The sequence below is a fragment of the Nicotiana tomentosiformis genome, chromosome 7, assembly GCF_000390325.3.
Source record: "Nicotiana tomentosiformis chromosome 7, ASM39032v3, whole genome shotgun sequence".
NCBI classification, from domain to species: Eukaryota; Viridiplantae; Streptophyta; class Magnoliopsida; order Solanales; family Solanaceae; genus Nicotiana; species Nicotiana tomentosiformis.
In genome coordinates, this window is record NC_090818.1 from 53564561 (window position 1) to 53687262 (window position 122702).

The 122702-nt window shown below is 37.9% G+C and overlaps 9 protein-coding genes across 10 annotated transcripts; 3 read left to right on the forward strand and 6 right to left on the reverse strand.

Annotated features, from left to right (window-relative positions):
* Nucleotides 1-1070: 1070 nt before the first annotated feature.
* On the forward strand, nt 1071-13196 carry LOC104121675 (enhancer of mRNA-decapping protein 4-like). The gene is made up of 12 exons (XM_009633726.4): nt 1071-2121; nt 2994-3043; nt 3118-3274; nt 3355-3573; nt 4170-4298; nt 4594-6225; nt 9650-10009; nt 10082-10201; nt 10482-10652; nt 11635-11793; nt 11926-12051; nt 12571-13196. Exons 1-12 carry the CDS (start codon nt 1309-1311, stop codon nt 12874-12876), a joined length of 4242 nt encoding a protein of 1413 aa, XP_009632021.1. The 5' UTR covers nt 1071-1308; the 3' UTR covers nt 12877-13196.
* Nucleotides 13197-21780: 8584 nt separating this feature from the next.
* On the reverse strand, nt 21781-22278 carry LOC104121674 (chaperone protein dnaJ 11, chloroplastic). The gene has a single exon (XM_009633725.4). It carries the CDS (start codon nt 22276-22278, stop codon nt 21781-21783), a length of 498 nt encoding a protein of 165 aa, XP_009632020.1.
* Nucleotides 22279-26668: 4390 nt separating this feature from the next.
* LOC104121673 (chaperone protein dnaJ 11, chloroplastic-like) lies at nt 26669-27166 on the reverse strand. The gene has a single exon (XM_009633724.4). It carries the CDS (start codon nt 27164-27166, stop codon nt 26669-26671), a length of 498 nt encoding a protein of 165 aa, XP_009632019.1.
* Nucleotides 27167-50197: 23031 nt separating this feature from the next.
* Nucleotides 50198-50821, reverse strand: LOC104121680 (uncharacterized). Its single transcript, XM_070180326.1, has one exon. It carries the CDS (start codon nt 50819-50821, stop codon nt 50198-50200), a length of 624 nt encoding a protein of 207 aa, XP_070036427.1.
* A 14379-nt stretch (nt 50822-65200) lies between these two features.
* On the reverse strand, nt 65201-66823 carry LOC138895618 (uncharacterized). The gene is made up of 2 exons (XM_070180327.1): nt 65978-66823; nt 65201-65839 (listed from the first exon to the last, which is right to left on the reverse strand). The coding sequence occupies exons 1-2, from the start codon at nt 66821-66823 to the stop codon at nt 65201-65203; spliced, it is 1485 nt and encodes a 494-aa protein (XP_070036428.1).
* Nucleotides 66824-71949: 5126 nt separating this feature from the next.
* LOC138895619 (uncharacterized) lies at nt 71950-73543 on the reverse strand. The gene is made up of 3 exons (XM_070180328.1): nt 73282-73543; nt 72564-72702; nt 71950-72448 (listed from the first exon to the last, which is right to left on the reverse strand). Exons 1-3 carry the CDS (start codon nt 73541-73543, stop codon nt 71950-71952), a joined length of 900 nt encoding a protein of 299 aa, XP_070036429.1.
* A 12143-nt stretch (nt 73544-85686) lies between these two features.
* Nucleotides 85687-96873, forward strand: LOC104113804 (probable galactinol--sucrose galactosyltransferase 1). Its single transcript, XM_070181541.1, has 13 exons — nt 85687-86186; nt 92950-93200; nt 93315-93405; nt 93907-93955; nt 94049-94140; nt 94225-94332; nt 94445-94579; nt 94667-95077; nt 95253-95394; nt 95504-95571; nt 95662-95796; nt 95888-96105; nt 96227-96873. The coding sequence occupies exons 1-13, from the start codon at nt 85996-85998 to the stop codon at nt 96601-96603; spliced, it is 2268 nt and encodes a 755-aa protein (XP_070037642.1). The 5' UTR covers nt 85687-85995; the 3' UTR covers nt 96604-96873.
* A 9909-nt stretch (nt 96874-106782) lies between these two features.
* Nucleotides 106783-108204, forward strand: LOC104103705 (oleosin 16.4 kDa). Of its 2 annotated transcripts, none has more exons than XM_070181542.1 (2): nt 106783-107398; nt 107755-108204. In XM_070181542.1, exons 1-2 carry the CDS (start codon nt 106963-106965, stop codon nt 107946-107948), a joined length of 630 nt encoding a protein of 209 aa, XP_070037643.1. In that variant the 5' UTR covers nt 106783-106962; the 3' UTR covers nt 107949-108204. The 2 variants fall into 2 exon arrangements, with proteins under 2 accessions (XP_070037643.1, XP_009609929.1); XM_009611634.4 differs by having other exon boundaries at nt 106792-107389.
* Nucleotides 108205-116515: 8311 nt separating this feature from the next.
* LOC138895620 (uncharacterized) lies at nt 116516-117445 on the reverse strand. Its single transcript, XM_070180329.1, has 2 exons — nt 117064-117445; nt 116516-116757 (listed from the first exon to the last, which is right to left on the reverse strand). The coding sequence occupies exons 1-2, from the start codon at nt 117443-117445 to the stop codon at nt 116516-116518; spliced, it is 624 nt and encodes a 207-aa protein (XP_070036430.1).
* Nucleotides 117446-122702: the final 5257 nt, after the last annotated feature.

Consider the following 122702-nt stretch of genomic DNA (forward strand, 5'->3'; position numbering starts at 1 on the left):
TCGTTTATAACCATCACCACTAACCACCATTACCACAACAATCACCAATCACCGCTGTAAACTACTACTATATATTCATCATTATTATCAATCACCACTACCATCAAATACCATTGTTAGATAATATTGTCATTCACCATCTACTGCCTATAATCACCACTATCAACCAACACCGCCATTAGCTACTATCCTATCGACGCTCACAACCGCCACTGTTAGCCATCACCACAACCAACCATCATATTTTTTTAAAAAATATTTATTAATATAATATTAAATTATTAGTACTATTTAATTTGAATTTATACTTATTAAATTTTAAATAAAGATAAACTCTACACACTCAGATATAGAGAAAACAAGCAGTCTTAATTATTCACTATTAAGATCTTAATATAACATCTTAATATTTAGATGTGTATTCATATTCAGATATTTTAATCTTAGTATACACACTAATATTCAAATGTCTATTTAGATTCAGACGTCTTAATCTTAATAATAACAAATGACGCCTAAATCCCCCTTTTTAAAACTTAACTTTGATGAAAATTACAAGAATGGTAACCGGGAAGGATGTGATGTTTGATTGAACACGAAATTTTATTGTTTCATTTTATGAGTTGATGTTTGACCGAACACGAAATTTGAGAAATAAATAATTTTAAAATATGTGATACATATCAAGTCATAGACATTTGTGATAGTTATAAATCAAACCTGTTAAGAATAAATAAAAAATTATAAAGTTAAATTGTTCTAAATATATAAAAGAATATCAAAAAATATTTGTGAATTTAAATTCTCAAAAATTATAACGTCCCAAGATGAAAAAAGTTAAAAATTTTATTTTGTGCCTCACACAACTGACACTAGTTATATAAGGCCGTGGTCACAGAATTTTGTGGGCCCAAATGTGTAAGATACGAGTCCACAAATATTTGAGATAAAAAAAAAACTCACACCACTATTGTAAGTTGTGTGAGTCACACCGTAAAATCGCTCAAAAATTTACTCCATAATCCATCATCTTCACTAAATTATTAAAGTCCCAAAAATATACTCGTAAGAAAGTACTAGGAATACTAAACTACTCATCTGTAGCGGCTCTGCTCCCAAGTCTGCATCTCTTTCCCTTAATCGGACGGATCTCAAAAGTATCCCCACACCGATTCCTCCCTCCTCCTCCTTCTTGATTCATCCAAATCCCTTCAAATCTATACGTACAGTATTCCTGTATCTATTATCTATCCATTTCCCCCACACAACTAAATCTCTCTCTCTCTCTAGTTGAGTTGTCACTGTCTCATGGCTTCTTCTCCTGGCAATCCAAACCAGCCAGGTGGTTCAGGACCATTCGATATGCACAAATTCTTCAAACCAAACCCCAATTCACCAAACCCTATTCCCAATCAAAACCCTAATTTAATTTCCTCCCCTTTCCCACCTCCTAACGCTTCTTACCCTCCACCCACCGTTGCCGGCGCCGGTGCCGGAGGGGTGTACCCGTATCCACCTCAAACAACAGCAGCCCCATTTCACCACCACCACCCTCAATTCAATCACCCCCACCTAGCCCCCCAATACACCACCCCACTACCTCAACATGATACCACCCAGTTTGCTCATCAGCAAAGATCCATGTCTTTCCCCACCCCCCCTCTTCAACCACCCCCACCCCAACCTACTAGTCCTCACCAATTCCCTAATCCTAACCCTAACCCTGGTGCTAGGCTTATGGCTTTATTGAGTGCTCCCCCTTCTACTCTTGAAATCCCTCCTATACAACCTACCACTTCTGGGTCAGAGCTCTCTGAATTTTCCTCTGGCCCAAATGTCCCGGGCGCGGGACCTATGAGAATGGCGAGCAGCAAGTTGCCTAAAGGCCGGCATTTGAATGGTGATCACATTATGTATGATATTGATGTTAAGTTGCCCAGCGAGGTGCAGCCTCAGCTCGAGGTTACTCCTATTACAAAGTATGGGTCGGATCCGGGTCTTGTATTGGGTCGGCAAATTGCAGTTAACAAAACTTACATATGTTATGGATTGAAATTGGGGGCTATTCGGGTTCTTAACATTAATACTGCCTTGAGATCGTTGCTTAAAGGCCTTGCGCAGGTTGGATTTCTTAGCTTAAATACACAGTGCAAAGACATTTTTACATTAACCTGTTGTAGTAGATAAATTATCATATATACTAAATTACCAATTAATCCTTACCAAGAGATTTACCTGTAATTACTTAATAAATGCGGGATAATCATTTTAATCTGTTGTATGAACCTTATAGGAAGAATGTTACAGCTTATGCTAGTTGCCGGGCGCAATATCTTAAGATTGGTGTTTTATCTGACATGCATTTCAATTATGGAAAAACAATAATTTTGTCGAAGGACATTGGTCTTATGCAGAAGTTTTGATAATCACAATTTCATTCATAGTCAATGTGCCAGTTGCGTGTGAGATAGGAATATGCTTTATTTCGTCAGTTCGTAGGATTTGACAATAAGCTTAATACTAACACGTGGCATTTAGATTGAACTTTGTCAAGAAAAAGAAAAAGAAGCAGAAACAGAAAAAGGATTCAACTTTATCGCCACTCTCTGATATCAGGTATAAAGTTGTAGTCCGCACGTGTTTGGGGTTCTATGGCTTTCAACTGGAAGACTTCCATTGTACTTTCAAGTTAAGAATTTAAGACCATCCTATCATACTTGGAGCTGCTAAAAATAGTTGTCCTTGACTTCTGGTTAGATAAACAATAGTTATTCATGACTTCGGCATTTGTTTATTACGTGGTATATATCTTGAAGTGAGTGTTATTTTATCGATTGATAATGTATAAATCCGTTGGTACTAGATCTTGTTTGGTTCAAATAGATCTAATTGATCTTGTGAGAAGTATAGAAATATGATCTTTATAATCTGCTTTCTCCTTCCCTTAAAAAGACTATATTTTATTCATCTGGGGACCTTGTTTGTTCTTTCAGAGGGTCACAGACATGGCTTTCTTTGCAGAGGATGTTCATCTCTTGGCTAGGTAGGGGCTCCGTACTTTTGTACTTTATACTTATGCAGTATGTAGTTTATGTTTCTAATTTGGTTTTGTCTCAGTGCGAGTATTGATGGCCGGGTTTATGTATGGAAAATTACCGAAGGACCAGATGAAGAAGATAAGCCACAAATTACAGGAAAGATTGTCATTGCTGTTCAAATTGTGGGTGAAGGGGAATCTGTGCACCCACGTGTTTGTTGGCATTGTCATAAACAAGTATCTACCTCTCTCTCTATTTGGGTATTGTTTTCTTCTGTTGATGTTGTGCTTAACTTTTCTTATGTTCTCTTCAATAGGAAATTCTCGTGGTTGGAATCGGGAGACGCATTTTGAAAATTGATACCACTAAAGTGGGAAAAGGTTCAGTTTTTTCAGCTGAGGAACCTCTCAGGTGTCCTGTTGACAAGTTGGTTGATGGGGTACAACTTGTTGGTACCCACGATAGAGAAGTGACTGATTTATCAATGTGCCAGTGGATGACCACGCGTTTGGTATCTGCTTCAGTGGATGGCACGGTTCGTGAGGGTTTTGCTCTTTGTTGTCTTTTAATCTATTTGATGCAATGTATGTGTATGTGTGTATATATGTTTATATTTTACTTCAAAAAAAAAACTGCTTGATGTAATGTTTCTTGGCATAACCTCTATGTAACTGTTCATATAAGTCCACATGTTTTCGCTGTGAAAATGATAACTCAACCAAAAACTCAGACGCCAACGTGTTATTCACTAAATTTTTAGAGTCAAGTTGCTTGTGTTTGATGACTGATCATAAAAAGACAAAAGTTTGCTTGTATTTGATGAGATGGTACTCAGGGATATTTTAAAAAACTACTTACTCCTAATTGACGTTTAGAAGTTTCTAAGAATAGCATGTAAAATCCTTTGGTTTCTGAGGTGTTGTTCTTTTCAAGGATACTTGCATGTATTAGTTCCTTGGGTTATATGCATTTTTTATCTTTTATGTTTTGGACCCATTTAAAACTCTGAAAATGAAACAAACAGGATAAAGTATGATCTTGATTGCAAAAGGTTGATTTGTTGTATTGCTATTTGGCAAAATTTGGATGCTCTCTATTGACTGGTGCATGTGGATTTTATCGTGATTCCAGATAAAGATATGGGAAGACCGGAAGTCACTTCCTATAGCAGTTCTCAGGCCTCATGATGGTCACCCTGTTAATTCTGTTACCTTCTTGGCTGCTCCACACCGTCCAGATCACATCGTACTCATCACTGGGGTATGTGCTAATGCATTTTGTGTTGGTCACCTTTTGTCAGAACATCAACCGTTTTTTCTGACTAGTAGTTTTGTTTCTTAGAAAATAACATATTCTCAGATGCCATTTACTTGCCGTCCATGCTAATTTGCTCAAAACTGTTTCTCAAATGCCATTTATTGCCCTAAACAAAATCATATTCTTGGAGACCAGTTATTCTTTGTTCAGAATTTCAATCGCAACTCTATTTTTTCTTCCCCATGAGTTTGCCTCGTGGTGGTTCTTGAGTTTGAGTTGACCATTTAAAGGTGTTCAGGGTCCTCTTAATCGGGAGGTAAAGATATGGGCATCAGCAAGTGAAGAGGGCTGGTTGCTTCCTAGTGATGCTGAGTCATGGCGCTGTACACAGACATTGGAGCTGAAGAGTTCAGCTGAAGCTCAAGCTGGAGAGGCATTTTTTAACCAAGTTGTAGCCTTATCTCAAGCAGGTTTGCTTCTACTAGCAAACGCAAAAAAGAATGCTATATATGCTGTGCATCTGGAGTATGGCCCAAACCCGGTGGCAACCCGGATGGATTACATAGCAGGATTTACAGTTACCATGCCAATTTTGAGTTTCACTGGGACGAGTGATCTATTGCCCAATGGTGAACAGATTGTTCAGGTGTATTGTGTACAGACGCAGGCCATTCAGCAGTATGCTTTGGACTTATCCCAATGCTTGCCACCTCCAACAGAGAATGTGGTTTTCGAAAGGACGGAATCCGGTGTTTCGCGTGATGCTGCTAGCATTGAAGGATCTGCTCCTGTTGACCCCCCTAGAAGTAAACAGCAGGAGCTTCCTTTATCTAGTTCTGCACTTAAATCATCTGTACATGAAGGTGGCTCTGAGATATCACCAACAGCTCGACATCCTACAAGTACTGCACCTACTGAATCGGCCACCTCTCAAGAATTAGCTTCCTCCATTATAGAAACTAAATCGTCTACTTTTCCCACTGTAACTAGTGATAGTGATATTGCCCCCATTGCATCACCTCCGCCTCCTTTGAGTCCTACATTGTCTCGAAAACTATCTGGTTTTAGAGGTCCATCAAACAGCTTTGAGCGTGGCACCTCTGATAATGAGCAAGTTGGGGATCCAAAAGTTGTTGAATATTCAGTTGATCGGCAAAAGGAGGGCACAACTCCAAATGTGTCTGATGTTACTTCCTTGGATGATGAACCTAAAAATGATGAATCTAAACTGTCACAGAATGATGTTCCCTCGGGTATCAGTCCCCCTGTTAAGTTCAAGCACCCAACTCATTTGGTGACTCCTTCAGAAATATTGATGGCTAGATCATCCTCTGAGGTTAACATTGTTAACGAGCAGAAAAGTGAGTCAGAATTGACTATCCAGGATGTTGTAATTAACAATGACGCCCGTAATGTAGAGGTGGATGTTAAAGTTGTTGGTGAAGCAAGATTCAGTCAGAAAACTGATGTTGGCTCTCAAGAAGAACTTCATTCTTTTGTGTCAGAAAATAAGGAGAAAGCCTTTTGCTCTCAAGCATCTGATCTTGGAATAGAAATGGCTCGAGAATGTCGCGCTTTATCTCCTGAAACCTATACTGTGGAGGAATCTAGGCAGTTTGATGGGGCTGGCAGAAGTGAGGGACCGTTGCAACCTTCAAGTACACTAGAGGAAGATCGTGACTCTGCAAAGGAGACCTCTGAAAAGGATCTGGACTCAACAATGTCAGTCACTGTTCATCAAGCACCAGCTCCCACTGCAAAAGGGAAAAAGCAAAAGGGGAGGAATACTCAAGTATCTGGGCCGTCATCATCATCGCCTAGTGTTTTCAATTCAACAGATTCTTTGAATGAGGCTGGTCTCAGCTCAAGTACCCCTTCTGTGGAAGCTGCTTTCTCACAAATTCTGTCCATGCGTGAGATGCTAAATCAGGTGCTTCTTTTAGTCCTAAGAGCATATGTATTTGGATATCTGAAGTTTAGTGTTTTCCTCATTTTGTTTTTCCTTTTATTGAAGGTATCTATTTTCATATATATATATATATATATATATATATATATATATTTTTTTTTTTTTTGTGTTTTGTTACTTAGTCATGCATTAGCTTTTAGGTTGTTTCAAGTTACTAAGAAGTTGATTTCATCATTTTTATCATTCATGAATGGTGTGGTTCCTTGCTTGATATGCCACCTGTAGCTGCCTTTCTACTCTCTGTTAGGGTTGTTTTCCCATCTACTAATTAACAGTTTTTTTGCAATGGTCCTTGCCCTGGCTGATCATCCTCCTGAAATTTGTTGAACAATTGTTTCAAGTTTCAAACTTTTGGTGTTTTTTTTTTTGTGTGTTCACCTTCTGGAACTACTTTATCAGAATATTCATTATCAAATCTTCAACAGCTTAAATGGTTAAAGCTGAACTTTTTGTATATTCTTCTCCGTATGAGAAAAACATTCATGCTATTCAAAAAACTAGTATCTATAAACGTGCGTTGCACGTCAATAATGACACATGATGGTTTAAATATTTATTTATATGAAGAAATAATAAAATTTAATTAAATAAATGATCAATTTTAGTCATGTTAAGTAGATAATTAAGTGTTGTAGTTTAAAGGTATCTAATGTGATGGTATCTTACTGAACACTTCTTTATAGACAGTGTTTTTTTGTATATGTTTCCTTCTAATGCTTTGGTTACTGTTGTGGTAAATATAGTTCAATATTTAGGATGTTTGTCCTTGTGCTTTATTTATTATAACTGCAAAATATAAACATACTGAAAATTATTTTCACACAAATTTAAAAGGATATTCTTTAGTTTCGGAAGACGAAAGTTGAATTCGGGGATAAACACATACTTAGAAGCATATTGACCAGTATCATAAGTTCTGCATGTATGACGTTATTGTCAAAACTTCTATATACCATATGTGTACTATTACATAAGCTATTCGGCGGATCTAAGTTTTCAGTAGCATGACGGGCATAAACCTATATGCAATGGAAGATCAATTTTAACTTAGTCTATTATATATATGGTGATACTAACATACGAAAGAAATAATAAACTTGACAACAAACATGTACGGTAGAAGGCCAATTGGTATTAAAGTATTTAAGTATTCTTCTTGGTAGTTATTGTTGGTATCATCTTCTGTTGAGTCAAAACTGAATAATATTTTGTTTTTACCATAAAACTTAGCAATCAACCTTTTATTTAGTTGATCAACATATTCATTTCTGCTAGCTAAGATAGCTCTTTAATTTCTATCATGTAATTTGCACAAATTGTCTTTTAATCTAGTGATGAAAATATTTCCCTTATTAAATGTACTACTATTACCATTGGGGTTGATAACCAAGTGTTCTAGAAGAACCAAATCATCTTTTATTGGATGCTCTTCTTCATTTCCGACACGAAGCAAGAAGTCACTAAGTGTTGGATCTTTTCTTACTTTTACATTTCTTGTCATTTAAATATTTTTCATTTGAGGTCATAAGTATAATTTTGGTAAGCTAGCTTTTACAGTTTCTGCTTTGGTCATTTTTGGAACTACCGATCGTACTTGACAGAAATCACTTTCCAAACTATTACTTTTCTACCAAACGGTTCATCGATATCCAATATATCTCTAAAACTCTGGGCGATTGTTTCGATCGTCTGACGCTTAGCCAAAAGCACTTCATCCCATATTATCACTTTTTCTTTCCTTATAAATTTAGTACTATTGATCTGGTGTGATATATTTGTGATGGTTATTTCAGTTATTTGAAGAGGTATATCAAATCTAAAGTGAGTTGCACGACCTCATAATAAAATCGTTGTTGGTACACCACTTGTTCTTATTGCTAACAATATCATGCCTCTTGATATGACATTTGCAAGTAATGCATGACATAGGAATATTATTTCGATTCCGCCGGAGGCATCTACAAAGGATAATCCCGCTATACCAGGATCGATTTTTTATAATATAGTCTTGAAAGCTTATTCTTTTCAGGATTTAGTTTTGTTTGTGCTTCCTCAAAGACTTGTATGTCCTTCTTAATATTATATATTTTTTTCAATTTGAAAAATAATTTTACTCGTATGATGAATTTAAAAAATAATTTAATTGGATTCCCTTGCTAAATAATTAATTGAAAGATTTAATTATTTGGTTTTAACATAAAATATAATTTATTTTCTGTTGATTTAGATTCTTAATATTAGTTCATCTCATGTTTGAATATTTAACCGTGATTATAATTTTATCCACCATAAATTTTATTTTCAAAGAGTAAAAAGATCGATGACATTCCACTTTTAGATCTTTATATTTTCAAAATCATTAGTGGTATTGGCTCTTACCAACATTTTTCTTTCTTTTCTCTCACATTTATGTTCTTAAATATTTTCTTAGTTGTTCTTTAATAACTTGGTATATTTTTCTATATTACACGAAAAATTAATAATAAAAAAAATTATTTGAGTAGGGAAGCAGTTCAAATATAATATAATAATATATTATTGTGGGGATTTTTTTCTCAATTTCAACGCTTTATGCAGTCCGTTTAGCATTAATTTTTTTGTTTGTATTGAATATTATAAAGTGGTAATGTATTACCAATATGGAGTATTCTTATGAAATTGATTTTATTAAACCTTCCTACATATTTTTAATAAGAATTCAATAGACCAGATTGTATTAATTTTAAAATCTTAAATATTTAAAAAATTAACATAGAAGTTATTGTAGTCCAAAAAATTAAGTTATTACATCTATGTACTTTCCCTATGAGTTCTTCTGTTTAATATTTTAGGGGTATTTTGGTCTATCAATATTATATTCGTACTTTTATAATAATATAGGCTCTCCTGTTTCTAAATGGATTTGGACAATATAACACGTTTTCAAATTAAATTAGTAATAGGAATTTTTTAAGAAGTATATCCCAAAAGTAATAGGATTACAAGGCTAATATCTATGCCCGAAAATAATTATACTAATAGGATTCCTAAAAGTAATCATGTAGATTTCTAACGTGAAGTATTATGTCCTAAAACTAATAGGATTACAAAGCTAATGTCTAGAATTCCGATTATGTCCTTTTATTGTGAGTTATTATGCTTAATATAAAAATGTTATTTTTGTAATCCAATATTTTATTCATGCTTTTATAATAATATAGATTATGTCATGCATTGAAGCTATTCGAGGATGCTGACAATTTCATCCTTACTGCAGTTACACGTTATCAAAAAAATATTGAGTTAATTACGTTACTAATCCAACAAAAAACCTCATTTTAATTATGTTCTGTCAAGATCTTATTCTTATGTGTTCTCTTTTTTCTCTGTTTGCTGTTTCATGTAGCTTCTGACTATGCAAAAAGATACACAAAAGCAGATGGAAATGATGGTTGCTGTCCCAGTGACCAAAGAAGGAAGAAGACTTGAGGCTGCTCTGGGACGGAGCATGGAGAAATCTGTCAAGGCCAATTCTGATGCTTTATGGGCTCGTTTACAAGAAGAGTGTGCAAAACAGGAGAAGTCTCTTCGTGATCGTACACAACAAATGGCCAATTTGATCTCTAACTGCTTAAACAAGGACATGCCAGGGCTGATTGAAAAATTAATGAAGAAAGAACTAGCAGCTGTTGGACAAGCTGTGGCACGCAGTATTACCCCTACTATTGAGAAAACTGTATCAGTTGCAATTTCAGAAGCATTCCAGGTTAATAATATGAAAATCTGAACCTTTGCTTGTATGGATTTGTTTGTGGTGTGACCGAATGTTATGGTGCAGAGAGGAGTTGGTGACAAGGCAGTGAACCAACTGGAGAAAGCAGTAAACTCCAAACTTGAAGCTACTGTAGCTAGACAAATCCAAGCTCAATTCCAGACCTCTGGCAAGCAAGCTCTGCAGGTAAGCATGGGTAGCTTTTTATTGAGCTAATGCCACTAATGTGGGTATAAAAACATTTTCCTCGCATTGTCTTGCTCATTTTTTTCCTAATGACTTTATAATGCCGGATTCTAGCTTATCTTTCCATCTAGCATAATGGACCTAAGAGTTTAACTTCCTGATCCTCTCAACTTGCTGCCCTTCCTGCTGCCTCTGTGCCACCCCAGAAATTCAGAGATATTGTACATTTCAAATCAGTGTTGGATGTGTCTTATTTAATGGCATTGGAACTGTCATGCAGGAAACACTGAAATCTACTTTGGAAGCTTCAGTGATCCCTGCCTTCGAGATGTCATGCAAGGCAATGTTTGAGCAAGTAGATTTAACATTCCAGAAAGGCATTGCTGACCACTCGGCTGCTGCGCAACAGCAATTCGAGTCCATGCATTCCCCGTTGGCACTTGCTCTAAGAGTATGTATATTTTCTAATTTTATTTATCCTTGTGTTTTCTTGCTAATCTTTGTTAGACTGCCATTTCTCTGCTTCTAGTTTATCTATACTACATCAAGTATATTATGCCTTCACATGCAAGGTTGGTTGTATCCAAGGGTATAATCCCTCCACTTCTTGTGTTGACTTATTTTTTATCCCTTACTGTGTTTTGAATTCAGCAAAATACTTTTTCTTCGTTTGATCTCTTTCATACCATCTTTCGGTTCAGTTTGGTATAGTGGGTTCAGGGGTGCACGTGTTTAGTTGTTTAAATCTTGTAATGCTCTACAGTGATATTCTTGGCCCAAGGTTTTCATGTTTTTGCTCAATTTTATCTTTGATTAACAACTTATTGAATGACGACTCACTGATTACTAACTATACACTGATCTCCGGAAATGATTGCCTTTCTTTCCACCATGCAGTCCGAAAGTGGTTAAGGAAAGTTTCAATACAAATTAATATAACAGAAAAAAAAAGCCATGCTCTCTTTTTAGTTTTTACCATCCTCATTTGTCAATACAACATCACTATCATATTCTCCAAAAAGGTGAAAACACAGGATTGAATATAATACACCGCATCTTACTTTATCCTCATTTCTCAATACAACTTTTTCTAATATTATATTCTCCAAAAGCACGTCATTAAACTTAATACACCACATGTTCCGCTCCACAAATAAGACAACTCATATTAGTTATTACAGTGTATGTTCCGCAAACAAGATGAATCACTTTTTTCAATCGCCTTAATAGACGTGCAGAGTTAAATTAAAATAGTTAAAATGGAAAGAGGGAAGTGGTTCTATCTTTGTTTATGTTCTTCTTTCCTCGACCTACTTTGTAACCTGGTGGATGTGTTGATATAAAAGATAAAAAATTGATTAAATGATGAAGTCTGGAAACTAGTGAGCTCTTGTCCTCTTTGGAATTAGACACTCATTGGACTCAATTTTCAGGATGCCATAAATTCAGCGTCGTCAATGACTCAGACATTGAGCGGAGAGCTGGCTGATAGTCAGAGAAAGTTGCTTGCTCTCGCAGTTTCTGGAGCAAATCCCCAGTCAGCAAATCCGCTGGTTAGCCACATGAATAATGGATCATTGCTGCATGAGAAGGTTCGTCCTATATTCCTTGGTGGAGCAAAGAATTAACTGCTCATATTTTGCTATTAAGAATTTGTTGATTAAGTTTTCCTGTCTTTTTGTCTTGCTTTACTGTACTCATTCATATTTTTATGTCTGCAATAGATTGAGACACCTCCAGATCCAACCAAAGAGTTATCTAGACTGTTAGCGGAGCACAAGTATGAAGAAGCATTCACTGCAGCGTTACAAAGAAGTGACGTATCAATTGTCTCGTGGTTATGCTCTCAGGTATGCTGTTTACATTGGCATTTACTTACTGATAGGATTATCATGTACTTTAAGGTCAGTTGCTGAGGAATATTTTTTAATGGGAAAAAGGGAGATTAATAGGGTCCAGGAGAAGAGAAACAGTTAGGGAAGGGAGAAGGAAGAGGGGGCATCATAACGTTGACAGTGTTCTTGTACAAAACAAACAACTCGGTTCTGCCATTACTTTTGGAGCATATTATTGGCTTGTTTATTAAAAGTTCTTACCTCGAACCTGGCTGTACATTGACATCCAATAAATTGGGACGATACTGAGAAGAAAGTTCTTATCTCGAACCTATCCAAAGAAAAAGTTTGTAGCTCGAAATGAAGCATTTCAAATTTCTGTTAATGGTAATAAATTCATATGTGCTTGCATTCAATTGTTAGAGATATGTACACAATTGGGGGGGGGGGGGGGGGGAATGGTATTCTTCACTAACAAATTGAGGACGGCATTCTGTAGTGGAGTCTTGATCATTTCTTGGTGTCTTGTACCAGGTTGATTTGCCAGGGATTTTGTCCTTGAATCCTCTTCCTCTGAGTCAAGGAGTGCTCCTTTCACTTCTTCAGCAGTTGGCATGTGATATTAGCAAAGAGACAGTCCAAAAACTATCCTGGATGAGGGATGTGTTAACTGCCATAAATCCAACTGATCCGATGATCGCAGTGCATGTGCGGCCCATCTTTGAACAAGTATATCAAATATTACACCACCGCAGAAGTATTGCTACAACCCCCGCTGCTGAGCTTTCAAACATTCGGCTGATTTTGCATGTAATCAATTCGATGTTGATGAGTAAATGATAAAAAATATGAACATGTGTGGTGAATATACAAGCCTGTACAAATCCTAGGAATATCCATGGAAAGGCAAGTCGTACGGTAGAATTGAAGTCTGCACCAACCTCCTATTATCTCTTTTTGTTTTACCTTTTCTAGGTAAAACTGTAATCAGTTGGGTGAATTTTCCTGTTGTAGAGACTTAGCACAAAAAAAAAAACGAATACAATTTTCAAGTTGTAGAGTTAGTATTTTAGGGTGAGTTTTCCGTATATACAGAATTTTGACTTGTACATTGTTATTATACTCCAATTTTAAGCGGGAACTCAGAAGTGTTGTTTTTATACTCTTCTAATGATCTTATATGTGCGAGGAAAACTCCTTTTTTATTTTTATTTACTTATGTAGTTGAAGTCTGGTCCTTTATGTTGGACTGTCATTTTGAAGTCTGGTTCCTTTCTATTCTCCCGTGGGAAAAAATTGAACTGGAGTTCCGTTTTATCTTTTGGAATTTGGACTCCCATTAGTACTTTATGCTTGCTTGTACTGTCAAATTTTATCTACATATTATTAGTTTTTATTATGATGTGCTATTCTTAGCTAATGTGATGTGCTATTGCACTTGGTATGTTGTTGTATTCTTAGCTAATATATCCTTCTGTATGAGCTAAGTTAGAAAGCTCTTATGTATGAACCAAAATTTCTAAAGTGATGTGCTATTCTTAAGCAATATACCAATTTTGCACGAGCAAAGTAAGAATGCCCTTCCTTATCTATAAAACAAAGTTTCTTGTTACTTACCAAGTACCGTATCTATACGAGAGCTAGAGGGTTCTTTTTATTTAAGTAAATATGAATAAGTAAATGATATTGTAAAAATAACTCTACAGGAGAACTCAAGCTTGCAATCATGAATTTGAGTTTAAGTTTTGCTTATTTCATTTACAGATAAAAACCTTCGTCCTTTACTTTAATAGTCACCTGAAGAGAGGATGGGATTGGGGAGTATCATCTTCAAACATATGTCAAGACCTTAACCCACAATTTGATTTTCATTACATAGGAGGAGTTTTTTCTCCTGATTTGTAAAGGTTATTAGAGCTTTCGCTGAAATGTGAATTTATTTAGTTTTAGATGATACATCTCGCAAACCCTAAAATCAAACAGAAATTAAGATGAACAAAACCAAATTACCTTGTTGTTCGTTATAAAAAAATTACTAGTAGCATATTTTGTTTAGCTAACTCCACAATCTAATGGAGACATCCTACTTCAACAGTTCAACCCACATTATCCAAAATACTACGTAGTAACAATAAATAGTGAAATAACATACTATATCTTCCCCACTTTCTTTTTAACCCCCCACTCCCGCGCTGCGCCCCCGAAAACTTAAATAGTCCCACACTTCGAAAACCAAAAATTACAATAATTTTCGTACTGCTAATATTGTATACGGCCGAAATAGATTTCGGCCTTCGTACGATTGATCGAGGTCAATACATAATGGATCAGAGAAAGACTTCGTAATATCGAAATGGGTTCCGAAGGTGGTACAAACAAAGCCTCAGATTTCGGGTATAGATTGAACGCCGAGTTCGAATTCATTATCGAGCTCGAGTCCGAATCGAACTATGATGAAATGATTTCGAGCTTAAGGGGCAGAGGCCAACCGAGATCGAGTTCGAATCATCACTTGATTCCGAGTCCACATTGAGCTCTAAAAGCAATACCGACCGGCATCAAGGCCGATCAAGCTCGAGCTCACAAACAAGAGCCGTTGCAACCGCACTAAGGGAGAGAATCTTGGCAGGAATTGGGGAAAAGATAATTCATCATGGGTTCTCCACTATATATTTTTTATTATAGATAAAGTAGGATCCCTCTACTATAAAGAGGGGGATCCTTGTAAGCATAAGGGACATTCACATATTATAACAAAGACAGCTTTAGAGAGATTAATATCTTTGAGCTCATTTACTTTACTTTGTTCATCAATACTTCTTTTTCTCTGCCTTATATTTCATTCCATTTGTCAAAAATATATATTTCTATTTCACTCTATAATTTGTACAAAATTATATCACGTATCCTTAGAACCATACACAAATTTAACTCTATCCGATTTTTCGAGTAAACAGTTTGGCACCCACCGTGGGGCTAAGGATAACAGTGGTTATTTGATACGAATCCGCAAAAATACACCATTTTGCGCTTGTTTCCGAAAGTATTTTTGATTTCGGATTAGCAACAATTAACTATCAATCAAATGGCCTTACCTAGCGACAACGAAGCTGGTCTTCAAAATCAGAACAACAACTTGACACCCAGTACCGAAAGACCACTTGTCAATGCCGCTGGAGCTCGAATCGAAGTACCGATGGATATCAATTCGCATGTGGCCATTGAGGCGAACCTACATTCTGAACCTGAAAATAGCAATCATGGCGGCGTCGATCTACACCTCGAGACACCCATAATATTGAGGAAAGCGGAATTAGCTTGCGTATGATTTTTGAAATGTTGCAAGCTCAACAGTTAGCGATAGCTTAGTTGCAGAGTCAAACACAGGTACCGAGCAGATCGGAACCCACTCCACCCCGAGAGATCACCCGCAGAACAGAACCAGTTGTAGCAAGGTCAAACGAGCAAGAATCGGGGACTAATCCCAGAGTTATTAAGATGTTCGAAGAACTGACAAAACAGATCGAAGAAAACAACAAAAAGGTGGAAACGTACAACTCCAGGGTTGATCAAATCCTGGGGGCACCCCCCAATATTGAAAGGCCTAGATTCCAAAAAATTCGTACAGAAGCCTTCCCCCCGAGCGCGACCCCTAAACCAATCCCAAAGAAGTTTCACATGCCCGAAATTCCTAAATATAATGGGACGACCGACCCCAATGAACATGTCACCTCTTACACATGTGCCATTAAAGGAAACAATCTAGAAAATGGTGAGATCGAATTTGTATTATTGAAAAAATTCGGTGAAACCCTGTCAAAGGGGGCAATGATATGGTATAATAATTTACCATCTAACTCTATTGATTCTTTTGCTATGCTTGCAGATTGCTTTGTAAAAGCACATGTCGGGGCCATAAAGGTCGAGACCAGAAAGTCGGACCTGTTCAAGGTAATACAAAAGGATAACGAGATGTTAAAGGAGTTCGTATCTTATTTTCAAATGGAACGAATGGATCTTCCACCAGTCAGAGACGATTGAGTTGTTCAAGCTTTCACTCAAGGTCTAAACGAACGAAGCTCGATGGCTTCACGTCGGCTGAAGCATAATCTGATCGAGTACCCAGCTATTACTTGGACCGATGTGCACAATCGATATCAATCCAAAATAAGAGTCGAAGACGACCAGTTGGTTTCTAGGTCCGTTACTAAAAGAACTACCAATCAAAGTTCGACCATAGACCGATCCCGTCCATATAGCGAAAATCCTACAAGCTCGGTCTGATAAAATGGCAATCAACTACCAAGCATTGGAACGTGTAATGCCTAAAATGATACTACTGCTAAGTATCCGAGGCCTCCTTAAAATCAACCTCGAATACTAGGGGGCATTGTCATTGAACATATCTGCGATGATTATCAAGTTCGGTGCAAATGAAGTTACTTCGTTATTTCATGGCTATATTGTTTCGACAGGAAAAATTGTAAGGGCCAAATGATCAAACGAGCCATGCCCATGTAGTTGGCCCAAGCCCTGACACAAAACATGAACACATGTATAATAACTTACAAACGAAAATTTCTTCTTTACCGATATCCAAGAAAAAATCCTCTATTTTCGAGATCTATTATACAAAGCCTAAGGGCTACCCCGACTCGAGTTCGAGGAACCATTCTTACTTAGGTACTATCTACTAAGCCTACGGGCTACTCTTATTTCGAGTTCGAGCAAGCACTCACCCGACCATTATGCCTACGGGCTACATTACTTTGAGTTCGAATCATTCACTCGACTACTAAGCCTACGGGCTACTCTTATTTCGAGTTCGAGAAAGCACTCACTCGACCATTACGCCTACGAGCTACATTACTTCGAGTTCGAATTATTCACTTGACTACTAAGCCTACGGGCTACTCTTATTTAGAGTTCGAGCAAGCACTCACTCGACCATTACGCCTATGGGCTACATTACTTCGAGTTCGAATCATTCACTCGACTACTAAGCATACATACTACTCTTATTTCGAGTTCGAGAAAGCACTCACTCGACCATTATGCCTACGGGCTACATTACTTCGAGTTCGAATCATTCACTCGACTACTAATCCTACAGGATACTCTTATTTCGAGTTCGAGCAAGCACTCGCTCAACCATTACGCCTACGAGCTACATTACTTCGAGTTCGAATCATTTACTCGACTACTAAACCTACGGGTTACTCCTATTTCGAGTTCGAGCAAGCACTCACTCGACCATCACGCCTACGGGCTACATTACTTCGAGTAAGTTACTCATTATTTCGAGTTCAAATGAACACTCGACTATTTAAAGCTGAAGACTATTCAAGCAAAGGGGACTACCCACAGAGCCCGTAGGCAACAATGATTAAAATTAAAACTATCTATTTAGCTTAAAAGACCGTTTTGCTTCAAAAGGAAGAAAGATTTATATTTATAAATTTTTGTACAAAGGCAACTCAGCCAAAGGGAAGTTCTTTATACAAAGACAGAAAGCGGTATCAAAAGAACGCAACAAACTACCTAAGGCCTTAAATGGCTCAATCTTCATCGGAGGCCGTGTTCTCGGCATCTTCCTCATCTTCAGACTCACCCGAGTCATCGGAGTCCTCCTCAGGAAAGGCCAACCTTCGAGCTTTGTTCTCTTCCGCCCTGACGACTTTAATCTCGGCCCCAATATCGAAGCCCTGAGCTTTGACCTCTCGAGAGCTTCTCTCCGAGCTTTCCATTTTGCATGTTCGACCATGCTCTTAGCTTTGGCTTGGTTAACCTCAACATCGATCCTGAACTGAGCCACTTTGGCATCGGCTCTTTTATTGGCCTCGATCACCTCAGATTTGGCCACTTCAAGTTCATTAGCCAAATCTGCTTTATTTGAAGTGGCCAAATCCAACCGATGCCGAAGCTCTTTCATCTTCTCGATCAGCCCCGAAGCATTTTCTTTCGCATATCAAAGTTGGGCATCAGACAACTCCAACTGAGCTTGGATGACTTCCTTTTTCGAGGCAAGGATATCCATACTCTTTTTAAATTCTTCTGCCTCGGCCAGTAGCGCATCTACCTCTAAGTTAAGCCATCCAATCTGCTCGATCCTCTGCCGAACCTGCAGAATCGGATCGTTAGTGGTTATCTCTTTTTCATCTTCATCGTCATGGAACATTCGGAATACCTGCTCAGCCATCTCCTCATGCTCTTCCCGAGCTGCTGTCAAATATGCTCTAAGTTTTTCACTATGGAGCTTGTACGAGTCACTCTTCTCAGTGAGGCTCCGAACCTCGGCATCATGCTCCTCCCGGATTCGAAGAAAGGCCTCGTGATGCAACACTGAAGCCTACAAACAGAAGGAGAAACATTAGAATTACCTACAATTCTAAGTGTAAAAGAAGCGGCAAAAACGCCACCAGAGTTACCCGATTCAAAGCATGTTGGGCCTCGTTGAAGAGACAGGCGGGCCCAACCACATTCATCACTGATTGATCTTTTTCGGTCACCAAGGATCGAAGGTAACTGGTAATCCCCACAAGGGGAGAAAAAATTCGGGTATCCTTAGGTACGGATAGCACTATCTTCCGCCTACGGTCGGGATCAACACTCGGGGCTGGGAATCGGTCCACTAGTTTGTGAACCGATGAAGGCTCGGTACAACCCGACCATGATGCTTTTTTGGGTACCGACATTCTACTAAAATTGGTAACCCTCTCCGAGGCACCTGACTCAAGCCCATCCAGAAAACCGTGGATATCGGCCGACTCCTGAATGCCCTCATAGCACCGATCCTCCAACATGCTGGCCTCTCGAATCATGGCATCCGAAATCTGAGGGGATCCGCTAATATCAACTATCCCAAACTCATCCCTTGAAATATCTTCTACTGCCTGAGAAGACCCACCCTCTGTATCCCCTTCAATCATCTTAGCTCGAGAAGGGATAATCTCGACTTCTTCTTGTTCTCGGATTATGGTCAAGGTTCCCTCATTTGCTTCCGGCAAATTAGAAGACTGCTGAATCACAACATTAGCCCGTACACAGGCTAAATTCTCCTCTCCTTCTTTGGGCTCGTCCTTTAAATGGCGGACCACTTCCGAAGGCATAACACCAGAGCCCCCTTCAGCTTTCGAGATCTCTTAGCTGATTTCTTCTTTTCTGAGCTCGGGGAGCTCGGTACGTCTTTTCTCTTCCTTTCTTTTACCTGCTTCAGGGCAGGAACTTCTTCACTACCAGATGAGGGCCTCATGACTACATCTTTCCCGAGTCCTACAAAGGGGAAAATGGGAGATTTACCAGACAAATCGATACAGAGACAAATCGATAAAAAGATTTACCATGACTACGGGCCTCCCATAGACCCTTTGATAGTTCGACCCAAGCACGCTCGGAGTACGGTCTCTGCAAGACTGCAACACCAGACCTTCGACCCATTGTTTAAGATTCGGGATCGGTTCCGGCATCCGAGCTACGGCTGTGATAAGAAAAAAAAAAGGATCAGCACAATGGAAGGCAATCACAAAATCAAAACGGGCAAAAAGAAACGTTTACTCACGGCTCATATTCCATTTCTCGGGAAATGGCAAGTCATCGGTAGGGATCAGGTCCGAGGTTTTGATATGAACAAAACGGCCCATCCAACCCCAATCCCGAGTCTCGTCTATGCTCGAGAATGGCGCTTTGGTTGCTCGGCGAGCAAGCTTGATCAACCCACCTCGATAATGTCGGGGACTATAAAGGCGCATGAGATGATCGAGGGTGAAGATACGCCCCTCGACCTTGCTCGAGAAAAATCGAAGAAGAATCACTATCCTCCAAAAGGAAGGGTGGATCTGGCCAAGGGTCACATCGTACCTCTTACAGAAGGTAACGATGAGGGGGTCTAGAGGGCCCAACGTGAAAGGATAAGTGTAAACACTTAAGAACCCTTCGACGTGGGTAGTAATTGATTCATCAGGCGATGGAATTACTACGAGTTTATTATCCCAGTTGCATTCTTGTATGACTTTCTCGAGAACTTTCTCAGTAATTGAACATTGGTACCTCAACATCGGCTCATACCGACCCGGTATCGGAGAAGGCTTTTCAATTTTAAAATCGCCTAGAGTCGAGCGCCCTACCGGAATGAATTCCTCAGGGCGGGGCTCCTCCACATCTTCGCCACCGGCAGGTCGAGATGAAAAAGCGGTCTCTTTTTGCGGAATAGTTTAAGACGTTTTTGCCATCTAAAATTCACAGATTTGCAAACGAAAAACTCAGAAAAGATGAAAAGGAGCTTAGAAAATTTGGAAGATTGAAGGCGTAAAAGTGATAAATGGTGGAAGGAAGGCTATTTATAGATTGAAGCAATGACAGTTCAATATCAGCGGTGGCCGACCACCGTCTGACACACATTAAATTCCTTGGTAAACTGAACCGATGGGACAGCTATCACGTACATCATGGTCGGGATTGATGCAAACGTCAACATATATCTGATCGAGCTATTGGAAAATCATATCGTTTCTCACCACATCCTTTCCCGAGAAACGAGGGGACTATCTGTATACGGTCGAAATAGATTTCGGCTTTCGTACAATTGATCGAGGTCAAAACATAATGGATCAGAGAAAGACTTCGTAATATCGAAATGGGTTCCGAATGTGGTACAAACAAAGCCTTAGATTTCGGGTATAGATCTAACGCCGAGTTCAAACTCATTATCGAGCTCGGGTTCGAATCGAACTATGATGAGATGATTTCGAGCTTAAGGGGCAGAGTCCACCCGAGATCGAGTCCGAATCATCACTTGATTCCGAGTCCACATCGAGCTCTAGAAGCAATACCGACCGGCATCGAGGCCGATCGAGGCCGATCAAGCTCAAGCTCACAGACAAGAGCCGTTGCAACCGCACTAAGGGAGAGAATCTTGGCAGGAATTGAGGAAAAGATAATTTATCATGGATTTTTCACTATATAGTTTTTATTATAGATAAAGTAGGATCTCTGTACAGGGGATCCTTGTAAGCATAAGGGACATTCACATATTATAACAAAGACAACTTTAGAGAGATTAATATCTTTGAGCTCATTTACTTTACCTTGTTCATCAATACTTCTTTTTCTCTGCCTTATATTTTATTCATTCGTCAAGAATATATATATTTCTATTTTACTCTACAGTTTATACAAAATGATATCACGTATCCTTACAACCATATATAAATTTAGAACCTGTTTGGTCATAGATTTTGACAAAATAAACTTGAATTTTATTTGGCAAACATATATTTGGCCATAGATTTTACCTATATTTTGGCAAAATAATAGCTGGTTTTGGGCCAAATCCCTAATAATACACATGTTTTTCCAAAATAAATTTGAAAATATGTTTTGAAAATATATGTTCAAACATATTTTCATCTTGAAGTCAAACTTCACCCAAAACTGATTTTTCAAAACAAATTTGAAAATTTATGACCAAACGCTAGCTTAACTCTATCCGATTTTCCGGGTAAACAAATATTTTCGCGACTTTTCTAAAGGAAGCCATGAAATTGTGAAATATGTATTTCCTCAAAGAAGACATTTTTTTTTTCTTTTTCATTTCTGGCCAATTGGCTCAAGTAGAAGGAGCGGAAATGAGATTGAAAAAAATGAACAAGACGCAGGATGTACACTAGCTAATAAATCTCCATCCAAAGGCACTTGACAAAATACAGTGTGTGAAGGCGGAGAAATGTGGGCCCTAATTATCTGACGTCACCAGCATTGATCCGTTTCCCATCTCCGGGTCGGATAAAACTCCGACCTATTGATGCGAAATCCATCGGAAGAGTGCCCAAAATCTCGCCGGCGAGAGACTACGCTTAACTTGAGGTCGTACAGCGCCCTGGCAGAAGGATCAGAGAGCGTGGCATAAGCATCGTGAATTTCAATGAAATTCCGGTCGTTGGAGGATTCCTCCGGCAGAGAAGCAGCATCGGGATGGTACAGTTTAGCCAAATTCCGGTAAGCAACCTTAATCTCTTTCGCTGAAGCGTCTCTTTTAACCCTTAACACCTCATAGAGACTCGCCGGTCTTGTCCTCTCCAACGCCGGCGGAGCCTCGGCAACGACGGCAGCACATATCGACAATCTCTTAGTACTCTTCACGGTGTACGAAACACGGACGTGATCTCCAAACGCGGCGGAGGAAGAGGAGTTATGAACGGAAAAGGGGAAGGAAGTTGGGGAAATTAGGGTTAGGGATTGGACCATTGGAGAATTATGATTTTCTCAATTTGTAACGAAAATGCGGAAAGCGGAGTGAGATATAGAAAGTTTTTTGTGGGTATAATTTAAAGAAAAGCTGAAAAAAGAGCTTTTTATTTTATATAAAAAAAATGAAAAAGTCTAAGGAGGGAATCTTTAAACCCGAGGGGCGAGGGCGGCGTGCGTACCCACCGTTTTTTTAAGATTACAGTTGCAAAATGGAAGACTGTGTGCTGACGAGGCATTTTTTCGTAGTTTTCTTATGTCTTCTAGAAGATTGGGAATAGTAGATTTAAAACTACTACTACATCAGTCATCAGATGAAAAACACTTTATATTTTAAGTGTTAAAATTAATTTAATAAATAAGTAGTTATATGTTTGTATATAAATGCTGAGATTGATAATAAGTTGTTGTAGTATTTGATATAAAAAGTGCTGATAAATTTTTTTCTGTTAAAATAACTTAAATAATCTTAGAACTATTTATAAGTTTTACACTTATAAGGGAGTAATTTCTTCAAAATTTTAGGTTCCAGATCGATTCAAATACAAAATATTCTATTTGTCATTTTATTTTAAATACAACAATGCTTAGATAAGATAATTTTTATGATAAATATAATTTATTTTATGATAAGCATATAATCATAAGTTATAATAATTAATAAATTGACAAAAATTTCTCACTAAAAAATAAATCTAAATAGGACAAAATATTTGAAGAGAAACAACCACCGTTTTCATCACCACAACACTTAGAAAGCAATACACCAAAGTTTTTATATGTCCTAATTTATTATATACAATTCAAAGATTAATACACAATCACATAGATACAAATATGCAAAAGGAATAGAGAATTTGCTTATTTTAAATAGTCAATGAAAATTGCACACTTGAAGAGGCGGGGAGAGGGGGGTAGGTTGTAAAAATACTTGAGGCAGTGAGTATCGATTTAATAGTTTTGTTATAATAAAGGAATATTTTAAGGATAAAATAGTAAAAATCTTGGTCAAACGTAAAGTGCTTATAAGCTAAAAATTCATAAGTTGGGGGTGACCAGACTAGATCAACTTATGACTTTTGGCTTATTTTTGACTTATAAATACTTTTAACTTTAACAAACGCGTAGATAAGCCGAAAAATGCTTATAAACTAGTTTGACCAGCTTATAAACTTAGCCAAACACCCTCCTAATCTTGTTATTTTATACTATCCGTTCCAATTAATGTGAAGGTATTTGACAAAATTTATGAAATAAAGGAAGATTTGATTTTTGAAACTTGTGTAATAGAAATTTATGTGATTATAAATTATTTCATTAAAGGTAGATAAAAAATTTAAAATTAAATTGTTACTAAATATAAAAAGTATTATTCTTTTTTTAACCTATTAAAAAAGAAGTGGCAAATTAAAACGGAGGAAGTATTATATACGCCGTAGTACTCCTAAACTACTATCTATTCGCTTGACAACAATTTTTTTTATATCTAGGACCTTACTTTAAAGGTAAGTCTTTTTAGAGTGGTAAACGGAAGTGAGCTAAGATTGGATCGGTACAAGTCTGATAGGTAGTATTTTGTCCCTTTAATTGATCAATTGAGTGCAACTTCAAAGTTATTTCAGATTCCAAATGTCTAAATTAAAAAATAGTTAGGATTAACGGGTCAAAGTATACCAACTGAAATTGTATAATCAAATGTGATCAGCTCAAACCATTTCTTAAACAATATCTTATTGTAACTGGGTTACAATTTTCTCTCAATCGATTGAAACTTTGTTTTTATTTTTTATTAGGATACACAGCAAGCTATTTGTCTTTTAAGTTTTAACTATACTTGCAAATAACTAGTTGACTGGTCATTACAAATTTTGACCATGTTAAGCTAAAATTTGACCGAACAATTTGGAATTAGCCTGTTTTGAACTATCTTAGCTATATCTCTCATTCAATCGTCAAACTTTGACATGATTCATAACTAAAGGGGTGGGAAGTGAGTCTGTTCAAGGGTGGAGGGCTAGAAAAAGAACAGCCACACTTCTGTCTCCCATTTTCAAGAATAATGTAAAGTAAAATCTCTGTATAACAGTCTTGTTTGTTCCGAACATATGTTATAACATAACATGAAAATTAATTTCGGAAAAATTTGACTTTTATAGTGAAATGTTGTTATATAGAGATGCTGAGAGGTCTGACTGTTGTATTGAAATACATACTCCACAGACCATAGTCCCCCTCAATCCGGTCTATGTGAATTTTTTTATCCAAAAGTTTTTGTAGCTGCACAAATTTCAAGGTTTTATAACTCTATAAATATTATAGACTAACATATTTACTACAAGTTTCAAAAGTTTTTTTCTCTTAAAATTCGTATTCACATAAAATAAAACAAATAGAATATTGTTGGAAAACTCATTTAAAATTGTAGTAGAAAACCTTAATTGGTTAGGATTTGATTTATTTAATTCATGTGTCAATAGAATTTGTAGTCAGAATAAATATAAGAATAAGCTTTTTCTATTTCTAATTAAAATAGGTTTCGTACTATTATAAATATGAGTATTACTAGCTTATTTTAATATGTGGAGGAAATAAAAAAGTGTAGAGAGCTTTCAGAGAATTTATAATAAAATATTTTCCTTCAAATATTAATTAATAAATATATAATCATAATTAATTAAGTAATAATTAGAAGTTTATATGTAAATATAAATTATGAATGTGATAATTTAGCGTAAAAATTAAATGGGGATAGATCATAGATTTATCCTCCATTTTTGTGGGTCTGGCCTGCGGTCTATACTCTTTAAAAACAGAGGGAATGGTTCAAAACTGTTTGTAAGTAGAAAACTGTGGTCACAAATCACAAGCTCCCCGTAAAGGTGGTCATTTCTCACGTGGCTATGCTTCTAGAAGCCCTTCTCTTCCACTCCACACTAATTTGGAGAAAAGTCACTGTCGTTCTTCATTGATTGTTGACGTCCCCTTCGATTTTTATGCAAACAAAAGTCTCCGTTGGGTTTGATTTTTGAACGTTGGACCCTAATTTTATATTTAGCTTTGTAGGATAAGGCTTCTAGAAACTTTTCCCTTTAAACCATTTCTATATGAAAAACAAGAATTAATATATAAGAGTCCAACAAAATATAGCAGTGATGAATTATCTAATATGTCTCTGATAGTCATGCTTTACCACTACCTCAAATCTTCTTTACTTTTCCTTAATTTAGATGAAAGTGATCCATTATTTATATTTGATTGATGACGCCTTACTTGAATAAAGTACCATCATGGGTCGCATTTCTACTCTTAAGAAATACATTTAAACTCTTTGCACGTCTTGAATGGTTCTACTTAGCCGTGGTAAAATGGATTAAAAAATAATTATTTATTTATATTATTCATTAAAAAATATGTTAGATAATTAATTTTTTAAAAATTGATCAAATATGGATAAGATCTATATTATCCACTTAAAAAGTGAATAACCAATGTGTTTAATTTTTTTAGGTTGAAATTGAAAATTTCTAAGTTTGGGAGACTAGTAATTATCCCAATATTCAAGAAGCCATGGATATTATGAATATCCATATTATCCGTCGACTAACTCATTTTTTGTCCGTATCGAATATGGATTGGGTCAGATGATTTATTAATTTTTTTTGCATTACCCATTTTCAACTTGTCTATATACGACTAGACTCGCCCATTTGGCACCCCTAGTTGGACTTGTCATGTTTGCTCATATTACTCTCTTATATCTTCCCTTTACGAACTAAATTACTAGTAAATATGTGACATTTCATGAATCGCCTTAGTTATTATTAAAAAAATCTGGGCAGTGGATTCAATTTAACCTAATCATTTTTATACAAAATACAATGTATGTAAAAAGTAATTAAAAACCTATTGATTTCGACAAATATTATTTTTGAAAACAAACTTAAAAGCAAAATAAGTTGAATGCTAATTATCTTAAATGTTAAATCCATGAAGTTTAAAATTTAAATTTGTCTGTGATAGTCACAATTATACTCTAAGAAATACATAGAAATTGTTTGTTGGTCTTTGATTGTTGGATTTGTCATGTCGTACTGAAATTAGTCTCTTATTTCTTCCCTTTTGAAATTAAATTAAGTAAATATATAACATTTCATGACTCAACTCAATTTTTTTAAAAATCTTATCACTTTGAGATGCCTATGAGATGAAATTGTTAAATATGTATTTACTGATATCCTTAAAGGAAACTTAAAAAATTTCCAATTGGCTCATCGGAATTCGGAAGGGAGCAGAAAAGGAAACAAAAAACGGATACTCCTATAAATACTAAATGCCATTTGATAGATTACAGTGTTCACGCGGCAAAATGTGGGTCCCTAATCATCTGACATCACCAACACTGATCTGTTTCCCATCTTCGGGTCGGGTAAAACTCAGACACATTGATCCGAACTCCATCGTCGGAGCTCCCAAAACCTCGACGAGGGAAGACCGCGCTTAATTTCACGTCGTATAGAGCCCGAGACACAGGGTCGGATAGCGTCACATAAGCGTCGTGTATCTCAATGAAATGCCGGTCGTCGGAAGATTCCTCCGGCCGAGAAGCAGCGTCGGGATGGTATAGCTTAGCCAAATTCCGGTAAGCTGCCTTAATCTCTTTCGCTGATGCATTTTCTTTTACTCTTAGCACCTCGTAAAGACTCGCTGGTGTTCTCCTCTTCAATACCGGTGGAGCCTCCGCAACGGCGGCAGCATATATCGATGCTCTGCGTGTATTCCTTCGGAGAAATGAGACACGGCGGTCGGAGAAGCCGGCGGCGGAAGTAGAAGTATTCTGAAGAGCAAAAGAGAAGGAGATTCCGGCAGGTAGGGCTAGGGATTGAACCATCGGAGAATTATTGATACAATTCTTCAAACAAATATGTGGAAAACGGAGCAAGATATAGAAAGTTGTGTATAATTTAAAGAGAAGGTGAGGGAGAGGTTTTTATATGTAAAATGGAAGTTTGGGAGGGGAATCTTGAGTACCCACCGTTTCTATCGGTTTACAGTTGGAGCAAAGAAGACTGTGTGCTGACGAGGCATCTTTTCCTTCTCAATAATTGGATTTTATTACTTTTCTGCTGTTGTTTATTTCTCATTGTTGGTAGTATTTGTATTGGGTCCTATTAAAGTATTAATCCGAATTTATAAAGTACTTTTTACCGAATACTACTTTATATTGGGAGCTTCAATATGAAACTTTCAATTGAATTTGAGTATCTACCACTTCATCTAACTTTTCGTCATTTATTTTGTACTACTAGTAATTCCTTGGTTAGCGTAGTACCTTTTTATAACTTTGAACAACAGTAGAACTTCTATCATGTGATAGCTATTGTACATAGTGTTATAATGAAGATTTTGGCCTCCAAATGCTTGGCGTACAAGGCCTAATACTGGTAGTTTGTATTATACTCCTATGAGATTACTAACTGTTTTAGTGATGATTTATTATATCTGTTTACCATCAAAATCGGATAACAATTAAATTTATAAGTGGTTTTAAGGATACGCGGATTAATTTGATGCAAAACAATAAATTAAATAGAATTGAAGAAACAAAGGTAAATTAAATTCAAACCACACGAGAAAGATAGTTCCAGCCTTAGTGAAGTATTTACACTCGATCTGGGCTCGCTGTGGCCAACACTAGTGAACTAAGAGAGAGAGAGAGAGAGAGTGAGAGCTGATGACAGAGAAAATAATAATATATTGCTTTGGAATGCGTGTTACAATGTGTTTCATGAATTATCACACCCCTTTATATAGTAAGAGAGTCATACTTTAAGTACAACTCTATAAAAGGTAAAAAAATCTTCTGATTAACTGACTGTCGGTTCCTTATCGATACGTGCCGAGATCCCCGCCGTTATATCCGTCCGGTCACGGATATTTCGGCCTCCTGTTGGCTATGCTTAATTGTCCGACAATGTTCTTTGAAGTCGTTCGAGGCTAGGACCGATTCCGGAATCATGACCTCAAAATTCTCGATGAGAGGCGTCGTGCCCCCGGATTCTAGCTCGGTGGAGTCTTTGGCTCGATTTCGGTCCCTTGCCACCATGTCTCGAGCCTGACTTATCTTGTCGGAGGCCGGGATGCACCATGAGCTTGATTTAACCTGTATACAGATAGTCCCCTCGTTTTTTGGAGTGTAAATGACGAGAAACAACATGATCTTCCGATTCTTACTTCGACACATCGCGACAGAAAAGACAAAACATCTGAAACGTCTCGTCAATCAAGTCATAATGGTATTAAATGCATGTCAGCCGCCGGTCGACCGTCCTTGGACGTGAAAACGTCGCTGAACTAATATAAATACCCCCTCTTTTATTCATTTTTACTTTACATCAAACCTACTACCCTCGTACCCTCTGGATTTCAATACTCTTTAACACTTTTACCCCGGTTACTCGAGGTCATTTGCAAGAATATTTACCCAACTTCTTCTCAAACCAACAAGTCTAATCCTTCAACGTCCTTTCTTTCTTCATCTTTCCCAGATTTTCGTCCATTTTTACTTTCTAAAAGAATGACAAAGACTTCCAAAATCGTTCCCAGAAAAAAGCTCCTTCTACTTCGCAGCCGATTACTAAGGTCGAGGAGACCGCTCCGAGCATGGTCGCTGATGAACCAGTACCCGAACCCCCTTGAAAATGTTCGTCCCCTGGGTATGCTCGGTCAATAACGATTTCAAGGTTGAAAAGCCTTCCTCCGTACATGGTCGGTGTGAGGAGGTCTCGAGATACATCTGCTCGATTACCGAAGAGGTCCTCCCTACGATCCGAAAATACTGCAACTGGACGATAAAGACATAGTAGTCCCCGACCGCGAAGAGGCCATTACCACCTATGTCGAGGGATATCTAAGTGTTTACAGTTATCCTTTTATATTAGACCCGGTCATTTTAGATTTTTGCAAGAGGTACAACGTGTGACTAGGCCAGATTCACCCATCACTCTGGAGGATCGTGATCCTCCTCGGGTTTTTTGTGAACAAAATCGATGGGTGCTCGTTCACTATTGATCATCTACTCCGCATATACAGTCCCCAAATCTTCGGTGGGGAGCGGGAGGGGGAAGGAGGGGCTGATAAAGCTTGTGTGTCGGGCCAGTAAAGCCCCGTTCTCAAGTATCGATGAGGACAGGGATCGAGGCTGACATGACCGTTTTGTCCGAGTGAGGACTTCAGACTTGATTCCGGCTGAATGCAGGCCATTCCCCGAGAAGTGGAATACGTCACGTAAGTAGACCTTTCCTTTGAATGTTGATCTCATGTTTACTTTTCTTTTCCTTATCGGTATTTGTGGTGGTGCAACCATCACTCGGGTCCCAAATGTTGTCCCTTGACTCAAGGAGTGAGTCGGGGGTATCGTTTCAAAGATGCCCTACTCCGAGCGCTCATGGCGCAAACTCTTGAAGGGCCGTTGGGAGGCCCATTCCCATGGTGAGACTTCTTTCCCGAGTAGGTTGTTTTAGGCTTCTTCTTTTAATATTAAGCCTTTATTTCCTTTACTTGCTTTTTAAGGCTTGCCTAAGGATGCCGAGCTTAGGCCTCCAGTCGATGGCGAGGGCTTACCTATTGAGTCTCCTACTCTGAGACATGCCGGAGAGAGGAAAATGAGAAGGGCTCCGAGTTCCCCGATCTCGAAAAAAAAAAGAAAATAAGGAGAAGGCTCGTGCGCAAGCCAAAGGAAAGCACCATTTCCCGAGCACCAGCTTCAGACTTGCTCTATCAACTGAGGGATGAGTCCGAGGGAGAAGAGCCTTTCATTTTTGTGGCCCACGAGCTGTCGGCCCTCGGAGAGCAGGGGGCTGTTGAACCAAAGATCCGTGAGGCCGATCTATCTCAAGCCAGGGAGGTCGGTGAGTAGGCCGAGGTTGAGGCTTCTCGGGATGCGGACAGTGCCCCAAATGAGTCACTTGGCATGATAGATATCACCGAGTCACCATCGTTTACCGAGTCCATCTACAATGAGGCCCAAACGGTGAAAGAACTCCCCAACGAGGGGGCCCACGGAGCAGACGATCCCCTCCGCTGCTTTTGTGATGGCGTGGATTCCACCACCACGGAGGACGTCACCGGGTTAGGTGACTTAGAGGTATCGAGGAAAGGTCCGTCCTCGGGGGCAGGTGGGCCTAACTCGAGCCCGACACTAGTCAATCGGTTCCCTTCCCCGAGCGCGGATCCTGGTCGGAAGCAGTCAATTATCATCACCATTTTGGAGGATGCCCGTGTTCTTTCTGCTCCCGTGGGGATATCTAGTTACCTCCGGTGCCTGCTTACGGAGGAAGATCAAGCCAAAATGAACGAGGTAGATTCGCCATGCCCGTTCAACGAAGCGCAACAGGCGCTGAACCAGTAATTCTCGATAACCCCTGATAATTCTAATTTTTCTTTTGATATTTGAACTAAGTTTTTGATAACTCTAATATCTTTCCTCGTGTTTGCAGGCCTCGGTGCTCCACCACGAGACCTTCCTCCGGTACCGAGATGAGTTGATCCAACTTGAGGAAGAAACCAAAGAGCTTGTTGAGAAGAGAGACACATACAAACGTCTCAGCGAGCAGCGAGAATGAGAGGCTGAAGGCCTTCGAGCTGAGTTGGACTTGGCTCGGAAAGAACACGCCGACCTAGTTGAACAGGTAAAAATCTTTGAGGTTAGTGACGATGAGCTAGACACGGTGACTAATGGTCAGAACCCGCAGGTCAATCAGAAGATTGATCAGATCGACCAACTCCGGACCGAGATAGATGCAATCAAGGTCGAGGCATAAGAGTGGAAAGGCAAGATGGACTGCTTGGCCTCGGAAACGTATACTACCCGAGCGCAATTGGTCTAGGCGGAGGCTCAACTTTGAGCGATGAGGGAGAAGGCTGAGGCACGGTCCCAGAAAATTGAGGAGCTTCAGTCTCTGCTGAGCTCGGCTATTTCCGATCGAGATACCCTTTCCAAGGAGCTTAAAGCGGCAAAGTCGGTGGTTGAAATAACCAAGTCAGATGCCGATGAGATGGTGTCCCAGTAAAGAGCCGATGACGAGGCAGCCCAGGATCGCGTGAAAGACATAATCGAATATGTGAAGTGGCAGTCCCGAAGGGAGGCCCTCGAGAAGGTTCATGCTCGGGGTTTTGACTTATTGGCCAAGATAGAAAGTGCTAAAGGGCTTGAGGCCGAGGCCAAGAAGTTGGTGTATCCCGAGGACAAAGGAGACTCCGAGGGTTCGGGCGGATCCGGTAATGAGGTGGGCTCTGGTGAAGACTAGGCTGTTTAGGTGCCTTGTAGGGTTTTCTTTGTTTTTGCACCTTTGTACTTTTGTTGAGGCCGTTTTGTAAAGATCTTTTTTTTTAATATATAAGGCTATTTTTCCCTTCGATAACTTTTAAGCTTGTTTCCTTTTGCTCTTTTCTTTATGATCGTAAAGATATCGAATGCCTTAGGACGTAATAATTAGGTCTTGTTCGGAGGTTCGAACATGCCTTGTTCTCGATATTATTTTGCTTAAAACTTGTGGGAGGCTTGGTATGACTGGAATCTTTCCCCAAAGTACTTAGAATATTTTAGATTACAATTTGCCGAGGGTAGCCTTTTGAACTGGTTTAGAAATCTTGAAGGCCTTATGTTTTGGTTACGGGCCTCGCACATCTCTGAGCCGTTCTAGGTTGGCCGTAGCCTTTCTAGTTCGGGTGTTGCCTAGTGGGCTATTTACCCCGAGTCGTCCGGGCTTACCCAAGACAATAATCCTCGAATGGGGATGGCTGTAGCCTTTAGAGTTCGGGCACTGCCTAATAAGCTTTGTGCCACAGAGTTTCGTTATCCCGAGCCGTCCGAATCTACCTTAGGCGGCAGTCCCTGAGCGAGGTGGCCCTTGGGCTTGATGTTTTTAGGGGAGAAAATGTAAGAAAGAAAATTTTTAAGGGGCAAAATATTTATCCGCAAGGTAGAAACTTCCTTTCATTTCTGTGCGTAATATACAAGGTTACACATGTGTACCGGCTTTGTGCCAAGGCTCGGGCGATCTATGTTGGGCACAGTTCATTTGACCATTTGGCCCTTACAGTAAATTCTACCAATCGAGCCTAGACTATTCGAGCACTAAGTTTCTTTCCTTATTAAAATCATTATCCGAGGTGATGCCCCCCAGTGTTCGAGGCCGATCATAGAGAAGCCTCGGATACTGTTGATGTGATCCTTGACACCAGTGCCTAACCGGTCTTCGATTCTGAGTTAGCACGATCCACCGTTGCCTCGTTATAAACCTTGCCGGAAAACCCATTTGGGACAAAACGCTTCAAGGAAAAAAAAGTGCAACGCATGCTTTCAGGCCTAAAAATTATATCGTTCTTTGGCGGTCACCTGCAAGTGTTAGTCCAAAAACTAAAAGAAAATGAATGAGGTCGTACCTCAGCAGTAGTATCGTTTCAAGTTAGTTATGTTTCAGTTGTTCGGTAGTCGCTCACCATTCATTGCTCGAAGTTTGTACAATCCTTTTCCGATGATCTCGATAATTTGATACGGACCTTCCCAGTTTGGCCCCAGCTTCCCTTCGTTCGGGTTTCGGGTGCTTAGTGTGATACCTCCCTTAAAGTCCCAGACATTGAAGTGTCGAAGGTTAGATATTCTATTGTAATACCTCTCGATCTATTGTTTTTGGGCGTCCATCTGGACGAGGGCGGCTTCGCGCCTTTCATCTAATAGTTCCAAGCTCGTATTCATGGCCTCGTCGTTTGACTCTTCGGTCACATATCGGAACCTGATACTTGGTTCTCTCACTTCGACCGGTATTAGAGCTTCGGCGCCGTAAAATAACGAGAACGGGGTGGCCTCGGTACTGGACTTCGAGGTCGTACGGTATGCCCATAGGACTTCGGGCAAGATTTCTTTCCATTTTCCTTTGTCGTCGGTCAATCTCTTTCTGAGGTTTTGGAGTATGGTTTTGTTCGTGGACTCCGCTTGCCCGTTCCCACTAGGGTGAATAGATAGGATCCTTTTGATCTTATGGTCTTCGAAAAACTTGCTTACTTTGCTGCCGATGAACTGCTTCCCATTGTCGCACACGATCTCAGCCGGCATTCCGAATCGGCATAGTATGTGTTCCCAGATGAAATCAATGACTTCCTTCTCCCTGAGTTTCTCAAATTCCTGGGCGTTCACCCATTTAGCCTTATCGGGTGCCCATAGAAGGGGACCTACAATGTCCATCCCCATTTAATGAACGGCCAAGGTGACAAGACCGAATGTAGCAGCTCCCCGGGCTGGTGAATCATCGGAGCATGCCTTTGACACTCGTCGTATTTTTCGTACAAACTTCTTCACATCCTTTTCCATGTCGATCCAGTAGTGTACTTTGATTATTTTCCGAACTATTGATTCGGTGCCCGAATGGTTTCCTCAAGTGCCTCTGTGGACTTCCCTCAGAACATACTCGGTATCTTCCGGTCCTAGACATATTGCGAGTGGGCCATCGAATGTTTTTCTGAATAGGGTACCGTCTCCGGATAAGCTGAACTGAGCCGCCTTCGTACGTAGAGCCCTCGATTCTTTAGGGTTTGAGGGCAGTTTTTCGGTCTTCAGATACTCTATGTATTTGTTTCTCCAGACCCAAGTTAGGCTTGTTTATGTTTATCTCGGCGTGATCTTCTTCCACTACCGATCTCATGAGTTGCACGACCGCCCCTGAGTTGAACTCATCATTATCAACTGACGATCCCAAATTAGCAAGGGCATCAGCCTCACTATTTTGATCCCGAGGTACATGTTGTAGAGTCCACTCCTTGAACCGATATAATGTTACTTGCAGCTTATCCAGGTATCTTTGCATTTGTTCCTCTCTAACCTCGAAAGTCCCATTAACTTGGTTCACTACAAGGAGGGAGTTGCACTTAGCTTCTGTCACGACCCAAAATTCTTACCTTCGGACCGTGATGACGCCTAACATTTCACTTGCTAGGCAATCCAACGTTAGAATAATATTAACAAAATTTTAAACAATTTTTTTAAATTATTAATAATCCAAGAACAAATGCGGAAGCAAGTTTGAAATATAGTGAATAATCCATAAAAATAACGGTGTCTAAATACCATCCTAGAATTGGTATCACAAGTGCACGAGCTTCTAGAATAAATACATATAAGGTTTGAATAAAATAAAGCTGTCTCGAAATAAACACACATCTAAAGTAAAATAAACGGGGACTTCAGAACTGCGGACGCCATGCAGTTATACCTCAAGTCTCCTCTTGTAGCTGAAATCCGAGCAAGTCTACGGTACGCCGCTGGGACCAACTCCAAAATATGCACAAGAAGTGCAGAGTGTAGTATCAGTACAACCGACCCCATGTACTGGTAAGTGCTGAGCCTAACCTCAATGAAGTACTGACGAGACTAAGGCGGTTCACTTACATTAACCTGTACACAATATTGATAACAACAACAAATAATAGAAATAAATCAGGTAACTCATTTATAATAATTGAAGCCAACTTAGCAGTCATAATCCATTATTATTTCAACCAATTTTGTTGCAGCGTGCAACCCGCTCTCACAATATATTCACTTTCGATTCTGTTGCGGCGTGCCACCCGCTCCTCTAATATATTCATTTTTAATCAAGTCTGTCATATATTTATTTCAATCAGTATATATATAGACTTTTAAATAAGTCTGTTGCGGCGTGCAATCAGATCCCCCAATATTGACTTTTCATTAGTCTGTTGCGGCGTGCAACCCGATCCTCCAATATAGACTTTTAATAAGTCTGTTGCGGCGTGCAACCCGATCCTCCAATATAGACTTTTAATAAGTCTGTTGCGGCGTGCAACCCGATCCTCCAATATAGACTCTTAATAAGTCTGTTGCGGCGTGCAACCCGATCCTCCAATATATTCATTATAATCAATTCTATTAGAAGAAATTTCCCCAATAAATGCAATAATTAATATGAAATTATAAGACAACAAACATACAATAATTATGATTTATTCATGAAACAGACAATGTCAAATAGTAAATGATTATAAAAATCAGGGAAAAAATAAGCAGTTTAATATTTAATATGCTAAATGTCAAATAACAATTAAGTCACATAATTCAAGTAGCATGTAACAATTAATGCAAGAATTCAAGAATTAATATTTAACAAAGAATAAGAGAGAAACAATTATTATAATAATTAATTTATGATTAAAAATAATTTATGATTTTTCAAGTAAGCAGGTAAACAATTAATTTGACGACGTATAGACACTCGTCACCTCGCCTATACGTCGTTCACATGCATTTCACATAACAAATAATTTAAGGTTTCTACTCCCTCAAGTCAAGGTTAACCCCGACACTTACCTCGCTTTGCGAATTCTAATTAATTATTTAACCACAACTTTTTCTTTTAAATTTGCCTACGAAAGCTTCAAATCTATTCACAAACAATTCGATATATTCAATACGAATCATAGGAATTAATTCCATATGAATTTACAAATTTTCCAGACAAAAATCCGAAATTCATTAAAATATTCGGCACTGGGACCCACGTCTCAAATCTCGAAAAAAACTCGCAAAATCCGAACACCCGTTCCGATACGAGTTTAACCATACAAAATTTTTCCAATTCCAATATCAAATGAACCTTCAAATCTTAATTTTTCCTTTTTGGAAGATTTTATAAAAATCTGATTTTTCTTCCAAAATTTCACGGTTTCATGATAAAAATGAGTATGAAATCATAAAATATAATCAATATAGGATAAGGAACACTTACCCCAATGTTTTCCCGTGAAAATTGCCCAAAAATCGCCTTACCCGAGCTCAAAAATGGGAAAGAATTGAAAATGGGTCGAACGCGGTTAGTGCCTCGCGTTCACGAAGCACATTTTTGTGCTGCCAAAACTTTTCTCTTCGCGAACGCTAAGGCAATGTCGCGAACGCGAAGCCTTGCCAAATTTTGCCTTCGCGAATGCGATACACCCTACGCGAACGCGAAGCTTTAACGCTTGGTGCCCGACCAGGCCTTGCCTTCTACGCGAATGCGAATGGTTCCACACGTTCGCGATGAACACTGCCCTCTTTCCTTCGCGAACGCGTCCCCCTCTTCGCGAATGCGAAGGGTAAATTTCACCTGCCTCCAGTTTCATCTTCGCGAACGCGAGCCACCTCTCGCGAACGCGAAGAAGGATACCAGAAACAGATTTCTGCAGTTTTTTCCAAGTCCAAAAATGGTCCGTTAACAACCCGAAATCAACCCTAGCCCTCGGGGCTCCAAACCAAACATGCACCCAAGTCCTAAAATATCATAGGAACTTGCTCGCGTGATCAAATTGCCAAAATAACACCTAGAACTACGAATCAGACACCAAATCAAAGGAAGTTTTCAAGAAAACTTTAAAACTTATATTTTTACAACCGGAAGTCCGAATCACGTCAAATCAACTCCGATTCTCATCAAATTTGGTAGAAAAGTCATAAATATTATATTGGACCTATACCAGGCTCCGGAACCGAAATACGGACCCGAGTTCAAAAAATCCAACATCAGAAATTTCTTAAAACTCATTAAGCTTTCAAACTTTTAATTTTTCATCAAAATTCCATATCTCGAGCTAGGGACCTCAGAATTCGATTCTGGGCATACGCCCAAGTCCCAAATCACGATACGGACCTACCGGAATTGTTAAAACACTGATCCAGGTCCATTTACTTAAAATGTTAACTAAAGTCAACTTAGTTGAGTTTTAAAACTCTATTTCACATTTTAATTCATTTTTCACATGAAAACTTTTCGGAAAATTTTACGGACTGCGCACGCAAGTTGAGGAATGATAAATGGTTCCTTTCGAGGTCTTAGAATATAAAATTACTTATTAAATTTAAAGATGACATTTTGGGTCATCACAACTTCGATCACCTCTAAAACAACCGTTCGTCCTCGAACGGAGTCAGGAAAAAGTACCTGAGCTGGTGAATAAGTGTGGATATTTACTCCGCATGTCCGACTCAGACTCCCAGATAGATGCTTCTACCGGCTGACCTCTCCATTGCACCCGAACTGAAGGATAACTCTATGACCTCAACTGTCGGACCTGCCGGGCTAGAGTAGCCACCGGCTCCTCCTCGTAAGTCAAATCTTTATCCAATTGGACTGAGCTGAAATCTAACACATGGGACGGATCACCATGATATTTTCGGAGCATAGGCACATGGAACACCGGATGAACCGCTGATAAACTAGGTGGTAATGCAAGCCTGGGGCTCAACTTGACCTTCTTTCCGAACCTCATTACACCTTTCATAGGTGAAACTCAGAGTAATATTCTTTCTCCAACCATGAATGAAATATCACGAACTTTACGGTCGGCATAATTCTTTTGCCTAGACTGAGCTGTGCGAAGTCGATCTTGAATAACTTTGATCTTATCCAAGGCATCATGTACCAAATCGGTACCCAAAAACCGAGCCTCTCCCGATTCAAACCAACCAACTGGCGATCGGCATCGCCTTCCGTATAACGCCTCATATGGAGCCATTTGAATGCTAGATTAGTAGCTATTATTATAAGCAAACTCCACAAGTGGCAAGAATTGATCCCAAGAAGCTCCAAAGTCTATAACACAAGCGCGAAACATATCTTCCAATATCTGAATAGTGTACTCTGACTGTCCGTCTGTCTGTGGATGAAATGCTATACTCAACTCCACCCGCGTGCCTAACTCACGTTGTACAACCCTCCAGAAATATGAGGTAAACTGCGTACCTCGATCTGAAATAATAGACACGGGCACACCGTGAAGGCGGACAATCTCACGAATGTAAATTTAAGCTAACCTCTCTGAAGAATAGGTAACTGCCACTGGAATGAAATGTGCTGACTTGGTCAACCTGTCCACAATGACCCAAACTGCATCAAATCTTCTCTGAGTTCGTGGGAGCTCAACAACAAAATCCATAGTGATACGCTCCCACTTCCACTCAGGAATTTCTAACTTCTGAAGCAAACCACCAGGTCTCTGATGCTCGTACTTAACTTGCTGACAATTCAGACACCGAGCTACATGTGCAACTATATACTTTTTCATTCTCCTCCACCAATAATGTTGCCGCAAATCTTGAGACATTTTGGCGGTACCTGGATGAATAGAATACCTGGAAATGTGTGCTTCTTCAAGAATTAATTCACGAAGCCTATCCACATTAGGCACACAAATACGACCCTACATTCGCAGAAACCCATCTTCCCCTACAACAACCTATTTGGCATCACCGTGCCACACTGTGTCCTTAAGGACAAGTAAGTGAGGATCATCATACTGCCTCTCTCTGATGCGCTCATATAAAGAAGACCGAGCGACTGTGCAAGCTAGAATCCGGCAGGGTTCTGAAATATCTAACCTCACGAACTGATTAGCCAAAGTATGATCATCTGCAGCTAATGGCCTCTCATCAACCGGAATATACGCAAGACTGCCCATACTCACAGCCTTTCTACTCAAGGCATCGGCCACCACATTGGCCTTTCCGGGGTGATACAAAATAATGATATAATAGTCTTTCAACAACTCCATCCATCTTCTTTGCCTCAAATTAAGATACTTTTGTTTGAACAGATATTGGAGGCTACGATGATCAGTAAATACCTCACACGAGACACCGTAGAGTAATGCCTCCAAATCTTTATTGTATGAATAATGGCTGCCAATTCTAAGTCATGAACAGGATAATTATTCTCGTGAACTTTCAACTGCAGTGACGTATATGCAATTACCTTGCCATCTTGCATTAACACTGCACCAAGCCCAATGTGAGATGCGTCACAATATACCGTATACAATCCTGAACCTGTGGGTAATACCAATACTAGCGCCGTAGTCAAAGCGGTCTTGAGCTTCTGAAAGCTCAACTCACATTCGTCTGACCATCTGAATGGGACACCCTTCTGGGTTAGTCTGGTCAATGTGCTTGCTATAGATGAAAACCCTTCCACGAACCGACGATAATAACCTGTCAAACCTAGGAAACTCCGGATCTCTGTAACCGAAGTAGGTCTAGGCCAATTCTGAACAGCCTCAATCTTCTCAGGATCCACCTTTATGCCTTCAGCCAATACGACATATCCCAAAAAGGCAACTGAGTCTAACCAAAACTCACAATTTGAAAATTTGGCATATAACTGATTATTCTTCAAGGTGTGAAGCACTCTTCGAAGATGCTGATCATGCTCCTCTCGACTGCCGGAGTAAATTAATATATCATCAATGAATACAATCACAAAAGAATCCAAATAAGGCTTGAACACCCGATTCATCAAATCCATAAATGCTGCTGGAGCATTTGTCAACCCAAATGACATCACTAGGCACTCGTAATGCCCATACCAAGTCCGAAAAGCTGTCTTAGGGACATCAGCTGCCCTAACCTTCAACTGATGGTAACCATATCTCAAATCAATCTTCGAAAATACCTTGGCACCCTGAAGCTGATCAAATAAGTTATCAATTCTTGGCAGCGGATATTTGTTTTTGATAGTGGCCTTGTTCAACTGCCGATAGTTTATACACATCCACATCGAGCCATCTTTCTTCTTTACAAATAATACTGGTGCACCCCAGGGTGAGACACTGGGTCTAATGAATCCCTGATCAAGCAAGTCTTGTAACTGCTCTTTCAATTCTTTCAACTATTACGGGGCCATACGGTATGGTGGAATAGAAATGGGCTGAGTGCCCGGAGCCAAATCAATACAGAAGTCAATATCTCTGTCGGGTGGCATCCCCGATAGATCTGCAGGAAATACTTCTAAAAATTCACGAACAACTGGTACTGAGTCCATAGAAGGGACATCCGCACTGGGATCGCAAATATAAGCCAAATAAGCTAGACACCCTTTCTCTACCATACGCCGAGCTTTCATATAAGAAATAACCCTGCTGGTAGAATGGCCAGGGGTTACTTTCCACTCTAATCGAGGTAACACCTGCATAGCTAGGGTCACTATCTTGGCATGACAGTCCAATATAGCATGATAAGGAGACAGCCAATCCATACCCAAGATGATATCAAAATCTACCATATCAAGAAGTAGAAGATCCACACTAGTCTCAAGGTTACCAATAGTAACCACAAACGAACGATAGACATGATCTACTACAATAGAGTCTCCCACTGGTGTAGATACACACACAGAAGCACTCAGAGAATCACAAGGCACAACCAAATATGAAGCAAAATAGGAGGACACATAGGAATAAGTAGATCCTGGATCAAATAGAACTAAAGCATCTCTATGGAAAACTGGAATAATACCTGTGATAACAACATCAGATGACTCGGCCTCAGGCCTAGCTGAAAAGAATAAAATCGGGGCTGGGCCCCACCACTCTGAACTGCATCTCTAGGACTGCCTCTAACTGGCTGGCCTCCACCTCTAACTGTCCGACCTCTACCTCTAACTGTCCGACCTCCACCTCTAATGGCCTGACCTCCACTTCTAGCTACCTGACCCCTACCTTTAGCTGGCTGAGCAGGCGGTGAAGCAACCGATGCCGGTATGATAGCAAGAGAATCCTGTCGAGATCTGTTACTCGCCAATCGAGGGCAATACCTCCTGATGTGACCAATGTTCCCACACTCATAACACTCATCCTGATGTCGTGGCTGCTGAAGCTGAAGCTGACCCAAATGGGCCGGATAACTACTATAGTAACTCTGGAGTGGTGGTGCACTGATAGGAGCTGAATGTGCACTGAATACTGGCTGCCCAGAGTAAGGCATAATAGGACCGTGACTGCCTAAAGCACCAGGAGATGCATGAAGTGTTGAATGAAATGGTCTGGGAGGATGACCCCTACCAAAATTACCCCTGCCTCCAGACGAGGCACCACTGAAACCATCAAACTGACGAGGCCTCTTATCAGACCTCTGCCCTTTCTCCTGTGCAAGAACCATCTCGATACTCCTGGCGACATTAGCAGCCGCCTGAAAATAAATCTCACTTCCGATTTTCTTGGCCATCTGAAGTCTGATAGGGTGAGTGAGTCCCTCAATAAACCTCTTCACTCTCTCTCCCTCCGTAGGTAGTAAAAGGAGAGCATGACGGGTCAAATCCACAAAACGGGACTGATACTGAGTAACAATCATACTGCCCTGCTGTTTATGCTCAAATTGCTTGCGAAATTCCTCTCCACCACCTCCCAGTGTGATAGGGAGGAACTTCTCCAGAAATAGCTGAGAGAACTGCTCCCAGGTAAGTGCAGGTGTTCTGACTGGTCGGGTCAATATGTAATCTCTCCCCCACCTCTTGGCGGAACCCGTAATCTGAAATACAACAAAATCAACCCCATTGGTCTCAACTATACCCATGTTCCGCAGCACCTCATGGCAGCGTTCAAGATAATCTTGTAGGTCCTTAGAAGGTGTACCACTGAAGTGAACTGGAAAGAGATTGGTAAACTTATCCAATATCAATAAGGCCTCAAAAGACATGGCGGGCCTATCACCGATCTATGCCGCAACAACTAGCTGAACTACCCCAACTGGCGGGGCTGCTGGAGCTTGATTCTAGGGAGCCATCTGCTCCGGAGCGGGAGTAGTGGGAGTTTGTGCTCCTCCCCCAGCCTGTGAGACGGCTGGTGCAATTGGAAATGTACCATTCCGGGACACGCCCTCCATAAGACTTACCAAACGGACTAGAGCATCCTGAAGTACTAGAGTGGCTATAAATCCTTCCGGGACCTGAACTGGTCCAACTGGTACATTCTGAACTGGAACCTCCTCCTGAAGGTCCACCTGAGGTTCTACAACAGGTGCAGCTGCTTGAGCTCTCGACTGAGCTCTACCTCGGCCTCTAGCATGACCTCGACCTCTACCCCTGGCCATAGTTGCTACCGGGGGTTCTGGTCCCTGTCCATCGGTAGAGGTATTACGTGTTCTCACCATCTGCGAGAGAATAAGAGTAGAATAATTCAATCATTGATGATAGAATAAAATCGCACGACAGAATAAGAAAGAAGTTATATTGTTCCTAAACTTCATAGCCTCTGAGAGATAAGTACAGACGTCTCCGTACCTATCCTTCAGACTCTACTAAGCTTGCTCGTGACTCATGAGACCTATGTAACCTAGTGCTCTGATACCAACTGTCACGACCCGAAATTCCCACCTTCGGACCGTGATGGCACCTAACATTTCACTTGCTAGGCAAGCCAACGTTAGAATAATATTAACAAAATTTTAAACAATTTTTTTAAATTATTAATAATCCAAGAACAAATGCGGAAGCAAGTTTGAAATATAGTGAATAATCCATAAAGACAACGATGTCTAAATACCATCCCAGAATTGGTGTCACAAGTACAGGAGCTTCTAGAATAAATACATATAAGGTCTAAATAAAATAAAGCTGTCTGGAAATAAACACACATCTAAAGTAAAATAGACGGGGACTTCAGAACTGTGGACGCCATGCAGTTATACCTCAAGTCTCCTCTGGTAGCTGAAATCCGAGCAAGTCTACGGTACGCCGCTGGGACCAACTCCAAAATCTGCACAAGAAGTGCAGAGTGTAGTATCAGTACAACCGACCCCATGTACTGGTAAGTGCTGAGCCTAACCTCAACGAAGTAGTGACGAGGCTAAGGCGGTTCACTTACATTAACCTGTATGCAATATTGATAACAACAACAAATAATAGAAATAAATTAGGTAACTCATTTATAATAATTGAAGCTAACTCAACAGTCATAATCCATTATTATTTCAACTAATTTTTGTTGCAGCGTGCAACCCGCTCTCACAATATATTCACTTTCGGTTCTGTTGCGGCGTGACACCCGCTCCTCCAATATATTCATTTTTAATCAAGTCTGTCATATATTTATTTCAATCAGTATATATATAGACTTTTAAATAAGTCTGTTTCGGCGTGCAATCCGATCCCCCAATATTGACTTTTCATTAAGTCTATTGCGGCGTGCAACCCGATCCTCCAATATTGACTTTTAATAAGTCTGTTGCGGCGTGCAACCCGATCCTCCAATATAGACTTTTAATAAATCTGTTGCGGCGTGCAACCCCAATATAGACTCTTAATAAGTCTGTTGCGGCGTGCAACCCGATCTTCCAATATAGACTCTTAATAAGTCTGTTGCGGCGTGCAACCCGATCCTCCAATATATTCATTATAATCAATTCTATTAGAAGAAATTTCCCCAATAAATTCAATAATTAATATGAAATTATAAGACAACAAGCATACAATAATTATGATTTATTCATGAAACAGACAATGTCAAATAGCAAATTATTATAGAAATCAGGGAAAAAATAGGCAGTTTAATATTTAATATGCTAAATGTCAAATAACAATTAAGTCACATAATTCAAGTAGCATGTAACAATTAATGCAGGAATTCAAGAATTAATATTAAACAAAGAATAAGAGAGAAATAATTATTATAATAATTAATTTATGATTAAAAATAATTTATGATTTTTCAAGTAAGCAGGTAAACAATTAATTTGATGACGTATAGACACTCGTCACCTCGCCTATACATCGTTCACATGCATTTCACATAACAAATAATTTAAGGGTTCTACTCCCTCAAGTCAAGGTTAACCCTGACACTTACCTCGCTTTGCGAATTCCAATCAATTATTCAACCACATCTTTTCCTTTTAAATTTGCCTCCGAAAGCTTCAAATCTATTCACAAATAATTCGATATATTCAATACGAATCATAGGAATTAATTTCATATGAATTTACAAATTTTTCGGATAAAAATCCGAAATTTATTAAAATATTCAGCAGTGGGACCCACGTCTAAAATTCAATAAAAACTCACGAAATCCGAACATCCGTTCCGATACGAGTTCAACCATACAAAATTTGTCCAATTCCGATATCAAATGGACCTTCAAATCTTAATTTTTCGTTTTTGGAAGATTTTATAAAAAGCTGATTTTTCTTCCAAAATTTCACGGATTCATGATAAAAATGAGTATGAAATCATGAAATATAATCAATATAGGATAAGGAACACTTACCCCAATGTTTTCCCGTGAAAATCACCCAAACATCGACTTACCCGAGCTCAAAAATGGGAAAGAATTGAAAATGAGTCGAAACCCCATTTCGAGAACTTAAGTTCTGTTTCTGGGATTGTTACCCTTCGAGAACGCGGTCAGTGCCTCGCATTCGCGAAATACATTTTTGTGCTGCCAAAACTTTGCTCTTCGCGAACGCGAAGGCAATGTCGCGAACGCGAAGCCTTGCCAAGTTTAGCCTTCGCGAACGCGATACACCCTACGCGAATGCGAAGCTTTAACGCTTGGTACCCCGTCAGGCCTCGCCTTCTACGCGAACGCGAACGCTTCCACGCATTCGCAATGAACACTGCCCTCTTACCTTCGCGAACGCGTCCCCCTATTCGTGAATGCGAAGAGTTAATTTCACCTGCCTCCAGTTTCTTGTTCGCGAACGCGAGCCACCTCTCGCGAACGCGTAGAAGGATACCAGAAGCAGATTTCTGCAGTTTTTCCCAAGTCCAAAAATGGTCCGTTAACCACCCGAAATCAACCCGAGCCGTCGGGGCTCCAAACCAAACATGCACCCAAGTCCTAAGATATCATACGAACTTGCTCGCGTGATCAAATCGCCAAAATAACACCTAGAACTACGAATCGGACACCAAATCAAAGGAAGTTTTCAAGAAAACTTTAAAACTTATATTTTTACAACCGGACGTCCGAATCATGTCAAATCAACTCCGATTCTTATCAAATTTGGCAGACAAGTCATAAATATTATATTAGACCTATACTGGGCTCCGAAACTAAAATACGGACCCGAGGTCAATAAATCCAACATCAGTAATTTTTTAAAACTCATTAAGCTTTCAAGCTTTTAATTTTTCATCAAAATTCTATATCTCAAGCTAGGGACCTCGGAATTCAATTTCGGGCATACGCCCAAGTCCCAAATCATGATACAAACCTACCGAAATTGTCAAAATACTGATCCGGTTCCGTTTGATCAAAATGTTGACTAAAGTCAACTTAGTTGAGTTTTAAAGCTCTATTTCACATTTTAATTCATTTTTCACATGAAAACTTTTCGAAAAATTTTACGGACTACGCACGCTAGTCGAGGAATAATAAATGGTGACTTTCGAGGTCTTAGAACATAGAATTACTTATTAAATTTAAAGATGATATTTTGGATCATCACAACTTCGATCACATTTGCCCCAATGCTTTTGGCCAGTTCGAGACCTGCAATCATGGCCTCAAATTCGTCCTCGTTGTTAGTCAATTTTACAGTCCTAATGGATTGGCTTACTACATTTCCTGTTGATGGCTTCAATACGTGTCACACCCCAACCTCGGGATGCGCGACTGGCACTCAACCGAGTGAACCCAGCCGAGCAAGCCTGTTAGATACTATCTACCCAATTAACCCATGATCAAGAAAAGACGTGATTTCATTAATTAGACGGAAGAAAGTTCATACATATGACATTAATCCGTTTTATTAGTTATTTCTCCTTTAAGTCTCAAAATACACTGATTCTTATAGTCTAAGAGGAATACGTGATCAAACACAACATAACTTGTTTAGCATTCCCAACACCCATATACAACCCGCATAGTGTCTACGGAGCCTCTAAAGATACAAAAGAGAGTAAAGATGGTGCCGGCAACAAGGTATCGGCTATACCTCAAAAAGTGACCATAATATAAATAAAAGGTACAATACATGACCCCGAAATGAAATGGGGCTCTCCGAGTCCGCTGAGAAGAGGATGCAACACTATCTGTGATCAACATTGTCTGCTAAGTAACCACCTGCATCCATTTAAAGATGCAGCGTCCTCGATAAAAGGGATGTTAGTACCGTCGAATAGCACTAGTATGTAAATCTAAACACCAACTCAATAGAATGAATAATAATACAAGAGGAACAATCAAGAATTCAATAAGAGCTTCAAGTAATAGTAAAAAACAAGTTAAGGATCATATACGTTTTCAAGATAATTTTCATATTATTAGGTTGGGTGACTTTTAGTACCGATATTCCATAATTCACAATACCTCCATATTCTTACACGGAGTCTGATCTCGGCCCGATCGGCTAGGCCGTCTCATTTGAGACATTACCACAATTTCATTATAACTTTCCAGCACAGTACCACCATGTGTGTGGCATGGCGTCCGATCACGGCCCGATCGACTAGGCCATCTCATTTGAGATATCAACCCTTTTCACAATTTCATCCACAATACTACAGTGTTCTTACACGGAGTCCGATCTCGGCCCGATCGGCTAGGCCATCTCATTTGAGACATCAACCCTTTTCACAATTTCATTCACAATACCACCGTGTTCTTACACGGAGTCCAATCTCGACCCGATCGGCTAGTCCATCTCATTTGAGACGTTACTTTTTTCAGTCAATCATCTTACATCATACTTTTTTCATATACTTTCGATTCATTGGCACTAGTGATTACGATTACAAAGTCTTTCTTGGCACTTGGCCGTATTTCATAGTTCTAGACCCATTTTCCACATTCAATATCATTATCATTATCAACAATAATAAGGCTTCCCATTCAAGACATTAAATTCACATATGAGCAATTTGGGAATCTTAGGCACATAGAGGCTTTTCATACAATTTGGCATAATAACCTTTATTTCAATCTTGACATGAAGTCTTAACAGTTCTAACACATATTCCATATTTTTGAACAAATCCTCAAATAACAAGATAACATGATGAAGCCTTTAGAATAAATATTGAACTTACATCCTTCAACACAAACACATTAGAAATTGCCAATTCTATAACGATCAAGAGCTTACTCCAATTATATGAACACCGTGGGGTTAGATTCTAAGGAAAAATGGGGTTTAGCTAACATACCTCAATTGAGCTTCTTAGACTCTAATATGATCCGAAATTCTTAGCAACTTCAATCTATTTTAGAAATATAACAAGTTGGACCAAAATTAGGAAGATGAACATGGTTTTATCTCATTTGAGCATATTATCAAACACTAGCTGTGCATCAATGCTTTAAGGCCCTTTTTGTGAAAGAGTCCACCAACCCACACCCCATTCTTCTCTATCTTTAACTTACAACCTTCCCACATACCATAGGAACACATGCATGCAAGGTAAGCACTCCCATCCCCATGAATTACCTTACTAATGGCCTATTCTAGTTATATTTTGAAACTAAGAGTTTGGGTGATAGAATCTTACCTCTTAGGAAGAAGACCTAGGTGCCTCTCTTGATAATCTTCAAGCTATTAAGTGAGAATTGAAGAGCAATGTGATGAATATCACTTCTCCCTCTAGGACTCTCTCTCTCACTCTAAAAATATCAGAAAATATGATCAAAATGGTCCATGGGATGTGTTTTAATGAAATAGGGTCGGGTTAAAAAACCCCAACATTGAAGCTCTGGAACGGGTTCTGCGGTCGCATATACGACCGCATAGTGTTTATGCGGTCCGCGAAATGACCGCAAAAATGGGTTCCAGAACTGGAAAAACACTGACCTCGTCTGCGGTCACTACGCGACCCGCAGACCTGTTCTGTGGTCGCATAAACATTGCGAAACGGTTCTGCGGTCGCATAGTGCACTGCAGAACCTCCCTCCGAAAAGTCCCAAGGCGGGATATACGAAAAGAATGTGGCCCGCAAAACGGTTATGCGGTCGTATAATGGCCGCAAAATTAGGCATAATAAATGCCTCAGAAATCTGCCCCACTCTGCGACTAGTCTGCGGTTCACAGAGTGGTTCTGCGGCCGTAGAATGAGCCGCAGAAATGCGTACTTCTGCCCAATATTTTCCTTCAACTTCCAGCGCACTATTCAATCCAAAAAGTCCGAACCACGGCTCGCAAGCTAGCCGCAATGAATTTCTACTATTATTAACCTCTACGCCTACTTTGGCATCACAGAATCCGGGATTTTAGGAAAACTTTTACGGGGTCTTACAATATGGTTCCAATTCCGTACCCTTTTGCGTTTGAGGCACCATCTGTAAAGAGGGTCCAGATTCCCGAAGAGGTCCCCGAATTTAACAACAACTTTCTTTCCAACTCAGGTATTAGGGCCGGCATAAAGTCGGCCATAAAGTCCGCCAAAATTTGAGATTTAATGGCGGTCCGAGGCCGATATTCAATATCGTACCCGCTAATCTCTACGGCCTATTTGGCCAATAGTCCTGAGAGTTCGGGTTTATGAATTACATTCCTCAATGGGTAAGTAGTTACAACACATATGGGGTGACATTTAAAGTACAGTTTTAGTTTCCTAGAGGCGCTTAGCAAAGCGAGCGCCAGTTTTTCTAGGTGAGAGTATCTAGTTTCGGCCTCGCCTAGAGTCCTGCTAACATAATAGATTGGAAATTGCGTACCTTCCTCTTCCCGGACCAGGACTTCACTTACCGCTATCTCGGATACCGCTAAATACAGATATATCTGATCGTCTGTCTTTGGAGTATGAAGCAGAGGTGGGCTCTAGAGATACTGCTTGAGTTCCTCCAAGGCTAGTTGGCACTCCGGGGTCCATGAGAAGTTATTCTTTTTATTCAACAGTGAGAAGAACCGGTGGCTCTTGTCGGAGGACCTCTAGATGAACCGCTCCAGGATGGCTATGCATCCGGTTAATATTTGAATGACCTTGACGTTATCCACAACAGTGATATCTTTGATGGCCTTGATCTTATCAGGATTAATCTCGATTCCCCGGTTGGATGCCATGAACCCGAGGAATTTTACGGACCCGACCCCGAATGCACATTTCTCTAGGTTCAACTTCATATTATACTTCTTCAATATGTTGGAGGTTTCCTGCAAATGTTTCAAATGATCCTCTGCTCGCAGGGACTTAACCAACATATCGTCAATGTAAACCTCTATTGATTTTCATATTTATTCTTCGAACATCCGATTTACTAGGCGTTGGTAAGTGGCACCGGTATTTGTTTAGTCCAAATGGCATTACGTTATAACAGTAGATACCGTACTTAGTGATGAAGGACGTTTTTTCCTGATCATTCGGGTCCATCTGAATTTGGTTGTACCCGGAATAGACATCAAGAAAACTAAGGATCTCGTGGCCGGCCATCGTATCGATCATACGATTGATGTTGGGCAAATGGAAAGAGTATTTGGGGTATGCCTTATTCAAATCTTTATAGTCCACACACATTCTTAATTTATTTCCCTTTTTAGGGATTACCACTACGTTTGCTAACCAATCCGGGTACTTAACTTCCCGGATAGACCCTATTTTAAGGAGTCTAGATACCTCGTCCTTGATGAACGCATGCTTGACCTCGCACTAGCGTCTCCTATTCTGCTTGACCGGGTGCTCAGCTTGTGAGTGGTTATTTCTAGCGGGATCCCTGTCATATCAAGGTAGGACCAATCGAAACAATCTATGTTAGCCATGAGTAAATTGAAGGAGTTTTTTCTTGAGCTCGGGACTCAATCTCGTGCCCAAGTATACCTTTCGATCGGGCGAGCGCTCGATCAATACGACTTGCTCCAATTGCTCGACTATCGATTTGGTTGCATCAGAATTGTCAGGGGCTATAAAAGACTTGGGAACCCATAATCGTCGTCTTCATTGTTCCCCTGCTTCTCTGGTTAGGTCGGGGTCGATGTAGGTAATTGCTATTTGTCTTCTTGCTTGGCGGACAAACCCAAACCTTTTATCGTTGTAAGTGCAGATACCGAGACCACCTTGTCGACCGCGAACATCTCCTTCGCAGCTAGTTGTTCTCCGTAAACTTTTTTTATCTCTCCTGGAGTTGGGAATTTCATCACTTGGTGCAGAGTCGAGGGTACCACCCTCATGTTGTAGATTCATGGCCTTCCGAATAGAGAGGTGTACCTCATGTCTTCTTCGATAACATAGAACTTGGCTTTCTTAATGGTCCATGCGACGTTTACCGGTAATGTTATTTCCCCTTTAATGGTCTCACATGCCATGCTGAATCCGTTTAGAACCCGTACTGCAGGCACGATGTGATCTTGTAGACCGAGCTGTTCCACGACTCTCGATCTGATGATGTTGGCCGAGCTACCTGGATCAATTAACACGCGCTTAACTGGAGATTTATTTTTGAGTATAGCTATTACCAGTGCATCATTGTGAGGCTGCACGATCCCTTCAACATCCTCGTCATTGAAAGACATGGTTCCCTCCGGCACGTAATCCCGAGTCCATTTTTCCCTTATGATAGATACTTTGATGCGCTTCAGCATCGGCCCCTGAGGAACATCGACCCCGCCGATGATCATGTTAATGACATGCTGAGGTTCATTCTGCTTGATCTGTTTATTGGAATCTCTATTCCTGAAATGGTTCTTGGCTCGATCGCTCAGGAACTCTCGAAGATGTCCGTTATTAAATAACCGGGATACTTCCTCTCTCAATGGTCGGCAGTCCTCCGTTTTATGGCTGTGAGTGCCATGATATTTGCACATCAGGTTAGATCCTTTTGGGCTGGATTGGACTGTAGAGGTCAAGGTCACTTGGTGTATCTGATTCGTCCGATGGCGGTTACGATGGTAGCAACATCGACATTGAAGTTGTACTTTGATAACCTCGGTGCTTCCTTAGGCCCGATGGTCCTGTCAAACCGTTTTTGCTCAAGAGTCCTCGGTTATTTTGTCTCTGATCGCTTCTCCTTTCATTTCTCGCAGGGTTTCATACAGATCCGTTACTCCTGCGATTACCCATATACGGCTGATATCGGTCCCTACTTGGCCTTGGTTCACGATCGATGTCTCTTTTGGGTCTGTCACTAGCTCGGATAGGATAGACAGGCCCGGAGGGGGCCCCGAGCTGATCATCTTCGACTCTAATTTTGACTGATATCGGTTATGCACATTGGCCCAACTCACGACCGGATATTCTACCAAATTTTTCTTCAATTGCTACGAAGCCAACGAGCTTCAAGTATTGAGTCCTCGGGTGAAGGCCTCAACGGCCCAATCATCCGCGACTGGAGGCAAGTCCACCCGTTCCATCTGAAATCGGAATACGAATTCTTTAAGCATCTCATTATCCCTCTGTTTCACTTTGAAAAGGTTCGACTTCCTGGTCTCGATCTTGATAGCCCCGGCGTGTACTTTTACGAAGGAATCTGCAAGCATAGCAAACAAGTCAATAGAGTTAAGAGGTTGGTTGTGATACCATATCATAGCTCCTTTTGACAAGGTCTCTCCGTATTTTTTCAGCAAGATAGATTCGATCTCGTTATCTTCTAAGTCGTTCCCCTTGATGGCACACGTGTATGAGGTAACATGTTCATTTGGGTCAGTTGTCCCGTTGTACTTAGGATGTTCATGCATGCAGAACTTTTTAGGAATCGGCTTCGGGGTTGCGCTCGGAGGGAAAGGTTTCTAAACAAACTTCTTGGAATCTAGGCCTTTCAATATTGGTGGCGCTCCGTGGATTTGGTCGACCCTGGAGTTGTAAGTCTCCACATTCTTGTCATTGGCTTCGATTTTCTTTTCTCCCATTTCCACCCATTTTTTTATTCCTCGATCATCTTTATTATCTCGGGGTTGGTTTCGGGTTCAATTTCATTTGGCCTATCTGCGGCTGGTTCGTTTCCACGAGTGTTTTCCCTGGATGACTTGGGCTCAACTCTACTGGGAGCGCGGCTTCAGTTATTCAATTGGGCTATCGCTGCCTGTTGAGCCTGCAGCATTTTGAAGATCACCCGCAAGCTGATCCCATCTCCTTCACCGTCATGAGCATTTTGAGCTATTGACCGAACTCCCCAGCAGATGTTGTTCTCAGGATCGGTAGACAAATTCGTGTTGATGGCCACATGTGAGCTAGCGTCGATCAGGTCCGCGATCGCAATTCCGTTTGGATCGGGGGGAGGCATCTCATTTCCGGGCGCTATATTGTTCTCGCCATGGTGGCCAGACTCAACATCTGTGTTTAGGGGGTAGATTGGGAGTTTAATATTTTAACGCAAACCTGAAATCAAAGGCACTTCAAAGAGCAAGTGTAAAGTAGGGTGTGTTACATAAATTTGTATCAAATCGCCGTTATTATCCTTAGCCCCACGGTGGACGCCAACCTGTTTACCCTCAAAATCGGATAACAATTAAATTTATAAGTGATTTTAAGGATATACTAATTAATTTGACACAGAACAATAAATTAAGTAGAATTGAAGAAACAAAGGTAAATTAAATTTAAACCACACGAGGAAGATAGTTCCAGCCTTAATGAAATATTTACCCTCAATCCGGACTCGCTGTGGCCAACACTGGTGAATAAAGAGACAGAGAAAAAGAGAGAGAGAGAGAGAGAGAGAGAGAGATAGATAGATAGATAGATAGATAGAGAGAGAGAGAGAGAGAGAGAGAGAGAGAGAGTTGATGACAGAGAAAATCATAATATATTGCTTTGGAATACGTGTTACAGCGCGTTTCATGAATTATCTGACCCTTTTTACTGTCTGTCGGTTCCTTATCGATATGTGCCGAGATCCCCGCCGTAATATCCGACCGGTCACGGATATTTTGGCCTCGTGTTGCTATGTTTGATTGTCCGACAATGTTCTTCGAAGTCGTTCGAGGCTAGGACCGATTCCGGAATCATGACCTCGAAATTCTCGAGGGCATGCGTCGTGCCCCAGGATTCTAGCTCGGTAGGACCTTTGGCTCGATTTCGGTCCCTTGCCACCATGTCTCCAGCCTGGCTTATCTTGTCGGAGGCCGGGATGCACCATGAGCTCGATTTCACCCGTATACAATATCTACCACCTTTTAACTTAAAAGTTATATACTGTTTTTTAATTTAAGCGTTAATTGGACGACATAGATGATCAGTTGCATTCGTAGAAACTCCACTCGTGTTTCATTTCAACGCTCAATGTGAAATATAGTGTCTTAAAATGTAGTCTCAGCCGTGAAAGATGCAGAAAATTTATATACTCTACAATTTATGTACACTCTCGACTTCAATGAATAATGTATACAAATGGTATCAATGAAATCCCCAATTAATAGATTTAGAAATACTGTCACATCCACACGTGTAATTTTACAAGTTTTATCCTTCTATAAAGCATGCATCTCTCATCATGTATAAGATAAAGAAAGTAAGTGTTTTTTAAAACTTCGGGCTAATGATATTAGCTAAAATTTCATTTTCATAATATATGCTTGATAAATACTTATTGCATTTTCGCTATGGTACACGAATGGTAATGCTATACAGTTCATACAAATTACAATTTCAATTCTCAAAGTAGGATGAAGCTACCGAGTGGGATTTGGGAAGTGAATTAGTGGTAACCGGTGATTAAACGGCAAAGAGTCAAGAGTTTCTAGATGTCGTTTATGTTGGAAAGCCTTTCTAGGATGGCCTTTAACGTTCCTAAATAATTCTCTTAATCCCATCCACACCTTGTAGTTACCCGAACCATTCTGAAAAAAAAGAAGAAACTAGCATTACTTGATGAAGATAGGTCCCAACTCCCATATATAGACTCATAATCTTTCCTTTCAACAAAAGAAAACAAGTCTTTCCTTGGTGCAGTTATTATGTCATTATGTCGATAGGTATAAAGCATGATTAATTTACAAATCTCACTGCATTAACATTTATAAACTTGATTGATCTTCTCTTGGACCAGTTATGAAGTTATCAATTGAGTTGTTTAGGTTTTGAAATTTTATCTTTAGTTGAGAATTTTTATTCATTGTTGTCAAATTACGGCCTTTAAAATATTACATCGATTCTATTATTCTGAGTTATTGGAGGACAAAATAGTACAAAACCCTGGTCACAAGCTCATTATTAAGGACAGTCTTTCTTGGTAAATATTTATTTGTATCGTGTGTTTACACCAAATTAATATATAGATATATAACACGTGTTTATAAATAGACACATCTCAATTATTTATGATTAAATGTATTTTCCAACTAATAAAATCACTAGGCCGTGATAAATTGGTACTGTTTGGGGTTATAGATGTTTAGTGTCCTTTCTATATACCAAAAAAAGGACGGTCCTTTCTGTCGTGGCAATGCATCTAGAAGCCCTTCTCTTTCCCTCCACAAAATAGCCACATCCCCTATATATAATTTGGAGAAATGTCCCTATTGTTTATCGACTGTTGCCGTCTCTTTCAATTTTTATGCTAAAAATTGCATAATCTCTGTTGGGTTGTACGGTTGGACCTCAATTTTAGTTGACCCATCGATATATACACATGCACTAACATATAGTAGCATGAATGATAATTGCATTCAAGCAAAGGGATAACGCGTCTAGAAACCTTTTCTAGAACCATTTCTAAATATTAAAAAAAAAAAAGATTTCATATTAAAACCAACGAAAATTGGAGTAATCTAATGTGTCTGTAATAGTTGAGGTCTACCACTACTTCAATATTTCTCATCTCTTTTTGTCAATTTAGTTGAAACTGATCCAATAGTTTATTTTGATTGATGAGAAAATTCTTGAATTAAATAACAATAATGCATCATTTCTACACCTTAAGTAATACATTAAAAAAAAACTTTGCTGGTCTTTGATTGTTATACTTGTCATGCTTGCTGAAATTGATCTCTTGTTTCTTTTTTAAAAAATGAAAATCATTAAATAAGTGGCATTTGATGAGTCAACTTATATATAAAATCGACATGTCAATAATTAAAAGAAATGATGTTTAGACTATAAGATGATAAGCACTATTGATTGTCCATTTCTCAACCCACAATCAGTTTGACTTATGAGTTTTGGGTTAGTCATTCAATTGTTAGCACTAGGGTGGACGTTTGGTACTTCGGTTCGGTATTTAAGAATTTCGATTTGGTACTTCAGTATGCGGTTTATCAATTGTCCATATGAATACCGTACTAAAGTAGTTCGGTACAATTCATTTTTTTTGTTCGATTTCGGTTTTTTTTTTTGCATGACAAATTTCCACAAAGAATGCAGCAGCTAGTGCAACTAACGAGCAGCAACAACAAATTGCTGTCCGTTTTGATACAGCAACCAAACAAAATTTCATATAGTAAAATGAAAGCAAGGCAACAAGAAGACATCATCTGGTAAACCAACGCATTATACAAACTCACAAAATAGAAATACAGCAAAAACCATTCCAAGTAGAGCTATTGACCTAGCGAAATTCTTAGTTAATGATAGACCAAAAATATTTTCTATTTATAAAGATCAGTAAAAGTTGATGCGACAAATAAAATATAGCATTGAATTGAGGTAGTAGCAGCACAAATAAACCAGATTTAATTTCCTCAAGCTTAATTTTAGCACTTCATTGAAATAGTAATATCAATGTTTTCTAATAAGCTAAAAAGAAAAATGAGACTTGGGTTGGATTTATGGTTGGACGCGAATTTAAATTAGGCTACTTAATATGCATACTAAAAAAGTTTAGTATTTCGATAGGTAGAATAGCTTAATAAACATTTCTACTTGTTTGGTTTTAACATTCCGGTCTCCATACTTTAACGAAGTTTTATCTAGACTCCTCTACTCGTTCAAATGTGATATTTTAAACCCTTCTGACTATGTGTGTTCCTCAATCGTCTTACTATATTATCCACGTCAGATAAAAATATTTCACGTCATTATTTTTATTCAACAAAAACTATTTTGAAAAAGAAAAATATAAGTTGAGTCCTAAAGTTCTCTTACATTTGAGAACCAAAATTCATCATCTCATATCCTCTTTCAATTCTAAACCAAAATCCATCATTTCTCTTTCTTAATGTTTGCAAAACCAAATCAGCCGATTTTTCATAGAAATCCATTGAATATTTTATTTTGTTCATTTTTATTGAAATCAGATATAATAAAAGTATCCAATTTAATCTGTGTAAAATTCTCTGCATGATACCTTCACATCTTGACCCCAAAAAAAGAAAAAGAAAAAAGATCATAGGCGAGAACGACCCATGAAAAACGGCCGGAAAATCCATAGCGACCCCTCCATTTTTCTATCTTTCTTACTTTTCGAAAATAATATCAAAAACCCAACTCCTCTGTATAGTAAACCTTTAAATTAGTAAACAAGAACCTTCAAATCAATGAAAAATCAAAATCCCATCTACTAAATCAAGTCACCAAAAAATCCACCATCTTTTAAAACCCCAGATCTCAAACTTTATTTTTGACAAAAAACCTTTCTATTGCTTGTGTATTTTCGACTTGATTTTGATGCTAACTTGAAGATACAAGGGAGAGGAGAAAGGGATGAAAAGAAAAGAAAATTAGAGAGGCGGAAGAAGAGATACGTTGATTTTGTGGGGGGAATGAAAAAGAGTACTAAAAAATTGGGAAGGGGGAATGACCTCGGTGGGGGTGAACTATTTTGCGTAAGAATACTTTTTTTAATTTTTCTTTTCTTTTCTTTTCATTTTTTGGTATTTTTAATTAAATTCATCAAATTTTACTTGCTTCTTAAAGCGTGTAATCACGCGTTTTATCCAACTCAGCAAAGGAAATGCCACATAAACTTGGTCAATGGTCAGAAGGATTTAAAATATTACGTTTGAATGAATAAAGGTGTCTAGATGAAATTTCATTAAGTATGAGGATCGGGATGTCAAAACCGAACAAGTAGAAGTATCTATTAGGCTATTCTGCCATTTCGATATACTGAAATGCCGAAACCCTAATATGAAATAATGAACCGAAGAACCGAAATATCGATATTGTTTAACCAAAAAATAAGATTCTCGGTCAAAGCCTATTTTTAGAAGAACTCGGGTTACTGATAACCAAGAAATTCCGTACTTTCCCAATTATATGAAAGGAAATAAACGTGACAAGAAATATGGAAATAATTGATTGAAAATAAAACAAAATAATTATATTCCAGTAAGAATCAGAACGTGCCTTTACAAGTGAAATTCTCTTCCCTTATATAGGGGTTTACAAATATAACGTTTCATTCCTTTTATGTCTGAGTCATTATGAGCATTAATGACATTAAATGAACCGTTATAATTGGCGATCATAATTGTCCATGAAGATTCTGTAATGGTTCCGATTCTTCTTCCTCGTTAATTGAAGGTTCGTGAATCTTCCCTTTTTATTGTCTTGATTCATTTCATCCATGTCTTTTCATTGAACAATTTAGGCTCGAGCAACTGCGTCCTTTCATCTCGTGAGTGATTTGTTCGTACCTTTTGTAACTCGTGCATCTTTTAATTATTACACTCCAGTTGTCATCTTTTTAGTGGTCCATGTATCATGCCATGTCAGCCACATATAATTTCACGTGTATTATTTATTTTCTATCAATACAGATAGTCCGCCCACTTGCCGAATATTCTGCAATTGAATATTTGGGAAGTGGTACGTATTTATGGCGGGAATATTTTGCCGTCGTTTCCCATGTATCATTGCGTCTTCTTTAGAACCAACGCGCCGCATGTCACTTCCATTTAATGTATATGCCACGTGGCCTTCATCGATTGGGTCTGCGACTCTTCAGCGGTTTTAGGGCTTTCTTGCTGCTGCGTTAGTCATGAAGTGACTGTTTCATTATGACGTTTCCATCATGACTCTCTTTACATGACAATTGTTTTTTCTTATAAATACCTCATGTGCTTTTAGTTCCACGAAACCTTCAATCTACATTGTTCTTCTTCTTTAATCGTTCTTATTCTTCAGCACACATTATTTTCTTATATAACCATGTCTTCATCAAATCCCGATCCTCACAGAGTAGTAATTGTAGATGAACTTTCCCCTTCAACTAATCTTGTTAGGAGTAGAAGATGTGGTAGATTACGTAGCTTAGGATTTGTATCTATTCGTGGTTCTACTTCCCTAACCAACATTGTTACTCCTTCTTCTTCTAGGACTAGGGCTTCTTCAACCCATGGATCTTCTGCCAGAAATAGGGAATCAAGTGAACCCATTCGAGAACCAACGGTTGATGAAATCGTTCCTCAAGAATTTTCTTTCTCTACTGATCGTGAATTGATTAGGAACAAGTTACTTCTATGATTTTCCATGATCGTGCCGATGTCTATCCTTCCCAGATTACTAATGGCTTGATTTCTCTTGTGCGAAAAGAATGCCACTGGAAATCTGATTTTTCAGTTTTAGTTTCTGGCTCAAACCAAAGGATTACTTCGTACCAGGCTTGTTATTCTTTTATTTACACATATCCTTTTACCTTAGGTTTCAGACCACCTATTGACCCAGCGATCATAGAATTTTGTCGTTTTTTTAACGTTTGCTTAGGACAGATTGGTCCTATTGTATGGAGAGTTGTTGCATGTCTATGATACCTATCTAATTTGGCTTTCTTACCCTTTATCTTTCAACACTTGCTTCATCTTTATTATCCTAAGTTGTTTCGTTCAGGGGTCTTTACTCTCGTGGCGAGAAGCAAAAAGGGTTTTGGTTAGCCCTAAAGATGATAGAGATCGTGGCTGGTACGCCCGTTTCGTTGCTGCTCCCACAAATGGTTTGGTGGGTAAGGAGAACATGCCTTTTCCAGAAAAGTAAAATTTTGCACGTAAATTATTTTTAAGTATCTCTCTTCTTCTTTTATGAGGGAAGAAGAGACTTACGATCTCGTGGCTTTTTTCTTTTCTTTTTAGCAACCATGGAAGTTTTTGAAGAAATACCAAACTTCCGTGCTTGGGTAGAGAAATTGTTGTCGGTTGCTCCTATGGAAGGAAGGTCTTGGAAATACCTTTCTCATAGGTTTGGTTAGAAAGTCAAGACTCATGGTATCCTTCTCTTTAATTTTCCTCCTTTCTTTTGTATTTACTTGGAGGTTAATAACTTTTTCCTCTGCTAGGGTTTCCCATTCAAGGTGTCAGTATCGCATATATTACTTCATCAAGAATCTCTTTGTCCCTTGCTCAAGAGATGATTTTAAATTCTTCATCAAAGAGAAAAACGGGGGGAGCTAGTGAAGAGGAACAAGAAGAGGGTCCTTTAGTGCACAGGCCTCGGGCTAGGAGGCGCGTTATTTCAGATGATGAAACCATCCCTCCTCCAAGTTCAATTCCTGTGAATGAGCGTGCAAGTGCTACTTTAGTGAGTTCTGATAAAGAGATGAATGTTGCCCCCCGTGACTCTACCGATCAATTGTTTTCCCGTGATTTTGATAGTAAAGATTTTGGTCCTGTTTCCGAAGATGTACCCCTTGCCTCTTTTCCAGTATCAGTTCCTATTGATTCTCAGATTTTCGCTCCTGTTGTTGCTGCTACTGCTCCTCCCGTGGCTATTTTCACTTCCTCAACTCTCCCTATTGCTACCACTTCTCATGTTGAAGTTGGTACTTCCAGTAGCAATAGGATGATGAAAAAAGTTACCATAGAAGTCCCCGAGGATGGTAATCTTTTGAAAAAATCTGGTCAAGTCGACGTATGGCTAAAACCTCTACTTGGCCCAATTGAGAAGTCGAAGTTGGAAAGCCACAATTTCTTGACGTGGATGAATGATATTGTTCATTCATATTTTAAGGTACAAGTCTTAGCTCTTTCCTTTATTTTCCTAGTGATATTTTATCTTTGTTTGATAATCACTTCTTCTTTTTCTTTTGTAGATCAACTTGATAGGCACGAAACTTATGAAGAGAATTGCCCATACTGAACAGCTAGTCAACGATTATCGTACGGAGGCGGACAACTGGAAGGAACAATACGAGGGTCTTCAGTTGGAGAAAGAAGTTTTAGATAAGGAGAAGTGTGCTTTGGAACAACAAGTAAGAGATGGCGGCAGAATTGGCAATTGAAAAAGCCTCTTCCAGTCAAGTTGGCAAAGATAAAGACATCCTTGAGTCTTCATTTACATAGCAACTTTCCAAAGCTACCGAAGAGATTAGGGGTTTGAAAGAACTCCTTAATCAAAAGGAAACCTATGTCGGAGAGCTTGTTTAAACACTCACTCAGGCTCAAGAAGACCTCTGTGCCTCTACTGATAAGTTTCAGTTCTTGGAGAGATCCCTCGCCCCTTTAAAGGCTTCTTATGATGCCTCTTTGACTGAAAGAGAAGAGTTGAAGGCTGAAATTGAGCAATGGGAGAAGGACTACGAGGCTCTCGAAGATAAATCAACTCTTGACGTAAGCTAGGCTTTTCTGAACACGCGCCTCGATACTTTGATAGAGGCTAGCCAGGAAGGCTTTGACTTGAATGCTGAGATTGCAAAGGCAAAGGAAACTATTGAAAAAACTCGACATTTTCCCCACCTGAGGTCGGAGTTCCCGAAGGTGATGAACTTACTCCTGGTGAAGTTGGTGTTCAAGCCTCTTCTGTTCAAGTTGAATCTTCTCCCGCTGCTGATGATGCCATATTGGATTCTGCCTCTCCCGCTGCTGATAGTGTTGCTTTGGATTCTGCCCCATAGTGTTCTTAGTTTGTTTCTTGAACTTTTGATGGGAAGTTTGTTTTGTTTGTTTTTGTTTTTTATTTTTGGAATGATTGGCTAGTTTTTACCCCTGGTCCGTTTTGGGGTTTGTAATCAACCTAATAACTTGGTTTTAACTAAGTTTATACTTAATTTTAGCCAGGTTTATTATATAACATTTTGTTTGAGTTTATGTTTTACTCTTTGACTTGTATTTTAAAAATGCTTTAGTATTTTGTGATTTTGGTATAGACATGAATTTTATAAAAGAGGGCCCTTTTATAAACGACACTAATGAAGAAGACATCTCAACTTCATATTGGTGTAAGTATATGAAAGAAGTAGGAAAATACATGTTTCGAAGAGATTTCTTGAATAATTTGAGGAAGTTTCATATTTTGAACTTTCAAATTATATAACACTTTACATGTATTCAAGTAACTTTTTGTACAACATCTACAACTCTTTTATAATTGTTTTCCTTATAACAGATTTTATAAAATTCTAGGGTATATTTTGCAACCGATGACTAATCATTTCCCTTAACCTAAGTACTCGTAGGATCTTGTAATTTATATCCGTGAGTTTACACTTTATCAAAGCTTATTACAAAGGTTTTTAAATCATGCTTGTTTTTTGGCTCTTGATTAGCTCTTGATTTTTGATTTTTGGCTTGATCCAGGCTTGACTTGAATTCTGACTCTTTTAGTCTTCTTTGTCTTTCAGTCTTCTTTGCCTTCCATAGTCCCCCAAGTGTTAGAGCTTTGAAGTATGAAATATCGAGCACTTGATTATTCCTTCCATGTTGTCCATTTCATGAAAAGGAAAATACATACGGGACTCGGAGGTATATTTTTTGATGATGACTACTTAACCCTTTTTATTTCCATAAGAAAAGTTGTAACCCAGACCGAGAATAATTTTGTATCCCGCGTATCTTTCAGGTCTAATATCATCATTTGGTGTGGGCTAGATTTTTGCCTATCATCTAAAATTATTAGTATAATTTAAGTTAACAAAACAAAATCGTAGTTAAGTGATACCTGACCGTGGGTATTTTCCTTGCTTAGAAATAATATTTCTTCAAATGAACAGCATTCCAATTCGAAGGTAACACCTTGTTGTCCATGGTTTCTAATTCATATGCACCTTTCCAAGCGATACCTCGAACTTTATAAGGACCCTCCCAATTTGGGTTCAATTTTCCTGCTCCAGCTGTTTTTGTTGATTGAAAACCCTTTTTGAGAACGAAGTCCCCAATCTTGAAGTATCTGAGATAAGCCTTCCTGTTATAGTATCGTTCAATGGTTTGCTTCTATGCTGCCATCCTTATTAGAGCTGCTTCTCTTCTTTGCTCGAGTAAATCCAAGTTCGTTCTTAACTCTTCATTATTTGATTCTTCTATTGCTTGTGTGAATCTCGTACTTGACTTTCCTATTTCAACTGGGATTAAGGCTTCTGAACCATAAACAAGTGAAAATGGTGTTTCTCTCGTGCCTGTCTGTGTTGTTGTTCGATAAGCCCATAATACTCCTGGTAACACCTCGGGCCGATTGCCTTTTGATTCTTCTAATATTTTCTTCAAATTATTAATAATAATCTTGTTTGTTGACTCAACTTGTCCATTTGCCACGGTATGATAAGGTGAGGAAGTTATTCATTTGATTTGCCAACTTTGAAAAAATTCTGTGACTTTCGGGCCTATAAACTGTGGGCCATTATCACATACGATTTCTTTTGACACTCCGAATCGGCATATAACATTCCGCCAAATAAAATCCATTACTTCCTTTTCTCGCACCTGTTTGAAAGCTCCTGCTTCTACCCATTTGAAAAAATAATCCGTTAATACTAACAAAAATCGTACCTTTCCTTTAGCTTGTGGCAAAAGACCCATTATATCCATTTCCCACTTTATGAATGGCCACGGAAAAATAACCGTGTGTAATAATTCTGCTGGGCAATGCATATTATTGCCATATCGTTGGCATCTATCACACTTTGCTACAAAACTTTCTGCATCTTCCTCCATTTTAGTCCAGTAGTATCCTGCTCTAATTAGAGTTTTTACCAAAGATCTATCTCTTGCGTGATTTCCACAATGACCCCCATGCACTTCTTTCATCACATATTTTGTTTGAGCAGGTCCAAGGTATCTTGCTAAAGGTCCACCGAATATTTTTCGATATAGATTTCCTCGAATTAAACAGTAACGAGCAGCTTTTCGTCGAAGCGACTGAGACTCTTTTTTGCCTTCAGGTACGGTTCCATACTGCAAAAAATTAATAAGCTCGTTTCTCAAATCCCAAGTTAGATTATTGAAACTTACCTCGTTTTTAACTTGGTCTAGTGCTGAATGAAATAAATGTATTACGATAGTATTTTCCGCACTTTTTATTTTCGCAACTGATGCAAGATTAGCTAGTGCATCTACTTCTGTATTTTCTTCCCTGGGTATTTGCACAATCTTCCATGATTGGAATTGCCTTATCAATTCGCGTGCTTTTCCAAATATTGTTGCATCTGTGCCTCTCTAGCTATGTAAGTCCCCTGCATCTGATTGACTACCAGCTGAGAATCACTTTTAATCACGATTTTCTCTATGGAGAGTTCTCGTGCCAGTTCTAACATTGCAATTACAGCTTCGTATTCTGCTTCATCGTTAGTAATATGGTAACATTTACTTGCTTGTCTTACACATTCTCCCGAAGGTGAAATTAAAATAATACCCAAACATGCTCCTTTAATATTTGAGGAGCCATCAGTAAATAGAGTCCACGTACTTGGGATTAGATCAGGTGAATATTTGTAATTCCTTTTCTACTTCAGGAACTATTTTTGTGCTAAAATATGCTACAAAATTTGCTAAAACTTGTGATTTTATTGTAGTTCTAGGTTGGTACATGATATCATACTCACTGAGTTCTATTGCCCTCTTGCCTAATCTACCTAACAATTCTTGTTTATGCAAAATATTCCTTAAAGGATAAGCAGTTATTACGGAAATAGGGTGACATTGAAAGTAAGGTCTCAACTTTATAGATGCCATAACTAATGCTAAAGCAAGTTTTTCTAAATGAGGATATTTAGTCTCAACATCCAACAAAGATTTACTGACATAATAAATTGGAGATTGTTTACCTTTGTCTTCCCGTATCAAAACTGCACTTACAACCATTTCTGAAACTGTGAGGTAAACGAACAACCTCTCACCATCTTTTGGTTTAGCCAGCAAAGGAGGATTTGATAAGTATGCCTTCAAATATTTGAGGGCTTGTTGGCATTCTTTAGTCCACTCGAACTGATTTTGCTTTTTTAGCACTGAAAAGAATTTGAAACTTTTCTCCGAAGACTTAGAAATAAATCTTCCTAGATCTGCTATCCTTTCTGTCAATCTTTGTACCTCTTTTTTGCTCGTGAGTATATCAGGAATTTCTTTAATAACTTTGATCTGTGCAGGGTTTACTTCATTATCTCTATTAGATACAAGAAAACCTAAGAACTTACCTGAAGTTACGCCGAAGGCACACTTTTGTGGGTTAAATTTCATATTATAGTTGCGGAAGATCTCGAAGGTATTTGAAAGATTTTGAAAATGATCTTCCGCTCGTGCAGATTTGACTAGCATATCATCAATATATACTTCCATAGTCTTTCCCAGGTATTCTTGAAACATCTTGGTCACCAACCTTTGATATGTGGCTCCAGCGTTTTTCAAACCAAAAGGCATGACTTTATAACAATAAGTCCACATGTCCGTAATAAATGAAGTTTTTTCTTCATCCAAAGGGTTCATTTTTATTTGATTATAACCTGAATACGCATCTAAAAAACTCAATAGCTCATGACCTGCGGTAGAATCAATCAATTGATCTAAATGCGGTAAAGGGAATGAATCTTTTGGACAAGCTTTATTTAGATCAATATAATCTACGCAAACTCTCCATTTACCATTCTTTTTTGGAACTACCACAGTATTAGCTAACCAATTAGGATATTTTACCTCACATATTGAACCGATCTTTAAGAGTTTTTATACCTCATCATGAATCACTTGATTTTTGAATGATCCTTGCTTCTTCTTCTTTTGCTTGACAGGCACGTATGATGGATCTTCATTTAATTTATGAGTCATCACCTCCGGAGGTATACCTGTCATATCTGAATGCGACCAAGAAAAACAATCTGCGTTAGCTTTCAAAAATTCAACTAACTTACCTCTCATTCCTGGGCTCAACTTTGCTCAAATATAAACTTTTTGATCTGGCCATTGTTCGAATAGCACAACAGCTTCGAGCTCCTCAATTGTTGTTTTGATGTTTTCATTCTCCTCTGGTTCTTGAATTACATCCGGTCTCGAATCTATATCAGTTTGCTTTGATACATTTTCAGATGAGATTTGATTTACCACGTCTTCCACAAAATCCTCATTTGTATCAATGCTTTCCTTGTGTGACTGCACTACTGAATTGATATTCTTTGAAGTTTATTGATCTTCTCGAATTTGTTGAATTCCCCATTTTGAAGGAAACTTAATAACTTGATGTAACGTAGACAGCACAACATTCATGTCATGAATCCATAGCCTCCCAAGAATCACATTATAGGCCATGTCCGTGTCTATTACTTGAAATTTCGTCTCTTTGATGACTCCTTCTGCGAATGTAGTTAATATTATCTCACCCTTCGTAATAACGGTTGAATTGTTGAATCCAGACAAGGAACGTGCTTTTGGTATCATCTGGTCGCCAATTTGTATTTCGTTCACAATTCGCAATAAGATAATATTCACGGAGCTACCTGGATCAATAAAAACTCGTTTTACATTAGTATCATGTATAAGTAAAGATATTACCAGTGCATCATTATGAGGAATCATTAAGCCATCCGCATCTACATCATCAAATGTTATGCTATCTTCTTCCAAGGTTTGTCGAACTCGCTTTCCGTGGGTTACTGTGAATTTTGCCGTCTTTTTCGCAGATGTGTACGTTACACCGTTGACTTCTTCTCCCCCACTTGTCACGTTCACTGTTCTCTTTGGAGATGGAGGTTTTGGAGGTTCTTGTCTATTTTTCATGTAAGACTGTTTACCTTTCTCGCTGAATAGGTCTTTCAAGTATCCCTGCTTCAACAAATGTTCTACCTCACCTTATAACAGTCTGCAATCTGATGTTCTATGGTCGTGGTCATTATGAAACTCGCACCAAAAATCTGGATTTCTTCTGTTTGGGTTTGATCTCATTTCCTTTTGCCATCGCACCTTATCTCCCATACTCCTTAAAATAGCTACCAACTCAAAAGTACTGATATTGAAACTATAGTCTCCAATCCTTGCATTTGCGTTGGTATCCCCATCACGCACATCTCGATCTTTTCTGAACCTAGATGATGATGAACCCGAGTCTCTGTTCCTCAATCTATGGTCAGATGGTATATTTTCTGGCTTGGAACGTGCGTCTCGCCCGGAAGGTCCCATATAAGGCTCGTACCTATTTTTACCAGACCCTTTTTCAGATTCTGACCGCCTCGATCCTGTTCTCTCATCAACCTTTGACTGAGCAACGATGTCTTCTTCAATCCGCAGCTTGGTACTATACCTGTTATATACGTCATTCCATGTTGTGGCAGGGAATTCTTGTAAGCTTTCTTTGAGCCTCCTCGTGGCTTCTGAACTTTTTTCGTTTAGATTACTCGCGAACGCCATGGCTGCCCAGTTATCAGGTACTCTTGGTAGCATCATTCTTTCACGCTGGAATCTATCTACAAATTCTCTTAGCAATTCTGTATCTCCTTGCTTCACTTTGAAGATATCTTCTATTCTTTTTTCAACTTTTTGAGCCCCCGAGTGTGCTTTTATAAATAAATCTGCAAGCTCAGCAAAAGAGTCAATAGAATTTTCAGATAAAAGAGAATACCATGTTAACACCCCTTTCGTGAGTGTTTCTCCAAATATTTTGACCAACACTGACTCAATTTCCTGCTTGGTTAAATTATTGCCTTTTACTCCTGTGGTGAATGCAGTGACATGGTCACGTGGATCGGTTGTTCCATCATATTTTGGGATGTCAGGCATTTTGAACTTCTTGGGAATGGGCAATGGATCCATGCTTGGTTTCCAGGGTTGTTGTGAATATTTGTAGATATCCACTCCCTTAATCACAGGTGGTACGCCAGGTATTTGCTCGATGCGGCATTTTTCTTCTTTTACCTGTTTCTGCAAAGTTAGTAGTAAAGTTTATAAATTAGAATTATTTGGTTTACCTAGTCTCCCATCACGTGACTCATCGGGAGTTCCCCCGCTTCCTGAATTAGCAAGCCCTGAGCGTGGAATTTCCACAGTTGCAGTATTATTTGGGGGAAGAGTTGGTGGCACAGTTGACAGTCCCCTTACAAAAGCTTGGAGAGTATTATTCACATGTTCAGCAATCAACTGTTTCACAACATCCCGCTCAACGGTCTGCTCATCTCCATGTTGTTCATTCATGTGAGTAGCAGATCTTTCATGTGTTCCTTCTCGAAAAGTGCGTGGAGATCCCTGAGGTGATAGAACTGGAGTTCCTTCTACCTGTTGGTTGTTGTCATTGACAGATGACATGATTTGGTTGTGAGAGAGAACGATTTGGAAAGTAAAAAGATTATCAGATTCCCGGTAACGGAACCAATTTGTTTAACCAAAAAATAAGATTCTCGGTCAAAGCCTATTTTTAGAAGAACTCGGGTTACTGATAACCAAAAAATTCCGTACTTTATCAATTATATGAAAGGAAATAAACGTGACAAGAAATATGGAAATAATTGATTGAAAACAAAAGTAAATAATTATATTCCAGTAAGAATCAGAACATGCCTTTACAAGTAAAATTCTCTTCCCTTATATAGGGGTTTACAAATATAACATTTCATTCCTTTTATGTCTGAGTCATTATGAGCATTAATGACATTAAATGAACCGTTATAATTGGCGATCGTAATTGTCCATGAAGATTCTGTAACGGATCTGATTCTTCTTCCTCATTAATTGGAGGTTCGTGAATCTTTCCTTTTTATTGTTTTGATTCATTTCATCCTTGTCTCTTCATTGAACAATTTAGGCTCGAGCAACTGCGTCCTTTCATCTCGTGAGTGATTTGTTCGTACCTCTTATAACTCGTGCATCTTTTAATTATTACACTCCAGTTGTCATCTTCGTAGTGATCCACGTATCATGCCCTGTCTGCCACATATAATTCCACGTGTATTATTTATTTTCTACCAATACAGATTTTTCAATAGTGAAGACCGTATCAGCAATCGAATAATCAAATTAATTCGGTTCTGTCTAGTTTTTCGATTTCTCAGTTATTATGCCCATCCCTAGAACTTAGCAGACTCCAAAATTTCATCATTCCTACTTCTTGTTGGGCCATCCAATTTTGTGGAATAACACTTCAAGGACTGGATGACAACTTGAGCCCACATTAGCTCGGGTGTTTATCCACAAGACAAATGGTTGAACTAGAGACCCAAAAGGTAACTCGATTAATCAACTATTAATTATGTTGTGACAGTCTTGTTAAAATTCGAAACATAAAATACTTCAATGGAATTACTTGGTGTATTTAATTGTCAAGGAGCAGCAATATGGTGCTGATAATCATTTGGACAGAATAATTAACGATGTGATTGTGACTTCCCACAGTGGGAGTGAGTCATATTGTATAATTTCTACAATTGTAGCTGATCTGAATATCTGATTCGCATTGTCATTTACCATAAGCATCTCCTAGTTTATCACGTACAGTTTTTTTTAGCCTGAAATGTTGGGGGTGTGGTGAATTTTCAAGGTATAGCAATTAACTTATAATGTTACGTTTGCTCCTATTATTAGACTTGCTGAGATATTCAACAAGGAGGGGCAATTAAAGAAGTAAATCTCATATCCAGTAGCGAAGCTAGAATTTTCATCAAAGGGGGTCAAAATATAAAAAAAATAAACTTATTGTCATTTATTGAAAATCATATACACACTACTGTTGTTCTTGATAGAAAAAGGCATTTATTACATAGAATTATTGTTGCCCTCGTACATGCTATTCAACCGCCTTTTCTGATTAACAAGATCTAAGGATATTGTTCTTAACTAAGATTAACCAACACTTAACTAAAATTAATTATTTGAACCAAGATTTACGTTTTTTGGGTCAAACACTCACCAAGAAGTCAAGGGGTGTCAATACATAATATATATACATATTTTATAAAAACATTATCTAACTACACAGTGTAATTTTTTGACAAAGGGGTATCGGTTGATACCCCTTAAGTATGTCACGACCCAAACCGATGGGTTGTGACGAGTGCCCGAGTTCTACCTATCGAACACCCGTAAGCATACGTCTAAGATATAAACATGAAATAAGTGTAGGTCATGCATAACATCTGTCCCTAAACTGCTGAATCACGTGAATAACAGACGTGAGAAGACATACTCAAAAGACATATATACATATACATGCGAAATACTGTAGGGCGAGCCGACAAGGCCACATATTATCCAACTATACATGACTGTCTACAGACCTCTAATAGAGTGTAAAACTGTATAAATGATGGGACTGGGCCCCGTCATACCCATATGTATACAAAAGTATCGTACCAAAATTCAATAGCAGCTCCGGATCAAATAGAGCACACCAACTCTCGTTGAGCAAGGATCCTAAGATAGGGGACCGTCAGCCTGTCTACCTGCACCTACGGCATGAAACACAGTCCCCCAGGCAATAGGGGCGTCAGTACGAATAATGTACCGAGTATGTAAGACATAAAAATCAGTATATAAAAGACATGAAAGAAACATGGAGTAAAGGACTCAACCTTTAAGTCTGAATAGCTCTGTGAATCATGAAAAACTTATAATGTCATGTATATGCGTATAAATGTCATATCATGCATAGGTATATGCGTACATAACATCATCAAGCCTCTGAGGGCATCCCATCATATCATCTCAGCTTCTGTGGGCGAAATTATCAACGTATACCAGCTGATCAGGTGGTGGTGCGTATATAATGTCATAACCTTTCCCCATACCCCATATACATATACTATACATGTATATAACGCCATCTGGTCATGGGTCAGTATACATGTATAAATGGATGCAATGCATAATGAACTAAGTCAATAAGATCTCTCGGAATGTCATGAGACCCATGAACAGACGATATGAAAGTAGGACATATGGAGAATCCATAACATAGGCAACCATAGTACTTTTAAGAATAGAATCATTTATGAAAGTTGTGTGCTTGCTCATTTCGTTTGTATCATATGGATCATGCCAAAAGGAAAGAAGGGATATCCTTAACATACCTTAAGTCGTCAATGCAACTCAACAACAAGCTTATGACAACTAGCGCGCCAACCCTATAACAAAGAAATACGTGTACAACTTAGATGGCGGTGGTATATCACGTATCTCAAATGATAACTCGATTCTAAAATAAAACAGATAGCATTTCCCCTGATTTCACTGCTCCCTCAAGCCTATTATAGGCGAGATACAAACACAATACAATCATCAACTCAAAAACAACCCAACTACAATTCGGGACCTTCAATATAACAAAACCCCAAAATATATCATAACATAACCAATCAATAAGTTATCAATTAGCCTGAAATTGCAACGACGAGCGACCAGCCTAATACCCTACCACATGTGGCGTTTCTCCACGCCCTTCGTCCTTCCAAACTCTATAAATCAATAGCACAATAGGCCAATACGAGTGGACTGCAAACAGTCCACTAAAAGTAAAATAAATCGAACTCACGGCTTTCGATCACCGTCCCGTGAGTTCTAAATATTAGGAAACCAATTTATAAACATTCCTTGATATTTAAACACTTATATACATAAATTAAACATTTCTTAACTATGAAGTACCTTACAAAACTCGAACTACAAATAAAAAAGAGAGGCGGTCTAATGATACTTACCTCGTAGGGATCGTTCTGATACTCTCGCTTCTCGATTTCGTACACGAGATGTTAGTATTCTTTGAAACACTATTAGAGAGCTCAAGGATAGGCTTTATGGTGTTCTGTGGTCGGGTTCTATGTAAAAATGAAGAGATAGACGAGTTAAGACCTATATATCAACTTCTGAAAAGTCAAAGAGGTGCTAGCTTGGCACCCTTTCATTGGCCCACCTTCCGACGCTTATATCTTTTTTCGAATATCGTATGAACGAACGGTTAAGAGCGTTGGAAACAAAATTCCAAGACAATTGGAAACTACATTCTAAGACCATTGGAAACTACATTCCAAGACCTTCAATTTGGTATATAATATATCCCAAAAAGACCTCATATAGCACATGAAATGTATTTCTCAAAAAGCTCTATTACAAGTTAAATCCTTAGTCGGTTTTTCCGCAACGTAAATTCGATTTTTTTCAAACTTTATATTTTCTATCCAAACATCATATATAGCCATATTATGACTTTAAACTCATTTACATCATGATTAACAAGTCTCATATTCATTATACGTCACCTTGGGACGCACAGGGTGTAACAATCTTCCCCCCTAGAAGCATTCATCCTCGAATGTTAAACTCCCAGAGATCTATAGAAATTTTTGGTAGAGTCTCCTCTATAATGGTACTACTACCAACCTGTCAGACAGAAAACCCAACAACACAAAGCTACATAGGGCCAAAATCATCAATAACACCAATGGCCTCATATGACCAATGACAATAACTAACATATGAATCAAGTACCATATACATACCTAAAGGTTGTGATGTCTCAGTCTGATCCTCCTCCAGATGCAAAACAAGTGAGGATACCTAGACTTCATGTCTTCTTCAGCTTCCCAAGTCATCTCCTCCACATTCTTATTCCTCCAAATTACTTTAACTGAAGCTACGTCCTTAGTTCTCAATCTCCGAACTTGTCTATATAGTATAGCAATGGGAGCTTCCTCATATGATAGTTGCTCTGCGACCTGAACATCGTCAACTCGAACGACTCTAGAAGTATCTCCAATACACTTGCGGAGCATAGACACGTGAAAAACTGGATGTACTGACTCTAGGTTGGAAGGCAAGTCTAACTCATATGCTACCTGGCCTACTCTGCGTATGATCTTATAAGGTCCAATATACCGAGGGCTAAGCTTTCCTTTCTTACCGAATCTCATAACGTCTTTCATTGGTGATACCTTTAGGAATACCAGTCATCTACCTTAAACTCCAAGTCTTTCCCGTATAAGCTTAATCTTCTCAACTTCCTGTTGTAACAATTCTGGTCCTACTAACTTAGTTTCCCCAACCTCGAACCATCCGATATGTGACCTACATTTTTGTCCATAAAGTGCTTCATATGGAGCCATCTGTATGCTTGAATGATAACTATTATTATATGCGAACTCAATAAGTGGAAGATGATCATCCCAGCTACCCCTGAAGTCCATCACACAAGCCCATAGCATATTCTCCACTATCTGAATAGTACGTTCCGCCTGACCATCTGTCTGGGGATGAAATGTTGTACTAAGACTTACTTGAGTCCCCAATCCTTTTTGGAAGGACCTCCAGAAATTAGCTGTAAACTGAGCATCTCTATCGGAGATAATAGATATAACGACACCATGAAGTCGTATTATCTCCTTAATGTAAAGCCTTGCATAATCCTCTGCTGAATACGTAGTCCCGACAGATAGAAAATGGGCTGATTTTGTAAGTCTATCAACAATAATCCATATTAATCACTTCCCATTTCCAAGTCGGAATCTCTATAGTCTGCAATAATCCACCGGGTTTCTGATGCTCAATCTTAACTTGCTGACAATTAGGTCACTGAGCAACAAACTCTGCTATATCCTTCTTCATTATGTCCCACCAGTATATTCCCCCGATATCATAATACATCTTTGTCGCTCCTAGATGAATAGAATAACGAGAATAGTGAGCTTCTCCCATAACCTGCTGGCGCAACCCTGCCACATTAGGAACACATAATCGACCTCGATATTTGAGGACTCCATCTCATGTAATCTCAAATTGTGTATTCTCCTTTTGAGGGTATGTATCTCTATAATGAGCTAGCATAGGATCCTCATGTTGGCGTTCCTTCACTTCAGTTACTAAAGAGGGTGTTGTCGTGTCCTGAATAGTAACTCCGGTATCACCTGAGTCTAGTAATCGAACTTTAAGACTAGCTAGATGATGAATCTCATGGGCTATCCCACACTTCTCTGGCTGTAAATATGATAGGCTACCCATAGATCTACGGCTGAGGGCATCGGCTACTACATTCGCCTTCCCCGGATGGTATAAAATATCAACATCATAGTCTTTCAGTAGCTCCAACCATCTCCTTTGGCATAAATTCAATTCATTTTGCTTGAAGATATATTGAAGGCTCTTATGAACCGTATAGATATCAACATGAATGCCATACAAATAGTGCCTCCACATCTTTAGTGCATAAATCACCGCGGCTAACTCTAAATCGTGGGTCAGGTAATTCTTCTCGTGCTTTCTTAGTTGTCTAGAAGCATAAGCTACAACCTTACCATGCTGCATCAGTACACAACCCAATCCAATGCACGAAGCATCACAATAAATAGCATAACCATCGGTACCCTCTAGGAGTGTCAGAACCGGTGCTGAAGTCAATATGTCCTTCAATGCCTGGAAACTCCGCTCACAAGCATCAGTCCATTGAAACTTAGTTGCCTTCTGAGTAAACTTTGTCAATAGTGCTGAAAGAGAAGAAAAGCCCTCTACAAATCTCTTGTAATAACCCGCCAAACCCAGGAAGCTACGAACCTCCATCGGTGTCGTGGGTCTAAGGCAAGTCTTTACTGCCTCAATGTTCTGTGTATCAACCCGGATATCCTCACCTGAAATAATATGTCCAAGGAAAACTACAGAATTCAACCAGAATTCACATTTGGAGAATTTTGCGTACAACTTCCTTTCTTGTAGAACTGTGAGCACAATACACAAATAATTTGCATGCTCAGCCTCTGAACGCGAATAAACCAAAATATCATCTATAAATACAATCACGAACAGATCTAGAAAGGGTCTGAACACACGGTTCATCAAGTCCATGAATACTGCTGGGGAATTGGTCAAACCGAACGATATAACACGAAACTCAAAGTGCCTATATCTGGTCCTGAATGCTGTCTTCAGAATATCTTTCTCTCTAACCCTTACCTGATTTTACCCTGACCTTAAGTGTATCTTCGAGAAAGACCAGGCACTCTGCAGCTGATCAAATAAATCATCAATCCTCGGGAACGCGTACTTATTCTTGATCGTCGCCTTATTCAACTGTATGTAATCAATACACATCCACAGGGAACCATCTTTCTTTCTCACAAATAACATAGGTGCTCCCCACGGTGATGTACTGGGTCTGATAAAGCCTTTTTCAAGCAAATCCCTCAGTTGTTCTTTCAACTCTCTCAGCTCTGCAGGTGCCATTTTATAAGGAGGAATAGATATCGGCCGAGTATCTGGTAATGTGTCAACAGCAAACCCAATCTCCCTCTCTGGCGGAAGGCGTGGAAGCTCATCGGGAAAAATATCGGGAAAATTATTAACCACCGGGATAGATTGAAGAGTCGGTGACTCTTCTTTCATATCCTGTACCCGAACTAAGTGATAAATATAAGCCTTTCTGATCATCTTCCTTGCCTTGAGATAGGAAATAAACCTACCTCTTGGTGATGCAGTATTACCTTTCCACTCCAAAATTGGCTCCCCTAGAAACTGGAACCGAACCATTTTTGATCTACAATCAACGTTAGCATAACAAGAGGCCAACCAATCCATATCCATTGTAATATTAAATTCCACCATATCTAACTCAATCAGGTCTGCTACTGTAGAACGACTATCACTGGATGCATACAGTCTTTATATACCCGTCTAGCTATCACTAGATCCCCAACAGGTGTAGATACCTCAAAAGGTTCAATCAACTCAGGTTCTATCCCAAACTTACTAGCAACCAACGGAGTGACGTACGATAAAGTGGAACCTGGATCAATCAATGCATATTCATCATATGAGAAGACTGATAATATACCTGTAACAACATCAGGTGATGACTCATGATCTTGTCGACCCGCTAAGGCATAGATACGGTTCTGAGGATCGCTCGAGCTAGATGCTCCACTTCTGCCTCTACCACGACCAACTGGTGCCTGTGAACCTTGCCCGGGGGGGCGTACTGATAATGACGAACTGGCTACATATCCTGCTGGCTGAACTATACCTGCACCACCTCTCGTCGGACTATATCTCATAACGTGGCCTGGATAACCACAAGTATAACAAACACTTAACCCTACAAGGCACTACCTGGCATGCTGCTTACCACACTGAGCACATTACGGTAAGGGTGGCCTCATCTGACTTGACTCACCCCAATACTTTGAACTAGAGGCCCTGGAACTCTGACTGGGCCTAAATATATAGAACGATCAAACCTCCTACCGGCAAACTGAAGGGGTGCACTAGCAGATGGCTGGGCTGGATACCTTGGGTACTACTGTCACTGATAACCTCGAAACTCACTAGAAGGACCTGAAGATCTCACTCTTTTACTATGGCCCCTATCATGCTCACCATCGACGACCCTCTGCTTCTGCTCGTTTGCACCCTGAGCGTATGCCTGAATACGAGAAATATCTATGCATGGCTGAAGTGAGACCGACATATAGTCATTAAGCAGGTGCGGCTCCAACCCCATCACGAACCAGTGAACCCGATACTCCATCTTAGCTACAATAGTAGAAGCATACCTAGCCAAAGAATCAATCTAAAGGTTGTACTCCCGGACACTCATATTACCCTGCCGAAGGGTCAAGAACCAATCAACACTGGCCCGTCTAAGCTCTGGTGGCAAATAATGACGAAGAAAAGCCTCTGTAAACTCCTGCCATACTGCTGAAAGGGTATCCTCACCTCTGGACAACTCCTAAGAGTACCAATTAACTGCAACATCCCGAAGTCTATAGGAAGCTAGCTCAACTTACTCGGTCGCAGTAGCCTTCATTACCCTCAAAGTCCTCTACAACCTATCGATAAATACCTGAGAGTCCTCATTTGGATCTGCTCCAGTGAATATCAGAGGGTCCAAATTAATGAAATCACGAACCCTTGCACTGATGTCCCTATCTGCATGACCAATACCTACCTCTTGGCGCCAAGCCTGTGCGGCCACTAATCGAGTCAATAGCTGAATAACATCAATCATCTCCTGACCTGGTGCATCTGGCTGAGGAGCAAGGGGTTCTAGGGCTGGCGCTGGAGCTGGTTCCCCTCGGATCTCCTCCAGAGAGGGTAGGGTATGTGAAGTCTGAGATGGAGTCTCACTATGTGACTCTCCCTGAGCCCTGGTAACTCGTGGAGCTCGACTAATAGTCTCATCATCCACGGACTTGCCCTTCTGGGCAGCTCTAGCCTTCTTGGGCATTGCTGAAAACATAACATATCGTTAGGAAAATGAATCTTATATCGCACGATCTAAGATAAGAAGGGAGGGTAACATCCTATATGTCCTGCAGCCTCCTGTTTATAAGTGTGGTGCACAACATACTCATAAACAAGACACTACTAGACATGGTCTATAGACAACCCTAGGATGAAACTGCTCTGGTACCACTTTTGTCACGACCCAAACCGATGGGCTATGACGAGTGCCCGAGTTCTACCTACCGAACACCCCTAAGCATACATATAAGATATAAACATGAAATAAGTGTAGGTCATGCATAACATCTGCCCCTAAACTGCTGAATCGCGTGAATAACATACGTGAGAAGACATACTCAAAGGACATATACATATACATGCGGAATACAGTAGGGCGAGCCGACAAGGCCACATACTATCCAACTATACATGACTGTCTACAGACCTCTAATAGAGTGTAAAACTGTATAAAGGATGGGACTGGGCCTCGTCATACCCATATGTATACAAAATTATCGTACCAAAACTCAATAATAGCTCTGGATCAAATGGAGCATACCAACTCTCGTTGAGCAAGGATCCTAAGATGGGGGACCGTCAGCCTGTCTACCTGCACCTGCGACATGAAAAACAGTCCCCCAGGCAATAGGGGCGTCAGTACGAATAATGTACCGAGTATGTAAGGCATAAAAATCAGTATATAAAAGACATGAAAGAAACATGGAGTAAATGACTCAACCTCTAAGTCTGAATAACTTTATGAATCATGAAAAAATTATAATGTCATGTCATGCATAGGTATATGCGTACATAACATCATCAAGCCTCTGAGGGCATCCCATCATATCATCTCAATCACTGTGGGCGAAATTATCAACGTATACCACCTGATCAGGTGGTGGTGTGTATATAACGCCATAACCTTTCCCCATACCCCATATACATATACTATAAGCGTATATAACGCCATCTGGTCATGGATCAGTATACATGTATAAATGGATGCAATGCATAATGAACTAAGTCAATAAGATCTCTCGGAATGTCATGAGACCCATGAACAACCGATATGAAAGTAGGACATATGGGGAATCCAGAACATAGGCAACCCTAGTACTTCTAAGAATAGAATCATTTATGAAAGTTGTGTTCTTACTTATTTCGTTTGTATCATATAGATCATGCCAAAAGGAAAGAAGGGATAGCCTTAACATACCTCAAGTCGTCAATGCAACTCAACAACAAGCTTATGACAACTAGCGCGCCAACCTTATAACAAAGAAATACGTGTACAACTTAGATGGCGGTGGTATATCACGTATCTCAAATGATAACTCGATTATAAAATAAAACGGGCAGCATTTCTCCTGATTTCAGTGCTTCCTCAAGCCTACTATAGGCGAGATACAAACACAATATAATCAACAACTCAAAAATAATCCAACTACAATTCGGGACCTTCAATACAACCAAACCCCCAAATATACCATAACATACCCAATCAATACGTTATCAATTAGCCTGAAATTGCAACGACGAGCGACCAGCCTACTACCCTACTACATGTGACATTTCTCCACGCCTTTCATCTTTCCAAACTCCATAAATCAGCAGCACAATAGGCCAACATGAGTGGACTACAAAACAGTCCACTAAAAATGAAATAAATTGAACTCACGGCTTTCGATCACCATCCCGTGAGTTCTAAATATTAGAAAACCAATTTATCAACCTTTCTTGATATTTAAACACTTAAATACAAAAATTAGACTTTTCTTAACTATGAAGTACCTTACAAAACTCGAACTACAATGAAAAAAGAGAGGCGGTCTAATGATACTTACCTCGTACTGATGCTCTCGCTTCTCGATTTCGTACCCGGGATGTTAGTATTCTTTGAAATACTATTAGAGAGCTCAAGGATAGGTTTTATGGTGTTCTGTGGTCGGGTTCTATGTAAAAATGAAGAGAGAGACGAGTTAAGACCTATATATCAACTTTTGAAAAGTCAAAGAGGTGCTAGTTTGGCACCCTCTCATTGGCCCATTTGCCGACGCTTATATCTTTTTATCCAGATGTCGTATGAACGAACGGTTAAGAGCGTTGGAAACTACATTCTAAAATCTTCAATATGGTATATAATATGTCCCAAAAAAACCTCATATAGCACAAGAAATGTATTGCTCAAAAAGCTCTGTTACAAGGCAAATTCTTAGTCGGTTTTTCTGCAACTTAAATCCGATTTTTCCCAAACTTTATATTTTCTATCCAAACATCATATATAACAATATTATGACTTTAAACTCATTTAAATCATGATTAAAAAGTCTCATATTCATTATACGTCACCTTGGGATGCACAGGGTGTAACAAAGTGCTTGTGGCTCCGCCACTGGCCATATCGAGCAAAGTTGACAAAAATAAAATCGATGTTTAAGGAATATTTTCCAGCTCAGCAGAAAAAATATCTTTTGATAGGGAGGACATCGCGTATGAAAATCCTAATTCAAGAAGTAAAGCTATACAAAGTGGAGTCAATGACGTACGATCGAAAAACCTTTATGTAATTATGGCCAATATTTTGGCTAATGGAGTCCATCTTACATAAGTATAAGTATATTTGCAAAGTATATTTGCAAAGTGTAGACTTTGTTGGCAATATTCTTTGGGACTAAAAATATTGCATTGTGTGGTGGATATCATTTGCACAAGTTGTATCTATTCTTTTACACCTAAGAGGCCAAGACTTTTTTGCCTATAAAAGGGAAGGCCATTTGTTCATTTTAGACACACTAACAAGACTTGAGTCTTCATTTCTTGTTTCTTACTTTCCTCCTTTATTAATAGTGTTTTGTATGAGAGTTAGTATGGGAAGCACTTGTGTGAACCCTTTCTTTGGAGTGATCTTGTTAGGTTATTCTCTTAGGGTATTTGGGATTAATTAGAGTGTTTACTCTAATTTTATACTCTCTTTTGTACTCTTATTGGTATAGTGAAATTGTTCATCTCTGCTTGTAGACGCAGGTCACTTTGACCGAACTACGTTAAATTTGTATCTTCTTTATATGCTTTAATTGTCGTTGTTATCAACTTCCATTGTCTTTGTTATTGTCATTATAGCATTGTTTGGCTAAATTCCGCACTACCCGGGTTCTCGATCCTAACAAATTGGTATCAGAGCCGGATCTAATCGGGTTTGATTCAGTAGCCAATATGACTTTAACAAAGACGTATGTTGAGAAATTTGATCGAAGTGCAAACTTCGGAATATGAAAATTAAAGATGGAAGCTATCCTAATTCAGGATGTCTTAGATTTGGCATTGCAAGGAAAGGAGAACAAGCCAGATAAAATGACGGATGAGGAGTTTGTCGTCATAGATAAAAGGGCAAAAGCAGGTATCATTTTAAATCTCTCAAATGAGGTTTTATGTGAAGTTTCTATAGAAACCACAGCTAAATGCATGCGGGAAAAATTAAAAACTTTATATATGAAGAGGACGGTGGAAAATAGACTTTACCTAAAGGAGAAGCTTTATACAATTCGTATGGGTGAAGGTACCTCTATTCTCTCTCATCTTGACATCTTTGATTCCATTCTTATGGATTTGAGTAATATAGATGCTGAAATTAAAGATTAGGATCAAGCCGTGTTACTACTTTATTCTGTACCCCCATCTTTTAAGCATATAAGAGATACTATCCTTTATGCAAAGGATAATATCTCTTATAAGGATATTAAATCTATCTTAAAATCAAAAGAACAGATAGATAGTGATATTACTAGACTTTGTTGGCAATATTTTTTGGGACCCAAAAATATTGCATTGTGTGGTGGGCATCATTTACACAAGTTGTATCTCTTCTTTTGCACCTAAGAGGCCAAGACTTTTTTGCCTATAAAAGGGAATGCCATTAGTTCATTTTAGACACACCAACAAGACTTGAGTCTTCATTTCTTGTTTCTTCCTTTCCTCTTTTATTAAGAGTATTTTGTATGAGAGTTAGTGTTGGGAAGCACTTGTGTGAACCCTTTCTTTGGAGTGATCTTGTGAGGTTATTCTCTTAGGGTATTTGGGATTAATTATAGTGTTTACTCTAATTTTGTACTCTCTTTTATACTCTTATTGGTATAGTGAAATTGCTTCTCTCCGCTTGTGGACGTAGGTCACTTGTGAGTTGTGACCGAATCACGTTAAATTTGTGTCTTCTTTATATGATTTAATTGTCGTTGTTATCAACTTCCATTGTCTTTGTTATTATCATTATATTATTGTTTGGCTAAATTCCGCACTACCTAAATTCCCGATCCTAACACTTTAGTTTCTGAGCAACGCAATTACGCAAAGCAGAAACATTGTAGAAAAAAAATTCAAACTTGTCTTGGTAAAACATAATCAAATTGCGTATATTGCAAAATGCAAAAAACGAAATGCTCGAGATCGTTGACTATAGTAATGGTCATGAACACGAAAGTTTTGCAATTACTAGACGTTCACGTAACATGATTGCATTTGTCTTTCTAACAAAATTATGGGCCCTTAGCCATATGCGAAAAACAAATAATGGAGGAGATTGGTTCAACAATATTATTAGTATACGTTTGTCTTCTTTAAAGTGGAGAGAGATATTACCGATCTCATTTTCTGATTGATGAAAAGCGAAGGAAAAATAAGAAAGGAGAGAGAGATCAGAGCAATAATTGGAGAATGATTGTTATTCACTTCATCATATGGGTGTAAATAAGTCCGATTGGTTCATATTTTTTAATTACAAAACCAAACCAATTGTATCAGATTATTAAATCAAAATAACATACCATACCAAATCAATAAAAGTCGGATTTTTTAATCTCGGGTTTTTCGAGTTTTCAAAATTTTTTGGATTTTTTTCTCCATAAAGTCTTCATAGCACAAAACGTAAAATTTGTGCTCCAAAAATTTCTTTAATGCTAGTAAGACAAAATTATATAGGTATTTTTCAATAAAATAACATAAATATGAGATGGGTCATGGCATTGTACTAAAATATTAAACAATAAAGATAATAAAATCGCATAAAATAAATATTATTAATAAGCAATAATGAAAACAAACATAATTTAAAATTATGACAAATAAGTACTATTATTTACATGACTAACCACTAAAAGAAAAATAAGTTATACATTTTATCTAAACCATGGAAAAACTAAAAAATAGATATCCAACACTATTATTATTCAAAGTACAATTGAATTGAATGTCTTTTATTAGTATTAGAATTGATTTGATTTTGGTTTAGGATTTATTTGAGTTACTAACATTTATGGGCTATAAAACTTATTTGAGCATCTAAAAATTATAAGACCAACCTTGAAATAATACGTTAAAAGATAAAATTATGAAAAAGCTTAAGAAATATTTATAAACTACACTACCATAAATATTTTTATGTATTAAATATATTTAAAACTTCTATACATATAATGTCGGGTTGGTTTGGTTTCGGTTTGACTTTTTTTTAGTTAAAACCAAACCAAACCAAATCAAATATGGTCAATTTTTTTTTTCCAACACCAAGCCATAGTCAATTTTTTTAATCTCGATTTGACTCGAATTATCGGATTGTTGTGATTTATCGATTTCATTTGTACATCCCTAATATGCACACTACCCAAGAACTTGTTAATTCTAATATTTCAAGATTTGGTTTTATCAGAATCCTAATTAATTTAAGTGTGTCATCGATGGAAATTTGGGTCTAGTGAAAACGACGTGCATCTAGTTGACATAAATACTTTTAGTGGAAAGATATTTTCTCAATAATTTAACCCAACAATACAAATGAAAAATAAAAAACATTTTCTAAAAATCACTTTATAACACACACACATCAGAAGGGAGCTTTCACATTGATACATACTTTCGTCTGGTACGTCGGATAAGGGATAATAATTTCCGGATTAAATGCAACATTATTTTATCTTGCTAATTTTTGAATCCGAAATTAGCAATTTCAAGATTAATTAATCTCACATTAAGGGTGAGATAATAATCCGGGGTTGATTAATTCCAGGATAAATACTAAAATGACAAAGATGCTCTTCTCCATGACTCTTCCCCCAAAGTCTTAAATAATCGAAGGTTAATATTTAAAAATAAAAGTTTATCCTAACTTATTTAGTATAAACTAAACACATGTTTATATTATATCATGTATATCCCATTTTTAGTCCAATGAACCAAATATCGAATAAAAATATATTCACTAAATAATTTTATTATTATTTAATTCCAATAGTATAATCTCATCATTATAATCCTGGAATAACATGTTCCAAGCGACTCATTAAGTGTAAAACTAAAATGAAAATATAATTTCATGTTGTGCCCGCTACTAGAAGATAAAACTAGCATGTTTGAAAAGTTAGTCTTATTTGACATTGAACTAGTGTAAAAAAGCTATCTCAAGAGTTCTTCTAATCTCTTTCATGTTTTGAACTAAAATATGCCTTAGCTTGGAGGAATTCAGTAATAATTATACTACTATTTCTGATGTGGAAATGGAATTATTAGACAGGAATTTGAGCTAAATAGATTACTGAGAATCAGACATCATATGGTCAAACTTTAAAATATACGATATTTATTAACAAGATGTAACCTTTGGGAGATGGGTACATTATATCCTAGTAGGATCCGAGCCGTTGATGACGTGTTTATGTCATAAACTTATCAAGCTGATGTGTCTCCAGCATTTGCTTATCTTTCACAATTTCTTCGTTTATATATTTTTTGGACACGTCATATGAAAGTCTTTACGATTTACGTTTCAGCTACTTTGAACATATATATGATTTGATTGGAATTAATTAAAAGTAAAAACAGAATCATAAAATCCAATTTAGTGCATGATAATTAACATCGTACACTTTGTAATTTGTTGCATTCCCCGTGATATTTTTTCCTACTTTTCACGTTTTGTTTAATTACCAAAACTAAAAGACAGCAGATATTTTATCTGATTCGTGATTGCTAATTCAATTTGTTGTCTTCCTCCTGATATTTTCAGCTGCCCTTTCTGAGCAGTAATTGATTGAAAAAAAGGGTCCTCAAATTAATTTGAAATAATACCAAATACATACATTTTGTTAAATCAAATTGGCGACATAATGTTTGATTATAAATTAACTAAATGAAGAGCTTAACTACTATCTATAAATAGTGTATGATTTTTTGTTGAGCCAACATTTACTCTCTTTAAATTAAGCTCTAAAACCTTCAATTTATGTTTTTAAATTAAGCTGTAAATCTAATCTGTTTTCGTGAGAAGTTAATTCCACTTTGTAATTGATGCACGGAGTTCCCTTGCTTTTTTAAAAAAATTAATGAATTCCCTTGCCTTTGTTGAAATAAAAGAGGGGTTTGATCTTTGGAAAATTTGGTTTTAATTTTAGTTTTTGTGTCGGCTCAAACAAATAAATGTGATTATTTTGCTTTTTTTTTTTGTCTAACATTTTCTTAATATATTACATCAGAGAATTGTGAGAATTATATCTACAATTGTTGTGTGAGAGACTTTCACCGATACTATTAGACTGAAATTTTGGTGTAAAATTTTATTTTATAAGAGGAAAATTATATGGTTCTACTACCAGAAAATTCAATGGGTAGTCTCTGGAAAAAAAAAAGAGGCATTTACCTATTACAGAGATGGTGCCATTTGAGATTTTAAGCTAAAATAAGAAAAGATTGTTTAAATATAAAAATTCGACCATGCAACAGAAAAGAAAAGATTTTTATGAGATCAAAGTGCGACATGGCGAAAACTGAAAACAATTATCTTGAACACACACACATATTTTGTCAAATCGTAATAATATTTGGAAATTTAAGTAAAAAGACATAAACCTATGAAAATATCAGTTCAACTGATCAGACAACCTATTCTCATCCATTTGGATTACACTGATTGAATATGAATTTCAAGCTACATATTCAACCAAGAAGCGGCTCAATGGTATTTGAGGCGTAAGTTCAAGCCATAATAAAAAGTCTTAAACTTGTTTAATAGTTTTAGATATCTTTTTTGATTCTTTTTATTTTGTGAGATGCAATTTAATGTTGACGATATAATCAACCCCTTTAATCTTTGTTGAAACACTACTAGCCTTTGATAAGATTTTGTTAAGTTTAATTTTGAATTTTTTCTTTCAACATAACTCACTATATAACATTGCCTCCCAAAAGTAACAACAAAGATGAAAATTTGTATTTACAAAGATGAGAAATAAGTTAACTATAGCCTTTTACAATCTAATTAGCTTGTAGCCTTTTACAATTTAATTAGCTGGTTAGAAAGTTAACAGTATCTAACCAGAAGAGAATTGATCCTCTTCCAGTCCATTAATGAAAAATGCAGATAGCATAATAGAACTAGAAGTACCTTAGATGGTTGAGGATTTTCCAATTTTTTTTATAGTGAGAATGTTCTAATTTTCAAACGTAAAAGCAATTTAAAATTCAAGCTTTTATATTAAGAATTAATGGACACCTATCCTTTTGCTTTCCTAAAAGATACATTTTTTTGTTAATTTGCTAACAAGGTTATAAAGTACTCCATATACTACTGTTTTCCGAAGGCCCATCTTGGAAAAAAAATAATAGCCTTTATTTTTCCCTTAAACATTTTGTAATTCATCGGATTTTTTAATTAAAAAAACTTTACTATAGCGGATAACCTTTATTAAACTTTACTCCCTTCACCATCGTTCCTTATTAGGCTAGACACGAAGTTTAAAAAAATAAATAAATATTGGTCTAAAATATGTTTCTTTATGGCTATAAGTTCATATAAACTCCTATTATTTTCTTGGGATAGACTAAAAAGAAATAATTTCACATGAAAATCAACAATAACAACAATCCATTATAATCTTACTAGTGGAGTTTAGGGAGAGTAGTGTGTACGCAGACCTTACCCCTACCCTGGGGTAGAGAGGCTATTTCCGATAGACTTTCGGCTCCCTCCCTCCAAGAATTCCTCATCTTGCTATTGGGGTGACTCGAACTCACAACCTCTTGGTTGGAAGTGGAGTGTGATCACCACTAGAGCAACCCACTTTTCTAAATCAAACATGCTTTATGAGAGAGACTAGAAAATAGAAAGAAAAAAAAAATCCAACTAATTTCACATGAAAATCAAACATGCTTTATGACATAATCGGATTATCACCTAAAATAAATGAATTAAATTATCTGGAAGATATTTCCAGTTCATTATGTTGCTTCCCGCCATAAAAAAAAGGAAAAAAGAAAGAAATAGAGAGAGTAGAAAATAGAAAGAAAAAAAGAGCCAACTCTTTTTGACAAGATCAAGAAAACAAATGAAAAAACGCAAAATATAATTAAAGAGCCAGATTGGATTGGTAACTGTGTAGCTGGTCCCACCTACCATTTGGCAATAGCTCATAATTCTGTAATGAACCAACATTGGTTTGGTTTTCCCGTAGCCTAAAAAATCTGTATAAAAAGCACAAACCCCGGCCAATTCTCAACCTCTCAACCTTCTCTTTCTCCACACACACACACCCCTCTCAACTCTCAAAAATCTTACATATTTATCAATCTCTACAGGTTTTAATCCTGTCATTGCTTTTCTCATGTGGGGTTTTTGAGATTTTCTTTTTTTTTTTTTGGTCTTATATAGCTAAGATCATACTTTTTGTAGATTTTCTTGGTTTAGGAAGACAGATTTTTGTTGGGCGGTGTTTGTAGATTTTTTTTTTTTTTGGGTTATAGGAAGACAAAGAAAGATGACAGTGGGAGCAGGAATTTGTGTAGCTGAAAGGAAGCTGAATGTGTTGGGACAGAGCATTCTCGCAGATGTTAATGAAAACATAATTGTAACACAGCCAACAGGTGAAGCTTTCACTAATGGGGCATTCCTTGGTGTTCATTCCGATAAAATTGGTAGTCGCAGAGTTTTCCCTGTTGGCAAACTCCAGTATGTTCTTCTTCTTCTTCTTCTTCTTAGTTTTTTCCTCTGCTTGTTTTAAGTTTTCTCCTCTTTTTTCGTTGTTGGGGCCGCAGATTGAAATTTTGAATTTTCATTAATAAATCAAAGTGGTTTCTTTTTTATTTATGATGACGGCTTTTATGTTTTAGCTTCATTCCCTCTGTTTTATTTTAAGTGTTGAGATTTTTTGGGAGTTTTAATGTAAAGACTGCATATCTTTTTTTTTTGTTGTAAAGATAGCAACTTTTTTTTAAGATTGCATTCTGATTTTGGTTTTTTTTTTATTTGTGGATTTTTACGAGAAAAATATGCTGAGGTTTTTGTTATTTAAGATGAAATAGTCTTTTAAAATGAGGGTGAATGGGAAATGGATGGAAAATGAAATTTTTGAGTAAAATTTTAAGTTTCCCCCTCTTGGAAATGAGACATTGTCCCATATTGGAAGACTAAAAGATTTTTGGTGGGTATATATATAATTGCTCTTTTTGTAGCTCTTAAAGAGTTAAGAAGAAAGCGAGCCTCGCGCCGCCGTCGTCGCTCGGCTTCGGCTTCGGATTTGTAACGGATATGTTCCAATCCGTGTATTGACCACCAGCTGCAATAGCAGCCGCCTAATGCTCTTCCCACCATGAATGTGCTTGCTCCACAAACAAGCTAGTTCATGCTCCACCATGGAGGATGGAGGGTCGTTCATCTTCAAAGCTGGCTGCTATATATATGTGCAGCAGCTGGTGAAGAAAGACACGAACGAAAAAAAAAAACACCAACAAAACTGAAAACGCTCAACTTTGGCTATACATTGCACTCCTTCCTCTCAGCATTTCCATACGATTTTCTGAGTTTCTACTCCTTTGTTCTGCATTGTTTTAACTTCAAACAAAGCAACTGTAAGTGTGATTTGCTACCGAACTTTGTGTTCGCTGAAACACTGGGGTTTGAAGTACCGCTACACCAGTGTGTGATTCGTTCTATCCTGGGAGGAAATAATCCATAACCTTAGGTACTAGGAGGGGATTAAATTCCTTAAGGAAACACTGTGAATTCAGTGGGCTCGAATTAATTACTGTTTCATTACGATAACTTATATTTTGCAGAATTATTATTTAGAAATACAGCAATATTGGCGGGACTAACAATCTTAAGGAATTTAATATTTATTTCTGTATTTGTGTTATTCTTATTATTCTGCAAACTAAAACCTTTGTTGTTTTGTGTACTCCCGTTTTGGAGAGTAAAGCCTTCGTGGCGTTTTGTTGGAGATTAAAATCTACGTGATTTTTACTCAAGTTTGAAAACGTGTATTAAACGTTTGTTTGTGTTATTTTTTTAACAGAAAAAATGACGACTGAAAGCGAAAACCAAGCTGTTCCGATGGTGACTGTCAACGCATCGACAAGCCGAACACCGACGTTGGCACCGGCAGAAAAACTCGAAAAATTTTCCGGGATTGATTTCAAGCGCTGGCAGCAGAAGATGTTCTTTTACTTAACTACGTTATGTCTACAGAAGTTCATCAAGGAAGATGTTCCTGATCTGCCAGATAAAACTCCAGAGAATGAATGCTTTATCGTGATTGAAGCGTGGAAGCATTCTGATTTTTTATGCAAGAATTATATTCTTAGCGGACTGGATGATAATCTGTATAATGTATACAGTGGGGTGGAGACGTCAAAAGAATTGTGGAATGCGCTTGAAAAAAAATATAAAACTGAAGATGCCGGGATGAAGAAATTCGTTGCCGCAAAATTTTTGGACTACAAAATGGTAGATAGCAAGTCTGTTATTACCCAAGTCCAGGAATTGCAAGTGATTATTCATGATCTACTTGCTGAAGGTCTTGTCATCAATGAAGCATTCCAAGTAGCAGCAATGATTGAGAAGTTGCCTCCGTTGTGGAAGGACTTCAAAAATTATTTGAAACACAAACGAAAGGAAATGTCCCTTGAAGATCTCATTGTTCGGTTGAGAATCGAAGAGGACAATAAAGCTGCTGAAAGGAGAGGCCGTGGAAATTCAACAATAATGGGAGCAAATATTGTTGAAGATAACAAAAAGAGGAAGAAGGCTTCTGGTCCGAAATACAACCCAAGCAAGAAGCGGTTCAGTAGAAACTGCTACAACTGTGGGAAAAACGGACACAAATCTACGGAGTGTCATGCTCCGAAGAAAGACAGGAAAATGGGTCAAGCAAACATGGTAGTAAACCATGATGATGTTGATAACTTGTGTGCCATGCTTTCTGAATGTAACTTGGTGGGAAATCCTAAACTGTGGTGGTTTGATTCAGGAGCCACTCGCCATGTTTGTGCAGTTAGAGAAGCTTTTGCTACTTATGCTCCTGCTGGACCCGGAGAGACAGTTTATATGGGAAATGCTTCAACAGCAAAAGTTGAAGGATATGGGAAGATATTTCTGAAAATGACTTCTGGCAAGGTCATGACTTTGAACAATATCCTTCATGTTCCCGAAATGAGAAAGAATTTAGTCTCTACTGGACTTCTTGTTAAGCACGGTTTTAAGTGCGTTTTTGTGTCCGACAAGGTTGTCATAAGTAAGAATGAAATATTTGTAGGAAAATGTTACTTCACCGAGGGCCTTTTCAATCTGAATGTAATGGTTGTGGAAAATAATAATAATATTTCAGCTTCTTCTTACTTACTTGAGTCAAATGATTTATGGCATGTACGTTTGGGTCATGTCAATTATAAAACCTTGCGGAAAATGATTAACTTGGAAATACTGCCTAAGTTTGAATGCGAAAAATCAAAATGTCAAACATGTGTGGAATCTAAGTATGTTAAAAATCCTTATAAGTCAGTTGAAAGGAATTCAAATCCTTTAAACTTAAATCACACAGATATTTGTGACATGAAGTCCATCTCGCGGTGGAAAGAAATATTTCATAATTTTTATTGACGATGGTACTCGATATTGCTATGTTTACTTATTGAATAGTAAAGATGAAGCAATAGACGCATTCAGGCAATACAAAAATGAAGTTGAAACGCAACTTAATAAGAAAGTAAAAATGATAAGAAGTGATAGGGGTGGTGAATATGAATCTCCTTTTGAAGAAATATGTTTAGAATATGGAATTATTCATCAAACAACAGCCCCTTACACGCCCCAATCTAATGGGATTGCGGAAAGAAAGAATCGCACATTAAAGGAGATGATGAATGCGTTGTTGATAAGTTCTGGTTTGCCACAGAACTTGTGGGGGAAAGCCATTCTTACGTCTAATCGAATATTAAATCGAGTGCCCCATAGCAAAACACAATCCATTCCATATGAAAAATGGAAAGGAAGGAAGCCCAACTTGAATTATTTTAAAGTGTGGGGGTGTTTGGCAAAAGTGCAAGTTCCTAAACCCAAAAGGGTAAAGATAGGACCGAAAACCGTTGATTGTGTTTTCATAGGATATGCGACAAATAGTAAAGCATATCGATTTCTGGTTCATAAATCAGAAAATCCCGACATTCATAATAATACGGTTATAGAATCAGATAATGCTGAGTTCTTTGAAAATATATATCCGTATAAAAAGGAATGTGAGTCATTTGGTGAAGGACCTAAACGACCTCGGGAAGAAATAAAAGAAAGTACATATAATCAGGAGGATCCAAGACGTAGTAAATGTCAAAGAACGTCTACTTCATTTGGACCAGATTTTGTGACTTTCTTATTGGAGAATGAGCCTCAAACATTTAAAGAAGCTATGACTTCTTCGGAATCATTGTTTTGGAAAGAGGCAGTCAATAGTGAAATAGAATCCATATTGAACAACCATACATGGGAATTGGTTGATCTTCCTCCTGGAAATAAATCTTTGGATTCTAAATGGATTTTTAAGAGAAAAATCAAAAATGATGGCACTATTGATAAATTCAAGGCAAGACTCGTAGTCAAAGGGTATAGACAACGAGAAGGTCTAGACTACTTTGATACATACTCTCCAGTTACAAGAATTACGTCCATACGAATGTTAGTAGCATTAGCTGCAGTGTATGGTCTTGAAATTCATCAAATGGATGTTAAGACGGCATTCTTAAATGGAGAGTTGGAGGAAGAAATTTACATGGAACAACCTGAAGGGTTTGTGGTTCCAGGTAAAGAAAAGAAGGTATGTAGACTTGTTAAGTCTCTTTACGGACTAAAACAAGCACCCAAACAATGGCATGCGAAATTTGACCAAACAATGTTGTCAAATGGTTTTAAGATAAATGAATGTGATAAATGTGTGTACATTAAAAATGTTCCAAATCACATAGTCATTGTTTGCCTATATGTGGATGATATGCTGATAATGAGTAATGACATTGCCAACATAAATGCTACTAAGCGTATGCTCAATAGCAAGTTTGATATGAAAGACTTGGGAGTTGCTGATTTAATTCTGGGAATTAAGATCCATAAGACTCCTCAAGGTCTGGCATTGTCACAATCTCATTATATTAAGACAGTACTTGAAAAATTCAAGCACTTGGGCTTTAAAGTTGCAAAGACTCCAATTGACATGAATCTTGCATTAGCAAAGAATAAAGGCCAAAGCATATCACAATTGGATTATGCTCGTGTGTTGGGATGCTTAATGTATATCATGAATTGTACACGACCAGATATAGCTTGTGCTATAAGTAAACTGAGTCGATATACGAGCAATCCAGGCCAATCTCATTGGATGGCAATGAAACGAGTTTTGGGATATTTAGAACATACCCAGAACTTTGACTTGCACTACAGTAAATTCCCTGCGGTGATTGAGGGATACTGTGATGCAAATTGGATCACCGGTTCAACTGATTCTAAGTCCACGAGTGAATATGTATTCACTATTGGTGGAGGAGCGGTATCTTGGAAGTCGTCCAAACAAACATGTATTGCCCGCTCTACAATGGAGGCTGAATTCATAGCCTTAGATAAAGCCGGTGAAGAAGCTGAATGGCTCCGGAATTTCTTGGAAGACATTCCATTTTGGCCCAAACCGTTGGCACCAATATGCATACATTGTGATAGTCAAGCGGCAATTGGAAGGGCTGGGAGCGTTATGTATAACGGTAAATCTCGTCATATACGACGAAGACATAAAATCGTTAGGCAATTACTCTCTAGAGGAATTATCACGATTGACTATGTAAAGTCAAGTGATAATGTGTCGGATCCACTTACAAAAGGCCTAACTAGAGAGGTAGTTGAGAAATCATCAAGGGGAATGGGGCTATGGCCGAGAACAAGTCATTGTGGCGGTAACTCTACCTAGAAGACTGGAGATCCTAAGATCTAGGTTCAAGGAGATCAAACAAAGTCATTAATGACGGTTCAACATTGTCAAATAAAATTTTAGTCCGTTCTCGTGATGAGACAATGTTCAGTACCAAGGATAAAGCATTAAGGCTTTTTAATGATTTCTAAATTTGATACGGGGTATATCAAATAGTGTATCTACAGGATGACACGTTTAGGAATCACCTATGTAAGTGTGAAGTGTTAGCCGCTTCAAGGAGAACTTTGTAAGGCCAGTTCTCTACGCACTTATGAAACCAGGCGGTGTTCATGGCTGAAACGAACACAACAATGAGAACCAAAGACGGTTAAGGGTTGATTGTGTGACTTATGGTTGTCTAGGTATACACCAAAGATCGACGGTTCAAAGATATCAAATCTACCGATTGACCGAGTATATCCGACATAAGTTTACTACGGAAAGTTCAAAGGGAAACCTACTTATCCAGATGCGATTAATCCTTGCTTGCACATCCCACCATGAATGTGCTTGCTCCACAAACAAGCTAGTGCATGCTCCACCATGGAGGATGGAGGGTCGTTCATCTTCAAAGCTGGCTGCTATATATATGTGCAGCAGCTGTTGAAGAAAGACACGAACGAAAAAAAAAAAAAACACCAACAAAACTGAAAACGCTCAACTTTGGCTATACATTGCACTCCTTCCTCTCAGCATTTCCATACGATTTTCTGAGTTTCTACTCCTTTGTTCTGCATTGTTTTAACTTCAAACAAAGCAACTGTAAGTGTGATTTGCTACCGAACTTTGTGTTCGCTGAAACACTGGGGTTTGAAGTACCGCTACACCAGTGTGTTATTCGTTCTATCCTGGGAGGAAATAATCCATAACCTTGGGTACTAGGAGGGGATTAAATTCCTTAAGGAAACACTGTGAATTCAGTGGGCTCGAATTAATTACTGTTTCATTACGATAACTTATATTTTGCAGAATTATTATTTACAAATACAGCAATATTGGCGGGACTAACAAAATATTTACGTGTTGAATGCTTGCTTATGATTTGCACAGGATTGCAGTAGTTTTAACGTTATTTAAAGCATCCCACCCTGTTTTTAATCTAAGTAGTGAGATTGTTTGGAGTTCTTATGTAAAGCTTGCATTTTTTTAGCTGTAAAGATTGCATCTTTTTGTTGTTGTCATGATTGCACCTCTTTTTTCAATGCTTGCATTTTGATTTTTGCTGTTTGAGTTTTCATCTGGGTTTTTACAAAGAAAATATTTACGTATCGAATGATTAGCTATGGTTTATGGAGGATTTTTATATTTTAATTTCATTAAGGCTTCCCCTATTTTGAATCTAAATTTTGAGAATCTTTGGAGTTATTATGTAAAATTTGCAATTTTTGGTTGTAAAGATTGCATCCTTTTTTTTTTTGGATTTTGAGTTACTTTTTGGTATTAACTAGAAAATTATTTACTTGTTGAATCCTTGCTTACGGTTTGCAGAGGATTGAGATTTATGTGTGTTTTCCGATTCAAGTTATGGTGGATGACACAGAGGATGGGCACATCCGGACAAGACATACCATTTGAGACCCAATTTTTGATTGTGGAAGGAAATGATGGTTCAAATTTTGATCAAGACAACCGCAAAAATTCAGCATTGTATGTTGTATTCTTGCCTATTCTGGAGGGAGATTTTAGGGCTGTTCTTCAAGGGAACTCAAACGACGAGTTAGAAATATGCCTGGAAAGTGGTATGAGTATTTTGATCTTTTCTTTTTTGGGATGATCTCTATTAATGTGTTTTGGGTTTTGTGGAATGGTCTTTAGCAATTCTCAATGATGCTAATGGTAATGGTTGATTGCAGGAGATCCTGCTGTGCAAGATTTTGAAGGAAGCCATTTGGTTTTCGTAGCAGGTGGCCCGGACCCTTTTGATGTCATCACTAATGCAGTCAAGTATGTCCTTTCTTCGATTGTTTTTATTCTTGAAGTTTCCTTATTCGAATGTTCCATCCATTGTCCTCTCATATAGATTTGCATATATTGGCAGTAGTACTGTTTGGTTTTAACTTATATCTGTCAACATGTCTTTTATGGTTGTAACTGATAAAAGGGGGCTTTGCTAAAGAAATGTCTTGAGAAAGAGCAGATGGATAGAACCTTTGGCCGACATAGTGCTATTTTCATCTCTACCCAAATGGAATCTAGTACAGATATATATGCCACGGTCCCTTAACTCGACAGGGTATAAATATCTAAATTTGATATTTATATGCTTTTTTTACCAAGTATTCATCAAAATTTATTTATGTGGGATGCACGAATTGAAGTTTGCAGTAATAATGGCACAACGTATGAAAGCTTGGGCTTTCCACTTGAGATTTTATATGTATGAGTCTGTTATAGACATTACCTAATTGAATCGGAGTTGATGGTTGAAATACTTTGTCAACACAGGACGGTGGAGAGGCATTTGCAGACATTTTGCCACCGTGATAGAAAGAAGGTACAGTTTGAATGTCTTTGGACTGCTGCAAGTATTATTGGCATCATTACTTCTTCTGGATATATATGAAGGCATGTTTTTGTCATGGTTCAGATGCCAGACATGTTGAACTGGTTTGGATGGTGTACATGGGATGCTTTCTATACTACTGTTACTGCCGAGGGAGTGAAGCAAGGATTAGAGAGGTCACAACTTTAATCTTTAGATACTGCCTATGAATCTAAATTCTTGTTTTGCATATAGTGCTTAAACTTTTATGGCTTTTGCAGCTTGGAGAAAGGAGGTATTCCTCCAAAGTTTGTACTCATTGATGATGGATGGCAATCAGTGGGTGTGGATCCCAATAGTATTGAATCCATTGCTGATAACCATGCAAAGTGAGTAGATCGAACCAATTTAATATCATCGTCATTCTATTCTTTCTCAGTTTTTGATTGAGGAGCTGCTTTCCACTGGCTAAATGTTCTGCTCGTTCTTTGGCTCGTTCAGCTTTGCTAACAGGCTAACTCATATCAAAGAGAACCACAAGTTTCAAAAAGATGGAAAGGAAGGACATAGGGTTAATGATCCTGCAATGGGACTACGGCATGTTGTTACCAATATCAAAGACCAACACAATTTAAAGTATGCTCTTCAATATCGTCAACTTTTAGGTCCTGGCCTTTTAGTTATCTGCTTTTCTGTTTCCTTATCTCAACCTTTGTACTTTAGGTATGTGTACGTGTGGCATGCGCTCGCCGGTTACTGGGGCGGTGTGAAACCTGGGGTCCCTGAGATGGATCACTATGAATCCAAGTTATCTTTCCCAGTTTCATCCCCTGGGGTTGAGTCACAAGAACCTGATGATGCTTTGGATAGCTTGACAAAGAATGGTCTTGGTCTAGTGAACCCTGAGAAAGTCTATAATTTCTATAATGAACTGCACTCATACCTTGCTTCTGCCGGTATAGACGGGGTTAAAGTAGATGTTCAGAACATCCTTGAAACACTTGGAGCAGGTCATGGTGGAAGAGTAAAACTTGCAAGAAAGTATCATCAAGCATTAGAGGCATCTATTGCTCAAAACTTTCCTGATAATGGAATTATTTCATGCATGAGCCATAGTACTGATAATTTGTTCAGGTAATTGTCTCTCTCTCTCTCTCTCTCTCTCTCTCTCTCTCTCTCATATATATATATATATATATATAGCTTATAAAATTGAAGCTGGACTAGTTGTTCTAAGAAACGGGTACTTATTGTGAATAGACACTTTTGCGAAATTCTGATTTGGTTTTGTTTCTCTTGTATTGTGTAGTGCGAAACGCTCAGCTGTTATTAGAGCTTCAGATGATTTCTGGCCGAGAGATCCTGCATCACACACAATTCACATAGCATCAGTGGCTTATAATACTATTTTCCTTGGGGAGTTCATGCAGCCTGATTGGGACATGTTTCATGTGAGTTGATGACATGATTTTTGGTTCCTTAGTGTATATACTTCCCAACTTCCCCTAAAAAAGCTCAACTGACTAAAATTCTTTATTAACTTTGTCTTAATATGTTAAGAGTGTGCACCCAATGGCTGAATACCATGGAGCAGCGCGGGCTGTTGGAGGCTGTGCTATTTATGTCAGGTCTGCTTATACCCTTATAAATGGTTTAGTTATTTGGTAAACAGTTAACTTTTGGTTAGTATTTTCTCATGGCTGCCTATTGCCATGCAGTGACAAGCCTGGACAGCACGATTTTAATCTTTTAAAGAAGCTTGTACTTCCAGATGGTTCCATATTACGCGCCAAACTTCCTGGAAGGCCAACTAGAGACTGCTTGTTTTCTGATCCAGCAAGAGATGGGATAAGGTGTTTGCTTGACCCCAGTCTTCTTCCAAAAAAAACATCTTTTTCAACAGTGATATAGTTTGTACTGTATTTGTTTTCCTTATGTGTGCAGTCTATTGAAGATTTGGAATCTGAATGATTTCAATGGAGTAGTTGGTGTGTTTAACTGTCAAGGAGCTGGGTGGTGTAAGGTCGGCAAGAAGAATCTAATCCACGATTATCAACCAGAGACGATAACTGGGATTGTCCGTGCTAATGATGTCGACTACTTACCTAGGATTGCTCATGATGCATGGACTGGGGATGCCATTCTCTATTCTCATCTCCACAGTATGAACCTTTTTTCTAAATTTGTTTTCTAATAATACCATTTTCTTTTATTATGCTTACTGCTTTCATCTAGAGGAAAAGTGCATTTTGTTGACCTGATTGATTGTATTACCCACTGCAGGAGACTTGGTCCATCTTCCTAAAAATGCATCTTTTCCAATTACTCTTAAGGCGAGAGAATATGAAGTCTTTACGGTGGTTCCAATCAAGGAAATGTCAACCGGATCTAAATTTGCTCCGATTGGACTTGTAAGTATGTTCAATTCAGGAGGAGCAATCAAAGAGTTGAAGTATGAAACAGAGGGAAGTGGAATAATCTCTATGAAGGTTCGCGGATGTGGCATGTTTGGAGCCTATTCACCTGTGAAGCCTAAAAGAATACAAGTGGACGATAAAGAAGTACAGTTTGATTATGAAAAATCCTCTGGATTAGTCACTCTGGCTCTTAGAGTTCCTGACAAAGAGTTATACGCTTGGGACGTAAGGGTTGAAGTATGAAAAGTGCGAGATGATCATTGTGATGTATGACTAATCATTGGATGAGGTGAAGACTTGTAAACTGAGTCTCTCTTTTCCAGTTACTCATATTTTGAATTTAGGGGCGATATCTGTCGTTGAGGTCCTGATGTTGTAGCTTTGCACCATGTTTGATCAATCTGCTGGAAATTCCCATAGCATAATGATGATCTATTGGTCCTGTATCTTAGTTATCCGAGCCTTGGAAATAGATGCTCTTCATAATATTTATTTCCTTCTTTTCTTGTTCTATTGATCAAAAGCATCTAAGTGCGCTGCTCATCTTGCATGTTACTAGTTCAAACATGTCCATTTGAATTTAAGGGGTGATAATGCAACATTCTTCAGCTGGCTTTAACGTACAAGATAAATATTTAGTGATCTCTAGTGAATACATGGAAAGATATATAAATTTTCACCATGAGGAAGTGATGCCATGGCCAGGGATGCAATTTCAAATGGTGCAATAACTGGTGTTTACTTTTTGGGCTTGACTTGAGGAGTTTAGTCCACAAGCCAACTTTCAAGATTCAAAAATATCGTTGCCTCTGAAAGCTTTCATGATCACTTACAGTTGACAGTCTTCAAGTGTGTGTTGATGCTGACATCCACTTCTACAAGGAAAGAAAAAAATGAGGCATGCCCATAAAAGAACCTTCGAAAAACAAAAAAGTGACACTAGCATAGAATCTTGACCGAATACCGGGGCAGAGCTAGAAGTAAGGGCGAATATAGTAACTTTAATTCAAATTCTGTATTCTTTATGGTAACATTGTGAATATTACCATTGATCAATCAAATGATCGCGCCTAAAGAGCACTTTACCTCATAATCCTTCTCAGAAGGGTACTATGAATGTTCTGCCTCAACACAAATTCTATACAACACAAATTCTATACATTAGTGATACTCCTCAAGAAATCTCTACATCTACTTGCCTTCTTTGACATTTGTATATTATTTAATCTAACTAATGTTTCCTTCTTTATCTGCTCCACCGCCTATGCAGTATTTATACATGCGCCTTTGAATATCTTCCAATTTCTTGCCTTCCACGTATGATAGAAAGCAGCTCCCATAGTTGTTGCAACCACTTCTTTCTTTAACTGTTTCCAAGATTTCTTTTTAATGTTGTCCAGTGTGCTCGTTATGTCCCCTTCTTGCAGATGTACACCGAGCCATCGCAGAACCTCAGCTCGAACATTTTTTATCCAATTGCATTCAACAAAAAGATATTGATATGTTTCAGTTGTTTGTTTTTCACATAAACAGCAATGCAGGTTTTCTACATGTATCTGCAACTTCACTAGCCTCTCCATTGTAAGCAGTCACCTTTGATCTCCAAGCCACAGAAAAATCTTGTGTTTTGGTTGTGCTACCCTACTCCGTATCAAATCTGCTATATGCAGTCTTTGCATTCCCCTAATAAGGCAATGTAGCTCCTAGTTATTGAATAGCCACCGTCCTTATTCAGAGTGTAAGCACCTTGTATAAGCCACCCATGCATGTCCTCCTTCAGAGAGTTAATTTTCTTCCAAAACCAACTGCAATCGGCCGGAATATACAACCCGTGCACCCACTTCACCCATAGAGCTTCCTTGTTATTGAGAAGTTGCCAAAATAATTTCCCAACATAGGCCACATTCCATAGTTTACTACCTTTAACATTTAACCCTCCAAACTTTTTAGGAAAACATATTCTTTCCCTTGCCACTCCAGAAGTTATAAATGGAAAATAGCACAGAGCTAACCACATGCAGTCTGCCTGCATATGAAGGTTGCTTTGACTAGCCGACTTTTATCCTCTTGGTTATTCTGTCTACTAGCTGAATGCAGTCCAATTTGTTCTATTTCTTTGATGAAAGGGGAAGATCAAGATATCTAATTGGGAAAGAACCTTGGGTGAATCCTGTTTTTGCTATCAACTATTTTTTTGTCAATTCATCCACCCCCAGCAATGAAGATATTAGATTTATCCTGATTAGCAATAAGTCATGGTGCCTCACTAAAATAATTTAAAGCTTCAACCACCCTAGTAACTGATGCCAGATTACCTTTGTAAAAGATCATGAGATCCTGTGCAAAGATCAAATGTGTTAGCTTCAACTGTTTGCATATGGAATGAAACTGAAAATCTGGGAGTTCACTCATAGTTGATAGAACTCTGGACAGGTATTCCATTACTATCACAAATAGTAGAGGAGACATAAGATCTCCCTGCCTTAGACCCCCCTGCCCTCAAAATAACTATGTCTTTCACCATTTACTTTGATAGAGAATTTGGTAGTTGTTACACATACCATAATTAAGTGAATGAATCTCTGTGGGAACCCAAACCAAATCAGAACTTCCTCAAAAAATCCTCAGTCCACCATATCATAAGCCTTCCTTAGATCAATTTTCATAAGACACCTTGCAGAAGTCTTTCTACTGTAATGCCTCAATAGATCATGGCATATTAGCACATTATGTATCATGACCCTGAACAAATGCAGCTTGATTGTCAGCCATAACGTGGCTTATGGCATGCTTCAATCTGTTGCATATCATCTTAGAGATACACTCGTACAAGACATAGCAACATGAAATAGCTCTGTACTGACTAGCATACTCAGGCTTATCCACCTTAGAAATCAGTGCAATGTTGGTTGTATTCAGTTGTTTCAGGAGTTGATTATTCTCAAAGAACTCTAGGACAGCTTCAGTGATGTCTGCTCCTACAATTCCTCATGCTAATCTATAGAACCCACCAAAGCCATCTAGTTCACGACTCTTATTTTTGTCAATTTGGAACATTGTTTCTTTGACTTCTTTTCCCCAAATAAGGTCTGATAAAGCTTACTTATTGCTCTAAGGTAAGGGTGGCAAGTGGGCCAGTCCAGGCCACCGCGGGCCAAACGGGCTAAACGGGCCAGGACCGTTTGGCCCGGTTTTAGTGGGCCTGGGCCGGTCCTATGATTTGGGCCCGTTAGGCCCGGGACCGTTTAGCCCGCCAGAGCCCGGGGACCGGCCCGGCACGGTCCTTTTTTTAAAAATATAGCCGTTGGCTATTTATAAAATAGTCATTTAACCCCCCCAACTTTTTATAATTACACTTTTTCCCTATTTTTAACTATAAATACCCCATCATTCTTTTATTTTTTCTTACAAAATCATCAATCTATCACAATCTCTCTCTAATATATATATATATATATATATATATATATATATATATATATTATATATATATATATATATATATATATACACATCTTATATCGATATACTATATATACATCTTATATACTATATATATTCGATATTAAATATTGAATATTAAAATTTAGGTCACAATTCTATAATAAAATTTACAAAGCATTGTCTTAGATATTTTTTTTAACATCCTTTTGTCTCTAATATCTATTTAATTTTTTTTGTTTTTTCAAAATATGTTGGGCCCACTTAGCCCGTTTAGCCCGCGGGCCGGGACCGTTTAGCCCGGGACCAAACGGTCCCGATCCGGGTCCCGGGCCGGTCCCTACAAAAAACCAGTTTAGGCTCGGGACCGTTTGGCCTGTTTGGACCGGCCCACTTAGCCCGTTTAGGCCCGGGACCGGCCCACTTGTCAGCCCTACTCTAAGGGTAGCACTTGCCCTCTTTTCATTAGGGGTAGTCATCGGTCGGTTTGGTTTTGTAGAAGTTCGGTTCCGTTTATTCGGTTTTTGATTTGTGATTTTAATAATCAAAACCGAACCATAACAACTTCGATTCAATTTGGTTTATTCATGTTCGATTCGGTTTAATCGGTTCGATTTTTCGGTTTCAAGCCATTGAAAAAATATTACGAAACAACGAAAATAGATTTCTCGTTGAGAGAAAAAGACAAAAGAAATAACAAATCCCATCAAATACACGAAAAAGATAAGAATCTTTATGCAAGAAAAATTATTCTACATTACAAAAACAAAAAAGAAAATAGTATTAGCAGTATCTTGCGTTAAGCTTGTATAGGTGCAAGCTTGATTAATACCAAATACATTAATCTGGCATGATTCGAATTTTTCACTCATTTGAAAAGTAACAAGTAACTTTTATTTGATAAGTTTCAGATTGAAATTGTTACTTGTTGTCATTTTGTGTTTTTCTTTTTATTGATATTCCGTGATAGTCTTTTAGTTTTATGTATTTATGTGATTTTTGGTAGTTAATTTCTCTTTGTTACTAGCATATACAAATCCATTATTGTAAAGTCCAATGAATATTTGGCTTTAAATAGGCTAATTACTAGCTTAATAACGTGATTTTAGTGACACAAATGGGTATAGGACGTTACGTTTAGTTATAGAAAAAAATGGTTAGAACATGAATACAATTATTTGGTGTATAACTCGAAAGAATAATAAAATAGCGAGATCACAGTCATGTTCGAGGTTCTTAAATTAACTTGTAGCAACAGTTTTTATGATTATAAACATTACATAAGTGTTGATTAATGAAGCATATAATAACGAATATGAGTATAAGTGGTGGTGGGCCCAATGGGGTCTTAATTATTCTTAGAACGGGAACTTAGTCCCTCACGTGATCACTGTTGAAAATTTTGGCAGCATACCACATATCTTTTGTAAAATTATTTTTAGTTATTAAATTAATATTTCAATTCCTTGGAAACTCTAAAAAGAAAGAGGGGTATAACTTACATAAATATAAAATAAGGGAGAGAGAACCAAGATCTTCTTTTGGCTTCTCCTTGACGCTAAGGTAGGCATTCTGCCCTTTTAGCTACTGAAAATTCGAAGGAGGGGCTTGGATAGAGTGAAAGTTTTACAATCGATCAAGTTCTTAAAGATCAAGTGGCAGCAACAGTAAGAGATCGAAAATCATCTCTACTTTCTCTGTAAGGTATCCATGAGCTCCCTCTAACATATATATATATATATATATATATATATATATATATATATATATATATATATATTGATATTTAAGAGAAAGTATTTAGTATATATAGTTTGTGATATAGACCACATATAAGAATTAATTTTAAGAATTTAGGGACCTAGGGATTCTTGTTTGGGGTGAATCTTGAAATAGGTCAATCTTGGGTTAAAATATTTGGGGATTTTAGGATGTTTTGAGTATTAACTCACTACCCATATATGATATATTATGTAGATTGAACTCTGTCGAGGCGAGTTTTAGCTAACTTAGAGCGACTTCAAGGTATGTCGAGCTCCTAGTTACTTGTGTATTATCAAATTTACTCTTGGTTTCGAATTATAGTTGGATGATATTCCGTGTACATTAGGGATAGGCTTTCATGGCCTACTCTTGGTTTGGACAAAGATGAATAAAGAAAAAAATGTGTCTTGTCTAGCTGTGCGGGAGCGGTACGACAACCTTCTTGGATTCTTGATGTATTACATAACAACGTAATTTTCGGCTGATGGCCATTAAAAGAAAAAATGATGAAATAAAAAATATATGCCTTGTCTAGCTGTGCGGGAGTGGTACGACAACCTTCTTGGATCTTTGACTGTACACATTGGCCTAACTTTTTGGGGATGGTACGACAATATTCGTGGATGGCATCCCGATGTATTCTAGCACTATGTGTGCCATTGATATTGAGATACTAGATAATGAGGACGATACTAATGAGATATCGGACCTATGAAAGAGGTCTAAATGAATAAAACTTAAATTATTATTCTTGCAAATTTATCCTTTATTGTGATTCTATGTACCTTATCTTCCTTAATTTATTCGAGATTATTTATCTTTTGCCTTATTATATAGATTATAATTTGTATAACTCTTATACCAACATTAGTGGCGGCTATGACGCATATCTGAGTATTTCAATACTCAGGCATCGTTTGTTTAAATGGTGTCAGGTTCAGCAGACGGCCGAGTGCAAGGCGGTCAGCGCACATGCTAGAGTTCCCACAGTTTCCTCTCTTTTGGTGAGCCCACCTTCGTACTCGTGGGACCACAATATTTCAGTTGTATATATTTGTATAGTATGGACAAGCTCCGTAACTTTATTACTTTATTCGTAGCGTCATAGAGGCTTCATAGAGGGTTTATATTATCTTAGGGGAATGGGTACTCATATGATATTGCGGGTGACATTTTTGCTTGTCTAGTTTATGTTTTTTTTTATAAACTTTTATTGTTAATGAAGTTTATCTTATTTCTATCATATAATATTGTAATTACTTAAATGGATTGAGCTACACGATTACGAGTTGGGGTATGTATTATGCAATAATGGTTCGCTCAGTGCAAGTTGGTAGGCACTAGGTGCCGGCCACGTCGCAATCTATTTTGGGGCGTGACAATTATCCAGATGGTTCAAATTTCCTGCAGTACATATTTTTTGTAAAAGATATGTCGATCTTAAACAAGATGACAAGCTATAGGTCTGACACACCCAATGGATTGGACTTCTTTAGGTTGAGAATTAGTTTTGGGTTTTAAGACTAAGAAAGAGTAACACGGTAAGGGACTAAGAGTCCAAAAGCTGGTAAAACAATTTCGGTTTTTTCGGTTTAATCGAAAATCGAATCGTTAAAACCGATCACTGAACGAATACCGAAATTTTAAAAACTATAAACAACAAACCAGCCGAATAAACCGAAACCGAATAAACCAAAATTTACGGTTCGACCGATTTTTTCGGTTCGGTTGGTATTATGCCCACCCCCACTTTTTCATAAAGTTGTTGAAAGCTCTAACTCTAGCATTTGTGGTTTTCCCATTAAGTTATCATAATAGTCTAAAAATACCTAAGCTATGTCATCTGGATCATTATGCCAATTGCCTTGTTCATCCCTTATCTGTGTTGTAACTAATTTCATTCTCCTTTGTTTAATCATATCATGAAACTACCTTGTGTTGCCATCTCCCAATCTTAGCCAAGTAGCTTTGCTTTTCTGTTATAAGTAGATTTCTGCCATATATGGAATCTTTCTAAAATGTAGATACACCTCTCTTTTCTTCTGCTGCATACCCTTATCTAGTGGATTTTCTTGCAACTTCTCTTGTATCCTCCTGAGTTCCTCCCTGCTTTCTTCTGCTTCATTTACTAAGTCCTTGAAGTACTTTGAATTTAGCTGTTTCAGTCCTTTATTTAGCAACTTTAATCTTCTTACAACTCTCAACATTTTGCACCTTTTAATCTGCACCTCCCACCCAGCCTTGACAGTGATGTCAAACAAAGGATGATGATCATTGCAGTATTGAAAATATTTCTTCCTTCTTGTCTTAATCCCTTCTAAAGTTAACTACATGGGGCAGTGATCACCTATTCCTTCAAGTAGGAACTTGGCTTGACATGCTGGCATTATATCAAGCCATTTGTCATTGATGAAAGCCCAATCAATCTTGGAAAATATTCTCCGTTCAGAGTTTTTATCATTCCAAGTGTATCTGTTGCCCTGTTGAGGAAGCTCAATCAAACAACAATAATCCACACAATTTCTTAACTCTATCACTTCTTCCCAAGTGACTTGATTACCTCATATTCTATCCTCATTTGTTAATACTGCATTAAAGTCTCCTAATATCAGCTAAGGTCTAGAACAAACTCCATGTTGTTGCATAATAGTATCCCATAACTCTCTTTTTGCTTATCTTGTATTGAAGGCATATACCAATGTGAGCAGAAAAGTCAGTTGTGGTGGAATGCAAGTCACCTCACAAGTCATATTTTGGGAAGTAATATTTGTAGGAACTACATCATAGTAATCCTATCTCCATGTCAACCATATTCTACCATTATAGTGTGCTTCAAGATTGGTAGTATAATGCCAACCTCCAAACAAACTATCAGCAATTTGTTCAATCTTATTCTTCTTTATTTTTGTTTCTAACAGACCTACTATACCAGCCTTAACTTCATTGCAGCGGATTTTAACTTCCTTATACTTATTTGGGACATTTAAGCCCCTAACATTCTAACACAATAGGTTAACCATTCCCAGTACGGGGCATGGTTCCTCCTCTCCCTTTCGCACTTTTGATAGCAGTTTGTACAATACTGACATTTGCAAGCTTATCCAAAATTTGATAAGAGTTGGACTTTTCAATTTGTAGATTCTGTTTAGATGGGCCTCTTCCATTTCTTAGAGGGGTGATCCATTCATAACTAGTTGATGCTTGTTTCTGAAGCACTTATGTATGGTCCTTATCCTTTTTTATCTCCCTTTCTTCATTATCCCGATGCTTCTGCACTAACTCTATTGTTGACACTGCCTTATCATGTTGAGCAACTGGCTTATTCTTCTTCCTACATACCTCCTCTGCATGCCCATAGGCATGGCAATATGTACACATAGTTGGTTTCCAATCATAGCTTACTCTTTGTTCAATGAGCTGACCTTTCTCATTTCTAAATAACATTATATCAGGTAGTTGAGCATCCAACTCGACCTCTACTAGTATCCTTGCAAACTGTAGTCCTACCTTCTCAATGTTTAGATCCACCATTAAAGGTCTCCCAACCAAGCTTCCTATTTTACTCAATCCTTTAGGACTCCAATACTTGAAGTCAAAGCCTAGGAATTTCACCCAAATTGGCACAGTGAGCAATTCTTCCCTAGTGAATTCTAAATCTGGGTTCCATGCTTTTATAATAAAAGGTTTATTGTCAAAGTGGTAGATCCCTACATTCAATACCTCGTGTTTTGCTACAGCAGAGTCAAACCTTACAAGTATAACTCCATTTTTAAACATTGAGATTTTTTTAATACCATGCCCGTAACTTCTTAACATATACCTGAATCACTGCAAAAGGAGGATGTGCACCTAGTACATAGCAAACTATCACATTCTGCCAATACTCAATTTCACTAGAAATGTCTTCTAGTTCAATTGCACTTACACGAAACTCACCATGTAGCTTAGGTTGAACATATTTCAATTTGAATCCAGCATTGGAAAGCTTCGCCATGTCGAATTCATCCCAAATTGAATTCCTCTTTTCCGGTAGCCCTAATTCTTCCTCCACTTCATCCGCCCATGATTACCTTCCATTACCAGGAGAATTACTATGTCCTTCATTCCTTGGGTTGTGGATAGCTTCATTCCACATATTCAATCGCTTGCTTCTGCTTCAATTTCTCTCCATTTGCAATGTCCTCTACTGTTACATTGGTTACCGTTTCATTGGAATTGTTTGGAGAATTTATTCCTCCCTGCTTAGATCCAGTGTTAGCACTCGTTCCTGCTAGGAATTTGGCCTGTGTTGATGCCGATATTGCCATTAACGCCTTCTGAGATGGTACACAAGCTCTCCTCCCCATGGCTGGTGCACGTTAGAGTAACCTGCGCCGAGAGAGAATCGTGTCGTCACCACAACATTTTTCTCTATCAATATATAATTTTTGCCTAACTACTTTGATATCAAAAAACTTTGTATTTAATATGTATATATTATTAATTTGAATTCAGTGACTTAAAGCACTTGAATTCTGAACTCATAAATTTTAAATCTCGGTGGCTTCGCCTCTGACTGAGAACCATCCGTGTTCAGCGTCAGCCATAATATGTGTGTATGTATGTACTGATATTCACAATACCGCGCATAATAACTTTCTTCTCTGTAAATTTCTTTTGTCAAAAAGACCAATAAATTTTGACGGCCATGATTAATTTTATGTATGATTAATGATACATTAAAGTACAAAATTTTTAGTACCTCCGAATAGTAAAATGACTTATTGATTATTTTTCTTTTTGTTATTCTCTGTGTCCTACTTCTTGTGGCTTTGTTTGACGGAAAGAAGAGATGATGTTCACGCAAGGAAGAAAGATATTTGAAAATTATAACATAAAATAAGTCATGAACATTTGTTGCTATAAATAATTTCATTCATTAAAAAGTAAAATAAAAATTTTAAAATTCATTTATTTTAAATATAAAAAAGTTATTATCTTTTTTATTTATTTTATAAATAGATTAAGACAAAAGTGTTACATAACTTACAATTGAAGGAGGAATTGTTTATATGTTACCGCCTATTTGCGTATTCTTACATTGGATAAGCAATCAAAGTATGCTCTGGTCAGCTACACTGGATATAGAATCCTATCCCAAAAATCGTACCTTTGCACCTATAAAGTCCAAGTGCGGGCGATAAGTTCAAAAGGGACGAGGCTAAAGGCTACTTGCTAAGCAACACGTATAGGAAGAAGCAGACACGTGCCCTGTTTCAAATCCTTTTGCTATTGTTCAAATACGATGAGAGCATCATATTACCTTCCGTCGAAGTATCGGTGCCACTGCAATCAACAAGAATCGAGAAAACTTTTTTCCCACTTTATGAGAGAACTGTAATAAAACAAAAAAAGAGTATGGCTGAAAACGGGCAAATGATGGATATTGTAAATCCCCAGCAAGTCAGCAGAAGGACGTTGATTCTGGCAACACTGGCTGGAATAGCAGTAGAAGGCCCACTTTTGGGGATGATGGGTTTCAGCTTTCTGACTTCTTTGATAATTCTGGTCGTAACTTCTCCGCTGCTCTTGATATTTAGTCCTCTGTTGTTTGGTGCTGCTTGTGTTTTCGCATTCGCCATCGCAGGCTTTGGGGTGGCTGGGACTATAGCTTTTGCAGGATTGTCTTCGTTTGTTCTGGTTTATCGTTCACTAATTAAAGGCGTAAGAAAAACGGGCATAGACTACGGCGATACTGATAACCCGGCGGTCACTGTGGATAAAATGATTCAGCCGGACGAGACTGTAGCGAAGGAGCAGCAGCAGCTGGACACAGAAGTGGCAGGTACTAGATGTGGATTTAAATTTGACAGGTTCAATATTTATATTCTTATCACTAAATTCTTGTATTTTTTGGTTCATCACTTCATACTTGTTGAAGTTCTAGTAAATTTTCACGTATATACTTCACCTTTTCAGTTTCAATTTTTATGACTTAAATATACCATAGTATTAATGGTGTGATCATAAAAATTCTAAAAGATAGTGATGATTTGAATATGCTATAACATTTATGTAGTTATAAATAAAATAAGAAATCCGAAGTTAAATTGTTTTCAAATTTTAGAAATATGTCAGTTTTTCTTGAAGTATATACAACTATACATTATATCTTTTATATACAACTATACATTATATCTGTTCCTGCAGGTAATGTGGACAGAATTGAGACAGTGAAGGAGCAGCAAGAGGACACTTCAGTGCCAGTTACTAGAATTGTTGAGTTGTTTGAGTCTTTAAAGGAGCATCCCCATGACTCTACTACTGCTGTGGAGGAGCATAGGCCGGAAAGCCCCGGCTATTTGCAGCAAAATGTGCAGCGCGAGATACCACTAGAGATTTAAGAATATTGTAGTCAGGAAAGGATAGTTTATATATATGCTTGTGCTACATTTGCTTTTTACCTAGTTGCACCTAGTTCTATAGAATCTATACCCCTACACATGTACATTTTTGGAGAATGCTTTTCCTCTTTACTTCTACTTCTTTTGGTCTCTGTCGTATATACATAAAGTGTGGGTTGTATAGTCGGTTTGATTCGTGGCTTGTATGGTGCTGTTTTTCATCCAGTTAAAAGTGCATGGGTTTTTATTTGTTCAAGAGGGGAGGTTTGTGTCCGATCCTGGATTTAAGTTTGAGACCGACATCCCATCCTTGGGCAATGACTATTCTGTTCGAGGAAAAACAAACTAGTTATAAATGCGATTTGGGTTAATTTCAATATTCTATTTTTATCACATCGTATTAATTGAACACTATGTGAAATAAAAATACATGATGGCAAGGCAAATTTTAAAATGGATTATTGTTTAACCCAAAAATAGATTTTTCGGTCAAAGTTAATATCAAGAAGATATTGGGTTACCGATAACCAAGATTTACTTCACTTTCTCAATAATTTAAAGAATAAATCAAGAAATAAAAATAATTAACAAAGAAAATATGAAACAGATTCATAATCACTCCCAAATTGCGATTTACAACCTTGAGAATAAAGTAAAGAATGATTGCATAAATTTTAATAAAAATCCGATGATATTACAAATGAGGTTTCAGTCCTTATATAGGAGCATACAACTATAACGGTTTCCTTACTTAATTCGGGCTCACTAATGGCATTAATTACCTTGATTACCCGTTATCAGTGTTTTAAAAGGCATTTTCGGGGCGAGCCTTGGGGCGAGGCGCACCAAAAATGCCCTGGGGCGATGGTGTGGGGCGAAAGTCTCAAGAGGCGTACGCCCAGCAATTCGGAGCGTTCGGGGAGTATTGTTTTGGTGAAGCGTAAGCCCCAAAGATTTTTCCAAATTAAAATAAAATTTGTTGAATAAGTCCTTCATATAATACCCAAATTCTCAAAATTCAGCTTGGTAATTACTCAAAAGTTGTAAAAAGGAACTGAAATGTATTAAATTTAAAAGTTATGACCTTTTTTATTGATTGAAACCCCAATTCATGCTCTTTCCCAATTTTTTATCTTGTCCGCTAGTCTGCTAATATCTCCCAAAAGCAACGAATATTCATTTTTTTTACAAATACAAAGAGAACTCTATTCTCCTTCATAGCAGCAAGTTCAAAGTTCAAATTGCAGGTTAGTCATCATTTTTGTTCTTTCATGTAGAAAACTTTATTCTTTTCGACTCAAGTTACTTGAGCTTCTAAGTAGCGTAAAATAGATTGTTTTGACTAGTTTTTTGTAGGGATGAAGCGCGCGCGCGCGCGCGCACACACACACACACACACACACACATATATATATATATATATATATATATATATATATATGTTTCACATATTTATAGTTTTCTTTATTTTTTATGCAATTTTACTTGTTTATAAATATTTACTTTAATTATAATATTTTATAAAATATTAAAAATTAAATACCTATGGGGATTACGCCTCGCTGAGGCATATGTAAAACGCATCGCCTTACGTCCACGCCTTTTAAAACACTGCTCATTACCATATACAATTGTAACAGAAGTATTTATGGCTAAAGATTTTCTGTAACCGTATCGATTTCCCTTCCTTATTTATGACAGGTTCGTGCATCTTCCCTTCTTAACGGTCTTTATTCATTCCACTCCAGTTTCTCCTTTTGCAACTGTCAGGTCCGGCTCTTTTCTTAGTGTAACCCCGAGGGTGTTCCTCCCGTGCCTTTTTTCCCATTCTTTAACTCGTCTAATTAAGAACGCAATTTGTCGCTATATTGATGGTCGACACACCATGCCCTGTCACCTCGATGATAGTGCACGGGTCATGCCTTTTTTCCACTAATACAGAAAGTCCCCCCACTTTCTGAATATTCGGTAAGTGATAAGTATTTATGGAGGGAATTCTTTGCCGCCATTTCTTGAGTATCATTATGCTATTTTCAGAATCGATGCGACGTATGTCACATCCATTTAATGCCCATGCCACGTGGCTTCACTTGATTGGTTCTGCAGTTTTTCAGTGCTTTTTTAGGGTTTTTTTGCGGCTGCATCAGTCAGGAAGTGACGGTTCTATTATGACGCTTCATAATGATCAACCTTGATGATGGTTGCCTCTCCTTATAAATACTTCATCTCACTTGATATTTTGAAATCGTTATCCTGCTTCGCTATATTCATCTCCTTGACCTTCCTTCGTATTCCTCTATATTTTCTTCGTTAAACATGTATTCTTCATCACCAGACCCTCATAAAGTTGTCATCTCGACGAACTTGCTCTTTCTACCATTGCTACTAGAAGTGGGAGGGGTGGAAGACTCTGCAATATTGGTTCGTTATCTACTCGCAGTTCTACTTCCCAAAGTAGTTCCGTCAAGCCATCTTCTTCTAGACTTAGAGTCCCTTTAACCCCTAGATCTTCTTCTAGGAACAGGGATCAGAATGAACCCATGCGTGAGCCTACAGTTTCTGAGATTGTTCCTCAAGAGTTTTCCTTTGTATCAGATCGTGAAGCCATGAAAAATTAAGTTTCTTCTATAGCTTCCTTTAACCCTGCTGAACACTACCCAAGTCTGATCACTCATGGTCTTCTCTCTTTAGTTCGTCGTGAATGTCATTGGAAACCAGATTTCCCAGTTTTAATTCCTGGTGCCAACCAAAGAATCACTTCTTACCTTACTGGCTTCTCTTTCGTTTATACTTACCCTTTCACTTTAGGATTTAAACCTCCCATTGACCCAGTGATCATTGAGTTCTTTCGCTATTTTAATGTTTGCCTTGGCCAAATTGGTCCCATTGTATGGAGGGCAGTGGCATGCCTTCGTTATTTGTTAGATTTGGTTTTCGCTCCTTTTACTTTCTGTCATTTACTTCATCTTCACTCTCCTAAGCTGTTTTGTGAAAGTATCTTTTCTCTCGTGGCTAAGAGTAAAAGGGTTTTAGTCAGCCATGAGGATGACTGTAACCGTGGCTGGTATGCCCGATTTGTTGCTGTCCCCACCAGTGGATTAGTGGGTGAAGAAAACACGTATTTTTCAGAAAAATAGAACTTTGCACGTAAGTTTTTTTCCTCTTTTTCTTTATTTGATATCTTGAATTCCCCTTCATAATCGTATTTTAATTTTTTCAGCAACCATGAAAGTTTTTGAAGAAATTCCTGACTTTCGTACTTGGGTAGAAAAGATGTTAACTGCTACTCCCACGGACAAAAGATCTTGGAAATTTCTTTCAAAGATATTTGGTTGGAAAGTGAAGACTCGCGATACCTTTTTGTTCTCGTGATTTTCTTCCCTCTTTAATTCTTCATATACAACTTTTTTTTCCCCTTTTTATTAGGGTTTGCCATTTGCGGCATTAGCTCCGCATTTGTTCCCTCAACCAGGCTTTTTGTAAGCTCCGTATAAGAGCATATCTTGAGTGCTTCTTCTTCCAAAAGAAAAACTACCGAAGCTCGTGGGTCTGATGATGATGAGGATACCGAGGAAGGTTCCTTGGTGAGAAAACCGTGTGTCAGAAGATGCGTGGTTTCAGATGATGAAACCCCTGTCTCCCAAGATCGCCCATCAGGTTCAATTCTATTCAGACTCGCTTATGAACCGTAGAGTGTTCCTTTAGAAATTTCTGATGAATACGCTAGTAATTTAGTCAATCCCCTCATCTAGTCCTACTTCGAGGGTGGGAATTTGTTGAGAATGTCTGGACAAGCTGATGTGTGGTTGAAGACACTGTTAGGACCCTTGGAAAAGAAGAAGTTGGAGAGTCATAGTTCTTTGACTTTACTGAATGACATCGTTCATTCTTCTCTTAAGGTATAACTTTACTTATATCCCTTTCTTTCTTTTTTCCTCATTCGTAACTCCTATTCTTTTGCCTTTTTGTAGATTAATTTGATAGACACTGAGCTTATGAAAAGGGTTTATTGAACTGACCAGTAATTAATTGAGTTACGCACCGAGGCTGACAACCAGAGAGAACAATTTGAAAGTCTTCAGTTGGAGAAGGACATTCTTGCAGAGGAAAAAGGACCTTTGGAACAACAACTGAGGATGATCTCCGCTGAAGCTTCTTCCAGTCAAGTTGAGAAAGACAAAGATAGATTGGAATCCTCCTTTGATGAACAACATTCCAAGGCTACTGAAGAGATAAGGAGTTTGAAAGATCTCCTTTATCAAAAATAAGTTTACGCGGGTGATCTGGTTTAGATACTTACCCAAGCTCAAGAAGACCTATGTGCCTCTTCAAATAAAGTTCAGTTCCTTGAAAGTTCTCTCGCTCCCTTGAAGATAGCTTATGAAGCCTCGGAGGCGGAAAAAGAAGAGTTGAAAGCTGAGATCGAGCAGTAGGAGAAGGATTATGAAGCCCTTGAAGATAAGTCATCACTAGATGTTATCTGGGCTTTTTTGAACACTCGCCTCGAGACTTTAACTGAAGCCAGCCAGGAAGGTTTTGACCTTAACACTGAGATTGTTAAGGCTAGAGAAATAATTGAACAGACTCAGCAGCGTCAAAACTTTTCCACACCTGAAGACGAAGGTTCTAAGGGTGATGGAGATGGACTTGCTCCTAGTGAATCTGATGTTCAACCCTCTTCTCTTCAAGTCAATCCTTCTTCTCCTGTTAATGATGCTCCTTAGCTCTCCCCTTTCCTGTTTTTTTGTTGAAAGTGTTTGTTTGTTGGTTTTTAGTTGGAATTCCCTTGTGTTTTGTGGACAACTTTTGGAAGGTTTTACTACCCCAGTCTTTTTTGGGGGTAATGATAAATATCTTCTTGCCATATATTATGCATTGTGCTCTTTAATTTTTGAGCTTTATTCTTGTACTTAAAATGCTTTAATAGGCCGTGACTTAATTTTTCATGGGTTTTCATAAAAGAGGGTCATTTTATGTTAACGACACTAATGAAGATGAAGTGTCATCTTCATATTGGTGCAAAGATATGAAACATGAAGTAGATATGAAATAAAAAGTAATTTGAGGAAGTTTTATTTTTTGAACTCTCAAATAAGTAAGTTTGTACATTGTTTTCATAACTATTCGTACATCATTTTCATAACTGCTTTCATTGTAGAAGGTTTACAAATTCAAGTATGTCTTTTTGCGACTAAACTTATGGACTTAACCTACAAGCTCGTGGGAATATCTTGCATCCTTTTTGCGAGCTTGAACGCCTTTGATTTTTTTTTTTTTTTTTGAGAAAGTCTTCAAGGATCTCTTCAAGGTTTTGATTCATACTGAACTATGCCCTTGGCATACATCTTCGTTCCTTGTGTAACCTTCTATATACATAGTCCCCCCAGTGTTGGAGCATTGAAGTATAAAATCTTGAACACTAGATCAACTCCTTTCTTTTAGTCCTTTTCCTGAAAGGGAAAATACAAACGAGACTCGGAGATAATTTTTAGATATGATTGCATAACCCTTTTTTCCATCAGAAAAGTTATAACCTAAACCGGGAATAATTCAGCATTACGTGTGTCTTTCAGGTCTAATATCATCATTTGGTATGGGCCAGCTTCTTGTCTATCATCTAAAATGGTTAGTAAAATTCAAAAGAACAAAATTGCGTGATACCTGACCGTGGGTATTATCCTCATTTAGAAGTAATATTTCTTCAAATGGACTACATTCCAATATAATGGTAACACCTTGCCGTCCATAGTTTCTAACTCATATGCTCATTTTCCAACAATGCCTCTAACCCTACATGAACTTTCCCAATTTGGACTCAATTTTTCTGCGTTTGCTGTTTTTGTTGACCGAAACACCTTTTTGAGGACGAAGTCCCCCCCAATCTTGAAGTACCTCAAATTGGATTTCCTGTTATAATATCGTTCAATCATCTGCTTTTGAGTCGTCATTCCAATTAGTATTGCTTCTCTCCTTTCTTCTATCAAATCCAAATTTATCTGTAACTCTTCCTAATTTATTGCTTCAGTGGTATGTGTGTGCCTCGTGCTTGGTTTACCTATTTCTACTGGAATCAAAGCTTCTGTTCCATATACAAGTGAAAACGGAGTCTCGCCCGTACTAGTTTTTGTCGTTGTTCGGTAAGCCCATAACACCCCTGGGAGTACTTCTGGCCATTTGCCTTTTGATTCTTCCAATCTCTTTTTTAAATTATTGATGATAACCTTATTTGTCGATTCAACTTGTCCATTGGCCGCTAGATGATAAGGTGCGGAAGTAATTCGTTTAATCTGCCAACTTTGAAAGAATTTGGTGACTTTCGTGCCTATGAATTGTGGTCCATTGTCACAGACGATCTCTTTTGGAACTCTAAATCGACATATAATATTTCTCCAAATGAAATCTGTGACTTCCTTTTCTCGCACCTATTTAAAGGCACCCACTTCTACCCATTTTGAGAAATAATCCATTAAAATTAACAGAAATCGTACCTTTCCTTTAGCTTGAGGCAAAGGCCCTACGATGTCCATACCCCATTTCATGATGGGACATGGTGATATAATTGAATGTAACAGTTCCGTTGGTCGATGCTTGCTATTGGCATATCGTTGACATTTATCACATTTGGCTACGAAGTTTTTTGCTTCTTCTTCCATTTTTGGCCAATAATATCCTGCCCTTATTAATGTCTTCACCAATGATCTTTCCCCGGTGTGATTTCCATAATGCCCCTCATGAATTTCTCTCATTACATACTCCATTTGCGATGGACCGAAGTACCGTGCTAAAGGTCACCAAACATTTTGCGATATAAATTTCCGCGAATTAAGCAGTACTGGGCAACTTTCAACCGTAACAATTTAGATTTCTTCTTATCCTCGGACAAGATACCATACTGCAAAAGGTTCACAAATTCATTTCTCCAATCCTAAGTTAAATTATTGAAATTTGCCTCACCCTTAGTTTGATCGAGTGTTGAATGAAACAAATGTACCACAATAGCATTTTCTGCATTTGTTGCATCTGCGACAGACACGAGATTTACCAATGTGTCTTCTTCTATATTTTTCTCCATAGGTATTTGCACGACTTTCCATGTATGAAATTGTTTGAGCAATTCTCGTACCTTTTTTGAGGTATTGCTGCATTCATGTCTTTCTTGTCACGTAAGTCCCCTGTATTTGATTAACCACCAGTTGCGAGTCACTTTTGATCACAATTTATTCGATACCAAGTTCTCGTGCTAGTTCTAAGCCAGCAATCACAGCTTCATACTCTGCGTCATTATTAGTGATTGGTTTATATTTTATTGCATGTTTTATGACTTCACCTGAGGGTGGAATTATAATAATACCTAAACCTGCTCCTTTAACATTCGAGGAACCGTCAGTAAATAGGATCCATGTCCCCGAATTAGCTCTGGTATACACTTGTAGTTCTTTTTCTACTTCAGTAAGTTCGTGCTAAAATTCACTACAAAATCTGCTAACACCTGCAATTTTATTACAGTTCTAGGCTGATATATGATATCATACTCATTGAGTTCTATTGCCCATTTAGCTAATCTACCTGATAATTCATATTTATGCAGTATGTTCCTTAGTGGGAAGGCAATTATAACAAAAATATGGTGACACTGAAAGTAAGGTCGTAACTTTCTTGATGCCATAATTAAAGCTAAAGCAAGCTTTTCTAAGTGTGGATACTGTGTCTCAGCATCTAGTAAGGACCTACCAACATAATAAATTGGGGATTGTTTACCTTTATCTTCACATACCAATACCGTACTTACCGCTACTTCTGATACATCGAGATAAATGAGCAATCTTTCACCGTTTTTTGGTTTGGCTAACAGAGGCGAATTTTATAGATACGCCTTTAGGTCGTTCAAAGCTTGTTGGCACTCGTCGGTCCATTCAAACTGATTTTGATTTTTCAACACCGAAAAGAATTTAAAACTTTTTTCTGATGACTTTAATATAAATCTTCCCAGAGCTGCTATGATGCCTGTTAATCTCTTCACCTCTTTATTGCTCGTGAGTATATATGGTATTTCCTCAATAACTTTGATATGTGCGGGATTTACTTTGATACCTCTGTTAGAAATAAGAAAACCTAAAAACTTACCTGAAGCCACGCAAAAAATGCACTTTTCCGGTTTAACTTCATATTGTACTTGCGTAGAATCTCAAAGTTCTCAGACAAGTGTTGAAAATGATCCCCCGCTTGTATTGACTTGACCAACATATCGTCTATGTAGACTTCCATGGTTTTTTCCAGGTATTCTTGAAATATTTTAGTCACCAATCTTTAATATGTAGCTCCAGCATTTTTCAAGCCAAATGACATGATTTTGTAATAGTAAGTCCCATTGTCTATGATAAACGAAGTTTTTTTTCATCTAGAGAGTCCATTTTTATTTGGTTATATCTTGAATATGCATTTAAAAAAACTTAAAAGCTCATGACCTGCGGTAAAATCAATTAACTGATCTATATGCGGTAAAGGAAATAAATCTTTAGGACAAGCCTTATTTAAAATCAGTATAGTCTATGCAAACTTGCCATTTTCTATTCTTTTTTTGGAACCACAACGGTATTACTATTAGCTAACCCGTCAGGGTACTTAACCTCTCGTATTGAATCAATTTTCAAAAGCTTTTGTACCTCATCCTGGATCACTTGATTTTTGAAGGACCCTTGCTTCCTTTTCTTTTGCTTGACAGGTGGGTGTAATGAATCCTCATTCAGCTTATGAGTCATCACCTCTGATGATATACCTGTCATATCTGAATGCGACCAAGCAAAGTAATCTGCGTTAGCACGTAAAAATTCAATTAACTTACCTTTCATCTCTGGGATAAAATTTGCTCCGATGTAAGCTTTTCTGTCTGGCCAGTGGAAAAATAGTATTACAGCTTCGAGATCCTTGGTGGTTGTTTTAATGTTCTCATTTTCCTTTGGCTCTTGAATTACATCGGGTCTCTAGTCGACATCAGTCTGCACTCTCCTGTTTTCAGTTGAGGTTTGAACAGCAATGTCCTCAACTGAGTTCTGTAATTGCTATTTCGTATATGTATCATTGGCTATTGTGCTTGCAATCACCACCAAGTTAATACTTCGTGAAGCTTGTTGATCTCCGTAGATTCGACGGATTCCCCACTGTGAAGAAAATTTGATAACTTGATGCAATGTGGATGGGACTGCATCCATATCATGAAGCCATGGTCTTGCCAAAATTATATTATAGTCCATATCCGCGTCTAACACCTGGAACTTTGTATCCTTGATGACCTCTTCTGTAAATGTGGTAAGTACAATATCTCTTTTCGTAAAAACGCTTGAATTATCAAACCCGGACAAGGACCGTGCTTTTGGTATGGCCTTATCATTAGCTTGCATTTCATTTAACACCCTCAGTAAAATGATGTTCACTGAGCTACCTGGATCAATCAAAACTCGTTTTACATTAGTATCATGTAAAAGTAAAGATATTGCCATTGCATCGTTATGAAGAATCATCAAGCCATCCGCGTCTTCATCGTCGAATGTAACACTGTCACCATCCAAGACTTGTTGGACTCGCTTTCCGTGAGTGATAATGAGTTTTGATGTCTTTTTCGCGGATGTATATCTTACTCAATTGATCCCATCTCCTCCAATTATGATGTTGACTGTTCTCTTTGGGGATGGAGGTTTTGGGGGTTCTTGTATGTTCTTCATGTATGATTGTCTCCATTTCTCACTAAACAGATCAGTAAGATAGCCTTGCTTCAATAAGTGTTTAACCTCTCCTTGCAAAAGCCTGCAATCCGTTGTTCTATGGCCATGATCATTATGAAAGTCGCACCAGGAATCTGGATTTCTTTTGTTCGGATCTGATCTCATTTCTTTTGGCCATCGTACCTTATCTCCCATACCTCTTAAAACAACCACTAATTCAGAGGTGCTAATGTTAAAGCTATAGTCCCCTATTCTTGCTTGTGTATTGGGATCATTACTTCGGGCATCCCGCTCCTTTTTTAACCTGGATGAAGAACTCGTGTCTTTTTATCTTGATCTTGAATCAAATTGTACATTCTCCTATTTAGATCGAGAGTCTCACCCCGCAAGTCTCATGTATGGCTTGTACCTATTTTACCGGACCTCTTTTCTGATTCTAAGTATCTCAAACCTGGTCTTTCTTCGACCCTTAGGCATGCGACTGTATCTTCTTCTATCCCCAGCTTCGTGTTGTAACTATTGTACACATCGTTCCAAGTTGTTATAGGAAATTCTCGCAAACTTTATTTCAACCTCTTCATGGCTTCTGAACTTTTCTCGTTCAAGTTGCTCGCGAATGCCATAGGCGCCCAGTTATCAGGAACTCGAGGCAACATCATCCTCTCTCGCTGGAATCTATCTACGAATTCCCTGAGTAATTATGTACTCCCTTGTTTAATGTTGAAGATGTCTTCCATCCTTTTTTTAATTTTTTGAGCCCCCGAATGTGCTTTATAAATGAATCTGCAAGCTCAACAAAAGAATCAATAAAATTTTCAGGTAAAAGAGAAAACACTTCTTTTGTGAGTATTTCGCCAAACTTTTTAACCAAAACTGATATGATCTCCTGTTTGGTTAAATCATTGCCTTTCACGCTGGTAGTGAATGCGGTTACGTGATCCTGAGAGTCAGTTGTTCCATCATATTTGGGAATATTAGGCATTTTAAACTTGTTAAGAATTGGTAAAGGTATTGCACTTGGCTTCCAGGGTTGCTGTGAATATTTGTCAATATCCATACCTTTGATCACGGGAGGCACGCCGGGTATTTGCTCTATACGCTCGTTTTGCTCCTTCAACCGTTTCTACAAAGTTAGCACTAAACTTTGTAAACTAGAATTATTTGGTGTACCTGACCCTCCATCGGGAGATTCATTGGGAATTTTTCCACTTTCAGAGTTATCAAGTCCCGAACACGGGTTCTCCAAAGTTGTTGTATTAACTGGTGGAGAAGTTTGCACTGCATTGGGTAACCCTATGACAAAAGCCCGCAGTGCACTATTCACGTGTTCTGCAATCAATTGCTTTAGCGCATCCTACTCCACGGTTTAGTCATCTCCCTGCTGATCATCAGTGCGCGAAGCAGACCTTTCAGCTGAACTTTCACGGGATTGCTGAGATGATCCCGTAGGTGTGTGGTGTGGTGGAGTTCTACCTTGTTAGTTCAGTTGGGGTTTCTCGTTAACGGTTGGCATACTTGGTTGTTAAAAATGAAGTTTGGAAAGTGAACAGATTATCAGACTTCCGGTAACGAAACTAATTTATTTAACCCAAAAATAGATTTTTCGGTCAAAGTCAATATCAAGAAAAAATCGGGTTACTGATAACCAAGATTTACTTCACTTTTCCAACAATTTGAAGAATAAATCAAGGAATGAAAATAATTGATAAAGAAAATACGAAACGGATTAATAATCACTCCCAAAATTGCGGTTTAGAACCTTGAGAATAAAATAAAGAATTATTGCATAAATTTTAATAAAAATTCGATGATATTACAAATGAGGTTTCAGTCCTTATATAAGAGCATACAATGATAACGGTTTTCTTACTTAATTCGGGCTCACTAATGGCATTAATTACCTTGATTACCCGTTCCCATATACAATTGTAACGGAAGTATTTATGGCTAAAGATTTCCGGTAACCGTATCGATTTTTCTTCCTTATTTATGACAGGTTCGTGCGTGCATCTTTCCTTCTTAACGGTCTTTATTCATTCCGCTCATGTTTCTCCTTTTACAGTTTTCAGGTCCGACTCTTTTCTTAGTGTAACCCCGAGAGTATTCCTCCCATGCCTTTTTTCGCATTCTTTAACTCGTCTAATTAAGAACTTCACTTGTCGCTATATTGATGGTCCACGCACCATGCCCTGTCACCTCGATGATAGTCAACGTGTCATGCCTTTTTCCCACTAATACAATTATCACACAAAAGGTCAAATTTTTAGCGTTGGATATGCAAGTCATTCACACATTCGGGCTCGCCATTGAAATTTTTACATGATAGGTCTCTTATTTAAGACTATTTATATAAATAACATCACTTGTGATTTATTTATTTATTTTATTCCTTTCTTCCTTATTAAATATTCTCTCTCATCTATATGGTAATGAAAATATGATAAATTCAACTTTTTTGGAGTTTAATATTTTTTAATTGTTTGGACATTTTGATCTATAAGCATGTATGAAGTAATGTAACTTAAATTCAGTAAATATTTATAAAACGTACATTGTATAACCACATATTATTTTATTTAATAATTTTATATTCTATTATATTTGAATATAACAGTTACAGATTTATCGTATCTTTCTAGAATAAATTTAAAGATTTATGTTATTTTTTAAGTATAAATTTATCATAATAAATTTAAGAATCCTTTATGCCATGATTTTATCTTCCTTTTCACTAATTTCTATCCCTTTCACAAAATTCTATCACTAAACAAAATGAACGGCTTTAAACGTGAAACATTCATGAGTCATTTTTATACTTCATATATAATAGTAATACTATATAATATTTAAACAACTATAATGTGCTCTACATATATACTATTTTTATACCATAAATATGTGGTTTATTTTATATTATAAAATTTAATATTCCAAATATACGTCATAAATATTTATCATATTGAGAAAAAGAATTATATACTATGTATATCCAAATAAAATAATATTTTATACTAATAATATTTAATTTATACTTCATAATATACTTATTAAATAAATATTAATGTATTATACAAATTATATAATTTGTATAATATCTAAATATTATAAATATCACATATTTATCCAAGTATGCACTATAATACAAGCATTCATATTTATCAATAAAATATGGTTATACCACCAAATAAAACGTTACCATAATTGAAATAGAGAGAAAGTAACAATAAAATCATAATTAATGACAATTTCATTATTAGATGGGAACTGAAACCTTTTGGTTTTATATTTAAGGAAATGAACACTTCAGAGCGTGATTGTAGGTAAGGGTATTAAACTTTCTGCTAGGAATATAATTATTTAGTTGCCTTGTATGTAAAATACCTATTGTTGCTGCGTGTGTGAAAAGTTTTCTTAAATTTTGTCTATTTATGTTTTTTCCCCTTGCCATTCCGTGTAGAAATGGCGTGGGATAGCTAATTTTTAATATGATATTTAGTTTTTATCCAGTATTTTTAATGCTGAGCAAAAATAGTCACTACTTTATTAAAATTAATATGAAAAGACATTTTTACCCTTTCTTCATGAGTGTTGTATAAATATTAATTACGTTGTGTCCTTAACATTTACACTGCACACATGAAGTTAAGAAGGTCATGTCCTTAATATTTACACTACACATATGAAGTTAAGGACATGATGTCCTAAAGTTTAACAACGGAATATGCAAATACAGGACACTTTGTCCTTAATATTTGCATAACATTCATGAAGTTAAGGACATCATGTCCTTGATATTTACACAGCACCCATGTCTAGCACAGGGGTATTTTCGTCCGGACAGATAAAAATTTATTAAGCACTAGCTAAAAAGTAAATATATTTTAAACAGTGACTAAAGAGTAAAAGCATCTCTAATTAGTGGCTAACTGTGCACTTCCCCATTTTGTGGATCAAGATGATAAATAAAAAAGCCCACTAATTTGCGTTTTTCCACTCAGCGATTTTTTGAACGGAACTACTCCTATATCCAAATGTTTTCTTATTTTATTTAAATTTTTTGAATTATATTTGTTTTAAATATGAGTAGATCAAATTTTTTATCCAATGAGTTTTTTGTTATCGAAATAAATTTTACAGAGTGACAATTTAACGACTCACTTATTATAATCTGACAGTCCAGTGATCAACATTGGAGAGGGACAATTATCCATGTCGTCGAGAACAAATATCTCAGACGCAGTGAATGTTTATAAGGTAGCCCAGTCAGTGTTCAAACAGATCTTTTATATAATACTTCACATGTAGGCGATTCTCAAAATCAAGAAAATGTAATTAGAAGAGTATATACCTTACAGCACACATAAATAATAAGGCTTGAATTTATTTAATTCTTCAACTTATAAATCTCTGTAAGATGTTTTCTCGAGAAGTGCATTAGTACGACACGTATGTTTATTTATCTACTTTTCATTTTAAATAAAAATCTTTCATGAAGAAGTGGTAGTTGATTTTTGACCATTGAGTTGGGACTTGGGAGCTGTTAATAGTGATAAGATAATGACATAACTGCAGTTGAGTGTCTAAACGAAAAATATATAGAAGTAGCAAAGATTTTCATGAAGTGGAACCAAATTTTTCGTTTGTTAGCAATTAGCATAAGTCACCCTCTTCAATAGTGACTCCCACTGGAATCTACTTTTTTTGGGGAATAAAATTTACTCCTGACTAATGTTCATTTGTTAGTAGTAATTACTACATAAACATTTTATGTTGTAGCGCCTTGTTAGTAATAATTACTACATATAAAAAAACATTTTATGTTGCAGCGCCTTTTTAGTGATACAACTTTCAGAAAGTCCTAAACAACTTGATATATAACAAATATCTTTACTCATTTCTAAATTGCATATATATCCAGTATTAGTATGTTATTTTTATTCTATTAATTTAAACTCTTTCTTTTTCCTTCATTTTTTAAATAAATAAAAACAAAAATTAACTATGCTTGTTAGTAAAAGGAAAAATCAAAAACTTT

Bases quoted from the DNA above. Each gene is read 5' to 3' on its own strand.
- LOC104121675 (XM_009633726.4), top strand. From the start codon at position 1,309: ATGGCTTCTTCTCCTGGCAATCCAAACCAGCCAGGTGGTTCAGGACCA. The intron at 2,122-2,993 runs GTTGGATTTCTT...TTGTTCTTTCAG, and splicing joins TGCTTAAAGGCCTTGCGCAG to AGGGTCACAGACATGGCTTT. The intron at 10,202-10,481 runs GTAAGCATGGGT...ACTGTCATGCAG, and splicing joins CTGGCAAGCAAGCTCTGCAG to GAAACACTGAAATCTACTTT.
- LOC104121674 (XM_009633725.4), bottom strand. From the start codon at position 22,278: ATGGTCCAATCCCTAACCCTAATTTCCCCAACTTCCTTCCCCTTTTCC.
- LOC104121673 (XM_009633724.4), bottom strand. From the start codon at position 27,166: ATGGTTCAATCCCTAGCCCTACCTGCCGGAATCTCCTTCTCTTTTGCT.
- LOC104121680 (XM_070180326.1), bottom strand. From the start codon at position 50,821: ATGTGCAAATATCATGGCACTCACAGCCATAAAACGGAGGACTGCCGA.
- LOC138895618 (XM_070180327.1), bottom strand. From the start codon at position 66,823: ATGGATCCATTGCCCATTCCCAAGAAGTTCAAAATGCCTGACATCCCA. The intron at 65,840-65,977 runs GTGCGATGGCAA...TTGTTGAAGCAG, and splicing joins TAAGGAGTATGGGAGATAAG to GGATACTTGAAAGACCTATT.
- LOC138895619 (XM_070180328.1), bottom strand. From the start codon at position 73,543: ATGGAGGTTCGTAGCTTCCTGGGTTTGGCGGGTTATTACAAGAGATTT. The intron at 72,703-73,281 runs GTAAGGTTGTAG...CTAATGTGGCAG, and splicing joins TTGTGTACTGATGCAGCATG to GGTTGCGCCAGCAGGTTATG. The intron at 72,449-72,563 runs GTGACCTAATTG...TATTGTTGATAG, and splicing joins ATAGCAGAGTTTGTTGCTCA to ACTTACAAAATCAGCCCATT.
- LOC104113804 (XM_070181541.1), top strand. From the start codon at position 85,996: ATGACAGTGGGAGCAGGAATTTGTGTAGCTGAAAGGAAGCTGAATGTG. The intron at 86,187-92,949 runs GTATGTTCTTCT...TACGGTTTGCAG, and splicing joins TTCCCTGTTGGCAAACTCCA to AGGATTGAGATTTATGTGTG. The intron at 95,395-95,503 runs GTGAGTTGATGA...TAATATGTTAAG, and splicing joins CTGATTGGGACATGTTTCAT to AGTGTGCACCCAATGGCTGA.
- LOC104103705 (XM_070181542.1), top strand. From the start codon at position 106,963: ATGGCTGAAAACGGGCAAATGATGGATATTGTAAATCCCCAGCAAGTC. The intron at 107,399-107,754 runs GTGGATTTAAAT...CTGTTCCTGCAG, and splicing joins AGAAGTGGCAGGTACTAGAT to GTAATGTGGACAGAATTGAG.
- LOC138895620 (XM_070180329.1), bottom strand. From the start codon at position 117,445: ATGGCAATATCTTTACTTTTACATGATACTAATGTAAAACGAGTTTTG. The intron at 116,758-117,063 runs GTATTAACTTGG...GTGCTAACGCAG, and splicing joins AGATCAACAAGCTTCACGAA to ATTACTTTGCTTGGTCGCAT.